General features: G+C 33.6%; 2 protein-coding genes across 2 annotated transcripts; both read right to left on the bottom strand.

The window, feature by feature from the left end:
* Positions 1 to 46,093: 46,093 nt before the first annotated feature.
* Positions 46,094 to 50,889, bottom strand: LOC143257744 (uncharacterized). Its single transcript, XM_076516778.1, has 2 exons — positions 50,770 to 50,889; positions 46,094 to 49,208 (listed from the first exon to the last, which is right to left on the bottom strand). The coding sequence occupies exons 1-2, from the start codon at positions 50,887 to 50,889 to the stop codon at positions 48,522 to 48,524; spliced, it is 807 nt and encodes a 268-aa protein (XP_076372893.1). The 3' UTR covers positions 46,094 to 48,521.
* Positions 50,890 to 52,978: 2,089 nt separating this feature from the next.
* On the bottom strand, positions 52,979 to 118,654 carry LOC143256307 (T-box transcription factor TBX3-like). The gene is made up of 5 exons (XM_076513381.1): positions 116,897 to 118,654; positions 99,127 to 99,394; positions 86,772 to 86,918; positions 54,416 to 54,492; positions 52,979 to 53,345 (listed from the first exon to the last, which is right to left on the bottom strand). Exons 1-5 carry the CDS (start codon positions 117,256 to 117,258, stop codon positions 52,994 to 52,996), a joined length of 1,206 nt encoding a protein of 401 aa, XP_076369496.1. The 5' UTR covers positions 117,259 to 118,654; the 3' UTR covers positions 52,979 to 52,993.
* Positions 118,655 to 144,179: the final 25,525 nt, after the last annotated feature.

Below are 144,179 nucleotides of genomic sequence, written 5' to 3'. Positions count from 1 at the left end.
ATTACATGAAAGGCCACGTGAGCAGTGACTTGTGGAAGACAGGAGGTAGATCTCAAACACTATTTTTACACATTTCTGATTTTGAATCCGAAACGGACTCATTATGGACAAAACCATGTGAGCAGTTTATACGGTTTGTATTACAAGTTTCAGACCTACTGGTTTCGCCGGTTTTCGACGTCCAAGTTGTAACCCTCATTGAAATCAATTTTTCCCGAAATTCATCAAACAAACAAACACAATATTTTATTCTACGATCAAGGTGAAATATTCATTTTGTGGAAAAATCAGGTTAACAAGTGATATATTATTAATTTCTATCAATTCACAAAGTCTATTTGTTATTGTTTGTATTCAAATGGAAAGCTAAAGTGATACTGGTATTAACCTACTACCAATAACCCTCATCACTAGTGACATCATAAAGTAGTCCCATTAAACGATAATATTTAGTTAAACTAAATAAAATGTTTATTTTTTTAAAAAATAAAGCACTGGGACTAATTCTTACTTTAACAGTTCAAAATCTTAGCTGTGCTAAAAAGCTGAACATTGGAACTAAATTTGGTCTTACAAAATATATTCGTTTTGTTTAGCTTGAAAATCACCCAAGTTATATTATTCCAATCACAAATAAGCCCGGCATGGCCAAGCGCGTAAGGCGTGCGACTCGTAATCCGAGGGTCAATTATGTGATGGTCAATCCCACTATTCGTTGGTAAAAGAGTAGCCCAAGAGTTGGCGGTGGGTGGTGATGACTAGCTGCCTTCCCTCTAGTCTTACACTGCTAAATTAGGGACGGCTAGCACAGATAGCCCTCGAGTAGCTTTGTGCGAAATTCCAAAAACAAACAAACAAACAATCACAATTGAAAAAAACCAACATATTTATTTCCGGAATATTCTGTTTTGTTTTTTTTCTAATTTCGCGCAAAGCTACTCGAGGGCTATCTGCGCTAGCCGTCCCTAATTTATCAGTGTAAGACTAGAGGGAAAGCATCTAGTCATCACGAACCACCGCCAACTCTTGGACTACTCTTTTACCAACGAATAGTGGGATTGACCATCACATAATAACGCCTCCACGGCTGAAAGGGCGAGCATGTTTGGTGTGACGAGGATGACCCGGAATATTTTCTAGCACGTTACTAGACATACTGAGCACGTGCCTGGCAAGCCTCTTGAGCACCATTCATCATCCATTCTACAGAAAGTATGAGCAGGTTCATTACTATTTCTTCTTACGTTTACACTGAGAGACATAGACATGTATTAAATTAATTATGAACAGCCACTTACTTTGACGACACTGAAACAATAGTTTTAGAAACGCTGAACTTAATGCCAAGAAATGAATACATCAATTCATGAAATATCATGAAAACGAAATATTATTATGCAGATGGCGTTGTAATTGCGTGGGGCTGAATTTCAAGGTCTGTTCTAAAGATTTAATTTAAAAGTGGTTTTAGGCCTAGAAATACGGATACTCATATGTGGAGTTAATTGAAATTCAACTAGGATGAAGAATTGTTGGTCCAAATCACAGTGTGTAGTAGAGCGAATTAATTGAAATAAAAAAATTTAAATTAATGAAAATTACTTTCAGTCTAATGAAATTCAGATTTTAGTACCAGGGAAATCTTCGTGACAAATCTTTATGACATAAGACTAAGAAATACGATCTATGATGCCTCACGTCTTCGTAAAACGAACTTAAAGGTTTTTGTCTATGCTATAAATTACATTGGTTTAGGTTGGGTTCGATTTGAATTTTGCCCAAAGCTATTCGAGGGCTATCTGAACTGAGGAATTTGGTTCGATTTGTTTGTTGAATTTTACACAGTGTTACGTAAGGGCTGTCTAATTTTGATAACAGTGCTTAATTTTGAGCTGACAGATTAAAGGAAAGGCACCTAATCAACAGCACCCATTTGGTTTAATATATTTATTGGTTGTTTCTGTATGTTGGGTTTAATATATTTATTGGTTGTTTCTGTATGTTGGGTTTAATATATTTATTGGTTGTTTCTGCATGTTGGGTTTAATATATTTATTGGTTGTTTCTGCATGTTGGGTTTAATATATTTATTGGTTGTTTCTGCATGTTGGGTTTAATATATTTATTGGTTGTTTCTGTATGTTGGGTTTAATATATTTAGTGGTTGTTTTTGTATGTTGGGTTAAAATATTTATTGGTTGTTTTTGTATGTTGGGTTTAATATATTTATTGGTTGTTTCTGTATGTTGGGTTTAATATATTTATTGGTTGTTTCTGAATGTTGGGTTTAATATATTTATTGGTTGTTTCTGTATGTTGGGTTTAATATATTTATTGGTTGTTTTTGTATGTTGGGTTAAAATATTTATTGGTTGTTTTTGTATGTTGGGTTTATTATATTTATTGGTTGTTTCTGTATGTTGGGTTTAATATATTTATTGGTTGTTTCTGAATGTTGGGTTTAATATATTTATTGGTTGTTTCTGTATGTTGGGTTTAATATATTTATTGGTTGTTTTTGTATGTTGGGTTTAATATATTTATTGGTTGTTTTTGTATGTTGGGTTTAATATATTTATTGGTTATTTCTGTATGTTGGGTTTAATATATTTATTGGTTGTTTTTGTATGTTGGGTTTAATATATTTATTGGTTGTTTCTGTATGTTGGGTTTAATATATTTAGTGGTTGTTTTTGTATGTTGGGTTAAAATATTTATTGGTTGTTTTTGTATGTTGGGTTTAATATATTTATTGGTTGTTTCTGTATGTTGGGTTTAATATATTTATTGGTTGTTTCTGAATGTTGGGTTTAATATATTTATTGGTTGTTTCTGTATGTTGGGTTTAATATATTTATTGGTTGTTTTTGTATGTTGGGTTTAATATATTTATTGGTTGTTTTTGTATGTTGGGTTTAATATATTTATTGGTTATTTCTGTATGTTGGGTTTAATATATTTATTGGTTGTTTTTGTATGTTGGGTTTAATATATTTATTGGTTGTTTCTGTATGTTGGGTTTAATATATTTATTGGTTGTTTTTGTATGTTGAATTAAAATATTTATTGGTTGTTTTTGTATGTTGGGTTAAAATATTTATTGGTTGTTTCTGTGTGTTGGGTTTAATATATTTATTGGTTGTTTCTGTATGTTGGGTTTAATATATTTATTGGTTGTTTCTGTATGTTGGGTTTAATATATTTATTGGTTGTTTCTGTATGTTGGGATTAATATATTCATTGGTTGTTTTTGTATGTTGGGTTTAATATATTTATTGGTTGTTTTTGTATGTTTGGGTTTAATATATTTATTGGTTGTTTCTCTATGTTGGGTTTAATACATTTATTGGTTGTTTCTGTATGTTGGGTTTAATATATTTATTGATTGTTTCTGTATGTTGGGTTTAATATATTTATTGGTTGTTTCTGTATGTTGGGTTTAATATATTTGTTGGTTATTTCTGTATGTTGGGTTTAATATATTTATTGGTTAATTTTACAGGTTAGTAACACGTTATTTTCCTACGACTGAGAAATGTTCTTACCTTCCTACTGTATGTTGTACGAAACTTTAAATAACCGAAGCCATGTTTACGTGACATAACACAGCACATGGTCAAGCAGTAAAAACCAACTTGACAGGAATTATTTTTTTCCGGTAAGTCTGAAGGCTTATAACTCTAAATGTCGGGTTTGGATACCAGTGACGGGTACTGACAGTCCGTGAAACAAAGAAACTAACGTATGATTCACAGATATATATACATACATACATTCGTAAGTAAATACGCCCCAAAACAATGTAACAAGCAGGTTACCTTGGTGACGTATATCTTTATAAAGTTATATCATAAACTCACTCTTTGTGCGATGGCTGTTTATAACTTAATTTATAACTCACACGTGTGTGAATATGCATAGAAACGTTGTATTTGAACGGTTGAACAAAAGTAAAATCCAAAGGAAGAATTTCATTAAAAATAGCAAATCCAAACCCGTGAAGAAAGACATTTTACTGAACAAAACAAGCTAAAATAAACAAATAAATTGAAGATGTAATATATCCATACATTCAAATGATAAAAATGTTTTCAGATGCATAATAATTTCCAAGACAGGAGATCTCTTGTGCTTAAAGGTGTTGGAAAATAAATGAGCATGGATCATCTTGGGATTTCTGGACTACCTAGAAAGAGATTTGCATAAAGTTGTGCATACTAAAACAAAATGTAATGTATAGTGACGGGAAAAAATCTATGAATATATAGGCCAGTGACAAAAGCCGTCTATGTGTCAGGTGTAACATAACCTAGGTGGATTTTTGTCTGAAAAAGTGACAGAAGTAAGGTGTGCGCAAGCTAATTTCGCGACATGTCCTTCAGTCATTATATACTTCAAGCAGCTGGAGAAAAAATATACGTAATCATGTTATCTTATATAAACACATGCCGACCAAGTTACCTTTGAATTTATTTACGATGAGATCACTTGGAAACCATCACATCTCAAACACTATAGGTACTGTGGAATGTCTCCAGGGAGGAATGTTGTGCTTTGGACCTAGCAAGTTTATAATGGAATCTTTTGTAATGGTGACTTTACTGAGTGGTTATTGTCATGTCATAATACATAGTCTTCAGAGAGAGCATTATTGGAAGTGGTACATTAACTATAACAACATAGTGATCTCAAGAATCGTTTTAGTACAAAGTAGTAGTCGTTCTTTGTAGTACAAAAAATAGGTTTAGCTTTGAGTGGAAAAGATGAAAATAACTCTTCTATACAAATTCGGCGATATTATTTTAAATGACATGCTTGGTTGAATAATATTACACACATATCTCTAAGTTTCAATAAAGGTGATAATTACAAGTAGACGTTGTGTTTATGTACATTTAAAAGTATCAGATCTTTTAGATATTGATAACGAGAGATCGGGTTGCACAGTTAAGAATTCTCAAAACACTAATGAACATAATTAAGTATTTTGGGATTACAAGGTTTCAACCTGTTAAACAAAGTTAAGTTTTCTCAGTTTAGAATATTACTAGACAATGTCTAGTTTTTCTACATCCTGAATGTTCAGAATATGGTAAAACAAATTTTACTTTTCTAGGTTCTGAAAGTTTATAATATTGTTAAACAATGTTTAGTTTTCCAGGTTATGAATGCTTAGAATATTTTTATAAAATGTTTAGTTTCCTAGATTCTGAATATTTAGAATATTGTTATATAAAGTTCAGTTCTCCGTGTTCTGAATATTTAGAATATTGTTATATAAAGTTCAGTTCTCCGTGTTCTGAATATTTAGAATATAGTTATATAAAGTTCAGTTCTCCGTGTTCTGAATATTTAGAATATTGTTATATAAAGTTCAGTTCTCCGTGTTCTGAATATTTAGAATATTGTTATATAAAGTTCAGTTCTCCGTGTTCTGAATATTTAGAATATTGTTATATAAAGTTCAGTTCTCCGTGTTCTGAATATTTAGAATATAGTTATATAAAGTTCAGTTCTCCGTGTTCTGAATATTTAGAATATTGTTATATAAAGTTCAGTTCTCCGTGTTCTGAATATTTAGAATATTGTTATATAAAGTTCAGTTCTCCGTGTTCTGAATATTTAGAATATTGTTATATAAAGTTCAGTTCTCCGTGTTCTGAATATTTAGAATATTGTTATATAAAGTTCAGTTCTCCGTGTTCTGAATATTTAGAATATTGTTATATAAAGTTCAGTTCTCCGTGTTCTGAATATTTAGAATATTGTGAAATAAAGTTCAGTTCTCCGTGTTCTGAATATTTAGAATATTGTTATATAAAGTTCAGTTTCCTAGATTCTGAATATTTAGAATATTGTTATATAAAGTTCAGTTCTCCGTGCTCTGAATATTTAGAATATTGTTATATAAAGTTCAGTTCTCCGTGTTCTGAATATTTAGAATATTGTTATACAAAGTTTAGTTCTCCAGGTTCTGAATGATTAGAATACTGTTGAATAAAGTTTAGTTTTTATATTCTGATTGTTAGAATATTGTTATACAAATTTTAGTATTTAAAATTCTGAATATTTAGAATATTGTTATACAAGGTTTAGTTCTCCAGGTTTTGAATCCTTAGAACATTGTTATGCAAAGTTACGTTTCCGAGATTCTGAATGTTTAAAATATTCTTAAACAAAGCTTAGTTCTCCATGTTCTGAATGCTTAGAATATTGTTAAGCAAAGTTCAGTTTTCCAGGTTTTGAATGCTTAGAATATTGTTATACAAAGTTTAGTTATCCAGGTTTTGAATACTTAGAATATTGTTACACAAAGTTTAGTTTTCTAGATTCTGATTGTTAGAATATTGTTATACAAAGTTTAGTTTTCCAGGTTCTGAACGCTTAGAATATTTGTTTTACAAAGTTTAGTTTTCTGGATACTGAACGCTTAGAATATTTGTTTTACAAAGTTTAGTTTTCTGGATACTGAAAGTTAGAATATCGTGTAAAATTTAGTCTTCCAGGTTCTGAATATTTTACAACGTTTAGTTTTTTAGATTGTGAATGTTCAGGATATTATTGTACAAAGTTTAGTTTTCTAAATTCTGAATGTAAGAATATGTTTATACAAAGATTAGTTTTCTCGATTCTGAATGTTTAGGATATTGTTAAACAATGTTTAGTGTTCCAGGTTCTGAATGCTTAGAATATTTTCATTCAAAGTTTAGATTTCTAGTTTTTGAATGTTTAGAATATTGTTATGCACAGCTTAATTTTCTAGATTTTAAATGTTAAGAATATTGTAAAATAATATTTCATTTTCAATATTCTGAATGTTTAAAATATTGTTATACAAAGCTTAGATATCTAGATTATGAACGCTTAAATTTTATTATACAACGTTTATTGTTTAGATTCTGAATTTTAGAATATTGCTACACAAAGTTTAGTTTTCCAGGTTTTGAATATGTATTATATTGTTAAAAAATGTTTAAATTTCTGGTTCTGCATGCTTATATGTTGTTACACAACGTTTAGTTTTCTATATTTTATATGTTTAAAATACAGTTCAAGAAACTTAATTTTCCAGGTTCTTAATGCTTAGAATATTGTTATGGAAAGTTTATTTTTCTAGATTTTGAATGTTTAGAATATTGTTAAACAAAGTTTCATTTTCAAAATTATGATTGTTTAGAATATTGTTATTCAAAGCTTAGGTTTCTGGATTCCGAATGCTAAGAATATTCTTATATAAAATTTATTTTTAGATTCTGAATGTTTAGAATATCGTTATACAAAGTTTAGTTTCCCAGTGTTTGAATGTCTAGAATATTGTTTCACAAAGCTCAGTTTCTAGATTCTGAATGTTAGAATATTGTATAAACTTTAGTCTTCCAAGTTCTAAACGTTTTTTTTATTGTTATACAAAGTTTAGTTTTTTAGATTGTGAATGTTTAGGATATTGTTGAACAAAGTTTAATTTTATAGATATTGAAAGTTAGAATATTGTTATTTAAAAGCTACTTTTCCAGGTTCTCAATGGTTAAAATATTGTTTCACAAAGTTTAGCTTTTTAGATGCTGAATGATTAGAATATGCTTATACAAAGTTTAGTTTTCTAAATTCTGAATGTTAGAATATGGTTATACAAAGTTTAAATTCGTAGATTATGAATGTTTAGAAAATTGTTATGAAAATTTTAATTTTTTAGGCTCTGAATGTTTAGGATATTGGTAAACAAAGTTCAGTTTACTAGATTTTGAATGTTTAGTATATAGGTAAACAAAGCTTAGTTTTCCAGATTTCAAATGCTTAGAATATTGTTTTACAAAGTTTAGTTTTCTAGATTGTCAATGTTTTGGGTAGTATTGTACAAAGTTTAGTTTTCTAGATTCTGAATGTTAGGATATTGTTTTACAAAGTTTAGTTTTCTAGATTGCCAATGTTTTGGGTAGTATTGTACAAAGTTTAGTTTTCTAGGTTCTGAATGTTAGAATATTGTTCTTCAAAGATTAGTTTTCCAGAATTTTCAATGCTTTACATATTGTTAAACAAAGTTTAGTTTTTTAGATGCTGAATGATTAGAGTATTGTTTTCGAAAGTTAAGTTTCCAGGTTGTGTATGCTTAGAATATTATTATACAAAGTTTAGTTTTCTAAGTTCTGATTGTTTAGAATACTGTTATACAAAGTTTCGTTCTCCAGTTTCGAAATGCTCAGGATATTATCCTACAAAATTTAGTTTTCGAGATATTGAACATTTAGAATATTGTTATTCGAATTATAGTTTTCAAGATTCTTAATTATTCGAATATTGTTATACAAAGTTTAGTTTTCTATATTCGAAATGTTAGAATATTGTTATACAAAGTTTATCTTTCCAGGTTATTAATGTTTTTAATATTGTTATACAAATTTTAGATTTCTAAATTCTTAATGATAGGATATTGTACAAAGTTTAGTCTTCCAACTTCTAAATGTTTAGAATATTGTCACAGAAAGTTTAGTTTTCCAGGTTCTGTTTGTATAGATTATAGGTTCTAAAAATTTAGAATATGGTTATACAAACGTTAGATTTCTAGATTCTCAATACTAAGAATATTCTTATACGAAGTCTAGTTTTATTGATTCTAGTTGATGAATATTGTTGTACAAAGTTTAGTTTTCCACATTCTAAATGTTTAGAATATTGTTATAAAAAGTTAAGATTTCTAGGTATAGAATGTTTAGAATATTAATATAGGAAGTTTAGTTTTTCAGGTTCTGATTGCTCAGTTATTGTCATACAAAGTTTAGTTTTCTAGATTTTCAATATTTAGAATATTGTTATAAGAAGTTTAGTTTTCCAGATTTTGAATGCTTGGAATATTGTTATACAAAGTTTAGTTTTCTAGATTCCGAATGTTAGAACATTGTCATACAAATTTAGTTCTCCACGTTCTGAATGCTTAAAAGATAGCTATACAGAGTTTAGTTTTCTAGAATTTGAATGTTTAGAGTATTGTTAAACAATGTTTAATTTCTCCTGGATTTGAATGTTTAGAATATTGTGATACTAAGATTGGTTTTCTAGATTCTGAATGGTTAGAATATTGTTATACTAAGATTAGTTTTCTAGATTCTAAATGTTAGAATATTGTTATACTAAGATTAGTTTTCTAGATTCTGAATGGTTAGAATATTGTTATACTAAGATTATTTTTTCAGATTCTGAATGGCTAGAATATTGTTATACTAAGATTAGTTTTCTAGATTCTAAATGTTAGAATATTGTTATACTAAGATTAGTTTTCTAGATTCTGAATGGTTAGAATATTGTTATACTAAGATTATTTTTCCAGATTCTGAATGGCTAGAATATTGTTATACTAAGATTAGTTTTCTAGATTTTGAATATTAGAATATTGTTATACTAAGATTAGTTTTCTAGATTTTGAATGTGAGAATATTGTTATGCTAAGATTAGTTTTCTAGATTCTGAATGGTTAGAATATTGTTATACTAAGATTAGTTACCTAGATTCTAAATGTTAGAATACTGTTATACTAAGATTAGTTTTCTAGATTCTGAATGGTTAGAATATTGTTATACTAAGATTAGTTTTCTAGATTCTGAATGGTTAGAATATTGTTATACTAAGATTAGTTTTCTAGATTCTGAATGGTTAGCATATTGTTATACTAAGATTAGTTTTCTAGATTCTAAATGTTAGAATATTGTTATACTAAGATTAGTTTTCTAGATTCTGAATGGTTAGAATATTGTTATACTAAGATTAGTTTTCTAGATTCTGAATGGTTAGAATATTGTTATACTAAGATTAGTTTTCTAGATTCTAAATGTTAGAATATTGTTATACTAAGATTAGTTTTCTAGATTCTGAATGGTTAGAATATTGTTATACTAAGATTAGTTTTCTAGATTCTAAAAGTTAGAATATTGTTATACTAAGATTAGTTTTCTAGATTCTACATGTTAGAATATTGTTATACTAAGATTAATTTTCTAAATTCTGAATGGTTAGAATATTGTTATACTAAGATTAGTTTTCTAGATTTTAAATGTTAGAATATTGTTATACTAAGATTAGTTTTCTAGATTCTAAATGTTAGAATATTGTTATACTAAGATTAATTTTCTAAATTCTGAATGGTTAGAATATTGTTATACTAAGATTAGTTTTCTAGATTCTGAATGGTTAGAATATTGTTATACTAAGATTAGTTTTCTAGATTCTAAATGTTAGAATATTGTTATACTAAGATTAATTTTCTAAATTCTGAATGGTTAGAATATTGTTATACTAAGATTAATTTTCTAGATTTTGAATGTTAGAATATTGTTATACTAAGATTAGTTTTCTAGATTCTGAATGGTTAGAATATTGTTATACTAAGATTAGTTTTCTAGATTCTAAATGTTAGAATATTGTTATACTAAGATTAGTTTTCTAGATTCTGAATGGTTAGAATATTGTTATACTAAGATTAGTTTTCTAGATTCTAAATGTTAGAATATTGTTATACTAAGATTAATTTTCTAAATTCTGAATGGTTAGAATATTGTTATACTAAGATTAATTTTCTAAATTTTGAATGGTTAGAATATTGTTATACTAAGATTAGTTTTCTAGATTCTAAATGTTAGAATATTGTTATACTAAGATTAGTTTTCTAGATTCTGAATGGTTAGAATATTGTTATACTAAGATTAGTTTTCTAGATTCTAAATGTTAGAATGTTGTTATACTAAGATTAATTTTCTAAATTCTGAATGGTTAGAATATTGTTATACTAAGATTAGTTTTCTAGATTCTGAATGGTTAGAATATTGTTATACTAAGATTAGTTTTCTAGATTCTAAATGTTAGAATATTGTTATACTAAGATTAGTTTTCTAGATTCTGAATGGTTAGAATATTGTTATACTAAGATTAGTTTTCTAGATTCTAAATGTTAGAATATTGTTATACTAAGATTAGTTTTCTAGATTCTAAATGTTAGAATATTGTTATACTAAGATTAATTTTCTAAATTCTGAATGGTTAGAATATTGTTATACTAAGATTAGTTTTCTAGATTCTGAATGGTTAGAATATTGTTATACTAAGATTAATTTTCTAAATTCTGAATGGTTAAAATATTGTTATACTAAGATTAGTTTTCTAGATTCTGAATGGTTAGAATATTGTTATACTAAGATTAGTTTTCTAGATTCTAAATGTTAGAATATTGTTATACTAAGATTAGTTTTCTAGATTCTAAATGTTAGAATATTGTTATACTAAGATTAGTTTTCTAGATTCTAAATGTTAGAACATTGTTATACTAAGATTAGTTTTCTAGATTCTAAATGTTAGAATATTGTTATACTACGATTAGTTTTCTAGATTCTAAATGTTAGAATATTGTTATACTAATATATTTGTAAAAACGGCTCGTTTGGGTTGATAATTTTTTTTTTTTTTTTTACGTAGAGGAGTGAACAACATTTCGACCTTCTTCGGCCATCGTCAGGTTCACAAAGAAATAGAGAGGTATCTGACCGGAAGCTGACCACATGTTTGAAAGGGTTTGTGTAATGAGTGTCGGAATGTAGAGGGCGGGCTTAGATCTGGAATATACAATTTTATATATATAGTTATTATTATTATTTATTATATATATTTTAATATAGATATAAAGGTGTTCCTTTATATGTGGTCAGCTTCCGGTCAGTTATCTCTCTCTTTCTTTGCGAACCTGACGATGACCGAAGAAGGTCGAAACGTTGTTCACTTTTCTGTTCTTTGTTTTCAGTGTATTAGTTCAGGGATTACTAAATGACACGATAGATTGCACGCACACATAACATACATTTAAGTAGTCTTCACGAATATGTGATTGAATCCCACATTTAAAATGATGGGTGACCTTAGATATTTATAACCTGAACAGCAATAAGATGAGAGAACTATAGGATTCAGGTATAGTTTTTGTTTGACTATATGTGCTGTTTCAAAAATGGGTATCGAAACTCAGGATTCAGCGTTATAAGTCTATGGACTTACCGCTGTGTCACTAAGGAGTCAAGTATAGCAGTTTTAACTTTTGAACTACTGACCAGAGGGAAAGCAACCAGTCAACAGTACATGAAGCAATTACTGACCATACAGAAAAAATCCGGTCGTCATTACACAAAGTAATTACTGACCAGACAGAAAGCATCCAGTCATTATTACATGAAGTAATTACTGGCCAGACAGAAAGCAACTGGTCATCATTACATGAAGTAATTACTGACCAGACAGAAAGCATCCAGTCATTATTACATGAAGTAATTACTGACCAGACAGAAAGCATCCAGTCATCATTACATGAAGTAATTATTGACCATACAGAAAGTATCCAGTCATCATTACATGAAGTAATTATTGACCATACAGAAAGCATCCAGTCATCATTACGTGAAGCAACAAGGTCTTAGTCCTGTCTTTGAAGTTAATAACAGGTATGATTGTTACATTTATAACTCACCTACAGTGAGTCACAAGTGCGCCACATAGTCAGCGTCATCTGGTCTTGAACCTTGGACAATTCGTTCCGATTAATTACAAAGCGGTATAAGTGCCTAAATTTATTAATTAAATAATCTTTGAGTTGTAATCGTTTGTTTGTTTGTTTTTGAATTTCGCACAAAGCTATTCGAGGGCTATCTGTACTAGCCGTCCCTAATTTAGCAGTGTAAGACTAGGGGCAAGGCAATTAGTCATCACCACCCACCGCCAACTCTTGGGCTACTTTTTACCAACGAATAGTGAAATTGATCGTCACATCATAACAACCCCACGGCTGAAAGGGCGAGCATGTTTGGCGCGACGGGGATGCGAACCTGCGACCTTCGGATTACGAGTCGCACGTCTTAACACGCTTTGCCATGCCGGGCCAATGGTAATCGCATATGACGCCTTCAAAAACAACAACAAAAATGGTGTTATTAGCGCTCTGTAAACCAAGACACTTTTGAAATGACCCATATCTGCAGAAACTTTCAAAGACATTGAACTAGTTATCTGGATTATTCCTCACAAGTCTTTCTTTACCATCTAGAGGACCACAGAAATTTTGTGCTACTACTTTAAATCATTGACGAGACGCAGACGAGGGAGGTTTTTTTCTTTAAAACTTTGAGACCTCCTATTTTGGTGTATGTGTCTTGTGATAACCGACCTACCCACACAAATTGAAACAACCGTAAAACATTTCGTATGTACATCTGAGATGCCGCTGCCTACTAGTGTTTCTATGATAGAGTTAATTGGGTCCATATCTGTGCTCGGATCTCCATATTTCCCAAAGACTTCCTCCTCTCTTTCCAGAGCTTAATCTATCAAGTTAAAAGTGACTTTGTTCAAAGACATTCTGTTGGTTTGGGTGTGACGACAATTTAGGCCTAGAGTCGCTAAAAACATCGCGTTTCCGGTAACTTAGGTATATAAGTTCATGCCAAATTACCACCATCCGTACTCCCTCTGTACATTGTGAAACTTGTATTTTTGGAGAGAAAGCTCACCTTTGGCGCGGTTATCTAATAGCGCAGAGCCGACCGTAGCTGCCATCGAAATGTCACATTTGAAGCTAGAAGAATGATTACAGACGAGACAAAGTAAACCCAACCGGCCCAAACACGACGTGATTAGTCTTGTTTCTCACTCTGAAGTGAACCGGGGGATGTATGTAGGCGGTGAAACATAGCTCTGAAGGATATACTATGTTGATATTCCTCTGACATTGGAACCTTAAATACGTGAGGAATTTTAGTTTCGTTTGTACATCTTCTTACATACCATCTCAAAGACTCTCATTTGATACACGTGAAACAACATAAACTGTTAATAGAGCCATTTATCTTCTGGTTTCTTCTCTTACAAAAATTCGAAAGAAATTCAAATACTCTACACTTTCGCTACTAAGCCTTGTTCGTAAGTCGCTCGTTGAAGATGGATGTTCAGTCTTTTTTTTTTTTTATCTCTAGAGAAAACGAATATTATTTCTACAAAGGTTGTTTGTCTGTTTGAGCCAAATGAGCCATTTGCTGTGTTTACTGCAAGGAATCGAGTTCTGGATTTTGGCGTTGTAAGTCCGTAGACTTGCCACTGTTTCATCTCGGGATCAGCAAGAAAAAACGACTTATACTATTGTAAAAAATTGAGTTTAGTAATTTATTTATGTACAGAAAATAGTTTTACGTTTCTATGTAACTTTACCGATGTAAACGTGTTCAACCTAAAACATTCGACAAACTGTTAAACTGTTGTTTCCACTGGTTTATTTACAGAAGACAGTGTTCATTATTACTGCATAACGTAAAAGATATTAAATATTTGTCCTGCAAGTCTAGGACCCGGCATGGCTAGGTGGTTAGAAAGTTCTACTCGAAATCTGAGGGTCGCGAGTTTGAATCCCCGTCACACCAAATATGCTCGCCCCTTTAGCCGTGAGGGCGTTGTAATGTGACGGCCATCCATACTATTCGTTGGTAACAGAGTAGCCCAAGACTTAGCTGTGGATACTGATGACAAGCTGCCTTCCCTCTAGTCTTACACTGCTAAATTAGGGACGGCTAGCGCAGAGAGCCCTCGTGTAGCTTTGCGCAAAATTAAAAAAACAAACAAAACTAATAATCTTACAAACTGTTGAAATAGTTATTTCTAGAAGAATCTACAAATTTTGTTATACCTCATTTGTTGATTGAAGGCTGGTTATCTTTTAATTTTTTGATATAATTTCTTTATAAAAGTAATTTCAATCTAGAAAAAAAGTAATAATTTCGAACTATTCAATTATACTCAATAAAAGAGTAAAAGAACCATTCAAGTGGAAATTCATGTCAATTTCAGCTGTTTCGAAACTTTTGTAAGTCACGTGACAGGGGTGAAAAGGGCAGATTTATAATGATTAGAATGCCAGCTAAAAGTGGACCACGTAAAACAGATTAGATGGGGAGCCCACCCAATAGATGGCGATTGTTGCATATTCAATACTGAATATAAAATTATGTCTCACGTGTATGTTGGTTTGTTTTTTTACTAAAAACAAAAAAAGAGAGATTTGATAAAAAGAAACGTTGGAACAGGTGAAATACACGCACTATCACCTTCACGAGAGCATTGTGGTAAAAATACCAGAGATAATTCTCTTACATTTGCAATATCAAAGTTTAATCGTTTGCTAGAGGAAGCTGCAAATTGTGATGATAACGTAGATCTCGATAGTTTGAAAATAAAAATCTTAGAATATAGAAACTTCCTTTTTTTTTTACTTAAGTAATCACTAGTATCATTATTACTGTACACACTGGATACTAGTTAGTACTGTCATCACTAGTATCATTACTACTGTACACACTGGATACTAGTTAGTACTGTCATCACTAGTATCATTATTACTGTACACACTGGATACTAGTTAGTACTGTCATCACTAGTATCATTATTACTGTACACACTGGATACTAGTTAGTACTGTCATCATTAGTATCATTACTACTGTACACACTGGATACTAGTTAGTACTGTCATCATTAGTATCATTACTACTGTACACACTGGATACTAGTTAGTACTGTCATCATTAGTATCATTATTACTGTACAGACTGGATAATAGTTAGTACTGTCATCACTAGTATCATTATTACTGTACACACTGGATACTAGTTAGTACTGTCATCATTAGTATCATTACTACTGTACACACTGGATACTAGTTAGTACTGTCATCACTAGTATCATTATTACTGTACACACTGGATACTAGTTAGTACTGTCATCACCATTATCATTATTACTGTACACACTGGATACTAGTTAGTACTGTCATCACCATTATCATTATTACTGTACACACTGGATACTAGTTAGTACTGTCATCACCATTATCATTACTACTGTACACACTGGATACTAGTTAGTACTGTCATCACTAGTATCATTATTACTGTACACACTGGATACTAGTTAGTACTGTCATCACTAGTATCATTATTACTGTACACACTGGATACTAGTTAGTACTGTCATCACTAGTATCATTATTACTGTACACACTGGATACTAGTTAGTACTGTCATCACTAGTATCATTACTACTGTACACACTGGATACTAGTTAGTACTGTCATCACTAGTATCATTACTACTGTACACACTGGATACTAGTTAGTACTGTCATCACTAGTATCATTATTACTGTACACACTGGATACTAGTTAGTACTGTCATCATTAGTATCATTACTACTGTACACACTGGATACTAGTTAGTACTGTCATCACTAGTATCATTACTACTGTACACACTGGATACTAGTTAGTACTGTCATCACCATTATCATTATTACTGTACACACTGGATACTAGTAGTACTGTCATCACTAGTATCATTACTACTGTACACACTGGATACTAGTTAGTACTGTCATCACTAGTATCATTATTACTGTACACACTGGATACTAGTTAGTACTGTCATCACTAGTATCATTATTACTGTACACACTGGATACTAGTTAGTACTGTCATCACTAGTATCATTACTACTGTACACACTGGATACTAGTTGGTACTGTCATCATTAGTATCATTACTACTGTACACACTGGATACTAGTTGGTACTGTCATCACTAGTATCATTATTACTGTACACACTGGATACTAGTTAGTACTGTCATCATTAGTATCATTACTACTGTACACACTGGATACTAGTTAGTACTGTCATCACCATTATCATTATTACTGTACACACTGGATACTAGTTAGTACTGTCATCACCATTATCATTATTACTGTACACACTGGATACTAGTAGTACTGTCATCACCATTATCATTACTACTGTACACACTGGATACTAGTTAGTACTGTCATCACTAGTATCATTATTACTGTACACACTGGATACTAGTTAGTACTGTCATCACTAGTATCATTATTACTGTACACACTGGATACTAGTTAGTACTGTCATCACTAGTATCATTACTACTGTACACACTGGATACTAGTTAGTACTGTCATCATTAGTATCATTACTACTGTACACACTGGATACTAGTTAGTACTGTCATCACCATTATCATTATTACTGTACACACTGGATACTAGTTAGTACTGTCATCACCATTATCATTATTACTGTACACACTGGATACTAGTTGGTACTGTCATCATTAGTATCATTACTACTGTACACACTGGATAATAGTTGGTACTGTCATCACTAGTATCATTATTACTGTACACACTGGATACTAGTTAGTACTGTCATCATTAGTATCATTACTACTGTACACACTGGATACTAGTTGGTACTGTCATCACTAGTATCATTATTACTGTACACACTGGATACTAGTTAGTACTGTCATCATTAGTATCATTACTACTGTACACACTGGATACTAGTTAGTACTGTCATCACCATTATCATTATTACTGTACACACTGGATACTAGTTAGTACTGTCATCACTAGTATCATTACTACTGTACACACTGGATACTAGTTAGTACTGTCATCACTAGTATCATTATTACTGTACACACTGGATACTAGTTAGTACTGTCATCACCAGTATCATTATTACTGTACACACTGGATACTAGTTAGTACTGTCATCACTAGTATCATTACTACTGTACACACTGGATACTAGTTAGTACTGTCATCACTAGTATCATTATTACTGTACACACTGGATACTAGTTAGTACTGTCATCACTAGTATCATTATTACTGTACACACTGGATACTAGTTAGTACTGTCATCACTAGTATCATTATTACTGTACACACTGGATACTAGTTGGTACTGTCATCATTAGTATCATTACTACTGTACACACTGGATACTAGTTGGTACTGTCATCACTAGTATCATTATTACTGTACACACTGGATACTAGTTAGTACTGTCATCATTAGTATCATTACTACTGTACACACTGGATACTAGTTAGTACTGTCATCACCATTATCATTATTACTGTACACACTGGATACTAGTTAGTACTGTCATCACCATTATCATTATTACTGTATCATTACACACTGGATACTAGTAGTACTGTCATCACCATTATCATTACTACTGTACACACTGGATACTAGTTAGTACTGTCATCACTAGTATCATTACTACTGTACACACTGGATACTAGTTAGTACTGTCATCACTAGTATCATTACTACTGTACACACTGGATACTAGTTAGTACTGTCATCACTAGTATCATTACTACTGTACACACTGGATACTAGTTAGTACTGTCATCATTAGTATCATTACTACTGTACACACTGGATACTAGTTAGTACTGTCATCACCAGTATCATTATTACTGTACACACTGGATACTAGTTAGTACTGTCATCACCAGTATCATTATTACTGTACACACTGGATACTAGTTGGTACTGTCATCATTAGTATCATTACTACTGTACACACTGGATACTAGTTGGTACTGTCATCACTAGTATCATTATTACTGTACACACTGGATACTAGTTAGTACTGTCATCATTAGTATCATTACTACTGTACACACTGGATACTAGTTGGTACTGTCATCACTAGTATCATTATTACTGTACACACTGGATACTAGTTAGTACTGTCATCATTAGTATCATTACTACTGTACACACTGGATACTAGTTAGTACTGTCATCACCATTATCATTATTACTGTACACACTGGATACTAGTTAGTACTGTCATCACCATTATCATTACTACTGTACACACTGGATACTAGTTAGTACTGTCATCACTAGTATCATTATTACTGTACACACTGGATACTAGTTAGTACTGTCATCACCATTATCATTATTACTGTACACACTGGATACTAGTTAGTACTGTCATCACTAGTATCATTACTACTGTACACACTGGATACTAGTTAGTACTGTCATCACTAGTATCATTACTACTGTACACACTGGATACTAGTTGGTACTGTCATCATTAGTATCATTACTACTGTACACACTGGATACTAGTTGGTACTGTCATCACTAGTATCATTATTACTGTACACACTGGATACTAGTTAGTACTGTCATCACTAGTATCATTACTACTGTACACACTGGATACTAGTTAGTACTGTCATCACTAGTATCATTATTACTGTACACACTGGATACTAGTTAGTACTGTCATCACTAGTATCATTATTACTGTACACACTGGATACTAGTTAGTACTGTCATCATTAGTATCATTACTACTGTACACACTGGATACTAGTTAGTACTGTCATCACTAGTATCATTATTACTGTACACACTGGATACTAGTTAGTACTGTCATCACTAGTATCATTACTACTGTACACACTGGATACTAGTTAGTACTGTCATCACTAGTATCATTATTACTGTACACACTGGATACTAGTTAGTACTGTCATCACTAGTATCATTATTACTGTACACACTGGATACTAGTTAGTACTGTCATCACTAGTATCATTACTACTGTACACACTGGATACTAGTCGGTACTGTCATCACCAGTATCATTACTACTGTACACACTGGATACTAGTTGGTACTGTCATCACTAGTATCATTATTACTGTACACACTGGATACTAGTTAGTACTGTCATCACTAGTATCATTTCTACTGTACACACTGGATACTAGTTAGTACTGTCATCATTAGTATCATTATTACTGTACACACTGGATACTAGTTAGTACTGTCATCATTAGTATCATTACTACTGTACACACTGGATACTAGTTGGTACTGTCATCATTAGTATCATTATTACTGTACACACTGGATACTAGTTAGTACTGTCATCATTAGTATCATTACTACTGTACACACTGGATACTAGTTGGTACTGTCATCATTAGTATCATTACTACTGTACACACTGGATACTAGTTGGTACTGTCATCACTAGTATCATTATTACTGTACACACTGGATACTAGTTAGTACTGTCATCATTAGTATCATTACTACTGTACACACTGGATACTAGTTAGTACTGTCATCATTAGTATCATTACTACTGTACACACTGGATACTAGTTAGTACTGTCATCACCATTATCATTATTACTGTACACACTGGATACTAGTTAGTACTGTCATCACTAGTATCATTACTACTGTACACACTGGATACTAGTTAGTACTGTCATCACCATTATCATTATTACTGTACACACTGGATACTAGTTGGTACTGTCATCACCATTATCATTATTACTGTACACACTGGATACTAGTTAGTACTGTCATCATTAGTATCATTACTACTGTACACACTGGATACTAGTTAGTACTGTCATCACTAGTATCATTACTACTGTACACACTGGATACTAGTTGGTACTGTCATCACTAGTATCATTATTACTGTACACACTGGATACTAGTTGGTACTGTCATCACTAGTATCATTATTACTGTACACACTGGATACTAGTTGGTACTGTCATCACTAGTATCATTACTACTGTACACACTGGATACTAGTTAGTACTGTCATCACTAGTATCATTACTACTGTACACACTGGATACTAGTTGGTACTGTCATCACCATTATCATTACTACTGTACACACTGGATACTAGTTGGTACTGTCATCACCATTATCATTATTACTGTACACACTGGATACTAGTTAGTACTGTCATCATTAGTATCATTATTACAGTACACACTGGATACTAGTTAGTACTGTCATCACTAGTATCATTACTACTGTACACACTGGATACTAGTTAGTACTGTCATCACCAGTATCATTATTACTGTACACACTGGATACTAGTTGGTACTGTCATCACTAGTATCATTATTACTGTACACACTGGATACTAGTTGGTACTGTCATCACTAGTATCATTACTACTGTACACACTGGATACTAGTTGGTACTGTCATCATTAGTATCATTATTACTGTACACACTGGATACTAGTTAGTACTGTCATCACTAGTATCATTACTACTGTACACACTGGATACTGGTTAGTACTGTCATCACCATTATCATTATTACTGTACACACTGGATACTAGTTGGTACTGTCATCACCATTATCATTATTACTGTACACACTGGATACTAGTTAGTACTGTCATCACTAGTATCATTACTACTGTACACACTGGATACTAGTTAGTACTGTCATCACTAGTATCATTACTACTGTACACACTGGATACTAGTTGGTACTGTCATCACTAGTATCATTATTACTGTACACACTGGATACTAGTTGGTACTGTCATCACTAGTATCATTATTACTGTACACACTGGATACTAGTTAGTACTGTCATCACTAGTATCATTACTACTGTACACACTGGATACTAGTTAGTACTGTCATCACTAGTATCATTACTACTGTACACACTGGATACTAGTTGGTACTGTCATCACCATTATCATTACTACTGTACACACTGGATACTAGTTGGTACTGTCATCACCATTATCATTATTACTGTACACACTGGATACTAGTTAGTACTGTCATCACCATTATCATTATTACTGTACACACTGGATACTAGTTAGTACTGTCATCACTAGTATCATTACTACTGTACACACTGGATACTAGTTGGTACTGTCATCACCATTATCATTATTACTGTACACACTGGATACTAGTTAGTACTGTCATCACTAGTATCATTACTACTGTACACACTGGATACTAGTTGGTACTGTCATCATTAGTATCATTATTACTGTACACACTGGATACTAGTTAGTACTGTCATCACTAGTATCATTACTACTGTACACACTGGATACTAGTTAGTACTGTCATCACTAGTATCATTATTACTGTACACACTGGATACTAGTTGGTACTGTCATCACTAGTATCATTATTACTGTACACACTGGATACTAGTTAGTACTGTCATCATTAGTATCATTACTACTGTACACACTGGATACTAGTTAGTACTGTCATCACTAGTATCATTATTACTGTACACACTGGATACTAGTTAGTACTGTCATCACTAGTATCATTACTACTGTACACACTGGATACTAGTTAGTACTGTCATCATTAGTATCATTATTACTGTACACACTGGATACTAGTTAGTACTGTCATCATTAGTATCATTATTACTGTACACACTGGATACTAGTTAGTACTGTCATCACTAGTATCATTACTACTGTACACACTGGATACTAGTTGGTACTGTCATCACCATTATCATTATTACTGTACACACTGGATACTAGTTAGTACTGTCATCACTAGTATCATTATTACTGTACACACTGGATACTAGTTAGTACTGTCATCACTAGTATCATTATTACTGTACACACTGGATACTAGTTAGTACTGTCATCATTAGTATCATTATTACTGTACACACTGGATACTAGTTAGTACTGTCATCACTAGTATCATTATTACTGTACACACTGGATACTAGTTGGTACTGTCATCACCATTATCATTATTACTGTACACACTGGATACTAGTTAGTACTGTCATCACTAGTATCATTACTACTGTACACACTGGATACTAGTTAGTACTGTCATCATTAGTATCATTATTACTGTACACACTGGATACTAGTTAGTACTGTCATCACTAGTATCATTACTACTGTACACACTGGATACTAGTTAGTACTGTCATCACCATTATCATTATTACTGTACACACTGGATACTAGTTGGTACTGTCATCACTAGTATCATTATTACTGTACACACTGGATACTAGTTAGTACTGTCATCACTAGTATCATTACTACTGTACACACTGGATACTAGTTAGTACTGTCATCACTAGTATCATTACTACTGTACACACTGGATACTAGTTGGTACTGTCATCACTAGTATCATTATTACTGTACACACTGGATACTAGTTGGTACTGTCATCACTAGTATCATTACTACTGTACACACTGGATACTAGTTAGTACTGTCATCACTAGTATCATTATTACTGTACACACTGGATACTAGTTAGTACTGTCATCACTAGTATCATTACTACTGTACACACTGGATACTAGTTGGTACTGTCATCACTAGTATCATTACTACTGTACACACTGGATACTAGTTGGTACTGTCATCACTAGTATCATTATTACTGTACACACTGGATACTAGTTGGTACTGTCATCACTAGTATCATTACTACTGTACACACTGGATACTAGTTAGTACTGTCATCACTAGTATCATTATTACTGTACACACTGGATACTAGTTAGTACTGTCATCATTAGTATCATTACTACTGTACACACTGGATACTAGTTGGTACTGTCATCATTAGTATCATTACTACTGTACACACTGGATACTAGTTGGTACTGTCATCACTAGTATCATTATTACTGTACACACTGGATACTAGTTAGTACTGTCATCATTAGTATCATTACTACTGTACACACTGGATACTAGTTAGTACTGTCATCACTAGTATCATTATTACTGTACACACTGGATACTAGTTAGTACTGTCATCACTAGTATCATTACTACTGTACACACTGGATACTAGTTAGTACTGTCATCACTAGTATCATTACTACTGTACACACTGGATACTAGTTGGTACTGTCATCACTAGTATCATTATTACTGTACACACTGGATACTAGTTAGTACTGTCATCACTAGTATCATTATTACTGTACACACTGGATACTAGTTGGTACTGTCATCACTAGTATCATTACTACTGTACACACTGGATACTAGTTGGTACTGTCATCACTAGTATCATTATTACTGTACACACTGGATACTAGTTAGTACTGTCATCACTAGTATCATTACTACTGTACACACTGGATACTAGTTAGTACTGTCATCACTAGTATCATTATTACTGTACACACTGGATACTAGTTGGTACTGTCATCACTAGTATCATTATTACTGTACACACTGGATACTAGTTAGTACTGTCATCACTAGTATCATTATTACTGTACACACTGGATACTAGTTAGTACTGTCATCACTAGTATCATTATTACTGTACACACTGGATACTAGTTAGTACTGTCATCACTAGTATCATTATTACTGTACACACTGGATACTAGTTAGTACTGTCATCACTAGTATCATTACTACTGTACACACTGGATACTAGTTAGTACTGTCATCACTAGTATCATTATTACTGTACACACTGGATACTAGTTAGTACTGTCATCACTAGTATCATTATACTGTACACACTGGATACTAGTTAGTACTGTCATCACTAGTATCATTATTACTGTACACACTGGATACTAGTTGGTACTGTCATCACATACTGTACACTGGATACTAGTTAGTACTGTCATCACTAGTATCATTATTACTGTACACACTGGATACTAGTTAGTACTGTCATCATTAGTATCATTACTACTGTACACACTGGATACTAGTTAGTACTGTCATCACTAGTATCATTACTACTGTACACACTGGATACTAGTTGGTACTGTCATCACTAGTATCATTATTACTGTACACACTGGATACTAGTTGGTACTGTCATCACTAGTATCATTATTACTGTACACACTGGATACTAGTTAGTACTGTCATCACTAGTATCATTTCTACTGTACACACTGGATACTAGTTAGTACTGTCATCATTAGTATCATTATTACTGTACACACTGGATACTAGTTAGTACTGTCATCATTAGTATCATTATTACTGTACACACTGGATACTAGTTAGTACTGTCATCACTAGTATCATTACTACTGTACACACTGGATACTAGTTAGTACTGTCATCACTAGTATCATTATTACTGTACACACTGGATACTAGTTAGTACTGTCATCACTAGTATCATTATTACTGTACACACTGGATACTAGTTAGTACTGTCATCACTAGTATCATTACTACTGTACACACTGGATACTAGTTGGTACTGTCATCACTAGTATCATTATTACTGTACACACTGGATACTAGTTAGTACTGTCATCACTAGTATCATTATTACTGTACACACTGGATACTAGTTGGTACTGTCATCATTAGTATCATTACTACTGTACACACTGGATACTAGTTGGTACTGTCATCACTAGTATCATTATTACTGTACACACTGGATACTAGTTGGTACTGTCATCACTAGTATCATTACTACTGTACACACTGGATACTAGTTAGTACTGTCATCACTAGTATCATTATTACTGTACACACTGGATACTAGTTAGTACTGTCATCACTAGTATCATTATTACTGTACACACTGGATACTAGTTAGTACTGTCATCACTAGTATCATTACTACTGTACACACTGGATACTAGTTGGTACTGTCATCACTGTCATCACTAGTATCATTATTACTGTACACACTGGATACTAGTTAGTACTGTCATCACTAGTATCATTACTACTGTACACACTGGATACTAGTTAGTACTGTCATCACTAGTATCATTACTACTGTACACACTGGATACTAGTTAGTACTGTCATCACTAGTATCATTATTACTGTACACACTGGATACTAGTTGGTACTGTCATCACTAGTATCATTATTACTGTACACACTGGATACTAGTTAGTACTGTCATCACTAGTATCATTACTACTGTACACACTGGATACTAGTTAGTACTGTCATCACTAGTATCATTATTACTGTACACACTGGATACTAGTTAGTACTGTCATCACTAGTATCATTATTACTGTACACACTGGATACTAGTTAGTACTGTCATCACTAGTATCATTACTACTGTACACACTGGATACTAGTTGGTACTGTCATCACTAGTATCATTATTACTGTACACACTGGATACTAGTTAGTACTGTCATCATTAGTATCATTATTACTGTACACACTGGATACTAGTTAGTACTGTCATCACTAGTATCATTACTACTGTACACACTGGATACTAGTTGGTACTGTCATCACTAGTATCATTATTACTGTACACACTGGATACTAGTTGGTACTGTCATCACTAGTATCATTACTACTGTACACACTGGATACTAGTTAGTACTGTCATCACTAGTATCATTACTACTGTACACACTGGATACTAGTTAGTACTGTCATCACTAGTATCATTATTACTGTACACACTGGATACTAGTTAGTACTGTCATCATTAGTATCATTATTACTGTACACACTGGATACTAGTTAGTACTGTCATCACTAGTATCATTACTACTGTACACACTGGATACTAGTTAGTACTGTCATCACTAGTATCATTATTACTGTACACACTGGATACTAGTTAGTACTGTCATCATTAGTATCATTATTACTGTACACACTGGATACTAGTTAGTACTGTCATCACTAGTATCATTACTACTGTACACACTGGATACTAGTTGGTACTGTCATCACTAGTATCATTATTACTGTACACACTGGATACTAGTTAGTACTGTCATCACTAGTATCATTACTACTGTACACACTGGATACTAGTTGGTACTGTCATCATTAGTATCATTACTACTGTACACACTGGATACTAGTTGGTACTGTCATCACTAGTATCATTATTACTGTACACACTGGATACTAGTTAGTACTGTCATCACTAGTATCATTTCTACTGTACACACTGGATACTAGTTAGTACTGTCATCACTAGTATCATTATTACTGTACACACTGGATACTAGTTAGTACTGTCATCACTAGTATCATTATTACTGTACACACTGGATACTAGTTAGTACTGTCATCACTAGTATCATTACTACTGTACACACTGGATACTAGTTGGTACTGTCATCACTAGTATCATTATTACTGTACACACTGGATACTAGTTAGTACTGTCATCACTAGTATCATTATTACTGTACACACTGGATACTAGTTAGTACTGTCATCACTAGTATCATTACTACTGTACACACTGGATACTAGTTAGTACTGTCATCACTAGTATCATTATTACTGTACACACTGGATACTAGTTAGTACTGTCATCACTAGTATCATTATTACTGTACACACTGGATACTAGTTAGTACTGTCATCACTAGTATCATTACTACTGTACACACTGGATACTAGTTAGTACTGTCATCACTAGTATCATTACTACTGTACACACTGGATACTAGTTAGTACTGTCATCACTAGTATCATTATTACTGTACACACTGGATACTAGTTGGTACTGTCATCACTAGTATCATTATTACTGTACACACTGGATACTAGTTGGTACTGTCATCACTAGTATCATTATTACTGTACACACTGGATACTAGTTGGTACTGTCATCACTAGTATCATTATTACTGTACACACTGGATACTAGTTAGTACTGTCATCACTAGTATCATTACTACTGTACACACTGGATACTAGTTAGTACTGTCATCACTAGTATCATTATTACTGTACACACTGGATACTAGTTAGTACTGTCATCACTAGTATCATTACTACTGTACACACTGGATACTAGTTAGTACTGTCATCACTAGTATCATTACTACTGTACACACTGGATACTAGTTAGTACTGTCATCACTAGTATCATTATTACTGTACACACTGGATACTAGTTAGTACTGTCATCACTAGTATCATTATTACTGTACACACTGGATACTAGTTAGTACTGTCATCACTAGTATCATTATTACTGTACACACTGGATACTAGTTAGTACTGTCATCACTAGTATCATTACTACTGTACACACTGGATACTAGTTGGTACTGTCATCATTAGTATCATTATTACTGTACACACTGGATACTAGTTAGTACTGTCATCACTAGTATCATTACTACTGTACACACTGGATACTAGTTAGTACTGTCATCACTAGTATCATTATTACTGTACACACTGGATACTAGTTAGTACTGTCATCACTAGTATCATTATTACTGTACACACTGGATACTAGTTAGTACTGTCATCACTAGTATCATTATTACTGTACACACTGGATACTAGTTGGTACTGTCATCACTAGTATCATTATTACTGTACACACTGGATACTAGTTAGTACTGTCATCACTAGTATCATTACTACTGTACACACTGGATACTAGTTAGTACTGTCATCACTAGTATCATTATTACTGTACACACTGGATACTAGTTAGTACTGTCATCACTAGTATCATTACTACTGTACACACTGGATACTAGTTGGTACTGTCATCACTAGTATCATTATTACTGTACACACTGGATACTAGTTAGTACTGTCATCACTAGTATCATTATTACTGTACACACTGGATACTAGTTAGTACTGTCATCACTAGTATCATTACTACTGTACACACTGGATACTAGTTAGTACTGTCATCACTAGTATCATTATTACTGTACACACTGGATACTAGTTAGTACTGTCATCACTAGTATCATTATTACTGTACACACTGGATACTAGTTAGTACTGTCATCACTAGTATCATTACTACTGTACACACTGGATACTAGTTGGTACTGTCATCACTAGTATCATTATTACTGTACACACTGGATACTAGTTGGTACTGTCATCACTAGTATCATTATTACTGTACACACTGGATACTAGTTAGTACTGTCATCACTAGTATCATTATTACTGTACACACTGGATACTAGTTAGTACTGTCATCACTAGTATCATTACTACTGTACACACTGGATACTAGTTAGTACCGTCATCACTAGTATCATTATTACTGTACACACTGGATACTAGTAGTACTGTCATCACTAGTATCATTATTACTGTACACACTGGATACTAGTTAGTACTGTCATCACTAGTATCATTACTACTGTACACACTGGATACTAGTTGGTACTGTCATCACTAGTATCATTATTACTGTACACACTGGATACTAGTTGGTACTGTCATCACTAGTATCATTACTACTGTACACACTGGATACTAGTTAGTACTGTCATCACTAGTATCATTATTACTACTGGATACACTGGATACTAGTTAGTACTGTCATCACTAGTATCATTATTACTGTACACACTGGATACTAGTTAGTACTGTCATCACTAGTATCATTATTACTGTACACACTGGATACTAGTTAGTACTGTCATCATTAGTATCATTACTACTGTACACACTGGATACTAGTTAGTACTGTCATCACTAGTATCATTACTACTGTACACACTGGATACTAGTTAGTACTGTCATCACTAGTATCATTACTACTGTACACACTGGATACTAGTTGGTACTGTCATCACTAGTATCATTATTACTGTACACACTGGATACTAGTTAGTACTGTCATCACTAGTATCATTATTACTGTACACACTGGATACTAGTTGGTACTGTCATCATTAGTATCATTACTACTGTACACACTGGATACTAGTTAGTACTGTCATCACTAGTATCATTATTACTGTACACACTGGATACTAGTTAGTACTGTCATCACTAGTATCATTATTACTGTACACACTGGATACTAGTTAGTACTGTCATCACTAGTATCATTATTACTGTACACACTGGATACTAGTTAGTACTGTCATCACTAGTATCATTATTACTGTACACACTGGATACTAGTTGGTACTGTCATCACTAGTATCATTATTACTGTACACACTGGATACTAGTTGGTACTGTCATCACTAGTATCATTATTACTGTACACACTGGATACTAGTTGGTACTGTCATCACTAGTATCATTATTACTGTACACACTGGATACTAGTTGGTACTGTCATCACTAGTATCATTATTACTGTACACACTGGATACTAGTTAGTACTGTCATCACTAGTATCATTATTACTGTACACACTGGATACTAGTTAGTACTGTCATCATTAGTATCATTATTACTGTACACACTGGATACTAGTTAGTACTGTCATCACTAGTATCATTACTACTGTACACACTGGATACTAGTTAGTACTGTCATCACTAGTATCATTATTACTGTACACACTGGATACTAGTTAGTACTGTCATCACTAGTATCATTACTACTGTACACACTGGATACTAGTTGGTACTGTCATCACTAGTATCATTACTACTGTACACACTGGATACTAGTTAGTACTGTCATCACTAGTATCATTACTACTGTACACACTGGATACTAGTTAGTACTGTCATCACTAGTATCATTATTACTGTACACACTGGATACTAGTTAGTACTGTCATCACTAGTATCATTACTACTGTACACACTGGATACTAGTTAGTACTGTCATCACTAGTATCATTATTACTGTACACACTGGATACTAGTTAGTACTGTCATCACTAGTATCATTACTACTGTACACACTGGATACTAGTTAGTACTGTCATCACTAGTATCATTATTACTGTACACACTGGATACTAGTTAGTACTGTCATCACTAGTATCATTATTACTGTACACACTGGATACTAGTTAGTACTGTCATCACTAGTATCATTATTACTGTACACACTGGATACTAGTTAGTACTGTCATCACTAGTATCATTATTACTGTACACACTGGATACTAGTTGGTACTGTCATCACTAGTATCATTACTACTGTACACACTGGATACTAGTTAGTACTGTCATCATTAGTATCATTACTACTGTACACACTGGATACTAGTTAGTACTGTCATCACTAGTATCATTATTACTGTACACACTGGATACTAGTTAGTACTGTCATCACTAGTATCATTATTACTGTACACACTGGATACTAGTTAGTACTGTCATCACTAGTATCATTATTACTGTACACACTGGATACTAGTTAGTACTGTCATCACTAGTATCATTATTACTGTACACACTGGATACTAGTTAGTACTGTCATCACTAGTATCATTATTACTGTACACACTGGATACTAGTTAGTACTGTCATCACTAGTATCATTATTACTGTACACACTGGATACTAGTTAGTACTGTCATCATTAGTATCATTATTACTGTACACACTGGATACTAGTTAGTACTGTCATCACTAGTATCATTACTACTGTACACACTGGATACTAGTTGGTACTGTCATCACTAGTATCATTATTACTGTACACACTGGATACTAGTTGGTACCGTCATCACTAGTATCATTATTAGTTGGTACTGTCATCACTAGTATCATTACTACTGTACACACTGGATACTAGTTGGTACTGTCATCACTAGTATCATTATTACTGTACACACTGGATACTAGTTAGTACTGTCATCATTAGTATCATTATTACTGAACACACTGGATACTAGTTAGTACTGTCATCACTAGTATCATTATTACTGTACACTGGATACAAGTTAGTACTGTCATCACCATTATCATTATTACTGTACACACTGGATACTAGTTAGTACTGTCATCACTAGTATCATTACTACTGTACACACTGGATACTAGTTAGTACTGTCATCACTAGTATCATTTACTGTACACACTGGATACTAGTTAGTACTGTCATCACTAGTATCATTACTACTGTACACACTGGATACTAGTTGGTACTGTCATCACTAGTATCATTATTACTGTACACACTGATACTAGTTAGTACTGTCATTACTAGTATCATTATTACTGTACACACTGGATACTAGTTGGTACTGTCATCATTAGTATCATTACTACTGTACACACTGGATACTAGTTAGTACTGTCATCACTAGTATCATTATTACTGTACACACTGGATACTAGTTAGTACTGTCATCACCAGTATCATTATTACTGTACACACTGGATACTAGTTAGTACTGTCATCACCAGTATCATTATTACTGTACACACTGGATACTAGTTAGTACTGTCATCACTAGTATCATTACTACTGTACACACTGGATACTAGTTGGTACTGTCATCATTAGTATCATTATTACTGTACACACTGGATACTAGTTAGTACTGTCATCACTAGTATCATTATTACTGTACACACTGGATACTAGTTAGTACTGTCATTACTAGTATCATTATTACTGTACACACTGATACTAGTTAGTACTGTCATTACTAGTATCATTATTACTGTACACACTGGATACTAGTTGGTACTGTCATCACTAGTATCATTATTACTGTACACACTGGATACTAGTTAGTACTGTCATCATTAGTCATCACTAGTATCATTACTACTGTACACACTGGATACTAGTTAGTACTGTCATCATTAGTATCATTATTACTGTACACACTGGATACTAGTTAGTACTGTCATCATTAGTATCATTACTACTGTACACACTGGATACTAGTTAGTACTGTCATCACTAGTATCATTACTACTGTACACACTGGATACTAGTTAGTACTGTCATCACTAGTATCATTACTACTGTACACACTGGATACTAGTTAGTACTGTCATCACTAGTATCATTACTACTGTACACACTGGATACTAGTTAGTACTGTCATCACTAGTATCATTACTACTGTACACACTGGATACTAGTTAGTACTGTCATCACTAGTATCATTATTACTGTACACACTGGATACTAGTTAGTACTGTCATCACTAGTATCATTATTACTGTACACACTGGATACTAGTTAGTACTGTCATCACTAGTATCATTATTACTGTACACACTGGATACTAGTTAGTACTGTCATCATTAGTATCATTACTACTGTACACACTGGATACTAGTTAGTACTGTCATCACTAGTATCATTATTACTGTACACACTGGATACTAGTTAGTACTGTCATCTAGTATTAGTGGATCATTACTACTGTACTACTGTACACTGGATACTAGTTAGTACTCTCATCACTAGTATCATTACTACTGTACACACTAGATACTAGTTGGTACTGTCATCACTAGTATCATTATTACTGTACACACTAGATACTAGTTGGTACTGTCATCATTAGTATCATTACTACTGTACACACTGGATACTAGTTGGTACTGTCATCACTAGTATCATTATTACTGTACACACTGGATACTAGTTAGTACTGTCATCATTAGTATCATTACTACTGAACACACTGGATACTAGTTAGTACTGTCATCACTAGTATCATTATTACTGTACACTGGATACAAGTTAGTACTGTCATCACCATTATCATTATTACTGTACACACTGGATACTAGTTAGTACTGTCATCACTAGTATCATTACTACTGTACACACTGGATACTAGTTAGTACTGTCATCACTAGTATCATTACTACTGTACACACTGGATACTAGTTACTGTACTGTCATCACTAGTATCATTATTACTGTACACACTGATACTAGTTAGTACTGTCATTACTAGTATCATTATTACTGTACACACTGGATACTAGTTGGTACTGTCATCATTAGTATCATTACTACTGTACACACTGGATACTAGTTAGTACTGTCATCACCATTATCATTATTACTGTACACACTGGATACTAGTTAGTACTGTCATCACTAGTATCATTATTACTGTACACACTGGATACTAGTTAGTACTGTCATCACCATTATCATTATTACTGTACACACTGGATACTAGTTAGTACTGTCATCACTAGTATCATTATTACTGTACACACTGGATACTAGTTAGTACTGTCATCACTAGTATCATTATTACTGTACACACTGGATACTAGTTGGTACTGTCATCACTAGTATCATTATTACTGTACACACTGGATACTAGTTGGTACTGTCATCACTAGTATCATTATTACTGTACACACTGGATACTAGTTGGTACTGTCATCACTAGTATCATTACTACTGTACACACTGGATACTAGTTGGTACTGTCATCATTAGTATCATTATTACTGTACACACTGGATACTAGTTAGTACTGTCATCACTAGTATCATTACTACTGTACACACTGGATACTAGTTGGTACTGTCATCACCATTATCATTATTACTGTACACACTGGATACTAGTTAGTACTGTCATCACTAGTATCATTACTACTGTACACACTGGATACTAGTTAGTACTGTCATCACTAGTATCATTATTACTGTACACACTGGATACTAGTTGGTACTGTCATTAGTATCATTATTACTGTACACACTGGATACTAGTTAGTACTGTCATCACTAGTATCATTACTACTGTACACACTGGATACTAGTTAGTACTGTCATCACCATTATCATTATTACTGTACACACTGGATACTAGTTGGTACTGTCATCACCATTATCATTATTACTGTACACACTGGATACTAGTTAGTACTGTCATCACTAGTATCATTACTACTGTACACACTGGATACTAGTTAGTACTGTCATCACTAGTATCATTACTACTGTACACACTGGATACTAGTTGGTACTGTCATCACTAGTATCATTATTACTGTACACACTGGATACTAGTTAGTACTGTCATCACTAGTATCATTACTACTGTACACACTGGATACTAGTTGGTACTGTCATCACTAGTATCATTATTACTGTACACACTGGATACTAGTTGGTACTGTCATCACTAGTATCATTATTACTGTACACACTGGATACTAGTTAGTACTGTCATCACTAGTATCATTACTACTGTACACACTGGATACTAGTTAGTACTGTCATCACTAGTATCATTACTACTGTTCACACTGGATACTAGTTAGTACTGTCATCACTAGTATCATTACTACTGTACACACTGGATACTAGTTAGTACTGTCATCACTAGTATCATTATTACTGTACAAACTGGATACTAGTTGGTACTGTCATCAATAGTATTATTATTACAGTACACACCAGTCACTAGTTGGTACTGTCTTCACTAGTATCATTATTACTGTACACACCGGACACTAGTTGGTACTGTCATCACTAGTATCATTACTACTGTACACACCGGACACTAGTTGGTACTGTCATCTCTAGTATCATTACTACTGTACACACCGGACACTAGTTGGTACTGTCATCACTAGTATTATTACTACTGTACACACCAGACACTAGTTGGTACTGTCATCAGCATCATTACTACTGTACACACCGGACACTAGTTGGTACTGTCATCACTAGTATCATTACTACTGTACACACCGGACACTAGTTGGTACTGTCATCACTAGTATCATTATTAGTGTACACACCAGACACTAGTTGGTACTGTCATCACGATCATTACTACTGTACACACCAGACACTAGTTGGTACTGTCAACACTAATATCCAGTCTTCTTACAATGGATAGTAATAATTTCTCGAGCCATTAGACAAAATAAAAAGTGAATTTTTTGTATCTCCAGGGGTATGTTTTTATTTTAAAAATACCTCTGAACGTGTAAAAAAATCATTATTTTTGAAAACGTTCTAGCTTGAGAGAAATTAATGAATTTTATGAAAGAAGCGAACTGCAGCATATCTCACTTCCCACGTTTGTTTTCGTCAAATTTTGGGGTGTGTTCTGTGTTGGTAGAACTAGTTCATTTGACCGTATAAGCACACTGGTATTTTTAACGGACAGTTTTTAATGTTCTCAAACGTTGGTCCCGAACTTTCGTTCGTTGAAAAAAATTTGAAAGAAAAAAAAACCAACGTAATAGAAACAAGTGTACGTAATGTAACTTTGAGAAATATATGAACACATGTATATTTTTTAAAACAAATAAACATTGACGGTATAAAACAAGACAGAGATTTCAAGAATGCTTTGGAAATTATAATTAGTTTTCCTTTTGTGTATCTCGAAACCATCATCCATTTATTTACCACTCAGGGAATTTTAAAGTTGTATTATATAGTTTTTGTAAGCAATAATTTACTATTTGACGAGGCCAAAAGTGATTATCTGAATTTGGTTAAACGCGCGCCACAATATGCTATACATACATGTAATCAAATCTGTTTCCTAGTTACTGTAACGTCTCTGTAAATGGCTGCTACTGAACAACACATGTGATAACTTTTTAAAGTCTTCTCAATTTCTGTGTTCCAATTTTCCAAACGTGTATCCACCCTTTAATTTTCGACTCTATTTCATCCATGTTCGTCCAGGTTTTACATTTTATTACTCATCAAAGTTTTATTAGCTTTACTTTAATTGGCGCTATAATATTATGACATTTTTTTTTTACAATTATAATGACCAAATTAAAAGATAACCTATAGGTTCTCCTAGGCCACTTCCGACGACCACGCCCTACAATGGTTATGCGATAAGCTTGCATGCTTACAACGCTAAAATTCGGAAATCTATATTTGTGGTGGAAAAAGCACAAACAACTCCCTCGTGTATCTTCGGGCTTAACTACAAACTGACCCAAAACAACCGACGACCATACAAATAAAAGGTTAAAACTTACTTTATGATAGTAACATGTAATAGTGTTTGTATAGTAAGAAATACGAAGCACATTCCAGTTAGAAGATTTTTTGTGTTACGTTGAACTATCACTGTTTACATGTAATCATTTTAAACGTAAAATTGGTTAATGGATTCTACAACCATGTGAAGTTAACGTTTCAAGAAAATCGGAATAAAACGAAGTGAATTTGTTATACTAACCACAAAAGAATATATATATTTTTATCTACTTTTTCCTTATAAATACAACACAATTATCCAAGTTATCTCAAAATTCCAAATAACCTTTTTTTTCTTGACTCACTTAAACGGAATTATGAATAGTTTTAACTACACCCTTGTGCAAATTAATTGAAACAAGACGGAAAATTACGATTTTTTCAATTATTTTGCGTTTTATTTTGAGAATCCAAAATTACTCACAAATTAATATATAATATGACGGCCTTTATTTTCAGAAGATCATTAATGCTAATAAATTGTGTTTGGTTTTCCATTTTGTTTCATACGCAATGATTTTGAATTATCAGAAAATGATTATAATGACAATTCGATACTAAACAAAGTCGTGAGGAAAGAACAATACAGTTTTTTTCAAGTGCAAAGTTCGACAGAAATTCTGAGTGACATAATATAACTCTTCAAAATGTTTATTGAGGTCACGGCCTACAACACAATTAGCGTGTCCTGTTCGGGAATTCTAAAATTTTATAGCTGGTTTGCAAACCAATAATGGAAACTGGTTCTGGCTCTCAAGTGTAGGTAGTTTCAACCTCTTGTTTCATCCAAGTGTAAGCAGTCTCGTGCAAGTACAAACAGTTTCAGTTTCTTGTCTAACCTTAGTGTACGAAGTTTCGGTTTCTTAATTCTAGTGCAGACAGTCTTAGCTTTTATTGTAATCCATGTACAGTCTCATGTTTAAGTCTAATATTAGTGCACAGTCTTGGCTTCTAGATAAATACAAGTATTGCGAAGATTACTTTCTGATTAGATGGTGATTACAATTAAATGTTTTATTCTTGTTTCTTGTAGCTACAATGGTTTATAACCGAGATGTTATTTACCTCAATTTACCCACTTCATGAAGAAAGCATTAAAACTACAAAATTAGTAATAGTATTCTGGAATTCTGATAACACAGCACACTCGTCGTGATAACCACATTCTGTTAACTTAGTCTACGCAACTAATATTTGCTACATTCAAATACACACAGCTCCTCTGACAACATTACTTACAATTATAAAACTCTGTATTTCATTGTTAGTGATATATTTGTTATCAAGTCTGTGGTAGCGAGTTGCTTTACTGATTAACTCTAGTATACTTCTTACTGTCCAAGACTCATTATCTTGGCAACTGTAATGCAAAATCGATTTCTCCACAAACAAAATGGAAGTCGGAAAATGTAAAACGAAAAAAAATGTTAAGTAATTTCGTTAATTGGATCAGCGCAAGCAAAAGAGAGTTCAAAATGTTATTTACTTTTAGTTAATACGTTTCAAATTGTTCGAAAACGCTCACATGCTAAACACGCACTATGTGAGTCTGCAGGAATCCTTGTCATTATATTCTCATTTTAGGAAAGCGTTAACATAAAGAAATAAAGCGCTATTAGAAGGGAACCCACGAAGACAGTTAATTACACAGTATGCAAGAATCTGTTTAAATCATTAACGCTAATTGGCAAAAAGGTCACCTCCGTACTAAGCACCTTTTTGCATACGTATGTAGTAATAATTATAGATCTATATTTATATACATATGTATACATGTTCTTGAACGTAAATGATAAAATACAGCCCTAACTTGTAAGTGACTGATCAACAGATACAATTTCAACACGAACCATTAACTGGTCTTTATTAGGCCTAACAGATTATTATTACTTTATCATTATAAACACTAAAATATAACGGTTAAGCACATTCTTATGTTCGTATAAAATAACAATTATAGATTTATATGTATGTTCTAGAACGTAAATACTAAAGTACAACACTAAGATTGCAAGTGACTGACTAACAGATATAATTTAAACACGAACCGTTAACTGGTATTTACTAGGTCTAACAAATTACTGTTATTTTCTCATTACAAAGACTAAAACATAACTGTCGTTAATAAGCAATATTTGGAACGGATTGAGAAAACAAATTTTTTTATATATTTCCAGATGTCGTCGTTGAGAGAAAAACACCTGTTTATAATGTTTCTTTCTGAAATTAAAATAAAAAAGGAAGAAAAACCAATACAGTAGCCAGTTATTACACATTGAAATTAAATTTATAGAGAAAAGAAATTATTGCGAATACTGTAGATAATGAGTAATAAATAACGCTAGCATTGAATTTGTCCAAAAGCTTATTCTAAAATGAAAAGGAAAAATGAATTATTACAATTAAAGCGATTGTCTTATGCATACAGCAAATACGTAAGTTTTTAATTTTTCTCTGTATATAATTTATAGTACAATTTCAAATATAATAATATTTGTCTCTCATGAATTTCAGGAGATTCCAGCACTTAGGAAATGGATACAGAACTCTTCAAAATTATGAGGATATTTTTCCTATTGATGAAATAACGAACTTTAATACAAGAATGCCCCAATCTACTTACGGCACGGCTGTGTAGAAGGATTGTGTGTTTGTTTTTAATTTCGTGCAAAGCTACACGAGGGTTATCTGCGCTAGCCGTCCCTAATTAGGCAGTGTAAGACTATAGGGAAGGCAGCTAGTCATCACCACCCACCGCCAACTCTTTTACTAACGAATAGTGGTATTGATCGTACATTATAAAGCCACCACGACTGAAAGGGCGAGCATGTTTGGTGTGACAGGGATTCGAACTCGCGACCCTCAGGCCATTATGTAGGAGGAAATTATGGACAAACTGTATTGTGCCAAGTGTAGCAAGGTACTCTTTGACGAATCTCCACTGCAACAAGTAAAGTAATGCACTGTTTGAAGAGTCACCTCTACACAAGTATTTGGTAATGTATTGTTGGACGACACTTGCGGGAATTTACAACAAAATTTTCTGTTATATTAACCATTATAGTTGTTTTGTGTATGTTTGTTTTCTTACAGCAAAGCCACATCGGACTATCTGTTGAGCCCACCGGGGAATGAAACCCTGATTTTAACGTTGTAAATCCGTAGACTTACCGGACTAGTTGTTCTGAATGAAGTCAGGATTAATATGAGGGGTAATCAGACACAAGAATATTTTTCTTCTAATTTTTGGTTTCATCAGTTCGTTACGAAAGAATCAGTTGTCGTGATCTATTGGACATTGTTCATTCGAATTATCCAGATAATAATTTATAGTATCATAAACCTCCAACAAATTAAATAATTATTGAAAATATAACTTTTTGTGAAAAGGATTAATACGAAAACGACCAGGAAGATGAATTAATATGATGACAAAACTTACAGGTCAGACAGTCTAAAAGTGGGAAATATTTTATCTTAAATACAAATATAAACGATGTGCTATCTGTATTCTGCTTCTCCCAAGTGTGTGAACCCAAATTTTAGCATTTTAAACCTCCCTGAGACGCCAGGGGGTGGACATAATAAACGAAAGCCAGTTCAAATGTCATTAATTTGCAAGAGACTAGTCGAATATTTTTGGATGAGGATGGAAATACTTATATTTACATTTTTAGGGTTGTAACTCATGTACACGAATTATTAATGTAAATACTTGTGGGAAAGACGTTTTTATCTATATCATTTATTACCGCTTCAAAGATATAGGAAAAAAGTTGGCGACTTTAACGGCTTGGTAAATTTATCAGAAAACAAACACTTTACACGATTTTTATAAATCTTAGCGGAGCAAATAATAGATTAAGAAATGGTGTGCGTGTAAAGAATTTACCTTGTGTCTTTTATAAATAAAAAGATGGTATATAACATGACATTTTGAGCAGACAGAAGCGCGAGACGTATCCAGTAAATCGTCAAGAATCGTTTAAAGTCGGAACTACAAGAAACAAAATTTTTGTTGTTGTTAATCTTTCCAATTTATCAGTAACTGTTTCTTGTGGTCTACGGATTTTTCGTGTAACTTTTGAGCTAAGGTCAGGAAATGACGTCGTTGCTTCCACACCTCTCATTGGCTCTCTTACAGGAAGCTACGTTTTGTATTTTTGTTTCGTACTTACAGTTTTACTTCAACATTCCAATATATATATGTAAGCTTCACACTCAGAGTTTATATTGAACCTTACTGATGTCGTTGGAAACCTTTAAACTACCTAATGTTGTGTGCTGTCTTTTGTCGACTTTTCCGCATCAGTTTTCTTTACTTTACGTTTCTGTTAATTAACTTGTACCTTTTGTTCAGATAAGAAACATGTAAAATAAAGTGACACCAGGACGAATTTCACGACGACCACAAAGCACGAAACTATTGAAAAACAATTTAATGAAGTCATTGAAGTCTACACAGAAAACAATAAGTGTCGTCTTAGTGACCTGTACAAAAGGATCATCTACTTATTAAACTGTCGAATAATAACATTTCGCGTCCCGTTATTTCATTATCTGAATGCGAGGAAGAGTAAAAACAAAAGAAAATAACAAGAAGAAACTTTTAGGACAAAGTACACTTCGGTATTAGTAACCTAAAACATGTGGAAGCAGGGAACAGACATACTTCACTTAGGTAATGGTCAGTTCGCCACCTAGCGAGCACGGAGGTATCGGAAATTATTCTAGTCATTCATAAAATAAAAGAGTATATTACAACATATATACGCGTACACCAGTTTGAATCTTAGCTTATTGTTTATTATTTTCCAGTAGGCTACGAGTTTAGCATCTTTTCATTAAACCGTAAACATACAATATACAAAAAATAATAATAACACGAACAAAAAATCATTAACACAATATGTAAATATTTTCAGTACACAACAGGAAGAAAAACATTTTTATATACTATATTTATATATTAAAATATTGCAGATTAGAGTTGGTAAAAAATGAAAACGGGTAAAACAGAACATCAAAATACACTGATACCAGCGGTAACACATAACACAGTAAAACCCGTAGATTAAAAACAAAATAGTAACATAACACATGTAAAATATTCTTCAAATAAATCAAGTCTTGTGAGTGTGTTACGAACTGTGGACCTCATCCAACAGCCGGTCATTCTGAAGTTTATTCTAAAAATAAACAACCTTCAACAGAACTGCTATTTTAACTTAGGAACCTGTGGTGGAGGCTGATTAATGTCTGAGAAGTCTAAATTACTAAAATATGAACCTGATAGCCTGAGTCTGTATATGTTGTATTACCATAGTGAACCCCGTAGCCTGAATCTGTATATATTGTATTACCATAGTGAACCCGGTAGCCTGAATCTGTATATGTTGTATTACCATATTGAATCCAGTAACCTAAATCTGTATATGTTGTATTACCATAGTGAACCTGCTAGTTTAAATCTGTATATGTTGTATTACCATATTGAACCTGCTAGCCTAAATCTGTATACGTTGTATTACCATAGTGAACCTGTTAGCTTAAATCTGTATACGTTGTATTACCATAGTGAACCTGTTAGCTTAAATTTGTATACGTTGTATTACCATAGTGAACCTGCTAGCCTAAATCTGTATACGATGTATTACCATAGTGCATGGATTTGGAAGGAGGGTTCGATGTTAGAGTTACACAAACAAGTTCGCAAGGTTCAGGCTTGTTTGTTTTATCTATCGTTCAGTTTGGGTACAGAAGTCATTATAAACATTTTCCTTCAAATAGTGTTTTTAAAAGACGTCAAGACATTAAGATGGTAAATTATGTTGTTAGATTTATATGTCGGTATTAGTTTAGTTTCCCAAAAGGAACAAAAACTTTCTGACCGAATCAACTTCAACGGGAACCACACATCATTTTAGATATAAATATTTGTCCTATTGAGTTAACCCTTTTGACTTAAATTATATGGCACCAAATAAACAGGACTACGGTATAATTAACGACCAGAACAAAGATACTTTCTACAGAATACCATGAATGTTTAGCAGTATCTAATAAAAGCCACAACGAAATATAAAACTTTATACATTTATTATAGACTTTCCATGATTTAAAAATGGACATTAAGAACAAAATGTTTAATACACATAGACGTGGTTTATGACTTGGCTTTACACGGCTTTCTTGTTGAACAGTAGGGTTACGGGGTCGAACAGTTTTTAACTTGTTATCGAGTGTGTCGTTTCGCTTACACATAATTTTTCTTCATTCAATATTAATTTACGAGAAACGTGCAAATTAAAAATTGTTATTAAAAGCTTATTAATAAATTAATATGCAAAGATGAGAAATAAATGAAAAAGAGAAAGAACCCTAAAATGAAAGAAGAAAAAAACACAACACTTGGGAAGCATATATTGTTGAAATCGTACTAATATTAAGTTTCGCGTTTTCGGAATACGAAATAAAATTTATCATTGCACTTTGCTAGTAGCGCCACCTCTTAGGTATTTGCGTAATAATCCTAATTCTATGGCTGCATACTCAGGCGAAATGTGTTTCATGATATGAGTAACAAATACTGAGACACATGTGTATACAGTCTCGCTTTCTAACATCAAAATATTTCACATTCTGTTGATGCAATAAGAAATTAAGACATTATTTCAGCTTAAACATAGGGGAATATAATAAGACGAAGGAATATTTGGCACATAAAATCATTCAGTTTGTACCATTCGGATTCTTTCTTACTTCACAAACGTTACAAGGAATTTTCTTTGATGTGAAAGTCTAATGAATGCTTAAGTTGAACACATTTGGTTCTTTTTAATGTGCACATATGTGAATAATTAGTTATAGTGCGATTGTACAAAATCACATCAATTTGGGGTGACACAGTTAATTTGCAGGTTAAAAACTTTAATAAAGCAACGCGTTTAATTTGAAACAATTTAACCAACGAAGAATATTAATACACCTAGTTTATTGAACTATTCAGACTTTCCCTTTTGCCTAAGTTTAAAGTATAACATTAACTATAGATTTTAGAATTTCATAAGAAAATTTATAAAAGAAAAATTGGTTTCTTCCTAAATTATCTATAAAGTGTAATATGTGATTAAAATAAGCTATTGACCGTAAATCCTGATGAATTTTTAGTCTCGAGCTACGAAAGTATATCTCAAACTTTTACAGTGAAATTTGTTTATCACCTGTAGCACAGGATAACACTAAAGACAGGATAATATACAATATTCAACACATGAACATATTAAGGATAGTTTATCAAATTTATTGATTGGTTCTTTTTAAGCGCAAAGTTACACAGTGGGCTATCTATGCTCTATCCACAACAGGCTTTGAAATCTTATTTTTAGTGTCGTAAGCCAACAGACTTACCGCTGAACCAATGGGTTCCAATCAAAGTTAGCATAGGACAGAACTAAAAATGATATAATTTAGAAACTATACCACACGAACACGTTAAAGACGAATTAGTTTATCACATTCAACACAGAACCACATAAATACGAAATAGTTTATAAACGTCAACACAGGACCACCTTCAAAATGCAAGTTATTTCAAATAACAGTCATGATGCATGAGTTACATACAAATACCTGTAGAAAACATTCACACATGTTTATGTATCAAGATCGAATCGTATCAACAAACTATTATAGGGGAGATGACTAAAATTTACCGCAGGACTTTGACACATATTTCTGAGGTTTGACTAATGAAGATTAGAAATATCAGGAAAACTTAAACTTACCAGTATATTTTTTGCTTATTTTCTGATTCGAAGAAACCACAACATAACCATTACCAATAAGGTATCTAAAGTAAGCCTTTGACCAAATAATACAGACAAACATGACTGGAGATACAAAGTATGCAGGCTTCGAACCGATATAACAAATTAACTGGATTTATAATTGATAGAACAAGTTAATTAGACTTAAAACTAATGGAACAACGTAATTAGACTTGGAACTGTTAGTACAAGTTAACTTTATTTTACGTTGATAGCACAAGGTAACTAGACTTGGAACTGATAGAACAAGTTAACTGGTCTTCAAACTGATAGGAGAAGGCATGCAGGCTTGGAACTGACAGAACAAGGTAACTAGACTTCAAACTGACAGAACAAGGTAACTAGACTTGGAACTGATAGAACAAGTTAACTAGACTTGGAACTGATAGAACAAATTAATTAAATTTGGAACTGATATCTTAAGTTAATTGGCCTTGAATGTGATAGCACATAGTAAACTTTGATAAGATGAAATAAACATGGAATATACCATAAGACAAGATCATGATTAGAACAGATGTCATAAGGTAAATTCACTTGTAACTAATAACAAAAAGAGATTAACTTTCAACAGGTGTCAAAATCAAAGTCGACCAAGAACTGACAACACAATAGAAATTAACTTTCAGTGATGTCGAGAAACCCACTTGTTGAGAAATTTATATGCAAAAACGGCTCGTTTGGGTTGAGAAATATCTTCTATGTAAAATATTTTCTGAACCCAAACGAGCCGTTTTTGCATATAAATTAACTTATAGCTAGTAAGAAAATATAAGAGGAGTTGGAGCTGATAATAATACAGTAGCAGTGGTTGTAAGCTAATAACACAATATAAGTGTACTTGGAGCTGATAATAATACAGTAGCAGTGGTTGTAGGCTGATAACACAATATAAGTGTACTTGGAGCTGATAATAATACAGTAGCAGTGGTTGTAAGCTAATAACACAATATAAGTGTACTTGGAGCTGATAATAATACAGTAGCAGTGGTTGTAAGCTGATAACACAATATAAGTGTACTTGGAGCTGATAATAATACAGTAGCAGTGGTTGTAAGCTGATAACACAATATAAGTGTACTTGGAGCTGATAATAATACAGTAGCAGTGGTTGTAAGCTAATAACACAATATAAGTGTACTTGGAGCTGATAATAATACAGTAGCAGTGGTTGTAAGCTGATAACACAATATAAGTGTACTTGGAGCTGATAATAATACAGTAGCAGTGGTTGTAAGCTAATAACACAATATAAGTGTACTTAGAGCTGATAATAATACAGTAGCAGTGGTTGTAAGCTAATAACACAATATAAGTGTACTTGGAGCTGATAATAATACAGTAGCAGTGGTTGTAAGCTGATAACACAATATAAGTGTACTTGGAGCTGATAATAATACAGTAGCAGTGGTTGTAAGCTAATAACACAATATAAGTGTACTTGGAGCTGATAATAATACAGTAGCAGTGGTTGTAAGCTGATAACACAATTAAAGTGTACTTGGAGCTGATAATAATACAGTAGCAGTGGTTGTAAGCTAATAACACAATAAAAGTGTACTTGGAGCTGACAATAATACAGTAGCAGTGGTTGTAAGCTGATAACACAATATAAGTGTACTTGGAGCTGATAATAATACAGTAGCAGTGGTTGTAAGCTAATAACGCAATATAAGTGTACTTGGAGCTGATAATAATATAGTAGCAGTGGTTGTAAGCTAATAACACAATATAAGTGTACTTGGAGCTGATAATAATACAGTAGCAGTGGTTGTAAGCTAATAACACAATATAAGTGTACTTGGAGCTGATAATAATACAGAGCAGTGGTTGTAAGCTAATAACACAATATAAGTGTACTTGGAGCTGATAATAATACAGAGCAGTGGTTGTAAGCTAATAACACAATATAAGAGTACTTGGAGCTGATAATAATACAGTAGCAGTGGTTGTAAGCTAATAACACAATATAAGTGTACTTGGAGCTGATAATAATACAGTAGCAGTGGTTGTAAGCTAATAACACAATATAAGTGTACTTGGAGCTGATAATAATACAGTAGCAGTGGTTGTAAGCTAATAACACAATATAAGTGTACTTGGAGCTGATAATAATACAGAGCAGTGGTTGTAAGCTAATAACACAATATAAGTGTACTTGGAGCTGATAATAATACAGTAGCAGTGGTTGTAAGCTAATAACACAATATAAGTGTACTTGGAGCTGATAATAATACAGTAGCAGTGGTTGTAAGCTAATAACACAATATAAGTGTACTTGGAGCTGATAATAATACAGTAGCAGTGGTTGTAAGCTAATAACACAATATAAGTGTACTTGGAGCTGATAATAATACAGTAGCAGTGGTTGTAAGCTAATAACACAATATAAGTGTACTTGGAGCTGATAATAATACAGAGCAGTGGTTGTAAGCTAATAACACAATATAAGTGTACTTGGAGCTGATAATAATACAGTAGCAGTGGTTGTAAGCTAATAACACAATATAAGTGTACTTGGATCTGATAATAATACAGTAGCAGTGGTTGTAAGCTAATAACACAATATAAGTGTACTTGGATCTGATAATAATACAGTAGCAGTGGTTGTAAGCTAATAACACAATATAAGTGTACTTGGAGCTGATAATAATACAGTAGCAGTGGTTGTAAGCTAATAACACAATATAAGTGTACTTGGAGCTGATAATAATACAGTAGCAGTGGTTGTAAGCTAATAACACAATATAAGTGTACTTGGAGCTGATAATAATACAGTAGCAGTGGTTGTAAGCTAATAACACAATATAAGTGTACTTGGAGCTGATAATAATACAGAGCAGTGGCTATAAGCTAATAACACAATATAAGTGTACTTGGAGCTGATAATAATACAGAGCAGTGGTTGTAAGCTAATAACACAATATAAGTGTACTTGGAGCTGATAATAATACAGAGCAGTGGTTGTAAGCTAATAACACAATATAAGTGTACTTGGAGCTGATAATAATACAGTATCAGTGGTTGTAAGCTGATAACACAATATAAGTGTACTTGGAGCTGATAATAATACAGAGCAGTGGTTGTAAGCTGATAGCACAATATAAGTGTACTTGGAGCTGATAATACAGAAGCAGTGGTTGTAAGCTGATAACACAATATAAGTGTACTTGGAGCTGATAATACAGTAGCAGTGGTTGTAAGCTGATAACACAATATAAGTGTACTTGGAGCTGATAATACAGTAGAAGTGGTTGTAAGCTAATAACACAATATAAGTGTACTTGGAGCTGACAATAATACAGTAGCAGTGGTTGTAAGCTGATAGCACAATATAAGTGTACTTGGAGCTGATAATACAGTAGCAGTGATTGTAAGCTGATAACACAATATAAGTGTACTTGGAGCTGGTTCAATACAGTAGCAGTGGTTGTAAGCTGACAACATAATGTAAGGAAACTTGGAGCTGATAACGCGATGTAAGTGGATTTGGAACCCAAATCGAATTCCGGAGGAGCCATTTTGGTAAAAACAAACATACTACACAAAATTAGAATATGTTGTCAGTCTGCTGACTAAATTAGAAAACAATTATTTTCAGACTTCTCCATCTAAATACTAAGCATCTATGAACATTTCCAACAGTTTCTACGGTGTTTTTTGATTATCTCTCTAATACACGAATAATTCATTCAAAGTGCTAAAAAGTATAACACAAACTCATTCAAGCCTGTATGTTTCGATGTGGTTAGTTTCTTATACAGCAGTATACACGTTGTTTCTCAAGCAAACTAAAACACTTAGAATTACCAACTCTGTTTTACAAATACGATACCATTATTTTTTACACTTCCTAGCCGGTTAGTTAGCAGGTTTCTCTAGTGGTACATCTTTTTATGGCACGTGCAATATGTAAAACATTAAATGAATTTATTTAATCGTACTTGTTTGAACCAATTTCTCCGATCAAAAAGAAAGAGAAAGAAGACACATACAAGAAACGGTGCCATCTTAGCACAGTGACTTTGGGTTAAGGAAGTTGTTGTTCAATCCTACAGTGTCTTTGGTTTCTGTAAATAATGCTGACACACACACACACACAAATGGTATGGATAACGTTATCTAGGCAACACACACAGAGACAGAAAAAGGGCAGAATCTCAGACGGTACATCTTAAGGAAAGTGCTGAGACACTAAGTTGATGACTGCTTCTTCTGTAACTCACTCAGTACGGTTGTTCTGAAAATGACTTGTGTGACATCTACGGTACAAGCAATTGCTCTGTTTTAAATTAACCCTTCGGTCGCCGATACCACTGTCATTATTTGTCATGTAGTCGTGTGAGGGCCTCTACATTTAGTTGTTCCTGTCTTCGTTGAAGTCCATTTACCATGTTTTCAATGTTTTTTAGATCATTGGTTGAGCCATCGGAACTACTGGCCTCGGAAGCGGGCGACGTTACTTGTCTCGAAGAAGAAGACATATTGTAAGAAACGGGGTCGCTCAGAGACGTCGTAGATGCAGGTGACAATATAGCTGTTCCACTCAGTGAAGGCAGAGAGTATGGGGAGAAGCGATGCTGTCGTAGTCTGTTACTCACATCTAACAGACCAGAGTAGCCGTGGGTCAGAAGAGGATACAACTGAGACGGCGATCCCGAAGTCAGAGGTGAAGTAGAAGGTAGAAAGAGGTGTGGATACAAGGTCGGAGGGTAAAGATAGGGCAACAGTTGAGGATGTGGTAAGCCTTGACCAATTGGTAGACTCTGATTAATAATATGGGTTAATGCGGCCGTCGAGACGGAGGTCGAGTTGGAGGTCATGTTAGCAAAGTTAAGATCCGGGCACCTGGATGGGGAGGTTGACCTACTGGTAGAACTTCCAATGTCACGCCTTTCGGAGTTCTCGGACGTGGTCTTAGAAACTGGACTAGCAGCCGTTTGCTTGGGACTTTGGCTACAAAAACCACTGATTGATATATCTTCTGTTGAGACTTTTGGAGCACTCTTCTAAAACAAAATGTCGGAAAAACATTTTAGCGAGTATCATGAAAAATAAATAATTTATTACGTAAAGAAAATTCATTGTTATTTATTTCACCTTCTGAATATTTACAATCAATTGGTTTGATTTGCTAGTGTTTCAGTAGTCTGCTAGCCACCAAATTGGCGTTTTCTCACGATGATATGAATGAATAACGTGTTTATGTATTGTTTTCAAAATAACGTCAGGCTATCTGCTCTGCCCACTGAAGGGAATCGAACCTCTCATTCTAGAGCTATAAAACTAAGGATTTACTGCTGACCCACCTTGGCACAATCTGTTTATATAAAGCCTCAAACTTCGTAGTAGAAATAAATGACAATAAGAATTTCACGAAGGTCGATTGGTTTGTATGGAGTTAAGCTGCACAATGGGCTGCACAGTGTTTTGCCCACTATGGATATGGAAAACAAGAGGAGGCATTTTAAGAAGTCTTAGAAATTTATTTTAAAGTAAATTGAGACTTAGAGAGTATGAAAATTGTTAAAAATGCAAGGAGGGGAATTAATATACTCGAACTTTGTTAACATCGAATCGTGATCTTCATTGGTTTACCTGCAGTGACACAAGGTGGCGTGCGAAGAAGTAATAAGAGCAAAAAAAAAAAAAAAGATCGATTGAATTTGTGACCCGAACCGGTATTTATAGCTGTTGATTAATTTACCAGATCGAATACAAAAACTCTGATTTTTCTTTCCTCTTTCTCTCTTCTTACTCACCAAAAACGTTCAATATAGCATTAATTGTTTGTTTGTTTGTTTGGGAATTTCGCACAAAGCTACTCGAGGGCTATCTGTGCTAGCCGTCCCTAATTTAGCAGTGTAAGACTAGAGGGAAGGCAGCTAGTTATCACCACCCACCGCCAACTCTTGGGCTACTCTTTTACCAACGAATAGTGGGATTGACCGTCACATTATACACCCCCACGGCTGGGAGGGGGAGCATGTTTAGCGCGACGCGGGCTCGAACCCGCGACCCTCGGATTACGAGTCGCACGCCTTACGCGCTAGGCCATGCCGGGCCCTATAGCATTAATATTAGCGGATTAAGCTTTTAAAAAGGCTTAACACATTCCTGAAAACTGTGAACACTAATGCGCAGGCTCAAACACTTAACACTTTGCCTTTGGAGTCAAAGGTAAGCGCTATCTAGTGGCAATATAAAAGATTGTTGTCACGACTTTGATAAACATTTGAAATATTACATTCGGAAACTTTTTATTTTTTACCTTTGATGATACGCCATTTTTTAAAGTCCTGAAACGCATATAATGAAACAAATAAGTTTGACAGTCATCAATTACGTTTTGCTTAATATCTTGAAACGGAGCATTAATAAGAAAAAAAGCCTATATAAATGCACCCCCTTCCCAGCTTTCTAGTTATAGAATTTGTAACAAGGATTAAGTTGGTTGGTTGTGTTTTGTGGCACAAAGCAGCTAGGCTATCTGCGCCTCGAATAGGTCTACAGTAATTGTTGGCACGTCACTCTAGGGTTCATAAACACTCTCACCTATGAATGCGTTACAAAAATGGCAATCAATCTCAAACATCCCGTCCAAAGAGCCGGACAAAAGCTTTGTGGCGGCTGGTGCTTCTGGCTTGCTGCTTTCCTTCTGGTTGGTAGTTTAAAGTTTGCGACGGCCATATTTGATTTTTAGGCTGCTTGGCTCACGTGCACAAGTTTTAACATTCGAATTTGTCCATGCTAGCCAGATTATCATAATTCGTGGAGGTACATATAACAATGACAGAGATCCCAAGAATAAAAAAAAAATATTAGCTTAACATTTTGTTGCTTCCCTTGTGGTTAGTCTAAAAATAACGTTTCGTCGTTTATTTCTCAGTTCGTCTCGCGGACTGAATATATTTTTTTGTATCTAATACATTACAGTTTTAATAGATGAGAAAACAAGGGACAATCGCTTGAAGATTGGAATAAGATTTGTTAAACAGTTGAGAACAAACTCGCTAAGATAGATTTATGTTAAATTGCGACAACTAAACTTATTATCAGAAACTTAGCTAATGAAGACATATTTCCTTTGCTCGTGCTAAAGCTCAGTAGAAACTTAGCTAATGAAAATACAAATTGTTTTGCTCGTGCTAAAGACAAAAGCTCAGTAGAAACTTAGCTAATGAAAACACAAATTGTTTTGCTCGTGCTAAAGCTCAGTAGAAACTTAGCTCATGAAAACACACATTTCTTTTGCTCGTGCTAAAGACAAAAGCTCAGTAGAAACTAAGCTCATGAAAACACACATTTCTTTTGCTCGTGCTAAAGACAAAAGCTCAGTAGAAACTTAGCTAATGAAAACACATTTCTTTTGCTCGTGCTGAAGACTAAAGCTCAGTAGAAACTTAGCTAATGAAAACACACATTTCTTTTGCTCGTGCTAAAGCTCAGTAGAAACTTAGCTAATGAAAACACAAGTTGTTTTGCTCGTGCTGAAGACTAAAGCTCAGTAGAAACTTAGCTAATGAAAACACATTTCTTTTGCTCGTGCTAAAGACACAAAAGCTCAGTAGAAACATAGCTAATGAAAACACACATTTCTTTTGCTCGTGCTAAAGCTCAGTAGAAACTTACCTAATGAAAACAGAAATTTATTTGCTCGTGCTAAAGCTCAGTAGAAACTTAGCTAATGAAAACACAAGTTGTTTTGCTCGTGCTGAAGACTAAAGCTCAGTAGAAACTTAGCTAATGAAAACACATTTCTTTTGCTCGTGCTAAAGACAAAAGCTCAGTAGAAACATAGCTAATGAAAACACACATTTCTTTTGCTCGTGCTAAAGCTCAGTAGAAACTTACCTAATGAAAACAGAAATTTATTTGCTCGTGCTAAAGCTCAGTAGAAACTTAGCTAATGAAAACACATTTCTTTTGCTCGTGCTAAAGCTCAGTAGAAACTTAGCTCATGAAAACACAATTTTTTTTGCTCGTGCTAAAGCTCAGTAGAAACTTAGCTAATGAAAACACACATTTCTTTTGCTCATGCTAAAGCTCAGTAGAAACTTAGCTAATGAAAACACATTTCTTTTGCTCGTGCTAAAGCTCAGTAGAAACTTAGCTAATGAAAACACAATTTCTTTTGCTCGTGCATAAGCTCAGTAGAAACTTAGCTAATGAAAACACATTTCTTTTGCTCGTGCTAAAGCTCAGTAGAAACATAGCTAATGAAAACACAAATTGTTTTGCTCGTGCTAAAGCTCAGTAGAAACTTAGCTAATGAAAACACACATTTCTTTTGCTCGTGCTAAAGACAAAAGCTCAGTAGAAACATAGCTAATGAAAACACAAATTGTTTTGCTCGTGCTAAAGCTCAGTAGAAACTTAGCTAATGAAAACACACATTTCTTTTGCTCGTGCTAAAGACAAAAGCTCAGTAGAAACTTAGCTAATGAAAACACACATTTCTTTTGCTCGTGCTAAAGACAAAAGCTCAGTAGAAACTTAGCTAATGAAAACACACATTTCTTTTGCTCGTGCTAAAGACAAAAGCTCAGTAGAAACTTAGCTAATGAAAACACACATTTCTTTTGCTCGTGCTAAAGACAAAAGCTCAGTAGAAACTTAGCTAATGAAAACACACATTTCTTTTGCTCGTGCTAAAGACTAAAGCTCAGTAGAAACTTAGCTAATGAAAACACACATTTCTTTTGCTCGTGCTAAAGCTCAGTATAGGTGACTACTATACAAAACGTGATTCAATTTCCTTGATAATGTTAAATTTCTATTTTGTAATATACAGTTAACAAATGTCTTTTAAACGCTGAATTAAAACTGATGAGAAATTATGAACATAAACCATAAGTTGTAATACAAAGGAAGTTCCAAATTGTAAATTAAAAACAAACAGAACAAACTTTAAGTTATGAAAGTTGGTTATACCTTTTGACTGACTTCCTGAACTGGACAATGCGGGTCTTAAGTCAGCAGCGCCACCTACATCGAGTCGTTCATCTTCGTCACTGGAATCATCTAGTGGATCAGGATCCAGATTGTGATTGGATCCCTCCCTGTTCTGGTCGCTTGCTCCTCCTTGTGTCGCCTCCAAGATGTGCATCTGCGAAGTATGTGAGTCCACCATCGATGAATGCCGCCTAAAATTAAATATTCGAGAAAAAAAACTAACTCTTGCAGTTCCAAATATCCCATTTCGTTAAAATATTTGTCAAAAACATAAAGTACATTTAAAGATTTCTTTAAAAGCTGATGCTTATCAGACACAGAATGAAGAAGGAAAAAGTTGGGTAATTAATTCACTAAGAAAATTAAAAAAAATACTAAACCCATTAGTGTATATACGACCTCTAAGTTTCTACAAACGTAGAGCTCCATATTAAAACAAAGTAATAAAGATTCGATAGGTGCCAAGAACTTAAGTAAATGTGTTCATATGTCTGTTGTTATCAACAGAGACATTCCATTTTTGGGAGGGCAATTAGAAATAATATTCTACACAAATCCACCAACTCTGATCAAATTCTGATCATTTTGACTTTCTACGTTAACAGAAAATGATTTTATTTAACTTCGTGGCCTTGCTGTAACCTTGAGCTTTGACCTTGACCCTCGAGAAACTAATAATTACTTAGTTGGGTCATAATTCAAATGTATATCAGCTTTCGTCCAAATCCATTCAGTAGTTTTTAAGAAATCGTGCTGATAAACATACACCAGTGAAAATAAGACTGTATCATAAGGGTCACTAAACTAACCAATATAGAACCCGATGGCATTGGGAAAAGTGCCAAGCCAAGTAAATTATAGAATTTAAAATAGATAAGAATAACAAACCACGTGGTGTTGAATACTAATTCTTCAGGTCATAAAGTAAAAGTATAAAAACGTGTTTGAAAAGGAAAAGTTACAGTCGCTAACACGAGAAGTTCTAAGATAACACTTTATGTTATGATCAGGTCACCATGTCTTACGGTAAAACAAGCTCTTAGGTAACAAATATTTGGCTGTTCAGGTCACCAATATGGAGAAAACGATTGCTGTCACGGCCTCAGATTCAGAAACACAGACGTGTAAGAAATACAGTGGTAAAAGAATATCCATTGAGAACAGTAACAAACTGAACAAAACAAACAAACAGGTCGTGCAATTCTGTCTTGATAACAACAGCTAACAACGAGTTGATCTGGAAATGTACCCAGGAACTTACTTTTTTTCCCTTTTCCCAGCTCCTGAATCCCGAAATCCTTTAGCAAATGGGTTGTTGTCAATCTTTAACTGGGTTATCTGTTAGTGGAAACAGAAATGAAATGAATATAGCTCCGCACAGAATTCAGGAGATTGAAAATATGCACGAAACGTTTCGGGAAACTTTATGACATAACAGTGGATGGAATACAACATCATAATAACAAATTTGCTAATAGAACCGATTTAAAATATCTGTTAAGACGTCGATGAAAACACAGGAATAACAATCCTGTGTAACATATGTTTGTGCAACGATATTTACTAAAGAAAAGAAGTTTCAAAATGATTTGAATTAAAGATATATTTATTTGTTTTTATACGGAACCCTGGCAGGAAAATATATTATTGATTTGAATTAAAGATATATTTATTTGTTTTTATACGGAACCCTGACAGAAAAATATATTATTCCAGGAATATTTTAAATACATTAGTTTGTTTTCAATTTCGCGCAAAGCTATCTGCGATAGCTGTCCATAAGTTAGAAGTGTAAGACTAGAGGGAAGGAGGCTCGTCATCACCACCCACCGCCAACTCTTGGGCTACTCTTTTACCAACGAATAGTGGGATTGATCGTATATTATAACGCCTCCACCGCTTAAAGGGTGAGTATGTTTGGTGTAACGGGGATTCGAACCCGCAACCCTCGGATTATGAGACGGGGGCCTTAAGTACATTAAGGGAAAGTAAAACATAAGATATTCACTTTAAACTGTAAAATCAGCTGTTTAAAGTAATTACACAATAATATACCAAACAGGATCCACTAAACGATCTGAATTATCACGTGAATATATTAACTTTTGGAAATTTAAACGTTACCTAGAGGACCAGAAAAATAAACATTGGTACTCAGGGTACTAATTAGTTGACCTTTCAATACTCACTATCAGTTTAATATGATGTTTAATTATTCCAGAACCCCTCTGTTAGTTTAATGTAACGTTTAATTATTCCAGAACCCCTCTGTTAGTTTAATGTAACGTTTAATTATTCCAGAACCCCTCTGTTAGTTTAATGTAACATTTAATTATTCCAGAACCCCTCTGTTAGTTTGATGTAACGTTTAATTATTCAAGAACCCCTCTGTTAGTTTAATGTAACGTTTAATTATTCCAGAACCCCTCTGTTAGTTTAATATGATGTTTAATTATTCCATAACCCCTCTGTTAGTTTAATGTAACGTTTAATTATTCCAGAACCCCTCTGTTAGTTTAATATGATGTTTAATTCTTCCACAACCCCTCTGTTAGCTTAATATAACGTTTAATTATTCCAGAACCCCTCTGTTAGTTTAATGTGACGTTTAATTATTCCAGAACCCCTCTGTTAGTTTAATATAACGTTTAATTATTCCAGAACCCCTCTGTTTGTTTAATATAACGTTTAATTATTCCAGAACCCCTCTGTTTGTTTAATATGACGTTTAATTATTCCAGAACCCCTCTGTTAGTTTAATATGACGTTTAATTATTCCAGAACCCCTCTGTTAGTTTAATGTAACGTTTAATTATTCCAGAACCCCTCTGTTAGTTTAATGTAACGTTGAATTATTCCAGAACCCCTCTGTTAGTTTGATGTAACGTTTAATTATTCAAGAACCCCTCTGTTAGTTTAATGTAACGTTTAATTATTCCAGAACCCCTCTGTTAGTTTAATATGATGTTTAATTATTCCATAACCCCTCTGTTAGTTTAATGTAACGTTTAATTATTCCAGAACCCCTCTGTTAGTTTAATATGATGTTTAATTATTCCAGAACCCCTCTGTTAGCTTAATATAACGTTTAATTATTCCAGAACCCCTCTGTTAGTTTAATATAACGTTTAATTATTCCAGAACACCTCTGTTTGTTTAATATAACGTTTAATTATTCCAGAACTCCTCTGTTTGTTTAATATGACGTTTAAATATTCCAGAACCCCTCTGTTAGTTTAATATGACGTTTAATTATCCAGAACCCCTCTGTTAGTTTAATATAACGTTTAATTATTCCAGAATTCCTCGGTTAGTTTAATATGACGTTTAATTATTCCAGAACCCCTCTGTTAGTTTAATATGACGTTTAATTATTCCAGAACCCCTCTGTTAGTTTAATATGACGTTTAATTATTCCAGAACCCCTCTGTTAGTTTAATATGATGTTTAATTCTTCCAGAACCCCTCTGTTAGCTTAATATAACGTTTAATTATTCCAAAACCCCTCTGTTAGTTTAATGTGACGTTTAATTATTCCAGAACCCCTCTGTTAGTTTAATATAACGTTTAATTATTCCAGAACCCCTCTGTTTGTTTAATATAACGTTTAATTATTCCAGAACCCTCTGTTTGTTTAATATGACGTTTAATTATTCCAGAACCCTCTGTTAGTTTAATATGACGTTTAATTATTCCAGAACCCCTCTGTTAGTTTAATGTAACGTTTAATTATTCCAGAACCCCTCTGTTAGTTTAATGTAACGTTGAATTATTCCAGAACCCCTCTGTTAGTTTGATGTAACGTTTAATTATTCAAGAACCCCTCTGTTAGTTTAATGTAACGTTTAATTATTCCAGAACCCCTCTGTTAGTTTAATATGATGTTTAATTATTCCATAACCCCTCTGTTAGTTTAATGTAACGTTTAATTATTCCAGAACCCTCTGTTAGTTTAATATGATGTTTAATTATTCCAGAACCCCTCTGTTAGCTTAATATAACGTTTAATTATTCCAGAACCCCTCTGTTAGTTTAATATAACGTTTAATTATTCCAGAACACCTCTGTTTGTTTAATATAACGTTTAATTATTCCAGAACCCCACTGTTTGTTTAATATGACGTTTAAATATTCCAGAACCCCTCTGTTAGTTTAATATGACGTTTAATTATTCCAGAACCCCTCTGTTAGTTTAATATAACGTTTAATTATTCCAGAATTCCTCTGTTAGTTTAATATGACGTTTAATTATTCCAGAACCCCTCTGTTAGTTTAATATGACGTTTAATTATTCCAGAACCCCTCTGTTAGTTTAATATGACGTTTAATTATTCCAGAACCCCTCTGTTAGTTTAATATAACGTTTAATTATTCCAGAACCCCTCTGTTAGTTTAATATGACGTTTAATTATTCCAGAACCCCTCTGTTAGTTTAATATGACGTTTAATTATTCCAGAATTCCTTTTTTCGAGATTATCTCAAAATGAAGACAATTCCTTATAAACTCACAATGAGCGAACTATATGTACTGTGTACCCACAATTATCGCACCCTGGTTTCTAGCGTTATACGTCCGCAGACTTGCCGCTGTGCTGCTACTGGAGGTCACGCGGTTTTATAGAGTTGTTTGTGACGTGCAAAACATTACTTGACCATCAGCGAACTTACAACGAGATAGGGTATGAGATAATAAGTATAATTGTGCAACAATCTGGGTGTTTATTGTGCACTGACCTTACTATTTCAACAATCTATTCTGGGTGTTTATTGTGCACTGACCTTACCATTTCAACAATCTGTTCTGGGTGTTTATTGTGCACTGACCTTACCATTTCAACAATCTATTCTGGGTGTTTATTGTGCACTGACCTTACCATTTCAACAATCTATTCTGGGTGTTTATTATGCACTGACCTTACCATTTCAACAATCTATTCTGGGTGTTTATTATGCACTGACCTTACCATTTCAACAATCTATTCTGGGTGTTTATTGTGCACTGACCTTACCATTTCAACAATCTATTCTGGGTGTTTATTGTGCACTGACCTTACCATTTCAACAATCTATTCTGGGTGTTTATTGTGCACTGACCTTACCATTTCAACAATCTATTCTGGGTGTTTATTGTGCACTGACCTTACCATTTCAACAATCTATTCTGGGTGTTTATTGTGCACTGACCTTACCATTTCAACAATCTATTCTGGGTGTTTATTGTGCACTGACTTACCATTTCAACAATCTATTCTGGGTGTTTATTATGCACTGATCTTACCATTTCAACAATCTATTCTGGGTGTTTATTGTGCACTGACCTTACCATTTCAACAATCTATTCTGGGTGGTTATTGTGCACTGACCTTACCATTTCAACAATCTATTCTGGGTGTTTATTGTGCACTGACCTTACCATTTCAACAATCTATTCTGGGTGTTTATTGTGCACTGACCTTACCATTTCAACAATCTATTCTGGGTGTTTATTGTGCACTGACCTTACCATTTCAACAATCTATTCTGGGTGTTTATTGTGCACTGACCTTACCATTTCAACAATCTATTCTGGGTGTTTATTATGCACTGACCTTACCATTTCAACAATCTATTCTGGGTGTTTATTGTGCACTGACCTTACCATTTCAACAATCTATTCTGGGTGTTTATTGTGCACTGACCTTACCATTTCAACAATCTATTCTGGGTGTTTATTATGCACTGACCTTACCATTTCAACAATCTATTCTGGGTGTTTATTGTGCACTGACCTTACCATTTCAACAATCTATTCTGGGTGTTTATTATGCACTGACCTTACCATTTCAACAATCTATTCTGGGTGTTTATTATGCACTGACCTTACCATTTCAACAATCTATTCTGGGTGTTTATTGTGCACTGACCTTACCATTTCAACAATCTATTCTGGGTGTTTATTATGCACTGACCTTACCATTTCAACAATCTATTCTGGGTGTTTGCACTGACCTTACCATTTCAACAATCTATTCTGGGTGTTTATTATGCACTGACCTTACCATTTCAACAATCTATTCTGGGTGTTTATTGTGCACTGACCTTACCATTTCAACAATCTATTCTGGGTGTTTATTGTGCACTGACCTTACCATTTCAACAATCTATTCTGGGTGTTTATTGTGCACTGACCTTACCATTTCAACAATCTATTCTGGGTGTTTATTGTGCACTGACCTTACCATTTCAACAATCTATTCTGGGTGTTTATTATGCACTGACCTTACCATTTCAACAATCTATTCTGGGTGTTTATTGTGCACTGACCTTACCATTTCAACAATCTATTCTGGGTGTTTATTGTGCACTGACCTTACCATTTCAACAATCTATTCTGGGTGTTTATTGTGTTTATTTCAACAATCTATTCTGGGTGTTTACACTTACCATTTCAACAATCTATTCTGGGTGTTTATTGTGCACTGACCTTACCATTTCAACAATCTATTCTGGGTGTTTATTGTGCACTGACCTTACCATTTCAACAATCTATTCTGGGTGTTTATTGTGCACTGACCTTACCATTTCAACAATCTATTCTGGGTGTTTATTGTGCACTGACCTTACCATTTCAACAATCTATTCTGGGTGTTTATTGTGCACTGACCTTACCATTTCAACAATCTATTCTGGGTGTTTATTGTGCACTGACCTTACCATTTCAACAATCTATTCTGGGTGTTTATTGTGCACTGACCTTACCATTTCAACAATCTATTCTGGGTGTTTATTGTGCACTGACCTTACCATTTCAACAATCTATTCTGGGTGTTTATTATGCACTGACCTTACCATTTCAACAATCTATTCTGGGTGTTTATTGTGCACTGACCTTACCATTTCAACAATCTATTCTGGGTGTTTATTGTGCACTGACCTTACCATTTCAACAATCTATTCTGGGTGTTTATTATGCACTGACCTTACCATTTCAACAATCTATTCTGGGTGTTTATTGTGCACTGACCTTACCATTTCAACAATCTATTCTGGGTGTTTATTGTGCACTGACCTTACCATTTCAACAATCTATTCTGGGTGTTTATTGTGCACTGACCTTACCATTTCAACAATCTATTCTGGGTGTTTATTGTGCACTGACCTTACCATTTCAACAATCTATTCTGGGTGTTTATTGTGCACTGACCTTACCATTTCAACAATCTATTCTGGGTGTTTATTGTGCACTGACCTTACCATTTCAACAATCTATTCTGGGTGTTTATTGTGCACTGACCTTACCATTTCAACAATCTAATCTATTCTGGGTGTTTATTGTGCACTGACCTTACCATTTCAACAATCTATTCTGGGTGTTTATTGTGCACTGACCTTACCATTTCAACAATCTATTCTGGGTGTTTATTGTGCACTGACCTTACCATTTCAACAATCTATTCTGGGTGTTTATTGTGCACTGACCTTACCATTTCAACAATCTATTCTGGGTGTTTATTGTGCACTGACCTTACCATTTCAACAATCTATTCTGGGTGTTTATTGTGCACTGACCTTACCATTTCAACAATCTATTCTGGGTGTTTATTGTGCACTGACCTTACCATTTCAACAATCTATTCTGGGTGTTTATTGTGCACTGACCTTACCATTTCAACAATCTATTCTGGGTGTTTATTGTGCACTGACCTTACCATTTCAACAATCTATTCTGGGTGTTTATTGTGCACTGACCTTACCATTTCAACAATCTATTCTGGGTGTTTATTATGCACTGACCTTACCATTTCAACAATCTATTCTGGGTGTTTATTGTGCACTGACCTTACCATTTCAACAATCTATTCTGGGTGTTTATTGCACTGACCTTACCATTTCAACAATCTATTCACTGACCTTACCATTTCAACAATCTATTCTGGGTGTTTATTGTGCACTGACCTTACCATTTCAACAATCTATTCTGGGTGTTTATTGTGCACTGACCTTACCATTTCAACAATCTATTCTGGGTGTTTATTGTGCACTGACCTTACCATTTCAACAATCTATTCTGGGTGTTTATTGTGCACTGACCTTACCATTTCAACAATCTATTCTGGGTGTTTATTATGCACTGACCTTACCATTTCAACAATCTATTCTGGGTGTTTATTGTGCACTGACCTTACCATTTCAACAATCTATTCTGGGTGTTTATTGTGCACTGACCTTACCATTTCAACAATCTATTCTGCACTGACCTTACCATTTCAACAATCTATTCTGGGTGTTTATTGTGCACTGACCTTACCATTTCAACAATCTATTCTGGGTGTTTATTGTGCACTGACCTTACCATTTCAACAATCTATTCTGGGTGTTTATTATGCACTGACCTTACCATTTCAACAATCTATTCTGGGTGTTTATTTTGCACTGACCTTACCATTTCAACAATCTATTCTGGGTGTTTATTGTGCACTGACCTTACCATTTCAACAATCTATTCTGGGTGTTTATTGTGCACTGACCTTACCATTTCAACAATCTATTCTGGGTGTTTATTGTGCACTGACCTTACCATTTCAACAATCTATTCTGGGTGTTTATTGTGCACTGACCTTACCATTTCAACAATCTATTCTGGGTGTTTATTGTGCACTGACCTTACCATTTCAACAATCTATTCTGGGTGTTTATTGTGCACTGACCTTACCATTTCAACAATCTATTCTGGGTGTTTATTGTGCACTGACCTTACCATTTCAACAATCTATTCTGGGTGTTTATTGTGCACTGACCTTACCATTTCAACAATCTATTCTGGGTGTTTATGCACTGACCTTACCATTTCAACAATCTATTCTGGGTGTTTATTATGCACTGACCTTACCATTTCAACAATCTATTCTGGGTGTTTATTGTGCACTGACCTTACCATTTCAACAATCTATTCTGGGTGTTTATTATGCACTGACCTTACCATTTCAACAATCTATTCTGGGTGTTTATTGTGCACTGACCTTACCATTTCAACAATCTATTCTGGGTGTTTGGGCACTGACCTTACCATTTCAACAATCTATTATGCACTGACCTTACCATTTCAACAATCTATTCTGGGTGTTTATTGCACTGACCTTACCATTTCAACAATCTACTGTGCACTTACCATTTCAACAATCTATTCTGGGTGTTTATTGTGCACTGACCTTACCATTTCAACAATCTATTCTGGGTGTTTATTGTGCACTGACCTTACCATTTCAACAATCTATTCTGGGTGTTTATTGTGCACTGACCTTACCATTTCAACAATCTATTCTGGGTGTTTATTGTGCACTGACCTTACCATTTCAACAATCTATTCTGGGTGTTTATTGTGCACTGACCTTACCATTTCAACAATCTATTCTGGGTGTTTATTGTGCACTGACCTTACCATTTCAACAATCTATTCTGGGTGTTTATTGTGCACTGACCTTACCATTTCAACAATCTATTCTGGGTGTTTATTGTGCACTGACCTTACCATTTCAACAATCTATTCTGGGTGTTTATTGTGCACTGACCTTACCATTTCAACAATCTATTCTGGGTGTTTATTGTGCACTGACCTTACCATTTCAACAATCTATTCTGGGTGTTTATTGTGCACTGACCTTACCATTTCAACAATCTATTCTGGGGGTGTTTATTGTGCACTGACCTTACCATTTCAACAATCTATTCTGGGTGTTTATTGTGCACTGACCTTACCATTTCAACAATCTATTCTGGGTGTTTATTGTGCACTGACCTTACCATTTCAACAATCTATTCTGGGTGTTTATTGTGCACTGACCTTACCATTTCAACAATCTATTCTGGGTGTTTATTGTGCACTGACCTTACCATTTCAACAATCTATTCTGGGTGTTTATTGTGACCTTACCATTTCAACAATCTACTGACCTTACCATTTCAACAATCTATTCTGGGTGTTTATTGTGCACTGACCTTACCATTTCAACAATCTATTCTGGGTGTTTATTGTGCACTGACCTTACCATTTCAACAATCTATTCTGGGTGTTTATTGTGCACTGACCTTACCATTTCAACAATCTATTCTGGGTGTTTATTGTGCACTGACCTTACCATTTCAACAATCTATTCTGGGTGTTTATTGTGCACTGACCTTACCATTTCAACAATCTATTCTGGGTGTTTATTGTGCACTGACCTTACCATTTCAACAATCTATTCTGGGTGTTTATTATGCACTGACCTTACCATTTCAACAATCTATTCTGGGTGTTTATTGTGCACTGACCTTACCATTTCAACAATCTATTCTGGGTGTTTATTGTGCACTGACCTTACCATTTCAACAATCTATTCTGGGTGTTTATTGTGCACTGACCTTACCATTTCAACAATCTATTCTGGGTGTTTATTGTGCACTGACCTTACCATTTCAACAATCTATTCTGGGTGTTTATTGTGCACTGACCTTACCATTTCAACAATCTATTCTGGGTGTTTATTGTGCACTGACCTTACCATTTCAACAATCTATTCTGGGTGTTTATTGTGCACTGACCTTACCATTTCAACAATCTATTCTGGGTGTTTATTGTGCACTGACCTTACCATTTCAACAATCTATTCTGGGTGTTTATTGTGCACTGACCTTACCATTTCAACAATCTATTCTGGGTGTTTATTGTGCACTGACCTTACCATTTCAACAATCTATTCTGGGTGTTTATTCTGGGTGTTTGTGCACTGACCTTACCATTTCAACAATCTATTCTGGGTGTTTATTGTGCACTGACCTTACCATTTCAACAATCTATTCTGGGTGTTTATTGTGCACTGACCTTACCATTTCAACAATCTATTCTGGGTGTTTATTGTGCACTGACCTTACCATTTCAACAATCTATTCTGGGTGTTTATTGTGCACTGACCTTACCATTTCAACAATCTATTCTGGGTGTTTATTGTGCACTGACCTTACCATTTCAACAATCTATTCTGGGTGTTTATTGTGCACTGACCTTACCATTTCAACAATCTATTCTGGGTGTTTATTGTGCACTGACCTTACCATTTCAACAATCTATTCTGGTGTGTTTATTTGGGTGTTTATTACTGACCTTACCATTTCAACAATCTATTCTGGGTGTTTATTGTGCACTGACCTTACCATTTCAACAATCTATTCTGGGTGTTTATTATGCACTGACCTTACCATTTCAACAATCTATTCTGGGTGTTTATTGTGCACTGACCTTACCATTTCAACAATCTATTCTGGGTGTTTATTATGCACTGACCTTACCATTTCAACAATCTATTCTGGGTGTTTATTATGCACTGACCTTACCATTTCAACAATCTATTCTGGGTGTTTATTGTGCACTGACCTTACCATTTCAACAATCTATTCTGGGTGTTTATTGTGCACTGACCTTACCATTTCAACAATCTATTCTGGGTGTTTATTATGCACTGACCTTACCATTTCAACAATCTATTCTGGGTGTTTATTGTGCACTGACCTTACCATTTCAACAATCTATTCTGGGTGTTTATTATGCACTGACCTTACCATTTCAACAATCTATTCTGGGTGTTTATTGTGCACTGACCTTACCATTTCAACAATCTATTCTGGGTGTTTATTGTGCACTGACCTTACCATTTCAACAATCTATTCTGGGTGTTTATTGTGCACTGACCTTACCATTTCAACAATCTATTCTGGGTGTTTATTGTGCACTGACCTTACCATTTCAACAATCTATTCTGGGTGTTTATTGTGCACTGACCTTACCATTTCAACAATCTATTCTGGGTGTTTATTGTGCACTGACCTTACCATTTCAACAATCTATTCTGGGTGTTTATTGTGCACTGACCTTACCATTTCAACAATCTATTCTGGGTGTTTATTGTGCACTGACCTTACCATTTCAACAATCTATTCTGGGTGTTTATTGTGCACTGACCTTACCATTTCAACAATCTATTCTGGGTGTTTATTGTGCACTGACCTTACCATTTCAACAATCTATTCTGGGTGTTTATTGTGCACTGACCTTACCATTTCAACAATCTATTCTGGGTGTTTATTGTGCACTGACCTTACCATTTCAACAATCTATTCTGGGTGTTTATTATGCACTGACCTTACCATTTCAACAATCTATTCTGGGTGTTTATTGTGCACTGACCATTTCAACAACCATTTCAACAATCTATTCTGGGTGTTTATTGTGCACTGACCTTACCATTTCAACAATCTATTCTGGGTGTTTATTGTGCACTGACCTTACCATTTCAACAATCTATTCTGGGTGTTTATTGTGCACTGACCTTACCATTTCAACAATCTATTCTGGGTGTTTATTGTGCACTGACCTTACCATTTCAACAATCTATTCTGGGTGTTTATTGTGCACTGACCTTACCATTTCAACAATCTATTCTGGGTGTTTATTGTGCACTGACCTTACCATTTCAACAATCTATTCTGGGTGTTTATTGTGCACTGACCTTACCATTTCAACAATCTATTCTGGGTGTTTATTGTGCACTGACCTTACCATTTCAACAATCTATTCTGGGTGTTTATTGTGCACTGACCTTACCATTTCAACAATCTATTCTGGGTGTTTATTGTGCACTGACCTTACCATTTCAACAATCTATTCTGGGTGTTTATTGTGCACTGACCTTACCATTTCAACAATCTATTCTGGGTGTTTATTGTGCACTGACCTTACCATTTCAACAATCTATTCTGGGTGTTTATTGTGCACTGACCTTACCATTTCAACAATCTATTCTGGGTGTTTATTGTGCACTGACCTTACCATTTCAACAATCTATTCTGGGTGTTTATTGTGCACTGACCTTACCATTTCAACAATCTATTCTGGGTGTTTATTGTGCACTGACCTTACCATTTCAACAATCTATTCTGGGTGTTTATTGTGCACTGACCTTACCATTTCAACAATCTATTCTGGGTGTTTATTGTGCACTGACCTTACCATTTCAACAATCTATTCTGGGTGTTTATTATGCACTGACCTTACCATTTCAACAATCTATTCTGGGTGTTTATTGTGCACTGACCTTACCATTTCAACAATCTATTCTGGGTGTTTATTATGCACTGACCTTACCATTTCAACAATCTATTCTGGGTGTTTATTGTGCACTGACCTTACCATTTCAACAATCTATTCTGGGTGTTTATTATGCACTGACCTTACCATTTCAACAATCTATTCTGGGTGTTTATTATGCACTGACCTTACCATTTCAACAATCTATTCTGGGTGTTTATTGTGCACTGACCTTACCATTTCAACAATCTATTCTGGGTGTTTATTGTGCACTGACCTTACCATTTCAACAATCTATTCTGGGTGTTTATTGTGCACTGACCTTACCATTTCAACAATCTATTCTGGGTGTTTATTGTGCACTGACCTTACCATTTTTATAATAACCTTTGAAGTTGTTTTTTATATCCACTACTTGATGGTTTTAACTAAAATAAAATAGTCGAAGGTCCCTTTTTAAGACTGTGTGCAAACCTCAAATCAAACTGTAGGCATGTTACTGGTAATAGATTTTCCAACAAACGAAGTGCAATGTATAAGAATTATTTTTTGCAAAAAATGTGAAGTCTGTGGGTGTAAAATTAACAAAATAGCCCAGAAGTAAAGCGTTCGCTTCACATGTGAATGGTCCGGAGTTCGATTCCGGTACATCCACTCACAAATAAAGCCCCCAAGTGTCACAGTAGTACGTCTGCGGACTCCCACCGTTAAAGATTGGGCTTAGATACTTGTGGCGAACAGAGGCTTACATTGTGTAACTTTGGGCTTACTTTCTATCACTTCCCGTCACACCAAACATGCTCGTCCTTTCAGGCGTGGGGACGTTATAATTTACGCTCAATCCCACTATTCGTTGGTAAAAGAGTAGCCCAAGAGTTGGCGGTGGGTGGTGATCACTAGTTGCCTTCCCTCTTGTCTTACACTGCTAAATTAGGGACGGCTGGTGCAAATAGCTCTACTATAGCTTTGTGCGAAATTCAAAAACAAACAAACCAAACTAGGTGTTTACAATTGTTTTAGACCCGGCATGGTCAGGTGGGTTAAGGCGTTCAACTCGTAATCCGAGGGTTGCGGGTTCAAATCCCCATCGAACCAAATATGCTTACTCTTTCAGCTGTGGGGACGTTATAACGTGACGGTCAATTCCAATATTCGTTGGTAAAAGAGTAGCCAAGAGTTAGCGGTGGGTGGTGATGACTAGTTGCCTTTCCTCTAGTCTTATACTGCTAAATTAGGGACGGCGAGCGCAGATAGCTGTCATGTAGCTTTGTGCGAAATTCAAAAACAAACAAACAAACAATAATTTCCATCAATCAATTCTACTTAAAACGTAAAAGAACACTAATTGATAGGAGTCGGAGATAGCCCGAGGTACATTTCAAAATGTCTTCAAACGAAATGCCTTTTATAAAGTTACCTCCGGCTATCTCCGATTACATCAACAGCTCGGGGAGCCCAAACTCGACTCAGGGGCAGCTTTCCAGGAACAAATTGCTGAAAATACCTGTGCTGTTATGTGGGAGAATCCGTAGGTAAATGTCAGAGGCATTCGTTTTTCTGACGACATTTTAAAACTTGCATCTGGCTTTCACCCGCAAACCGTTAGAACAGGTTAGTAAACCAGAAGCGACGTTAACCTAGGCTGAAGGCAATAATTGTTAGTGCATCAGTTTCGAAAATTGTCGCACCATTAAGCTTTTGAAAATTCTCACAAGATGACGACAACAACTTTGTTATTTTATTGTTTGTTTGTTTCTTTGAATTTCGCGCAAAGCTACTCAAGGGCTATCTGCGCTAACCGTCCCTAATTTAGCAGTGTAATGACTAGAGGGAAGGCAGCTAGTCATCACCACCCACCGCCAACTCTTGAGCTACTCTTTTAGCGACGAATAGTGGGATTGACCGTCACATTATAACGCCCCCACGGCTGAAAGGGCGAGCATGTTTGGCGCGACGGGGATGCGAACCCGCGACCCTCGGATTACGAGTCGCACGCCTTAACACGCTTGGCCATGCCAGGCCTCCGTTGTTTGAAATGTTCTGGCTGGGATAGAAACATAAGGTGGGTTTGACTTCCTTTCAAACCTTGTTGAAGACTGTTGAAACAAGTGTCAAATCACGTGCCATGTCGTCAAGCTAAACGAATATTAGAAGAACATAACATTCGACAGGCAGAGAAAATCGTTATCTAAGCGGGTGGAAGAAGGAACAGAAGACAGAAGCTTCTACATAGTTTAAGATAAGAGTCAGTAAAGTGCGGGAATAGTGACCGGGGAGCAGAACGTGTACCGAGCCACACATCCAGATATGTACACATCGGCGGAAGTTTCGAGAACAAGTGCGAGATACGATGGCGTCCGGATGCCGGTGAGGGGTACATCCCATTGCCGAACATAAACCCGCATCCTCTGGCGACTAAACCGGTCCTTCAACCAGCGAGGTTTAACGTGAGAGCCCCAGCCACGTTGTTGACAAAATCTGAGCAGAATTATAGTTACGTTTATTCTTGTTAAAACCGAGTCCCGAATCTGACGTCGATTAAAAATAACTAATCTGAAAGTAATAATTAACCCAACCATGTTGTTAAAAATTTCGTTTGAGACTTTACATACGTTATGTACAGTGTATGAATATATATACACACACGTGCGTACAATGAAACTAATTTTACTTTGGGCTTACAAGGAATGCTGGCCTGTAATATACGAACACTTCACCATAGCAACTGGTGAAGATCTTACATGACATGATATTATTAGATGATTGTTATGATTGGAGATCACACAGAGACGTAGTGGGAAAGAACCATATCACACAGAAAACATACAACGTCTTTAATACATTATTTCATGTATATCTCGTACATCTTTCTTAATAAATTATTTTCATGTATATCCCATACAATATCTACTCAACATAGGACTCAAGTTCGCAGTAACACCTAGAAATATTCCATCCATCGAAATGAATACCTGCCTGGAAGACCAAGCTAGAAAACTGGTGATCCACTCTACACAAACTGAAAAAAAAACAAAAAAAACGGAAAACAACAACTTCAACAACAATTCCACCAACAACCTATCTTTCCAGGTAGAACTGAAAACATCTCTTTCCCCGAAACAACTCAAAACAATATCTTAAACAACTTTTGCAAAGAATTTTCACACAAAACCATCAACATAATTTTACAGAAAAGAAAACTTAACAAAACAACCTCACACAGAAAGATATTAATTCTATAAACAACCTAAAACAAGAGATCAACATCAAAATTCTAAAAGCAGACAAAGGCAATGCCGCCCTCCGTTAGTACACCGGTAAGTCTCCGGAGTTACAACGCTAAAATCAGTGGTTCGATTCCCCTCGGTTGGCTCAGAAGGTAGCCCGATGTGGCTTTGCTATAAGAAAAAACAATTCCATAACCCAATGCCATAATTATAATGAACAACAATGAATACATTCAAACTATAAACATCTTTTCATATACAAACAAATTTAAACTACTAAACACAAATCCAACAAAAACACATGAAAAACCAATTATACAAAATATTATTACAAATGAAAAAAACCAACATAATCTCAAAAAACATTTATTCTTACCTACGAAAGACCGACTCATGCATTACAAACTATACGACACTCACAAACCCGCTTGTTCTCTACGACCTATGAATCATTTAACTACAACCTCGGTAAACATACAGCGTGGGCATTTTCTAAATATGTAACATCAGCTGGCTCCATTTTCAAAAACCTTTTAACTTTAAATCCATTATTAATCAACTAAATCATGAAGCCTTAATGGTCAGTTTTGATGTAATCTCACTCTTTACAGAAGTCCCAACAACTGAAGTCTGCAAGATAGCTTTAGAACTTTATATCCAAGACCCCAACCCATTGATACATATCCCCAGTAACCAGTTAGCAACCCGTATAGAATTCACTACCACCAAAACTAAACTACAAATAAATGACCTATGTATGGGGAATCCCATGTCACCAGTTCTAGACAACATTTTTATGACACAGGTTGAATCTCAAGCGATGAATTCATTCTTACACCCACCACTATACTGATACAGGTATGTTGATGATACAATTGCTGGATTCACATCTACAGAACACACAGTTTGTTTTAATCACGTTAACTGGATATACCCCTACATTAAGCTCACCTGTGAACAGGAAAACACTAACCAAATAACATTTCTTAACCTCAAAATCACTAGAACTGATACACAATTCAAAACAGAAATCCACAGAAACATCACCCAAACTGGATTATACATTCCCTGGGATTCAGCACATGAAACAAAACAAAAACTCAACATATTAAGAAACCATATAAACACAGCCACAAAACTATGTTCACCTGATAAAACCAACAAAATAAAATAACACATCATCAACATCAATAAATTTCCTCAAAAAACTGTGGAAAAAATTATACACACACCTAGACAAACAACAAACAAACAACAATAAATCCCATTATAGAACAAACTACAAAACATTATACTGCTGTGTACCATATGTTCTCGACATCAGCGAAAAATAACCAACATTTGGAAAAAAACTTACAACAAAACACAACATTCCAGTAAACATCAAATTTATTCAAAGACCAGGTACAAAACTAAAGTTCATACAACGTAAAGATTACACTGACAAACACAACACGAACGTTATTTATAAAATATAATGTGATAACTTCTACGACTTGTATATTAGAGAAACAAGCAGAAAAATAGAAACCAGACTCAAATAACAAAAAACAACAACACCTTCACATGTTGTTGAACATTGCAAATAAAATAAACACAACATGACCATAGAAAACACCCAGATAGTAAGTAGGGAAACAAATATAAACAAACACAAAATTAAAGAAGCCCCACTTATACAGCAACTAAAACTAAAATTAAACTAATATAAAGTAACACACGTATACCTATATTAATTAATAACCTAACGTCTAACTGCAACTGACAGTTGCCGGACACATGTCTCAGGAATGAGAGTATAATCGGGTACAGGATTGTTCTAAGATACAACATCTTTATTAAAGTATTTTCATGTATATCCCATACATCTTTCTCAATAAACTATTTTCATGTATATCCCACACATCTTTCTCAATAAATTATTTTCATGTATATCCCATACATCTTTAATAAAATATTTTCATGTATATCCCATACATCTTTCTCAATAAATTATTTTCATGTATATCCCACACATCTTTCTCAAAAAATTATTTTCATGTATATCCCATACATCTTTCTCAATAAATTATCTTCATGTATATCCCATACATCTTTAATAAATTATTTTCATGTATATCCCATACATCTCTCTCAATAAATTATCTTCATGTATATCCCATACATCTTTCTCAATAAATTATCTTCATGTATATCCCATACATCTTTAATAAATTATTTTCATGTATATCCCATACATCTTTCTCAATAAATTATCTTCATGTATATCCCATACATCTTTAATAAATTATTTTCATGCATATCCCATATATCTTTAATAAATTATTTTCATGTATATCCCATAAATCTTTAATAAATTATTTTCATGTATATCCCATATATCTTTAATAAATTATTTTCATGAATATCCCATACAATATCTTTATTAAATTATTTTTATGTATACCCTGTATTAAACATACATAAGCAAAGTTCATCAGATACACACGTATCTCATGCGTGTTATATGTTTATAGTGACTCTGATAAACCTTTAAGCCTATATTCATTCGTTATGATATATGTATGAACATTAATAAGGCTTCGTTATATAAAATTACATAATTACATATACTAACTTTTGTGTTTAATATACTTGTAGAACAAGTGTGTATGTATACAACCAAATGTTTATGTCGTAAATACCCGCACGTAATACGTAGTATTGCTTATTGATTATACGTATGTTTGTAAATAAAGTGTGCACACTGGAGCTCTCTTCGTTGTTTCTAACAGTCTTTATTCACTATATAATTGTGTTTGTAAAGTGTGCACACTGGAGTTTCCTTCGTTGTTTCTAACAGTCTTTATTCACTGTATAATTGCGTGTTTGTAAAGTGTGCACACTGGAGCTTTCTTCGTTGTTTCTAACAATCTTTATTCACTGTATAATTGTGTGTTTGTAAAGTGTGCACACTGGAGCTTTCTTCGTTGTTACTAACAATCTTTATTCACTGTATAATTTGTGTGTTTGTAAAGTGTGCACACTGGAGTTTTCTTCGTTGTTTCTAACAATCTTTATTCACTGTATAATTGTGTGTTTGTAAAGTGTGCACACTGGAGTTTTCTTCGTTGTTTCTAACAATCTTTATTCACTGTATAATTGTGTGTTTGTAAAGTGTGCACACTGGAGTTTTCTTCGTTGTTTCTCACAGTCTTTATTCACTGTATAATTGTGTGTTTGTAAAGTGTGCACACTGGAGTTTTCTTCGTTGTTTCTAACAGTCTTTATTCACTGTATAATTGTGTGTTTGTAAAGTGTGCACACTGGAGCTTTCTTCGTTGTTTCTAACAATCTTTATTCACTGTATAATTGTGTGTTTGTAAAGTGTGCACACTGGAGCTTTCTTCGTTGTTACTAACAATCTTTATTCACTGTATAATTTGTGTGTTTGTAAAGTGTGCACACTGGAGTTTTCTTCGTTGTTTCTAACAATCTTTATTCACTGTATAATTGTGTGTTTGTAAAGTGTGCACACTGGAGTTTTCTTCGTTGTTTCTAACAATCTTTATTCACTGTATAATTGTGTGTTTGTAAAGTGTGCACACTGGAGTTTTCTTCGTTGTTTCTCACAGTCTTTATTCACTGTATAATTGTGTGTTTGTAAAGTGTGCACACTGGAGTTTTCTTCGTTGTTTCTAACAGTCTTTATTCACTGTATAATTGTGTGTTTGTAAAGTGTGCACACTGGAGTTTTCTTCGTTGTTACTAACAATCTTTATTCACTATATAATTGTGTTTGTAAAGTGTGCACACTGGAGTTTTCTTCGTTGTTTCCAACAATCTTTATTCACTGTATAATTTGTGTGTTTGTAAAGTGTGCACACTGGAGTTTTCTTCGTTGTTTCTAACAATCTTTATTCACTGTATAATTTGTGTGTTTGTAAAGTGTGCACACTGGAGTTTTCTTCGTTGTTTCTAACAGTCTTTATTCACTATATAATTGTGTGTTTGTAAAGTGTGCACACTGGAGTTTTCTTCGTTGTTTCTAACAATCTTTATTCACTGTATAATTGTGTGTTTGTAAAGTGTGCACACTGGAGTTTTCTTCGTTGTTTCTAACAATCTTTATTCACTGTATAATTTGTGTGTTTGTAAAGTGAGCACACTGGAGTTTTCTTCGTTGTTTCTAACAATCTTTATTCACTGTATAATTGTGTGTTTGTAAAGTGTGCACACTGGAGTTTTCTTCGTTGTTTCTAACAATCTTTATTCACTGTATAATTGTGTGTTTGTAAAGTGTGCACACTGGAGTTTTCTTCGTTGTTTCTAACAATCTTTATTCACTGTATAATTGTGTGTTTGTAAAGTGTGCACACTGGAGTTTTCTTCGTTGTTTCTCACAGTCTTTATTCACTGTATAATTGTGTGTTTGTAAAGTGTGCACACTGGAGTTTTCTTCGTTGTTTCTAACAGTCTTTATTCACTGTATAATTGTGTGTTTGTAAAGTGTGCACACTGGAGTTTTCTTCGTTGTTACTAACAATCTTTATTCACTATATAATTGTGTTTGTAAAGTGTGCACACTGGAGTTTTCTTCGTTGTTTCCAACAATCTTTATTCACTGTATAATTTGTGTGTTTGTAAAGTGTGCACACTGGAGTTTTCTTCGTTGTTTCTAACAATCTTTATTCACTGTATAATTTGTGTGTTTGTAAAGTGTGCACACTGGAGTTTTCTTCGTTGTTTCTAACAGTCTTTATTCACTATATAATTGTGTGTTTGTAAAGTGTGCACACTGGAGTTTTCTTCGTTGTTTCTAACAATCTTTATTCACTGTATAATTGTGTGTTTGTAAAGTGTGCACACTGGAGTTTTCTTCGTTGTTTCTAACAATCTTTATTCACTGTATAATTTGTGTGTTTGTAAAGTGAGCACACTGGAGTTTTCTTCGTTGTTTCTAACAATCTTTATTCACTGTATAATTGTGTGTTTGTAAAGTGTGCACACTGGAGCTTTCTTCGTTGTTTCTAACAATCTTTATTCACTGTATAATTGTGTGTTTGTAAAGTGTGCACACTGGAGCTTTCTTCGTTGTTACTAACAATCTTTATTCACTGTATAATTTGTGTGTTTGTAAAGTGTGCACACTGGAGTTTTCTTCGTTGTTTCTAACAATCTTTATTCACTGTATAATTGTGTGTTTGTAAAGTGTGCACACTGGAGTTTTCTTCGTTGTTTCTAACAATCTTTATTCACTGTATAATTGTGTGTTTGTAAAGTGTGCACACTGGAGTTTTTTTCGTTGTTTCTCACAGTCTTTATTCACTGTATAATTGTGTGTTTGTAAAGTGTGCACACTGGAGTTTTCTTCGTTGTTTCTAACAGTCTTTATTCACTGTATAATTGTGTTTGTAAAGTGTGCACACTGGAGTTTTCTGCGTTGTTACTAACAATCTTTATTCACTATATAATTGTGTTTGTAAAGTGTGCACACTGGAGTTTTCTTCGTTGTTTCCAACAATCTTTATTCACTGTATAATTTGTGTGTTTGTAAAGTGTGCACACTGGAGTTTTCTTCGTTGTTTCTAACAGTCTTTATTCACTATATAATTGTGTGTTTGTAAAGTGTGCACACTGAGTTTTCTTCGTTGTTTCTAACAATCTTTATTCACTGTATAATTGTGTGTTTGTAAAGTGTGCACACTGGAGTTTTCTTCGTTGTTTCTCACAGTCTTTATTCACTGTATAATTGTGTGTTTGTAAAGTGTGCACACTGGAGTTTTCTTCCTTTTTTCTAACAGTCTTTATTCACTATATAATTGTGTGTTTGTAAAGTGTGCACACTGGAGTTTTCTTCGTTGTTTCTCACAGTCTTTATTCACTGTATAATTGTGTGTTTGTAAAGTGTGCACACTGGAGTTTTCTTCGTTGTTTCTAACAGTCTTTATTCACTGTATAATTGTGTGTTTGTAAAGTGTGCACACTGGAGCTTTCTTCGTTGTTTCTAACAATCTTTATTTACTGTATAATTTGTGTGTTTGTAAAGTGAGCACACTGGAGTTTTCTTCGTTGTTTCTAACAATCTTTATTCACTGTATAATTGTGTGTTTGTAAAGTGTGCACACTGGAGCTTTCTTCGTTGTTTCTAACAATCTTTATTCACTGTATAATTGTGTGTTTGTAAAATGCGCACACTGGAGTTTTCTTCTTGTCTCTTACAATCTTTATTCACTATAAAAGTGTATGTTAGTACACGCTGCAGTTCCTATACTGTCTCCGAGATTCGTTATTAACTATATCAGTGAGGCTTTGTTACACAGGGACGCCGTAATTTTCTGTGTTAAAAACACTAAGCTGTAGATGGGCTTTCTTTTGGTATCACACTTGCTGACTGCACTTACCTCTGTAAAAGATTTTGTTAGATTCGCATCAAATAGTAATGACAAGGCTGTACGCCAGAGTGCGCCTGTTCGTTATCAGTGATACTTTTAACTGCCAGTTCTGACAATTATCTCAACCCCCTTCCAAGAGACTCTCTGAACTAGACGTTACACAATCATAGAAAGTACCTTGTTAATTAGACCGCGGTTGTTTCTCTACAGCGAGATATCTTGGGGACAAGCAGAGGAACGTGTTTTTCTGTGGTAAATACTGTCTGCTCTTGTTTTAATACGTGCTTTGAAGAGCTCAGCTAGGCCTGATACTTTTTGTCTTTTACGAGTCGCAAGTGAATTTGAATGTAATATCTTTGAGTTAGAACAAAACACATACTTATGTTGCACATAAAAGTGCATGGCGTGTCTGTGCGTGTGTGTAATTGGTTCAAATATTATCGATACCGGTGGACAGACCTCAACAGAGAACACTTTGCACTCACTTATAAATTCGCACTTATTTCCATTGTTCCAATCATTGCAACGCATGTATAACGTAAATTTGGATTTAATGAGATTTTAAAAAAATATTTGTAGTAACGTTTTTTTTAACCCTTCCATGTTATGATGTCATGTTCCATAACTGTGTGCTCGAAACGGCTTGATATGTCATGTTCCATAACTGTGTGCTCGAAACGGCTTGATATGTCATGTTCCATAACTGTGTGCTCGAAACGGCTTGATATGTAATGTTCCATAACTGTGTGCTCGAAACGGCTTGATATGTCACGTTCCATAACTGTGTGCTCGAAACGGCTTGATATGTAATGTTCCATAACTGTGTGCTCGAAACGGCTTGATATGTAATGTTCCATAACTGTGTGCTCGAAACGGCTTGATCTATACTTTCTAAATTTGGAGTATTCATATGGTTCTTCTAAAAGTTGTCTTTTTAATGAAGTCAATAGATGGAACTGTTTCTCTCAGAAGCAGTTTATAGTTGATTAGTGGGAATGTTCTTCTTATAAGAAGTCTCCAGTGGATCAGAACAATGTTTTCTCACAAGCACTCTTTAGTAGGTCAGTGCGAATGTTCCTTTTAGAAAAATTCTAGAAAGTTAATAAATGGGATTTCCTAAAAGCTGAATTTTACACAAATATAGATAGAATTTTAAAGAACCAACGGGTAATTTCTGTTTTTGCTAACACGGGTATTTTACAGAAGAGTATTATATATTATAAGAATTTAAAGACATTAGATTGTTACCAAACATATTATTTTGTATATGATCGAATGAAGGAATTTATATAATTCTAACAGTAGACGAGACTGTTATGAGAAACCATTTATAGACAACCGTTACAACACACTCACTCCCTTAAGAAGATGACACTAGTGTTATTCTACGACGTTAACTCTATGAACAAGTGTTTGCCAAAAAAAGAAAGTTTTTCCATCTTGAAAAAGTAAAGAAAAGGAAGACTTACAACCTTAAAAATCGGGTTTCGATACCCGTGGAAATCACAGCATAAATAGCCATTGAGTAAATTAGGGTTAACTACAAACACTCACTCTTCAGAAAACTATTTTACCGAACAAAAATAAGGAACTCGTTAACTTTATCAACAGTTGCGATTTCTCTCAAAAATATTTATCTTGTTTTAATAAGTGAAACATGAACTGTGATTACAGATAAACTTTATCATTAAGTTGTTTTCAAAAGGTTTTGGTTTGGTTTATTTTCAATTTCGCGCAAAGCTACTCGAGGGTTGTCTGCGCTAGCCATCCCTAATTTAGCAGTGTAAGACTAGAGGGAAAGCAGCTAGTCATCACTAACCACCGCCAACTCTTGGGCTACTCTTTTACCAACGAACAGTGGGATTGATCGTAATATTATAACGCCCCCACGACTGAAAGGGCCACCCTCATATTACGAGTCGAGTGCCTTAACCACCTGGCTATGCCGGGCCTAAAGGTCACGTTCATCAGAAGTTACATTTTACTTTTTCTGGTTACTTTATTACTAGACTAAACACACCGCTACTTTCACTTCCATAAAGAATTGTTGTACATTAATCTTACTACAATGGACGTAACATGTATGTCAGTATCTATGTATGTAACCAAAACTCCTGCGCTATCTATTGGATTGCAGTACAAAGTATAATATGTTAAAACTTATATATTGGCTATTCAAGATTCAGACAATTATAAAAATAACTGTAATATGTATTACAACCATTTCTTTATTACAGAACACAAGTTAAAAAAATGTACTCTCCTCACAACAATAACACGTCTTTCCTTCACTAGGACTGCATGTGAGGGTTTGGTTACATATTTATTGATGTAATTTTTAAATGTAGTACTGAAATACTGGAGTTCTTAAACAAATATCAATTTTTCAATAAACAGCACAATTTTTAATATATAAAACAGTGACGCTTATGAAAATTTTCAACTCTGCACATTAAGTAACGCAGTGAGTTATATCTGAATGAAGAACACACTCTGAACTCTTTCCCCGTGCAGGAGATTCTAGAAGTAAATCCATTTTTAGAAAATATTCATTTTCTTGATAAACATTTCTCAATGATATGTTTATACTACAATTAGAGAAAGAGCCACCCGTATGGGGGCGTTCCTGTTAGTATTGATAATAATAAAAATGTACGAGATTATTTTTATACTAAAACTTCCAAATTCTGACTCCAGTATTAAGTTTACAATAGAAAGCGCGGGTGTATGTAAGTTTTCTTATAGCAAAGCTACGTTGTGCTATCTGCTGAGTCCACCAAGGGAAATCGAACCACTGATTTTAGTGTTGTAAATCCGTAGACTTACCGCTGGACCAGCGGAGGACCAATAGAAAGTTATACCCAACTTTACTGTCAGAATAATACAAAGAAAAAAACCCCACTTTATCTAAAGAAGTGTAAAATATCTATGGGTGCCATGTTTACTTTATTATCATCCTAAATGTGGCACAGTGGAAATTCTGAAGGCTTATAACGTTAAACATTGGGTTTTGATACCCGTGATGGGCATACCACAGATAGCCTTTTGTGTGGCTGGGCGCTTAACAACAACAGAGCCAAACTCTCAGAATAAAGTTAGGCATTAGTGATTCACGAAATAATTCATTTTACGGTCATTTGTCTATGTCAGTACGTTTTAAAAATTAAAGATAAATACGCATCAGGTTAGCTACCAGGATTACCTCGTACTGTCTGCATTGAACCTTTAACTGGAGATTATTAAACCTTTGTGAGGCAGTTGGCATATATAGCTTTGACGGTTATACCTGTTTAAAGATAAAATCCTATCGTGAAAACGTAGGAAAAGATATAAAAAAACAACCTACCGTGTGTCACGTGCGTAGCAAATGTGTTTTATTACTTTAACGTAGTCAGCCTGAAATGTTATACACCGCTCGGAGAAAAAATAAAAAACTTGCACCTTCTGTCTTTTTCAGTACCTCAGTATATGAACTTTGACCTAAGTTCTCTCGATGAACGTGAAGAGTTTAAGAGTGAATTTTTTCTTCATTTCTTCCCAGTATTTGGGAGATAAATTTCCTGTTGTAACATTACGTAATGAAAACAAAATAAAACTCTCACGAAAAAGTGATAGGTTTTCTTTTAAACTATTTCAAGTAAGAGAAAAGTTATTTTTTTCTTGTAATGATTATGAGCGAACAATGGACGAAGACTGGATGCAACATGTAGTGACACCTATCGAAAAATACATTAGGATTTACGTAACCAAAGGATAAAAGTATTTCCAAACGTTTAATTTTGTAGATGTTATAATTTCAATATAAGCGTAAGAATAGTGTACAATCAGAAGTATATTTGAAAAAAATGTAGCATTGGCTGTGTTTCAATCATTTTTAAACAAAAACTCGGAAGAAAGAAAAATATTAAACCAAATGTATGCAGTAACACCTATTTTTGTAAACTACCTTTTAAATAAAATGTTAAGCCAATAATTGTTTAATGTCTTCATCTAACTCGTCTTTTAGAATGACTTGCTCGTGCAAAAATGGTTCGTTAATTATATTCGTTTAATTAATAACTAATTATTGCTATTTTTTAAATATATATACTTAATTGATAGTGAGAAAGGAGTTGAGAACCGAATTATTAATTTAGGTCATTTTCTTAAGGTTTGCTTTAGGCTCTATTTATTCAAAACGAAACTAATAAAACAATCAATAAACATGAGCGGTAGTGGTTTATTTATCGTGATATTTAGATATAAATTCAAGATATAGCCAGTGTAACTACAGGTGACTTTTACTGTATCCTAGAGCACAAGTGTTAACAGTAGAGACAATGTTATGAAACGTTGTCAACTGTCTGGTGTGATAGAACCTTAGTATGAAAAGAACAGACAGTGTGATAAAACAATGATAACTCTTTGGTTTAACAGAACCTTAGTATAAATAGAACAGACAGTGTGATAAAATAATGATAAGTGGTTGGTATGACAGAACCTTAGTATTAATAGAACAGACAGTATGATAAAACAATGATAACTGGCTGGTACGACAGAACCCTAGTATTAATAGAACAGACAGTGTGATAAAACAATGATAACTGGTTGGTACGACAGAACCCTAGTATTAATAGAACAGACAGTATGATAAAACAATGATAACTGGTTGGTACGACAGAACCCTAGTATTAATAAAACAGACAGTGTGATAAAACAATGATAACTGGTTGGTGTGACAGAACCTTAGTATTAATAGAACAGACAGTATGATAAAACAATGATAACTGGTTGGTACGACAGAACCCTAGTATTAATAGAACAGACAGTGTGATAAAACAATGATAACTGGTTGGTGTGACAGAACCTTAGTATTAATAGAACAGACAGTGTGATAAAACAATGATAACTGGTTGGTACGACAGAACCTTAGTATTAATAGAACAGACAGTATGATAAAACAATGATAACTGGTTGGTACGACAGAACCTTAGTATTAATAGAACATACAGTATGATAAAACAATGATAACTGGTTGGTATGACAGAACCCTAGTATTAATAGAACAGACAGTATGATAAAACAATGATAACTGGTTGGTATGACAGAACCCTAGTATTAATATAACAGACAGTATGATAAAACAATGATAACTGGTTGGTATGACAGAACCCTAGTATTAATGGAACATACAGTATGATAAAACAATGATAACTGGTTGGTATGACAGAACCCTAGTATTAATAGAACAGACAGTATGATAAAACAATGATAACTGGTTGGTATGACAGAACCCTAGTATTAATATAACAGACAGTATGATAAAACAATGATAACTGGTTGATATGACAACCCTAGTATTAATAGAACAGACAATGTGATAAAACAATGATAACTGGTTGGTACGACAGAACCCTAGTATTAATAGAGCAGACAGTATGATAAAACAATGATAACTGGTTGGTATGACAGAACCATAGTATTAATAGAACAGACAGTATGATAAAACAATGATAACTGGTTGGTGTGACAGAACCCTAGTATTAATAGTATAGACAGTGTTATAAAACAATGATAACTGGTTGGTGTGACAGAACCCTAGTATTAATAGTATAGACAGTGTTATAAAACAATGATAACTAGTTGGTATGACAGAACCCTAGTATTAATAGAACAGACAGTATGATGAAACAATGATAACTGGTTGGTGTGACAGAACCCTAGTATTAATAGTATAGACAGTGTTATAAAACAATGATAACTGGTTGGTATGACAGAACCCTAGTATTAATAGAACAGACAGTATGATAAAACAATGATAACTGGTTGGTACGACAGAACCCTAGTATTAATAGTATAGACAGTGTTATAAAACAATGATAACTGGTTGGTATGACAACCCTAGTATTAATAGAACAGACAATGTGATAAAACAATGATAACTGGTTGGTACGACAGAACCCTAGTATTAATAGAACAGACAGTATGATAAAACAATGACAACTGGTTGGTACGACAGAACCATAGTATTAATAGAACAGACAGTATGATAAAACAATGATAACTGGTTGGTGTGACAGAACCCTAGTATTAATAGTATAGACAGTGTTATAAAACAATGATAACTGGTTGGTGTGACAGAACCCTAGTATTAATAGTATAGACAGTGTTATAAAACAATGATAACTGGTTGGTATGACAGAACCCTAGTATTAATAGAACAGACAGTATGATAAAACAATGATAACTGGTTGGTACGACAGAACCCTAGTATTAATAGTATAGACAGTGTTATAAAACAATGATAACTGGTTGGTATGACAGAACCCTAGTATTAATAGTATAGACAGTATGATAAAACAATGATAACTGGTTGGTATGACAAAACCCTAGTATTAATAGTATAGACAGTATGATAAAACAATGATAACTGGTTGGTACGACAGAACCCTTGTACTAATAGTATAGACAGTGTGATAAAACAATGATAACTGGTTGGTATGACAGAACCCTAGTATTAATAGTATAGACAGTGTGATAAAACAATGATAACTAGTTGGTATGACAAAACCCTAGTATTAATAGTATAGACAGTATGATAAAACAATGATAACTGGTTGGTACGATAGAACCCTAGTATTAATAGCATAGACAGTGTGATAAAACAATGATAACTGGTTAGTATGACAGAACCCTAGTATTAATAGAACAGACAGTATGATAAAACAATGATAAGTGGTTGGTGTGATAGAACCTGAATATAAGCGATACAGTTAGTGTGATGTGTAATAGATATTTATGACTTCAAACGTATATATTAAGGAAATTGCGAGCGTTTCGAATGTACATATAATTACAGCAAGATGGATAAATCTCTAATTAATAACACAATTAACTCTACAGAATGTGTGTTACATTATGGACACAAAAGAATGGTATCCCTTCTGATATGTGTTAACTTAGTATGTGATATTCAATCACAAAATATATGTATACGGTAAACTCTAAATGTTTGTCTGCAAATATGTATACTAGGTGACTGGTAAAATTAATGAGATATACAGTTAAGTTGTTATAGCATCTGTCACTATTGCTATTGTAATATCTTAAGCGTCCGGTGGATATGTTTTTTTTCTTTACGAAACTTTTTAAAATGACAAATAATTTGAATAACTTGTGACCTCATATGGACCAAATAAGTAGATTACAGTGTATTTTGAAAATAGTAGCAAACATTTGTCAGAAATACGATAAACATGTTTGTTATATACATATATATAGTAGAAGTCAAGTATGACCTTTTCATGCTTGTATTTAGTCATGGTTTCGAAGGTTTAAATACTATAGTGGATCTAGCTTGAATAACTGACTGCCTTGTAGTCATAACAAACGACACTACTGAGCAACAGGTTCTGTTAACAATATTTCATTAGTGTTTGAAGTTTAAGATTCTAAAACCAATTTATGAATTATTAGGAAGATCAATATTTGTAACAACGTACCTTGGGTTGGAAACAGTGATATTAAACTATCTGTTGAAAAAAGTTTACTTTTAAATCTGTTGACACAAAAGTTGTTGGTCTTTTGACTCTCAAATGGATTCAAAGTAGGCTTACGTTTTAATTCTTAACGTTTCCTAGTCACTAAGCGTAGGTCTGAAAACTTATAACGTTAAAAACCGGCTTTCGATACCTGTGTGGTAAAACGAAGATAGCCTATTATGCAGCTTTATGTTAACTAAAATAACTATCCACCCTTTTATCGACTTTAGAATAGTATAAATTTTAGCTCTGTGATAATAGTTGAGTTTTAGCTCCTTATTAACCTGAGAACAGTTTAAGTTTTAACATTTATTGACCTGATAATAGTTTTAATTCTTTATTTATGTAAGAACACTATAACTTTTAATTTTTTAATGATTCGAGGAAAGTACGAGTTCTAAATCTTTAATAATACCAGAATATGTTGTTTAACTTTAAAGTTTTTTATTATTTATTTTCGTGATAATATTCGAATTTGAATTCTTTTGTTCTCCGCTGGAACAACGTTAAGTCTACTGAGTTTCGACGCTCAAATAATGAATTCGAGTCCCCTCGGTGGACACAGCACATTGCCCGATGTAGCTTTGCTATAACACACACACGAACATGTATTTAACTCTTTACTGGCCCGATATTAACTTAAATATTAACTATTTACTTTCTTACGAATATTTGTTTTAGTTTTAATTCTATATATTCGTGAGGGTATTTTAAAGCGCCACTATCGGAGAGTCGACATATACTCGAACAATTTTATAGGTGTGTTTAACTGAAATAAAAAAATTAATGATTTTATAATGAGTATGCTGTTACATAATATTTACCGACTTACTCGAATAAACATTCTGTTTTCAAGCAGTAATTGCAAATTTAAATTGTCTAGAAAAACATAATTATAAGCCATGTTAGAAAATTTTATAAAGAAGCAAATTCCTTCGAATCAGAAATTTTTGTTCTGACTACACAACAAATGACATGTTAGGCTTATGTCGAGTGCAGATCAGGACGCGAATAGTGCCATCAATCGCCCTCACAAAAAATAATTCAAAATCGAAATCGTCAGCGTTCGAATGATAAGACTTAATTTGGTTACAAACAACTTGGTTGTTAGTTTCAGTCAAGCTAAACTTAAGTTTAGCAGTTTCTACTTCAGCAGTTGTGATATAAAACCAAGTGAAAACAACCTAGAGAAATAAAGACTTAGGAAAGCTGGTATGTTCTATTTCTTAGGATGAAACTTAAAATAAGACAAATATTAAATTTGTATTCACGTAGACAAAGGTTCATCTCAGATGATCCATTACTTCCTTATAGGCGATAGCGATGATTTAGGCAAACAATATAAGATTTGAAGACATAAAATTTATAAATTGACAAAACTTAGTAATTCGTAAAAGACTAGAAAAAATATTTATGCCACTGTGTAAAAACTAAAATAATCATTCATGACACTGTGAAAAAATAGGTTAATTATTTATGACACTGTGTTAAAGACTAGGATAATCATTCATGACACTGTGTAAAACATAGGATGATTATTTATGACACTGTGTAAAAACTAGAATAATCATTCATGACACTGTGAAAAAATAGGTTAATTATTTATGACACTGTGTTAAAGACTAGGATAATCATTCATGACACTGTGTAAAAAACTAGGATAATCATTCATGCCACCGTATAAAAACTAGGATAATTATTCATGACACCGTATAAAAACTAGGATAATCATTCATGACACCGTATAAAAACTAGGATAATCATTCATGACACCGTATAAAAACTAGGATAATTATTCATGACACCATATAAAAATTAGGATAATTATTCATGTCACCGTATAAAAACTAGGATAATCATTCATGTCACCGTATAAAAACTAGGATAATCATTCATGACACCGTATAAAAACTAGGATAATCATTCATGACACCGTATAAAACTAGGATAATCATTCATGACACCGTATAAAAACTAGGATAATCATTCATGACACCGTATAAAACTAGGATAATTATTCATGACACCGTATAAAAACTAGGATAATCATTCATGACACCGTATAAAAACTAGGATAATCATTCATGACACCGTATAAAAACTAGGATAATCATTCATGACACCGTATAAAAACTAGAATAATCATTCATGACACCGTATAAAAACTAGGATAATCATTCATGACACCGTATAAAACTAGGATAATCATTCATGACACCGTATAAAAACTAGGATAATCATTCATGACACCGTATAAAAACTAGGATAATCATTCATGACACCGTATAAAAACTAGGATAATCATTCATGACACCGTATAAAAACTAGGATAATCATTCATGACACCGTATAAAAACTAGAATAATCATTCATGACACCGTATAAAAACTAGGATAATTATTCATGACACCGTATAAAAACTAGGATAATCATTCATGACACCGTATAAAAACTAGGATAATCATTCATGACACCGTATAAAAACTAGAATAATCATTCATGACACCGTATAAAAACTAGGATAATCATTCATGACACCGTATAAAAACTAGGATAATCATTCATGACACCGTATAAAAACTAGGATAATTATTCATGACACCGTATAAAAACTAGGATAATTATTCATGACACCGTATAAAAACTAGGATAATCATTCATGACACCGTATAAAATCTAGGATAATCATTCATGACACCGTATAAAAACTAGGATAATTATTCATGACACCGTATAAAACTAGGATAATCATTCATGACACCGTATAAAACTAGGATAATCATTCATGACACCGTATAAAATCTAGGATAATCATTCATGACACCGTATAAAAACTAGGATAATCATTCATGACACCGTATAAAAACTAGGATAATCATTCATGACACCGTATAAAAACTAGGATAATCATTCATGACACCGTATAAAAACTAGGATAATCATTCATGACACCGTATAAAAACTAGGATAATTATTCATGACACCGTATAAAAAATCTAAAATAATTAGTTCTGATTCTGCGCTGTGAACACTTTAGAAAATTAGTGTTGAAGCTGTTGAAACTAGAGAAATAAGTTATGACAGTGAAGACATAAACTACTTATGTTCAGATGTAGAATAAACTTGAATTAAGTTACTAATTTCAGTTAGTCCTTAAAGGGTTAATACAGACTTAAGCTAATCCTGACGAACACTACGAAATATGATCATGGTATGAAGACTGACCATGGTATGAAGACGACAGTGTTAAACTAATTATGACATAAGCAGCACACAATATGCTCATGTTAGAGACATGACACAGTTCTTTTTATCTAACGTTTTAAATAGTATTAAATGAATTAACAAAATTATTTGTTCGTACATTAACACCGTCAACAAAATGACGTCACTGACCTTTTCGTTTTGATAAGCCGTGACTGCGATAAACTCAGTCTCTTTAAAAACGTATGTACGGAACGTACTGTACGGCAGCTTCAAGATGTCGTTAGCCCGTACAAGGTGAAACCTCGGCTGGTATTTGTGCATGGAGTTCAGGATGGTCTAGGAAATAACGAAACAATGTGGAGTTACTTACACGGTTGAATGATAAAACAAACACAAAAACAACATTGTGTTTTAGATGTCACTGGTTTGAGGATCTCTATTGTCACTGCTCTTGTGATTCAAGAACCATTAGTAAAATTCATGTAAAGGTTTACACCAAACATCAATCAGGAGATAAGTAAGATATACAACAGTTACCTGTTCTTAATTTTAAGCGACGTATCGGATAGGGAAGGCCGTTTTAAAGTAATTATAGACTAAACGAACAAATAAAATTTTAACTCAGGTATAAACGGAAAGAACGAATAGGAAAAGGTTTCTTATAATAATTACAGACTAAATGAACAGATTGGAAAAGGGTTTTTAACTTAAGTGTAGGCGAAAAGAAGAAATAGAAAAGAACTTCTTAAAATAGGCGGATTATATGAACGAGTAGAAAACTTGAAAATTAAGCAAGGGAACTAAATGTATTATTAATATTTGAAACAACTACACCTAGATGTCACTAAATGTATTATTATTATTTGAAACAACTACACCTAGATGTCACTAAATGTACTATTATTATTTAAACAACATCTAGATGTCATTAAATGTATTATTATTATTTCAAACAACTACACCCAGATGTCATTAAATGTATTTATTAATATTTCAAACAACTACACCTAGATGTCACTAAATGTATTATTATTATTTCAAACAGCTACACCTAGATGTCATTAAATGTATTATTATTATTTCAAACAACTACACCTAGATGTCACTAAATGTACTATTATTATTTAAACAACATCTAGATGTCATTAAATGTATTATTAATATTTCAAACAACTACACCCAGATGTCATTAAATGTATTTATTAATATTTTCAAACAACTACACCTAGATATCATTAAATGTATTATTATTTGAATTCTTTTGGTTTATTATGATCGTAACTGAAGATATTTTGTTCTGTAGCACTTAAAATATATTGGAGAAACTGAACATATGTTTTGTATATAATGAATGGCTAGGTTACAGTAAAGTAGGTGAGATTTCTTATTGTTAAATATGTTTGACCACATTATATGTCCATCTTCTATCACGTGATTCACTTCAAACATAGGTACAGATAGTTGAGCTGTACCTACCTATCTATAACACCAAGAGGTATTAAACTGGTGTTAAAGAAAAACTAGAAAATCAACATACTCTAATGAAATGATACAATAAGTTCTACTGAGTTAAACCTTTTAATGTTTTACTAACACACTTATGAAGAACAGTCCGAGAGAGTAAGTGTTGGTTTGTTTCAGCGCACAGCTACACAATAGACGATCTACATTTCTGTGTTATAAGTTCGTGAACTTATCGTTGACTTACAGTGAACAGTAAATTGAATAGCAGGTATTGTCTCTTGAGAACATTTCATCTAATAGACTCCATTTGTTATTACAATCAAACAGAGAAAGTATGGTTTAAATTTCTGCGCTAGCCGTCCCTAATTTAGAAGTGCAAGAACACCCACCGTCTTTTATCAACAAAATAGTATAACTGGGTTTCGAACATGCAACCGTCAGAGTACGAGTCGATCGCCTTAACCACTTGACCATGCCGAGCGTAAGAATAAGGGGTTGATTACTTAGGCCTACAATGTCTCAACGTCTGCTGCTTTTCACTGTCTGTGGGTAGTTACCTCTAAAAAGTTCTAGTAATTACTGAAGTAGAAATGTAACGGAATCACAGTAATATATGTGCCCAACCTGTGCCCATTTAAAAGAAATGAAATAATAAAAGATGTTAAGTAGAAATGACATAAACTATCTTAAATTGGACTACAAATCCGACTTTAATATTATAAATATAAAAATATCTTTAAAAGATAAATTTATCTTTTAAGACATTTTCATATTTATAATAAGGGCTGAGTTTGGGAATGACTTATAGCGGGAATATATTGGAGTGGTTTCATTTCATTTCTACTTAAAAAATTATTAGAACTGTTAGGGGTAGTTGTCTTGTTACAACTTACTGCAGACAGTAGGAGTCGTGGTATTGAACTTATTACCATGAATTGATTTTCCATAATTACTGATTAGTTTAACATCAGAGCTAAGGTTTGGGCTGGTAACTGAGATATTACCATCGGATTTGGGAGCTGTAATTACCACAGACAACTTTCGTTATGGTAACTGGGATTAACAAGGGGTTTTATAAAGCCTTTCTTGATTATTATTTCTATACAAACGAGTGCACTTAGAGTTCTGACCAGGGACTGCACTGGTATGATTATTCTTTGCACTGATCATTGTTATTGTGGAACGTGAAAAATATTATTTATTACACACTGAATAAACAGTTTACACTATGTAACGATTTTTTTTACACTTTCTTATTACTTGGCAGAAAGTGTTACCTCTCAATTGCTTATGCCTAAAGTAAATGGAAAAAAAACTATTTTTCTCTTCAAACTTTGCTTTTGTGACCTGGGAGTGTATAACGAAAACATGATGGGAGACTATATTTGGGGGCTGATACGTGAAAGTGATTTACATTACAGTCGCAAATCTCGAAAAACTATTCACTTCTAAACATTTTTGTTCATTTTTGTATTACTTTAGTATAAATACATGTAAATCTTGAATCATAAGATGTTTTATTCACACCTTATGTAAAAGAAAATGTGCAAATTTGCTAGTTTTTACATAGAAAATAGGTTAATTTCATTATCCAGGTCACAAAAGCAAAGAGAATAATGGCTATTTTCTGTACTCTTACAACATAAGCAATTAAGAAATAACATATACTATCCAGGAACAAAATTTGTGTTACATAGTGTTATGGTCTGATCTGCAAGCAGAAATGGGTTACAAAAACAAACACACAAATACAACAGTAAAACAAACTGCACTCTCTATATCTTCTTTACTAATATGGCTCAAAGCAACAGAGGCTTTCACACAGCTGTTTTTTTTTTGTTAAATAGTTTATTTGAAGTCTGTAAGAGTTTCCCACTTGTCTCTAGTGGCTCCTAAAGAATTCGGTGTTATCTATCGTAAACACGGATAAGAAGAGCCAAACATGTGTTCACTGAACACAGTATTCATGCTTGTAGTAGTTGAGACCTAAGGATAAACAGATATATATTTGTACTCGTCATAAATGAGCTATTTTAAATGGTTTTCGACTCAACAAAGCATTATCCGTAATGGTAACACTTATTTGTAGATTGTGTTTTGTTATAGTTGTATATTAAAGTTATTAAAAAGAATGCGAAATTTTTCTACACGTCCCACGATCGTCGTTTACTAAAATATTTCTAAGTTGGTAGAATTTTTTTTTTTAACGTTAGGCCTAATTTTTGAGTAACTTTGTTCTACAGTCGACGTTCTTAATTTTCTATGTTTAATTTACAGCCTATTTTAATAGAAATTGCGCCTAACTTTTAACCAGTTTTAAAATCAGTTAAGCTAGCCTGCAACCCTTTTTAATAGAAGTAAGGCTTAATCTGCAGTTTATTTTAAAAGAAGTTATTAATTTACAGCCTATTTTAATAGAAATTGCGCCTAACTTTTAACTAGTTTTAAAATCAGTTAAGCTAACCTGCAACCCTTTTTAATAGAAGTAAGGCTTAATCTGCAGTTTATTTTAAAAGGAGTTAAGCCTAATGTGCAGTCTCTTTTTTTTTTTTTAATGGCAGTTGCGCCTAACCTGCCCATTTAATCTGTTTTCATATTACATAGAAATAAGAGTGGAACGTTTCCTGCTGGTACAGCAGTAAGTCGATGGGTTTACAACACTAAACCCAGGGGTTCGATTCCCTTCGGTGGACACAACAGATAACATAATATGGGTTTTCTGTAAGAAAAAACACTCGAGAAAACACAACAGTGTAACGCGGATTCAACTCTTTATAACTTCCTTGTAGAGGTCTGCTGATTTATTGCTAATCCAAAACGTTTGTAAAGTAATACCAAGTTTTTAAGACTGTTTGACAAATACATCTAGTTGTTAAATCTAAAATATAAATGCATTTTTGATTTAATGAAACGTGACAGATATAATGCTGATTTAGAAACGGAACGTTTAAATATACATGTATCCTCGTCTTCCTAAAAACTTTAAGTTATAAAGAAATAAGTTCATAATGTGGACATTGAAATTTACACGTGAAATCTTAATAGAAACATGTGGATAAAAAAATGTTGATTTATCTGGTATTTTGCATTTTTCGAATGATTTGTTTCCAGAACTTCTACTGTTTTCATATAAATTATTCTCAGTTTTAATGAATTCTGTTCAAGGTTGAAAGCAACAATACCTTGAAATTAAGCTACACGAGCTCTGGACCAATATACACAAGTTCTTTAACCAGTGTCCTATGAAAAGTCACGGATAAAATGACCAGGTCAGAAAATTGTCAAACAACCAAGTTTTTTCCCATTCCAGAGAACACCAGTCTTTGATATAATGATGTTTCAGAGTGGGAGTGAAGGAAAGATTCCTGAAGTCGCCACTAACGAACACTAGAAAATGTAGATCAGATTTAAGGAGCGCCACCATATACCTCCCTACCGAGTGACCATAACTATGTATATACGATAACACGGAATAAATACAAATAACTTAAATGCGTACAACATATTTATATCCATAATTATATATAATTATGTGACAAAATAACAGGTAAATACACAGATTATAAACGTTTTAAGTTTCGTCAATGACGAATTATTATTATAACTGTGAATACGTTTCTATCAAGGTTGATTACTTCACTTATCACTAGAGGCGCTTCAAGTAAGAAATTATTTAAACATAATTCTCTCAAACCTAATTTATTTTGTTGCATGTTTTGTCTACCACTCTCCTCACTGGCCCAACGGAAAGACACTGCATCTACGACGCTAAAACTTGGGCTGGAATACCAATGGAGAGCACAGCACAAATCGCTCATTGTGTAATTTTGTGCTTAAGGCAAGGTAACCAACAAATATTTTCTGAAACTCAATTTCCTAACTTGACAAAATATTGATAAGACATTTAAGGAACTGTTGAACTGAAAGTTTATTTTGAACTCTTTGAACTTGTCGTAACATCTAATGTGACTTGTCTTCTTGTCACTGTTGAACGGTAAGAGTCGGTCATAACACCTAATGTGACTTGTCTTCTTGTCACTGTTGAACGGTAAGAGTCGGTCATAACATCTAATGTGACTTGTCTTCTTGTCACTGTTGAACGGTAAGAGTCGGTCATAACATCTAATGTGACTTGTCTTCTTGTCACTGTTGAACGGTAAGAGTCGGTCATAACACCTAATGTGACTTGTCTTCTTGTCACTGTTGATAACACCTAATGTGACTTGTCTTCTTGTCACTGTTGAACAGTAAGAGTCGGTCATAACATCTAATGTGACTTGTTTTCTTGTCACTGTTGAACGGTAAGAGTCGGTCATAACATTTAATATAATTTTCCCAAGTAAGCTTACATAAGTTGCCACTTTATTGAAATAGTTTTAATATACTCTCCTTTAGGCCCGGCATGGCCAAGCGTGTTAAGGCGTGCGACTCGTCATCTGAGGGTCGCGGGTTCGCATCCCCATCGCGCCAAATATGCTCGTCCTTTTAGCCGTGGGGGCGTTATAATGTGACAGTCAATCCCACTATTCATTGGTAAAAGAGTAGCCCAAGAGTTGGCGGTGGATAGTGATGACTAGCTGCCTTCCCTCTAGTGTTATAGTGCTAAATTAGGGACGCTACTACAGATAATCCTCGAGTAGCTTTGTGCGAAATTCAAAAACAAACTTCTAATTTAAACATAGATGAATCATCCGTCCACTAATATATTATCCAATTAACAGAGCGTTTGTACACCTTCCTATGTTTGGTTATTTTGTTAATTAATAAAATAATTTAAAGCTCATGTTTCCTGCCATTATCCTCCACTGTATTAATAGTAAGACCTTAGGCCTACAAAATTAAAAATGGGATTTCGAAACTCGTGCCTTAACAAGAGCTAAAACAAATATTTTTATTAACTGAAATATGAACATAAGCCATTGATTTTTGTTGTTGTATAATTTACATTTTGAAACTTTCAGAAATGACCAATCACTTGAAATAACAATTTTTCTGGAGCACTTTAAAGACAGCTGAACAAATTTCATTAGTGTTTAATTAAATTCAATTTGAATTTAACAAGCGCTTAAAATAAGTGAAAACTGTCTAAGTAAAACGTTTCTCAGAAGCGCACGCCAGACATACTAGTATGCATGTTAAAATCTAGCTACCAGAACTTGTACGATTGACTACGTGTAAACATTTATTATACACTCGAAACAAGATAAATTGTCTTGTTTCTTGTTTGGGAAAGAATTCACTGTAAACGTTGTTAGCCACTAACTTGTTCGCTAAATCAGGAGCTCCGAAAGAAAGATTGTATCAATAGCTGCATAATGTAACAAGTTCCCAAAGGTGCTGTCTAAACAAATGCATTTTCTTGCTGTACAGCGCTGAGCCGAATATGATAAATAAACGTTGTAAAAATTTATGTCTAAATAAAAAAGTAACGCAAAATTAGCAGCATGAAACGTTCGATTTCAAGATAAAAAATTTATAGGCTAAAGCGACTGCCGGTTTAAAAATAAAAACAGTTAGGAAGAGTATTTCGTACAGGGTAAAAATAACGGGATTAATTTACTGAACGTTTCTAGTTTTCTCTTCGCTAACTACGCGATCTCTGGTGTAGTTAGTCTTAGGAAGAAAGAAAACAGCAACTACATAGAATACGCGTATATACAGAATGCAGAAGAGTAAGTACTTTACCCTAAAACACATTTGACGTTATATTTTATTATGACGTAAAGTGTGTAAATCTTACAAATTCGGTCTTGAGCTATTATAATGCACAAACATTTATTATAGTAGTTCAATGTGTTAAGCCTAAAGTATTATCGAATATAGTCTCACGTTTCCATGATGCCAATAGTTTATTGAGGCTCAATTGCAGGAAATCAGAGCTATGGTCAAATAATAACACACCAGCAGGCTGAAGTCTCATTCGAATATAGAGATAGAGGTCAAGTTGATGACTGTGATTCAGCTTACTCAAGAGCTATGGACAACAGATTAAGCTGAGATTTCTATACAAATCAACAGAGAAAACGGAAGGCGTCATGAGACGGTAAGATCGTTATAATAGGCCATATTTAGAGTTAATGCTTTAAGTGAGAGAAAAATTAGTCAAGTATAATATGATATGACTGTTTTTTTCGAAAATGGTATTTAATTCTGTGAGAAGATATTTTCAGGGAAACTTTATAAAGTTTTCGTGATAAAAATGTGTCTTACAAACAGAACCTATCTACGCTTTCTCACTTTCAGACGGCTTAAAGGCAAAAATTTTACTTTTTTGGTTTATCTAAGTAAAGCACAAATAAGTTTGAGAGAACAGCGAAACATACTATTGTTTGTTTTATCTGCGCGTGTTTATCGTTTGTGTTGCGGACGTTTTTATCCTTTACTGTCTCAAGATCGGGAATCTCTATCCTTAACGATCACTACAAGCTGTGGGTTTGCCATTCCTGTGAGGCCTACGGTGTTTCTCTCGTATCGATTAGATCTTTATCTCTGCCTTATACCAGGATGGTATTTTTTTCTCGTTCGTAGCACGGGCTGTTGCACCGATGTATATAACATTCCCTACTCTGGTTCTACTGTCTTTAAAATACGGGATAAATCCTATATCTCCTAACCCCCTCAATACCTGTCACAACAAGAACATCCCAGTCACTTGTCTCCACGTCCCTCAAGTTCCCTTCCTGCCACAGACAAACTCTAAAACAATGACAGCACGGTCTCTAGGGCGTTCTTTTGTCGCAGAGATAGCCACCATAGCTGCTTGTTATCAGTCGAGTTAATCTCTGAACAACATGGCGGCCTACAATCTAGAACGTCTCTACAACCACTGATATACTGTACTAGAGGACTGATGTAGGCTACTTGTCCCCGCGAGCTCTGAATCCCTGGCGGCCTATGCTTGTATAAGAACCGGCGTCCCTCACCTTTAACCAGGACCAGGCGTTCTTTGTCACTCCGGTGAAATTTTACGCAAAACTCAATTTATAAAAATACAAAAATACGTTTTCCAAACAGGCAAGATCTCTACCAAATGTAAACAGTTTTTATTGCATTTTCACTGTTTTATTTTCTTTCAATTATTTCTCAGTTCTTTAGTTCTTAAATTGCATCGTTATAAAAAATTGAAATTGATGGTTGTTGTTTGTTTTTTTTTTTTTTTTTTTTGGGGGGGTATCGAAACCAAACACGTCAAGCGATTCAATAAGATTTTATAAGTAGTCCCAAATTGGAAATGTTTAATAAGTATCACTATACTATGTCGTCATTATCATAAATATTTGATCCATTATGCGCAACTGAGAGTAAAGTCAACACAACTTACATCAGAGGAATATAACAATCGTTACCTTTGTACGTCTTAACTGTTTGTATAGTGAAAAAAATACAGCTATAGAAAGAAATACAACAAACGTTTTCTATAAATAATCCTCTATACTTTTTTATCTATTAGGATAAACTTTAATGTAAGTTGCTACATCTAAACTTCATGATGAACCTTACTGTCTGTTACTACATCTAAACTTCATGATGAACCTTACTGTCTGTTACTACATCTAAACTACATGATGAACCTTACTGTCTGTTACTACATCTAAACTACATGATGAACCATACTGCGTGTTGCTACATCTAAACTACATGATGAACCTTACTGTACGTTACTACATCTAAACTACATGATGAACCATACTGTACGTTACTACATCTAAACTACATGATGAACCATACTGTATGTTACTACATCTAAACTACATGATGAACCACGGCCTGGCATGGCCTAGCGCGTTAAGGCGTGCGCTTCGTAATCTGAGGGTCGCGGGTTCGCGCCCGAGTCGCGCCAAACATGCTTGCCCTCCCAGCCGTAGGGGCGTTATAATGTGACGGTCAATCTCTATTCGTTGGTAAAAGAGTAGCCCAAGAGTTGGCGGAGGGTGGTGATGACTAACTGCCTTCCCTCTAATCTTACACTGCTAAATTAGGGACGGCTAGCACAGATAGCCCTCGGGTAGCTTTGTGTGAAATTCCAAAAACAAACAAACAACAACAAACATGATGAACCATACTGTACGTCACTACATCTAAACTAAATGATGAACCATACTGTACGTTACTACATCTAAACTAAATGATGAACCATACTGTACGTTACTACATCTAAACTACATGATGAACCTTATTATACGTTACTACATCTAAATTACATGATGAACCATAGTGTACGTTACTACATCTAAACTACATGATGAACCATACTGTATGTTACTACATCTAAAGTACATGATGAACCTTACTGTATGTTACTACATCTAAACTACATGATGAACCTTACTGTATGTTACTACATCTAAACTACATGATGAACCTTACTGTATGTTACTACATCTAAACTACATGATGAACCATACTGTACGTTACTACATGATGAACCTTACTGTACGTTACTACATCTAAACTACATGATGAACCATACTGTACGTCACTACATCTAAACTACATGATGAACCATACTGTACGTCACTACATCTAAACTAAATGATGAACCATACTGTACGTTACTACATCTAAACTAAATGATGAACCATACTGTACGTTACTACATCTAAACTAAATGATGAACCATACTGTACGTTACTACATCTAAACTAAATGATGAACCATACTGTACGTTACTACATCTAAACTACATGATGAATCTTACTGTACGTTACTACATCTAAACTACATGATGAACCTTACTGATCCAATGCATAACCAATTAGACTACATCTAAACTACAGGATTAAGTTGAAAAGTTTGTTTTTCTTTGTGATGAACTTTTAGTCATGAACTTTCAAAACCTACATGCTTTGTTTCAGTTGAAATTACCATCTGTGTGATATAGGGTTAAAATAATACGATGTTTTTTTGAACATGCAACAAACAGTACATAACACAGAGTGTGAAGATGTGTTGACGATTATACGGATTCTTATATCAGACAAAACAACACGATGTTTCTTTGGACATGTAACAGACAGTACGTATCACAATGTGAGAAGACGTGTTGATGGTTCTGGAGGCTCTTACCTAGTGAAAACAATACAATGTTCTGTTTTACACGTATAAAGAAAGTGTGAACTTGTGTGAAAACCTAACTGGCTCCTCTTTCGTTCTTCATGGCCCAGTTTATAATTTTGGAACAGATGCCGTGAGAGATATTGAGTAGTCTCGATATTTAGTTTGTCCAGCGTTTGTATATTCTGTCAAGTACCGCAGGAAACAGGAACCCTTTTATCAGCGTTTAGACACGTGGCGGTCGCTCATGCCAAAATACAATCTTAAAAACAAACATAATCGTTTTCTAATTATATTTACGTTTAACCCCAACATTAAACATGAAGTTCGTCATGTCTGTTGATTATGTATAAGTTGTTTGTAGGTCCATGACTTTATCGGTTACAGTGATGTCGAGAAAACCCACTTTTTTCTTAGCAGTGTAACAATACTCTCCAACCAGTAAAAACGGTCACTCTGTATCATTTACTATCGTTAGGAGCTCTTTTCGTAATATTAAAACAATAGTGAATAATATTGGTATCAAATCCTACGGCAATGTTTGCATCACTGTTTGAGACAAGTAACCCAAACATCAACTTATCTGTGTGTCATAAGCGTGAAATACAAATAAACAGGTGATGGAAAGCTGATGCGTCTGGGTTACAAACGATAATAAGATGAAATTCTCCTGACTACGTCTCAGCGGGTCCACTAGTCAAGCCCATTACAGAAGAAACAAGACGAAAACAAAGACGAAACGATTCAGACGGTGCCGTTTGTCAGCACGTTCAAATTTCGGTGAAATATTCCTTTAGGCTTAACATTACCACACGACTCCCCGCCTAACACGAGAAAACGAACGCTAACAATTCCAAAAGGTACTGACTACGTCCGTGACAACGCTATATTAGTTTTGAAAACTTGTGCTGACACCCGATTCATCTCTCCAGTATGGGCATCGGGTCGACGACAGACGGTATCGGCGCCACCAAACGTACTGAGCATGCGCATTCTGCGGTTCCCAAACAGGGACAATGGTGAAGACTGTGGGCAAGTTTATAATAACCTCCAGGTTAACAATGTGTATCTAAAAGCTACACCAAAGGTCCGAGTTAATAATAATAACAGTAATACCCCGCTGTTATACCGGCTAATAAACTGTTTATCTCGGTTCGTTTGTTTTATGATGGAATAAACATTTGAAAGTAGATGAACGAAATTTGCTAATAGAAAATTCACTGAAATGTGACAACGGTAGTTAAGTAATGAGATACGAGGGAAGTAAGCAGATCGGGTGCTACGTACGACGTTATTACTTGGCGGGACCACTCCTAAAGACAGCGGATACGACAGTCCTTTACTTCCGTGGTCCCTTTGTCTTCGTACCTCGTGAGACTGGCTTGAATTGTCTGAGTAACACTTACCGAAGCATTAAACGTAATCTAGCTTACGAAGATTGAAAGTTTGTTAGAAAATATTTCTTTGAGAAATTTAGAAAAATCAATTATTTTGTAAAACCTGTACTTCTGTATTTCATTTCACAGTTTGTAGGTCACCCTATAAATTACAAACACCGTTAAACTGTGTTCTGACGCCAAGAGTACCTCAAAGAAACTTTGTCTACTGTCGAACAACCAGAACAAGAAGTGGTTTTATAATTCTCAGAATCTGTTGAAACAAATGCATTTGATCTTTAGACGGGCTCAACGATTACTGAGACAAAAATCAAGACGAGGTCATCTTCATTTTAGTTGTCTGGGTTAATTTTTTCTGGACAACGAAATCCTAATTCGAACAACTACAAAAAGGAAACAAACAAAAACTTACTGGCCAATGCAATTATAATTTTAATATCGCAAAGAGGAACACTTAGTAGCTCAGCGTTAAGTCTGAGGGCTATAACTCTAAATAAAATCGGGTTTCGTTACTAGCGTCGGGCACAGCACAGATAGTCCATTGTGTAATTTCGCGCTTAACAACAAACAAAAACAAATAACGTATGAGACTTTTGTAACCGTTCCATCTAATATAATATTCCACCTACAAATCCATGTTTATCCGAGATGTTGTTGGTCAGCTTCAGTTTGTGGAAGGACACCACCTTTTGCATCCACTGTTCTCCCGTGCTCGGAGAGTCTGGGTGGATGTACATTCGTTTAGGCATCTCGGGGTCAGCTTTACCTGCCACCATCCATCGGCTGTTATGGAACTTGTATCTACAATCGTCGGCTGCTACGATGTCCATTAGAAGAATGTACTTAGCCTTTTTGTCCAGGCCGGACACTCGGACCTTGAAACCGGGAAACATTCGCCTAAGAAAACACACAAAAAAAAAGAATCATTATTAATTTATCAAGTGAAAAAGAAAGAATTATTAATCAATAAAATAAAAACAAGAAATGAGGAAAAGGAAGAACTATTAGTCTGTAAAATAAGGAAAAGTAATGAGGAAAAGGAAGAATTATTAGTCAATAAAATAAAAACAAGAAATGAGGAAAAGGAAGAACTATTAGTATATCAAATAAGGAAAAGAAATGAGGAAAAGAACTATTAGTCTATAAAATAAGGAAAAGTAATGAGGAAAAGGAAGAACTATTAGTCTGTAAAATAAGGAAAGTAATGAGGAAAAGGAAGAACTATTAGTCTATAAAATAAGGAAAAGTAATGAGGAAAAGGAAGAACTATTAGTCTATAAAATAAGGAAAAGTAATGAGGAAAAGGAAGAACTATTAGTCTATAAAATAAGGAAAAGTAATGAGGAAAAGGAAGAACTATTAGTCTGTAAAATAAGGAAAAGTAATGAGGAAAAGGAAGAACTATTAGTCTATAAAATAAGGAAAAGTAATGAGGAAAAGGAAGAACTATTAGTCTATAAAATAAGGAAAAGTAATGAGGAAAAGGAAGAACTATTAGTCTATAAAATAAGGAAAAGTAATGAGGAAAAGGAAGAACTATTAGTCTATAAAATAAGGAAAAGTGATGAGGAAAAGGAAGAACTATTAGTCTATAAAATAAGGAAAAGTAATGAGGAAAAGGAAGAACTATTAGTTTAGAAGATAAGGAAAAGTAATGAGGAAAAGGAAGAACTATTAGTCTGTAAAATAAGGAAAAGTAATGAGGAAAAGGAAGAACTATTAGTCTGTAAAATAAGGAAAAGTAATGAGGAAAAGGAAGAACTATTAGTCTATAAAATAAGGAAAAGTAATGAGGAAAAGGAAGAACTATTAGTCTGTAAAATAAGGAAAAGTAATGAGGAAAAGGAAGAACTATTAGTCTATAAAATAAAGAAAAGTAATGAGGAAAAGGAAGAACTATTAGTCTGTAAAATAAGGAAAAGTAATGAGGAAAAGGAAGAACTAGTAGTCTATAAGATAAGGAAAAGTAATGAGGAAAAGGAAGAACTATTAGTCTATAAGATAAGGAAAAGTAATGAGGAAAAGGAAGAACTATTAGTCTATAAGATAAGGAAAAGTAATGAGGAAAAGGAAGAACTATTAGTCTATAAGATAAGGATAGAAGTGAGAAAATGTAAGTATTAGTGTAGAAAATTTGGATAAGAAATGAGAAAAAGGAAGATTTACTAAACTATTAATGAAGACAAGGAATATAAATTATACTTTCTGAAGACGTTTAAGAAATCATTATGTTTTATAAATCGGAATTTTTCATACAATTTTATGCACAAATTTATGAACAGATATAAGCGCCATTCTTATTTGTCGAAATTCACAATTTTTTTACGAATTTTCCCTTGGGTTTTCAATTTTCACTTTTAGTGAACTACAAGGCATTTAATCAGCAAATCTTGTACCTTATTGATATTATAAACGTAAACTACGAGGCCTAGTTGGTACCACGTTCTGCCCCCTAACAATATATAAAAACAAAACACACAATAATCCTTACACGATTTTTTGAAGTGTCCAATTCGTCTTGAAGAACTTTCACTCTGTGTAAACCGCAGTGACTCTAATACATTTTCTCCCGTTGACAATTTACCAGTTTTCCCTGTCATTAATTTAGTGTAGTAATACAAAGTACTGGAAAACTTATGATCTCGTCTATGATTTGTCAATGTGCATGTATTAACCTGCTCCATCTATATTCACACGTTTCTACTGTTAATAGAACAATTAGACTGTATTTAACACTTTCTATTAACCTGCTGTCAGTACAATCAGCAGGTTGTATTAACCTGTTATCACTACAGTCAGCAGTTTGTATTAACCTGCTGTCACTATAGACAACAGTTTGTATTAACATGATATAATTATAGTCAACAGTTTGTATTAACCTGGTGTCGCTATAGACAACAGTTTGTATCAAAATGATGTCACTACAGTCAACGGTTTGTATTAACATGTGTAAGTGTAGTCAACAGTTTTATTAACATGTATCACTATAGTTAATAGTTTGTATTAACCTGTAGTCACTGCATTCAACAGCTTGTATTAACCTGCAGTTACTACAGTCAACAGTTTGTATTAACCTGCAGTTACTACAGTCAAAAGTTTTTATTAACATGGTGTCACTACAGACAACAGTTCATATTATACCTGCAGACTCTACAGTCAACAGTTTGTATTAACCTGCAGTTACTACAGTCAACAGTTTGTATTAACCTGCAGTTACTACAGTCAAAAGTTTTTATTAACATGGTGTCACTACAGACAACAGTTCATATTATACCTGCAGACTCTACAGTCAACAGTTTGTATTAACCTGCAGTTACTACAGTCAAAAGTTTTTATTAACATGGTGTCACTACAGACAACAGTTCATATTATACCTGCAGACTCTACAGTCAACAGTTTGTATTAATCTGCAGTCACTACAGTCAACAGTTTGTATTGACCTAGTGTTACTACAGTCAACAGTTTCTGTTAACCTGGCGTCACAACACTCAACAATTTGTATTAACGTGATGCCATTACGGTCATCACATTTGTATTAACCTGTAGTAACTAAAGTCAACAGCTTATATTAACGTATTTCCACTGTAGTCAACAGTTTGTATTAACATGTGTAAGTGTAGTCTACAGTTTTCTTAACTTGATGCCACCTAAGTGAACAGTTCGTATTAATGTGGTGTTATTGTAATAAACAGTATTTTATTATTATATTGTTGTCACTATAGTCTACAATTTGTATTAACATGGTTTTAGTGTTGTCAGCAGTCTGAAGTAACATGGTGTCACCACAGTCAACAGTTTGTATTAACCTGTAGTCAGTCAACAGCTTCATTAACTTGCTGCTATTGTAGTAGCCAAACTGATCAAGTTTGAAGTCTACAAAGCTATACACAAGTAACTTTTATTATCAAATCGAATTGGTACGTAATGTAAGGGGTATTTCTTGAACTCATTTTACCTACTCCACGTGTTTACATTTAAATAAATACTTTTAATACGAAGCACATTCCATGTATAAACTATAAGTTATAACAAGAAGACAGGTAAAAGGTCATCGCAGCCTGTAACATGCTGCAGAAAGCAAAAGGTTTAATGTTCATATATCTTTTTTTAGTGGGCCAATAAGAAAGGTAACATTTCATGTTATAAACGTCATACGTGTCATTCATTATATTGGACATTCTCTCTATCTATGAACTTTTGTTTGTTTGTTTGTTTTTTTTTTTTAATTTCGCGCAAAGCTACACGAGGATTATCTGGGCTAACCGTCCCTAATTTAGCAGTGTAAGATTAGAGAGAAGGCAGCTAGTCATCATCACCCACCGCCAACTCTTTGGCTACTCTTTTACCAACCAATAGTGGGAATGACCGTCACATTATAACGCCTCCACGACTGAAAGGACGAGCATGATTGGTGCGACGGGGATTCGAACCCGCGATACTCAGAATACGAGTCGAACGCCTTAACCCACCTAGCCATACCGGGCCCTGAACTTTTGAAAGTCACGTTAAAAAATCAGGCATTTAAGTTTAAATATCTTTTAAAGGACCATTCTACAGGATTCGTTTCTCATTAAGCACACATCTACTCAGGGGGTTGTCCTTGCCGTGCAGACAGTGAGTATCGAAACTCAATTTTAAACGTCGTAAGTCCTCAGAATTATTGCTGAACGTCATGGAGGATGAAGTTTTGAAATAGTTAGAGCAAAAATGAAAATGTACCATATTATGGTAGAGAGAAACATAATGCTAGAAGTCGGGTGATTCAATGTTCGAGGAGTGTTAACCCGTGTAGGGTGGTATACAGACTGATGTGAATGGTGGTAATTGATATCTTCAACATGAACAGCACCTTAGGGGCTAAACGTCCAGATCAGAGACATCAGAATGAGGGACACCCTTTCAGCAACAACCTACCCCCTAAACTATGTAGGGGATCAACCATCACAGCTCTCACGTTCTCACAACAGATATTACGGATCGTATTCGCTCGTATATCTCGTGACGAACGTTGGAACTTCTGTCCAGCAGACCGACGTACACTAGCTATTAGGCCCTCGACCCCTTGACCGTACGTGAGGTGATTAAATAACCTTGGACAGTTGAGGTGCTATGGTGCAGTTAGGAATTCAATAGGCTGGAGAAATTGTCATTATTACATAGAAGCCGTAATCTCTCAGTCAAGAAATAGACTCGCAATCCACGGATCGCGGGATTGAAACCCGTCTCCGAACATCTCTAGCTTTTAGTCGTGGGGGCGTTAAAATGCGACAGTAAATCTCAGTTTTTGTTGGAAAAAATGTAGCTCAAAATTTGGCAGCGGATGGTGCTGGATTGTTGCCTTCTCTTTGCTTTATCACTTGAAACTTAGTCACGGCTAGTGCATATAACCCTCGAATAGCTTTGTGCGATAATTCATCAAACACAGAGCATTGCAAATAATCTTGTATTTTGATAATAATTTTACTTAGTGAATTTCTCAATAATCAGAAGAAACGGAAGGTCTGGACTAGTGTTGGAATGTCTAACAACTTCTTAGTGACCGTTCAAAATAACAAATAATGTCTCGTTTTCTTCATCACTATTATTATTACTATAATTTTGGCTAAACAGCTTTCGTTGCTATATTATTTTTCATTACGTAGATAAAATATTATCCCCGCGGGGACAGCGGTAAGTCTACGGATTTGCAACGCTACACTTCAGGGGTTCAGTTCCCCTCAGTGAACATAGCAGATAGCCCATGTGGCTTAGCTATAAGACAAAACAGACATACAATTAAAACATTTCATGTAATGCTATCATATAAACAACACAGAAATTATTCATTTTTGCTGGAAGTTCTAACACTAAAATAGGTAATACAAATATCCCAGGAATATTTGATTTGAAAAACGTACAGAAAACATGAATTTACCTAAAAATTGTCTTGTTTGAAATAATGGTTTAAATACTTTAAAAATAGAGGGCGAATTTCAGAATATTTAGAGTAATAATTATTATTTGTTTGGTTGTTGAATTAACGCGCAAGGATATTTCAAAGCCATCTGCGCTGGCCATTTTTAATTTTGAAGTGATAAACTGGGAGTATCCAATCAACATAACCCACCACAAACTCTCAGAATACTCTTTACCAACGAATAGCGGGATTTGACAGCCAGTTTTATAACAGCTTGATAAGAGTGATCAAAAATCGGGTACGTTTCCTATTGGGCCACGCTCAGTCCAAGACTTGTTATATAAGAGGACTGAAGAATGAATTCGTTGGTGAGTGAATGTGTGTAGATTTAAAAAAAGGTCCAATGAAATTCAAGCGGTTCGTGTAATAAACAGTAATGCAATAAAAATCCGTAAAGAAGTCGAATGTTTTGGTTGAAAAAACGAAGATTTATAAACATTCGTTTAAATTAACATCGTGTTGATAAGAAATAATGAAATTATCTAACTGGTTCAGTGGCCTACACTGGAGTCCGTGTGATAAGAAATAATGAAATTATCTAACTGGTTCAGTGGCCTACACTGGAGTCCGTGTGATAAGAAATAATGATATTATCTAACTGGTTCAGTGGTCTACACTGGAGTCCGTGTGATAAGAAATAATGAAATTATCTAACTGGTTCAGTGGTGTATACTGGAGTCCGTGTGATAAGAAATAATGAAATTATCTAACTGGTTCAATGGCCTACACTGGAGTCCGTGTGATAAGAAATAATGAAATTATCTAACTGGTTCAGTGGTGTATACTGGAGTTAGGATAACATTCCTTTTGGATGTATGTGTCTGTCTGTCTGAGATACGTTTAAATGTCAGAATATTAACTTTTAATATAGCACCAAAAACGCAAAAAATGAGGAATACAACTGAAAAAAAACTTTGTGGGGAGAATAAAAAGTAACTGTAGGTCGAGAGAACAGTGACATTCTATATGGAAAACATCTGTTGGTAATAGAACGAAGATGAACAGGAAGGAATTTTACATGTGACATACTTGTATCTCTGTAGAAGAACTGACAAAACAAAATCAACTGACACTGATTTATGTCTGAATATATAAGCTGACAAAACACGAAACAAAATCTGGGTTTGACAGATTTATATCTCAATACATAAACTGACAAAACACGAAACAAAATCTGGGCTTGACAGATTTATATCTCAATATATAAACTGACAAAACACGAAACAAAATCTGGGTTTGACAGATTTATATCTCAATATATAAACTGACAAAACACGAAACAAAATCTGGGTTTGACAGATTTATATCTCAATATATAAACTGACAAAACACGAAACAAAATCTGGGTTTGACAGATTTATATCTCAATATATAAACTGACAAAACACGAAACAAAATCTGGGTTTGACAGATTTATATCTCAATATATAAACTGACAAAACACGAAACAAAATCTGGGCTTGACAGATTTATATCTCAATATATAAACTGACAAAACACGAAACAAAATCTGGGTTTGACAGATTTATATCTCAATATATAAACTGACAAAACACGAAACAAAATCTGGGTTTGACAGATTTATATCTCAATATATAAACTGACAAAACACGAAACAAAATCTGGGCTTGACAGATTTATATCTCAATATATAAACTGACAAAACACGAAACAAAATCTGGGTTTGACAGATTTATATCTCAAAACAAACTGACAGCAAAATCTTGGTTTGACAGATTTATATCTCAGTATTTAAACTGATAAAAAGGAAATCTAGATTTACAAATATATCTCAGTATAATGAAACAAAATATACGTTATATACGTTTATACAATGTAGATATATAATTTATGACAAACATGTATCGTAAAACAATGAACAGAGCACGAGACAAAATACAAATTGAAAATAGCTACACACGACAATAGAATAGAAGGATAATTAGAAAATAGAAACTAATTAGTTCAACGTTCTGGTAGAAATTATTTTCTTTTATTTTTGATTCAGAACAGTAGAAATAGTACTCATGTATCAGAATAAAATAGTTCTTATACAAGTGAAAGAAACATAGGTTTACCATGCTGAATAACATATTAATATCTAGCTTAGAGAAATAGAACTGTTTCCACTCGTGAAATACTTGGTTTAAGTTTGAATAACTGATTAAAATTTGAAAGTTAGAGAGCTTAAGTGATGAAGAAATACGACAAGGTTCAACTATAAAAACAAAGTGAGGAAAATGTTTTGGTTTGTTTTGAATTTCGCGCAAAGCTACTCGAGGGCTATCTGCGCTAGTCATACGTAATTTAGCAGTGTAAGACTAGAGGGAAAGCAGCTAATCATCACCACCCACCGCCAACTCTTGGGCTACACTTTTAACAAGGAGGGATTGAGTGTCACATTATAACGCCCCCACGGTTGAAAGAGCGAGCATGTTTGGTGTGACAGGGATTCGAAGAAAGTGAACCAAACAACCAAAAAATTGATTAAAATTTGATAATGTAAGAAAGTAGTGCACCAGCAGAAACGTATTAGTGATAATGGTGAAAATGGGTGAGACTTAATAAGGAAAGATTTGTTGTTTTAACTAGGACAAAAATGAAATGAAATATACCACAAACAGGACAGTTAAAGTGTGAGAAATTCGAAGATAAACCTACAGAAACTGGCAACAAAGAAGAAGAATTACGATTGCACTTGGAGTATTATGAAAACAATACGGGGCTTTATTGCTATATATATATATTAGATTCACTGGTTGCCAGTTGTCACTGTTCATATAAATACGAAGAATTTAACGTGGAAATTGACGCGCTAGAAAATTTTAGGAGGAAGTGATGTCATGGCTATTCTTTTTAATAGTTGATACTGACAAAATGTAAACATTTATTACATCTCTCTGGGTATTATTTTAACAGTCTTTTAAAAACAATATATATATTTTTTAAATTTAACAATGTTTTCAAAAACATTTGTCTATTTGTTGTTAAGCACAAATCTATACAATGGGGCAATTTGTGCTATGCCTACCATAGGTATCGAAACGAAATTTTTAGCTTTATAAGACATCAAACACACAACGACGTGTGTGTGTATATATATCATTTGAACACTTATTATGCTATACTTCCTTGTTAAGCCAGTAATTTTTTACAGATACGTAGAATTGAGATGTCTCTTGTCGATTTTGACCTAAAGCATAATCCCTACAGACAACATGGTATTTTAGTATATAGATACAAAAACAATACGTCTCTATATAACTAGTTATTTGTACGTAGCTATTAACGAATTTGATTTTTTTTTCTAAGTCTTACTGATGTTATATGTGACCGATAGGAATATCTAAAATGACGTACATGCGTAAACAATTATGAACTGTTTGTCTCCCGCGCAGTCACGCACAACTTTAGAGGTACTACATGCGAACAAACGAGTTGCAAACAAAATTTATAAACTGCCATGTAAATGCGTATATCACTTGAGAGCCTCGAGACTCTTTTTATGTGAACATGACTATAGATCCCGATCTTAAGTATCCGAAGACACAAAATGTATCTTTCTTTTTTTTTCCAAAACGTAGGTCTGTTAAACACAGACGGAGGATTGACACTTTTAAAAGGAAGGAACTAAGTGACTACAGGTCTGAACACAATGATCAACCTTCGTTTACTGTCGCTCCTGGAAATAGACGTTAAAAGGACAATAACAGTCCTCGAGGGAAGAAGAGACTAGCGGGTTTATATCCTATTTTTTTCGTATCTTGGATAAAAAGTAGCATTACTAGCTATGGGCGTTAAGTACACCAACCTGGAAACATAGCTAAATGATAGCCACTACAAAAGTAGCATGAATTGTTATTTTAAAAGAACAACAGAGGGAGCCACCAAATGTCTTGTTGAACCGTACTATTAAAGCACTGATAAGTCTCTCACCCGGTTATCTCCGTTTCTAAGCGATGAAGACTGAGATACTTAAATTGGAAAACCTGTCAGGGTTTCCTTCCTACAGAGTTGGAACCAAAATAATGAAAAAAAATATCTTCCCTCTCTCCTCCTTACCAAGCATGACGACTTCTAGGGACGAACATTACTTTACATATATATGTATAAAGATCAACAGAACTCATATCTTCCCTCTCTCCTCCTTACCAAACTTGACGACTTATAGGGACGAACAGTACTTTACATATATATATATATAAAGATCAACAGAACCCATATCTTCCCTCTCTCCTCCTTACCAAACTTGACGACTTCTAGGGACGAACAGTACTTTACATATATATATATATAAAGAACAACAGAACCCATATCTTCCCTCTCTCCTCCTTACCAAACTTGACGACTTCTAGGGACGAACAGTACTTTACATATATATATATATAAAGAACAACAGAACCCATATCTTCCCTCTCTCCTCCTTACCAAGCATGACGACTTCTAGGGAGGAACAGTACTTTACATATATATATATAAAGATCAACAGAACCCATATCTTCCCTCTCTCCTCCTTACCAAGCATGACGACTTCTAGGGACGAACAGTACTTTAGATATATATATATAAAGATCAACAGAACCCTTATCTTCCCTCTCTCCTCCTTACCAAACATGACGACTTCTAGGGACGAACAGTACTTTACATATATATATATATATAAAGATCAACATAACCCATATCTTCCCTCTCTCCTCCTTACCAAACTTGACGACTTCTAGGGACGAACAGTACTTTACATATATATATATATAAAGATCAACAGAACCCTTATCTTCCCTCTCTCCTCCTTACCAAACTTGACGACTTCTAGGGACGAACAGTACTTTACACACACACATATATATATATATATATATAAAGATCAACAGAACCTATATCTTCCCTCTCTCCTCCTTACCAAGCATGACGACTTCTAGGGACGAACAGTACTTTACATATATATATATATAAAGATCAACAGAACCTATATCTTCCCTCTCTCCTCCTTACCAAACATGACGACTTCTAGGGACGAACAGTACTTTACATATATATATATATAAAGATCAACAGAACCTATATCTTCCCTCTCTCCTCCTTACCAAACTTGACGACTTCTAGGGACGAACAGTACTTTACATATATATATATATAAAGATCAACAGAACCCATATCTTCCCTCTCTCCTCCTTACCAAACTTGACGACTTCTAGGGACGAACAGTACTTTACATATATATATATATATAAAGATCAACAGAACCTATATCTTCCCTCTCTCCTCCTTACCAAGCATGACGACTTCTAGGGACGAACAGTACTTTACATATATATATATAAAGATCAACAGAACCTATATCTTCCCTCTCTCCTCCTTACCAAACATGACGACTTCTAGGGACGAACAGTACTTTACATATATATATATATAAAGATCAACAGAACCTATATCTTCCCTCTCTCCTCCTTACCAAGCATGACGACTTCTAGGGACGAACAGTACTTTACATATATATATATATAAAGAACAACAGAACCCTTATCTTCCCTCTCTCCTCCTTACCAAACTTGACGACTTCTAGGGACGAACAGTACTTTACATATATATAAAGATGAACAGAACCCATTGCCTTCCTTCCTTTTATCGGTGACGTATGCTGGAACTCTGGCTACATGTATTTCACGATGAAGAGCTATAGAGTTGATTGATTTGCATTAAAACCAGTTTATACGTTTGTGAGTTTAGCGTGAACATCAGACGTGTTCCGGTACATTTGTACTTATAAAACAGTTGTTGCTGTTCGCGTGTATATTTCTAAATGTATCTCACGTTCAAGTCTGAACATGCGCACCTTTCTTCAACATTGTTTTAATAGTTCGTTCTTCATAATGTCAGTCAGTTAGGTTAGTGAAATACGGTCTCACCCACATACGTATGTTAAATCCTGACTGCGCGCGATGATTGGTTGTATACTTGTACTCTTGGCCAACAATACAAGCCACGTCTCAGCTGCCGACATCGAACCACGAGAATCCACGCACCTTTTTTGTTTCTCTTACCTGAAGAGTTGTTTATTCGTCAATAACAAAATTTTGTTTCATCTATAATACCCCCTTCCCCACCACACGGGCAGTTTGACTGCACGTTTCCTTCACCCCCAAAAAATCAATAATCACATACATCATCTATTACGTGAGCGTTTTTGATGCAATGTCTCCCACCCCGGAAACTAATAATCACTTATCTCACCTGTCACATGGGCACTTTCGTTATATCCCTTCTTCTCCCCGGAAACCAATGGTCACTTGTCTCACCTGTCACATGGGCACTTTTGTTATACCCCTTCTTCTCCCCGGAAACCAATGGTCACTTATCTTGAAATGTTACTTCAGCCTCATTGGAAACGCGTGATGTGTACTGAAAGTACTCTTATTATATATATAATGTTTTGAGAGATCAAGCTAACAGTCAACTTGCGCGAGGCTTACCAAGCGTTCCCTCTTGCGGCCGTATTATACGCATAATAAATACGCAAGAAACCTTCCTGTTTTGATCTGGTAGCCATTCGAATGTAATGCCAGGTTCGGTAAAGTGCGCGTGTCGCAGTAACTTAAGAGATTTTGCACACACGCAAGCAGATAACTATACACACAAAAATTTATTTCGCCAAACACACTGATAAAAGATTTATACGAGATAAAACATGGAAACTCGACGTGGAGAAGAGAATTATTTAGACAAAAGCCTCTACTGCGAGTAGTATAAAATATTATATATTTTACAGAATTATTAAACCGGCATGTTACATACTCTTGGGTATTACATGACCAGGTGTTCTTTCACAGTGAAACTCATGATATAAGAATCTTCTGATCTAATGAGCGATCGGTTAGAACATAATCTAATAATATAGTAAATGAAAATGTCTTGTGGTTTTTTTTTTTCATTTGAACCAATGAACATTGTGTTCAAATACTACGTACCTCGTTAGTGGCTGTTATCTCTTTGCTAACACTTCTGACCAAATCTTTGCATGTCGTATGCTCAAAATACTCAAACATCATTTAAAACGATTAGTAGTGAGTGCAAAACGAACAGAGCACAACACAACTGTACACAGAGCACACTATTAAGTACATATAACACGTATTTCTATAACAATATACATACTGTCGCACCATAGATTTCTCACTATTATAAGCTATATGGAACGTACCTATTAGACATATCTTTCGCAAGTAGTAATAATCGATTACTACTTACAAAATGTAAGTTCTCTGATGCCATGTATAGGTAATTTATCAACATAATATTATCTAACCGACTAACCCTAATGACTTCGTCTGTGTACTAAACTATTCTAATCTAGTCATCTCACTGTTTTATAAACTATACTAATGTAGTCATCTCATGTTTAATAATCTATCCTAATGTAATCATCTTAATGTTTAATAAACTATCCTAATGTAGTGATCGCTGTGTTTAATAATCTATCCTAATGTAGCCGTTTCACCGTTTAATAATCTATTCTAATAAAGTCATCTCACTGTTTAATAATCTATCCTAATGTAGCTATCTCACTGTTTAATAATCTATCCTAATGTAGCCGTCTCACTGTTTAATAAACTATCCTAGTGTAGCCATCTCACTGTTTAATAATCTATCCTAAAGTAGCTATCTCACTGTTTAATAATCTATCCTAAAGTAGCTATCTCACTGTTTAATAATCTATCCTAATAAAGTCATCTCACTGTTTAATAATCTATCCTAAAGTAGCTATCTCACTGTTTAATAATCTATCCTAATAAAGTCATCTCACTGTTTAATAATCTATCCTAAAGTAGCTATCTCACTGTTTAATAATCTATCCTAATGTAGCCGTCTCACTGTTTAATAATCTATCCTAAAGTAGCTATCTCACTGTTTAATAATCTATCCTAATGTAGCCATCTCACTGTTTAATAATCTATCCTAAAGTAGCTATCTCACTGTTTAATAATCTATCCTAGTGTAGCCATCTCACTGTTTAATAATCTATCCTAAAGTAGCTATCTCACTGTTTAATAATCTATCCTAATGTAGCCGTCTCACTGTTTAATAAACTATCCTAGTGTAGCCATCTCACTGTTTAATAATCTATCCTAAAGTAGCTATCTCACTGTTTAATAATCTATCCTAATGTAGCCGTCTCACTGTTTAATAAACTATCCTAGTGTAGCCATCTCACTGTTTAATAAACTATCCTAATAAAGTCATCTCACTGTTTAATAAACTATCCTAATGTAGCCATCTCACTGTTTAATAATCTATCCTAATGTAGTAATCTCACTGTTTTATAATCCATCCTAGTGTAGTAATCCCAGTGTTTAATAATCCTAGTGCAGTAATCCCAGTGTTTAATAATCCATTCTAGTGTAGTAATCTCACTGTTTAATTCATCTGAGTGTTTATAAAGTCATTGTAGTAAATTCATTTAGGTTTATAATAACACTGTTCTAGTGACATCTGAATTTCAATAACGTAATCTCCTCAAGAAAGGAATAGTTCTTGTTGCACACCACTACAAGATTCAAGACGAATACGTTCTTGGTCTAAGACAGACATTCTTATAAATTTCAAAAACTAGGGTAATATTTAACTGGTAAAACATCAATTGATCAATTATCTTCACAGAATTTACAGTGTTACCACTTCACAGAATTTACAGTGTTATCACTTCACAGAACTTACAGTGTTACCACTTCACAGAATTTACAGTGTTACCACTTCACAGAACTTACAGTGTTATCACTTCACAGAACTTACAGTGTTACCACTTCACAGAACTTACAGTGTTATCACTTCACAGAACTTACAGTGTTATCACTTCACAGAACTTACAGTGTTACCACTTCACAGAACTTACAGTGTTATCACTTCACAGAACTTACAGTGTTACCACTTCACAGAACTTACAGTGTTACCACTTCACAGAACTTACAGTGTTATCACTTCACAGAACTTACAGTGTTACCACTTCACAGAACTTACAGTGTTACCACTTCTATGAGAAATAGTAATTATATTACATGCTATTAATGAGGTAAAGACAGGACTGAAGCATACAGGTCAGGGAAAAAAAAAACAGTGCAATATTTCCATAAACTGGCTTAAATGGTGAAAATTGCTAACACTATATTAAAGTTTAACATTGGAGTAAATGTTAGTTATGTTCTCGTTCTATAAAAACAGAAACTTCAAACAAATCATATCAGATGTTGTGATTCTATTCATATCGAATCTAAAGAGAAATTATACAAGTGAAGATGGATACGGATCTAACTTACCAGTTATACTACTAACATTCCTGTTATTATTTATAGTAAATGTTTTACAAGGCGCATGTTAACATTCTATATTACTTAATACACTAGAGTAGGCTATTTATAGTAAATGTTTCACCAGGCACATGTTAACATTCTATATTACTTAATACACTAGAGCAGGCTATTTATAGTGAATGTTTTACCAGGTACATGTTAACATTCTATGTTACTTAATACACTAGAGCAGGCTATTTATAGTGAATGTTTTACCAGGTACATGTTAACATTCTATATTACTTAATACACTAGAGTAGACAATTTATAGTAAATGTGTTACCAGGCACATGTTAACATTCTATATTACTTAATACACTAGAGTAGGCTATTTATAGTAAATGTTTTACCAGGTACATGTTAACATTCTATATGACTTAATACACTAGAGTAGGCTATTTATAGTAAATGTTTTACCAGGTACATGTTAACATTCTATATGACTTAATACACTAGAGTAGGCTATTTATAGTAAATGTTTTACCAGGTACATGTTAACATTCTATATTACTTAATACACTAGAGTAGGCTATTTATAGTGAATGTTTTACCAGGTACATGTTAACATTCTATATCACTTAATACACTAGAGCATGCTATTTATAGTAAATGTTTTACCAGGTACATGTTAACATTCTATATTACTTAATACACTAGAGTAGACAATTTATAGTAAATGTGTTACCAGGTACATGTTAACATTCTATATTACTTAATACACTGGAGTAGGCTATTTATAGTAAATGTTTCACCAGGCACATGTTAACATTCTATATTACTTAATACACTAGAGTAGGCTATTTATAGTAAATGTTTTACCAGGTACATGTTAACATTCTATATTACTTAATACACTAGAGTAGACAATTTATAGTAAATGTGTTACCAGGTACATGTTAACATTCTATATTACTTAATACACTAGAGTAGGCTATTTATAGTAAATGTTTTACCAGGCACATGTTAACATTCTATGTTACTTAATACACTAGAGTAAGCTATTTATAGTAAATGTTTTACCAGGCACATGTTAACATTCTATGTTACTTAATACACTAGAGCAGGCTATTTATAGTGAATGTTTTACCAGGTACATGTTAACATTCTATATTACTTAATACACTAGAGTAGACAATTTATAGTAAATGTTTTACCAGGCACATGTTAACATTCTATATTACTTAATACACTAGAGTAGGCTATTTATAGTAAATGTTTTACCAGGTACATGTTAACATTCTATATTACTTAATACACTAGAGTAGGCTATTTATAGTAAATGTTTTACCAGGTACATGTTAACATTCTATATGACTTAATACACTAGAGTAGACAATTTATAGTAAATGTGTTACCAGGTACATGTTAACATTCTATATTACTTAATACACTGGAGTAGGCTATTTATAGTAAATGTTTCACCAGGCACATGTTAACATTCTATATTACTTAATACACTAGAGTAAGCTATTTATAGTAAATGTTTTACCAGGCACATGTTAACATTCTATATTACTTAATACACTAGAGTAAGCTATTTATAGTAAATGTTTTACCAGGCACATGTTAACATTCTATGTTACTTAATACACTAGAGTAGGCTATTTATAGTAAATGTTTTACCAGGTACATGTTAACATTCTATATTACTTAATACACTAGAGTAGGCTATTTATAGTAAATGTTTTACCAGGTACATGTTAACATTCTATATTACTTAATACACTGGAGTAGGCTATTTATAGTAAATGTTTTACCAGTTATAATCTATATATTATCTACTGCTTAATCCTAGGTGCAGCACTTTACCATTTATCCCAGTTCATAAGTTTTCTTTACTTCTGTTTGTCGGTTTTTTATTTTGTGTATTTACAACAACATAAAGATCGTATGTCTCCCAATTTTCTAAAACTGCCATTGAATACTTCCATTAAAGAGGTTAAAGGTTATTTTTATAACGTTTGCCATTACATTATAAAGTTTTCATAGTTGTTTGCACAAAATATAAAAATTATAATGTAACTGGAAACGGTATAAAAAAACACTTTAATCTCTTGAGTAAAGTCAGTCTCAGCAAGAAGACATTTTATATATTAAGTAGGATGATGGCGTAGAAAGTTCGCAGAGAACTACTTATTTTGTGGGATTGAAGATGAATGTTAGTTTTATGTGACCAACAACGGGATTTGATGACAAAATTAGAGCTTCGTTCTAAAACCTGCCCACGTTTCTTGCTTTTCTATAATGAACAGGATTCGAATAACAGACTTTGGATAGATAAAACGAGAGTTTTCAAGACTGCCTGAACAGAACAAGAGCATATAAATAGTCAAGAGGTTTTGGGTTGTGCGAAGTTAAGAATTTGAAAGTATTATGTTGCGACCATATCACCCAATGAAAGTGTTCAATGAAGCCTTCATAACACTGATATTCAGTGACTAGGTCAGCGATTCATTGATATGGGAAATATAAATGATTTCTTTATAAACAACCTACAATTAATCATTATTGATAGAGTAATCTGCCTTGACCTAAATGAACTCGAAGAATAAAACTGGTTTAGAAACGAGACATAGGGTGAGTTTTTAAGTGCAAACATTGTTGCATAAAAACCTGAACAAAACACGTGTTGTGTAACTGAAAATTACGTCACGTTTTCACTACGAAGTTACACAAAGAATGAAATTGACAAAATGTTAAATTTCAGCCTCTCTCGAAAAAAGGCTGAGAAAATCGAACCGTTGGCCTTCGCTTGTTAGTGCATCCATACGTAACAAACAAGAAGCGCAGCAAACAATGCTAAAGTGTTTACATTCATTGATATATCAGAACAACACTGGAAAACGCAATTCTACGTCATAGATTTATTCGATTTTCTGTTATGTGAATAATTAACTACTTATATATTATTTGCGCAAATAGATCGAATAGCTGTGGTGGACAACGTCTTTCCGGACGAGTCGTTTTACAGCACAAATATATAATCGCCTCCTTCCTTGTTTCCAGTTCTTATTTCTATATTATTTCTCAACAGTTAAAATACTAAATACGACATCTTATTAAAGATAATTCTTCAAGCGAAGTGTTAGAAATGCAACTCACCTGCCGGTTTTTGTAATAACCATCTCTGTCCCTAATGCATGAAACTGTTCCCAGAGTTCTTTGGATTCCAAGTTAACTTTAGGGTCATCTTTGACTCCGTCTTCTTCGGGCTCCAAGGTTCGTAATGGTCGAAAATGTCCACTTTGGCCAAGCACGTCGTCGGCCGTTATGTACGGCGAGGCACCACCGAGCGGAGCGGGTAACTTTGGGAAGGGAGCTGCCGGGTACGGATGTGGTAAAGGGAGGTAGTTTGACTGAGTTAGTAGCGTGCTAACGCTAAAGTCTGGCGGCTGGCGGTTCGGGGGCAGCAGGAACGGGTGGTACGCCATCCCCTGGGCCAGCTCTGAAGGGTCGAAGCGCATGGAGACGTGGCTGACCGAAGATGAGCAGCGCGACGTACAGGCCGAGTGCCAAGGGTAAGCCAGTGACGCACGCGGCAAGCAGGCGCGAAGCCCGGGGCCGCGCTGCCAACACGAACACTCGTGGCGCGATATTGCACGCACAAAACCGAAGACTCGATTTCAGCTGAGACGTTCGGTTTCAGGAGTGTGAAACCCGGGTGCCCGACTACACAGTCCGACGCTCTTGACACCAAGTGCGGTAATGATTGGTTATTTCAAAAACATCGACCAATCAGAAAGCTTGTCCTACACTTTAAGCACTACTTTGTTATGCTTTCTCAAGCATAACAAACGCATTCTTTATTTTAACGAATTTATTTCTTTTTTGTTAAATTATAATAACTGACGAACCAGGTATACAAGAAAATATTTGCCCAGGACACCCTTTATTTTTTAACCAACTAGCTGAAAGCGAAGTTTACTTATTGAAACTGATCACGCACCAAAGACGTAAAATATTCTCAACTTCAAATGGTTCACGATCCATTACTGTCCCATACCGTACTCACAAAGATGCTATATTCTCGCATCATTTTCTAGTGTCTTCCATTTAGCGCTATGTCTTCGACAGTTTGTCGTGGACACCGAAACTCAGCGTGAAAATGACGGGAGAACCATCTACAGTGATTAGCTCTTCTCACGTTGCTGCTTCGTGTGCAGGCACGAGGTATTTTGGCGCCAGAAGCGTGACGTTACTTCTTAGCATGGTGTTGAGTTGCGACCGCCAGTCAGTGGATCGTTCGCTCACCCTGGAAACTGAATAATGAGATGCAGTCTAAGCTACCAATCGTCACCTTAGGCGCTTGATAACGAGTTTATCAACACCTCTGGTAACCCGAATGTACTTTTGAAAAAAAACTACATGGACGTTCTTTCGAATCTTTGCATCACTTCTCACGCTTCATCTAGATTAAAAATCGCCATATTATCATTTTCTTTTGTTTCCATTAATTTGAAAAACATAACTTTCGAACATGTACGAAAGTTTACACAAAAGCTGCAAGCGCTCACGCCAGAAGGGGGCGGGATTAGCAAGTCCCGCCTTACAAGGGGATATGGAACGGCAGCTCCTCTGCGAGATTCGCACTCAACCGGAAGTTGTCTGCCGCTTCGTCTGAACAATGACGTCATAACAACGAGCGTATACAGCGCCGCCTCGCTTTGCGATTGTGAGAGTCATTATCTTTGACTAACGTATAGCCTTTTCCTTGTATGCATTTAGAGTTGATAAGAAAATGGGCCTGCCGAATTTAGGCCTATCATTAGGCAGAGGACTGTCTGATTTTTGGACTGCTAATGCCCGTAATTTAGTCCATGACAGACAAACGACACAGAAGCCATGGTTGGACCTTGAACGAATTCTTGGTAATGTCAGAGCAAAAGCGAACCGACAAACTCCCTTGATAATTAATAAGCATCAGTGCAATTTAGCTGAAAACACTCCGCCAGATGTCGCTTCCCTGATAATAGGACGTGAGTACAAATTTATTGATTGCGTGTTTACTATGACAAACGGGAAAAATACTTTTAAATAAAAACATTTATATGGAAATTTGTATTTCATCTTATAATATACTGCTTAATGTCTAAAAACAACTTTTATTTTCCTCATCATGAAATTATGTGGTGAAAATATGTTTCATAAATAACCCTTAAGTGAAAGAACAAAGAAACGTTTTGAGAATAATTACTGATAGTTATTTATTGTGCTGCCATCTATGAGGTTAATATTACAATGAAATTAATTTATCGCTTTCACTTCATAATGAAGATTCATCAAGTGTGTTCGATGTGCCTTTCGAGCGATCAAACGTATGTAGTGTATACCATGCCAGTTAAAATCACTCACACATTGCATCATAAACTTTATATTCGTTTATCTGAAGACTTAACTTTATTGAACAAATTAAGAACGGATTTGTAAGCAGAAATATTTATAGTAAGCGTTCAGTAGTTTTATATAATATAGTTTAAAACTTCAATTAAAACACAGCAATAAGACACTACACTTCAATAAAACACAGCAATAAGACACTACACTTGAATAAAACACAACAATAAGACACTACACTTCAATAAAACACAGTAATAAGACGCTACACTTCAATAAAACACAACAATAAGACACTACACTTCAATAAAACACAGTAATAAGACGTTACACTTCAATAAAACACAGGAATAAGACACTACACTTCAATAAAAACACATGAATAAGACACTACCCTCAATCAATAAACACACACTTCAATAAGACACTAATATGACTACACTTCAGTAAAACACATGAATAAGACACTGCACTTCAATAAAACACAGCAATAAGACACTACACTTCAATAAAGCACAGTAATAAGAAGGTACTCTCAATAAAACACAGTAATAAGACGCTACACTTCAATAAAACACAGAGATAAGACTCTACACTTCAATAAAACACAGTAATAAGACGCTACACTTTAATAAAACACAGCAATAAGACACTACACTTCAATAAAACACAGCAATAAGACACTACACTTCAATAAAACACAGCAATAAGACACTACACTTCAATAAAACACAGGAATAAGACACTACACTTGAATAAAACACAGTAATAAGACGCTACACTTCAATAAAACACAGCAATAAGACACTATACTTCAATAAAACACAGGAATAAGACACTACACTACACTTCAATAAAACACAGGAATAAGACACTACACTTCAATAAAACACAGCAATAAGACACTACACTTCAATAAAACACAGTAATAAGACGCTACACTTCAATAAAACACATGAATAAGACACTACACTTCAATAAAACACATGAATAAGACACTACACTTCAAAAAAACACAGGAATAAGACACTACAATACAGTTCAATAAAACACAGCAATAAGACATTACTCTTCAATAACACACAGTAATAAGACGCTACACTTCAATAAAACACAATAATAAGACACTACACTTCAATAAAAGACAGTGATAAGAAGGTACCCTCAATAAAACACAACAATAAGACACTACACTTCAATAAAACACAGTAATAAGACGCTACACTTCAATAAAACACAGTAATAATGACGCTACACTTCAATAAAACACAGTAATAAGAAGGTACCCTCAATAAAACACAGGAATAAGACACTACACTTCAATAAAACACAGCAAGAAGACACTACACTTCAATAAAACACAGTAATATGACGCTACACTTCAATAAAACACAGTAATAAGACGCTACACTTTAATAAAACACAGTAATAAGACGCTACACTTCAATAAAACACATGAATAAGACACTACACTTCAATAAAACACATGAATAAGACACTACACTTCAATAAAACACAGGAATAAGACACTACAATACAGTTCAATAAAACACAGCAATAAGACATTACTCTTCAATAACACACAGTAATAAGACGCTACACTTCAATAAAACACAATAATAAGACACTACACTTCAATAAAACACAACAATAAGACACTACACTTCAATAAAACACAGTAATATGACGCTACACTTCAATAAAACACAGTAATAAGAAGGTACCCTCAATAAAACATAGGAATAAGACACTACACTTCAATAAAACACAGTAATATGACGCTACACTTCAATAAAACACAGTAATAAGACGCTACACTTTAATAAAACACAGGAATAAGACACTACACTTCAGTAAAAACACATGAATAAGACACTGCACTTCAATAAAACACAGCAATAAGACACTACACTTCAATAAAGCACAGTAATAAGAAGGTACTCTCAATAAAACACAGTAATAAGACACTACACTTCAATAAAACACAGAAATAAGACGCTACACTTCAATAAAACACAGTAATAAGACGCTACACTTTAATAAAACACAGGAATAAGACACTACACTTCAATAAAACACAGTAATAAGACGCTACACTTCAATAAAACACAGTGATAAGAGGTGCCCTCAATAAAACACAACAATAAGACACTACACTTCAATAAAACACAGTAATATGACGCTACACTTCAATAAAACACAGTAATAAGGTGCACTACACCTCAATAAAACACAGCAATAAGACACTACACTTCAATAAAACACAGGAATAAGACACTACACTTACACTTCAATAAAACACAATAAAACACAGTAATAAGACGCTACACTTCAATAAAACACAGCAATAAGACACTACACTTCAATAAAACACAGGAATAAGACACTACACTTCAATAAAACACAGGAATAAGACACTACACTTCAATAAAACACAGCAATAAGACACTACACTTCAATAAAACACAGTAATAAGACGCTACACTTCAATAAAACACATGAATAAGACACTACACTTCAATAAAACACATGAATAAGACACTACACTTCAAAAAAACACAGGAATAAGACACTACAATACAGTTCAATAAAACACAGCAATAAGACATTACTCTTCAATAACACACAGTAATAAGACGCTACACTTCAATAAAACACAATAATAAGACACTACACTTCAATAAAACACAACAATAAGACACTACACTTCAATAAAAGACAGTGATAAGAAGGTACCCTCAATAAAACACAACAATAAGACACTACACTTCAATAAAACACAGTAATATGACGCTACACTTCAATAAAACACAGTAATAAGACACTACACTTCAATAAAACACAGGAATAAGACACTACACTTCAATAAAACACAACAATAAGACACTACACTTCAATAAAACACAACAATAAGACACTACACTTCAATAAAACACAGTAATAAGACACTACACTTCAATAAAACACAGTAATAAGACACTACACTTCAATAAAACACAGTAATAAGACGCTACACTTCAATAAAACACATGAATAAGACACTACACTTCAATAAAACACATGAATAAGACACTACACTTCAATAAAACACAATAATAAGACACTACAACACAGTTCAATAAAACACAGCAATAAGACATTACTCTTCAATAACACACAGTAATAAGACACTACACTTCAATAAAACACAATAATAAGACACTACACTTCAATAAAACACAACAATAAGACACTACACTTCAATAAAACACAGTAATAAGACACTACACTTCAATAAAACACAGCAATAAGACACTACACTTCAATAAAACACAGTAATAAGAAGGTATTCTCAATAAAACACAGTAATAAGACACTACACTTCAATAAAACACAGTAATAAGACGCTACACTTCAATAAAACACAGTAATAAGACGCTACACTTTAATAAAACACAGGAATAAGACACTACACTTCAATAAAACACAGTAATATGACGCTACACTTCAATAAAACACAGTGATAAGAAGGTACCCTCAATAAAACACAACAATAAGACACTACACTTCAATAAAACACAGTAATATGACGCTACACTTCAATAAAACACAGTAATAAGACACTACACCTCAATAAAACACAGCAATAAGACACTACACTTCAATAAAACACAACAAGAAGACACTACACTTCAATAAAACACAGTAATAAGACGCTACACTTTAATAAAACACAGTAATAAGACGCTACACTTCAATAAAACACATGAATAAGACACTACACTTCAATAAAACACATGAATAAGACACTACACTTCAATAAAACACAGGAATAAGACACTACAATACAGTTCAATAAAACACAGCAATAAGACATTACTCTTCAATAACACACAGTAATAAGACGCTACACTTCAATAAAACACAATAATAAGACACTACACTTCAATAAAACACAACAATAAGACACTACACCTCAATAAAACACAGTAATATGACGCTACACTTCAATAAAACACAGTAATAAGAAGGTACCCTCAATAAAACACAGGAATAAGACACTACACTTCAATAAAACACATGAATAAGACACTACACTTCAATAAAACACAGCAATAAGACACTACACTTCAATAAAACACAGTAATAAGACACTACACTTCAATAAAACACAGCAATAAGACACTACACTTCAATAAGACACAGGAATAAGACACTACACTTCAATAAAACACAGCAATAAGACACTACACTTCAATAAAACACAGCAATAAGACACTACACTCAATAAAACAAACACACTTCAATAAGACACTATACACTTCAATAAAACACAGGAATAAGACACTACACTACACTTCAATAAAACACAGGAATAAGACACTACACTTCAAAAAACACAGCAATAAGACACTACACTTCAATAAAACACAGTAATAAGACGCTACACTTCAATAAAACACATGAATAAGACACTACACTTCAATAAAACACATGAATAAGACACTACACTTCAATGAAACACAATAATAAGACACTACACTTCAATAAAACACAGTAATAAGAAAGTATCTTTAATAAAACACAGGAATAAGGCACTACACTTCAATAAAACACAGGAATAAGACACTACACTTCAATAAAACACAGGAATAAGACATTACACTTCAATAAAACACATCAATAAGACACTACACTTCAATAAAACACAGCAATAAGACACTACACTTCAATAAAACACAGCAATAAGACACTACACTTCAATAAAACACAGCAATAAGACACTACACTTCAATAAAACACAGTAATAAGACACTACACTTCAATAAAACACAGTAATATGACGCTACACTTCAATAAAACACAGTAATAAGAAGGTAAGACACTACACTCAATAAAAACACAGGAATAAGACACTACACTTCAATAAAACACAACAATAAGACACTACACTTCAATAAAACACAGTAATAAGACGCTACACTTCAATAAAACACATGAATAAGACACTACACTTCAATAAAACACAGCAATAAGACACTACACTTCAATAAAACACAGTAATAAGACACTACACTTCAATAAAAACAGGAATAAGACGCTACACTTCAATAAAACACTACACTTCAATAAAACACAGCAATAAGACACTACACTTCAATAAAACACAGCAATAAGACACTATACTTCAATAAAACACAGGAATAAGACACTACACTACACTTCAATAAAACACAGGAATAAGACACTACACTTCAATAAAACACAGCAATAAGACACTACACTTCAATAAAACACAGTAATAAGACGCTACACTTCAATAAAACACATGAATAAGACACTACACTTCAATAAAACACATGAATAAGACACTACACTTCAATAAAAGACAGTGATAAGAAGGTACCGTCAATAAAACACAACAATAAGACACTACACTTCAATAAAACACAGTAATATGACGCTACACTTCAATAAAACACAGTAATAAGAAGGTACCCTCAATAAAACACAGGAATAAGACACTACACTTCAATAAAACACAACAAGAAGACACTACACTTCAATAAAACACAACAAGAAGACACTACACTTCAATAAAACACAGTAATAAGACGCTACACTTTAATAAAACACAGTAATAAGACGCTACACTTCAATAAAACACATGAATAAGACACTACACTTCAATAAAACACATGAATAAGACACTACACTTCAATAAAACACAGGAATAAGACACTACAATACAGTTCAATAAAACACAGCAATAAGACATTACTCTTCAATAACACACAGTAATAAGACGCTACACTTCAATAAAACACAATAATAAGACACTACACTTCAATAAAACACAACAATAAGACACTACACTTCAATAAAACACAGGAATATGACGCTACACTTCAATAAAACACAGTAATAAGAAGGTACCCTCAATAAAACACAGGAATAAGACACTACACTTCAATAAAACACAGTAATATGACGCTACACTTCAATAAAACACAGCAATAAGACGCTACACTTTAATAAAACACAGGAATAAGACACTACACTTCAATAAAACACAACAATAAGACACTACACTTCAATAAAACACAGCAATAAGACACTACACTTCAATAAAACACAGTAATAAGAAGGTACCCTCAATAAAACACACAGTAATAAGACACTACACTTCAATAAAAAACACAGTAATAAGACACTACACTTCAATAAAACACAGCAATAAGACACTACACTTCAATAAAACACCTGAATAAGACACTACACTTCAATAAAACTTCACAGTAATAAGACACTACACTTCAATAAAACACAGTAATAAGAAAGTACTCTTCAATAAAACACAGGAATAAGACACTCAATAAAACACACTTCAATAAAACACAGGAATAAGACACTACACTTCAATAAAAACAACAATAAGACACTACACTTCAATAAAACACAGTAATAAGACACTACACTTCAATAAAACACATCAATAAGACACTACACTTCAATAAAACACAGCAATAAGACACTACACTTCAATAAAACACAGCAATAAGACACTACACTTCAATAAAACACAGCAATAAGACTTCTACAATACACTACACTTCAATAAAACAAGTAATAAGACACTACACTTCAATAAAACACAGTAATTCAATAAAACACAGTAATAAAAACACAGCAATAAGACACTACACTTCAATAAAACACAGTAATAAGACACTACACTTCAATAAAACACAGTAATAAGACGCTACACTTCAATAAAAAACACAGTCAATAAGTAATAAGACACTACCTTCAATAAAACACAGGAATAAGACACTACACCTCAATAAAACACAACAATAAGACACTACACTTCAATAAAACACAGTAATAAGACGCTACACTTCAATAAAACACAGGAATAAGACACTACACTTCAATAAAACACAGTAATAAGACACTACACTTCAATAAAACAGGAATAAGACGCTACACTTCAATAAAACACAGCAATAAGACACTACACTTCAATAAAACACAGCAATAAGACACTATACTTCAATAAAACACAGGAATAAGACACTACACTACACTTCAATAAAACACAGGAATAAGACACTACACTTCAATAAAACACAGCAATAAGACACTACACTTCAATAAAACACAGTAATAAGACGCTACACTTCAATAAAACACATGAATAAGACACTACACTTCAATAAAACACATGAATAAGACACTACACTTCAATAAAAGACAGTGATAAGAAGGTACCCTCAATAAAACACAACAATAAGACACTACACTTCAATAAAACACAGTAATATGACGCTACACTTCAATAAAACACAGTAATAAGAAGGTACCCTCAATAAAACACAGGAATAAGACACTACACTTCAATAAAACACAACAAGAAGACACTACACTTCAATAAAACACAACAATAAGACACTACACTTCAATAAAACACAGTAATAAGACGCTACACTTTAATAAAACACAGTAATAAGACGCTACACTTCAATAAAACACATGAATAAGACACTACACTTCAATAAAACACATGAATAAGACACTACACTTCAATAAAACACAGGAATAAGACACTACAATACAGTTCAATAAAACACAGCAATAAGACATTACTCTTCAATAACACACAGTAATAAGACGCTACACTTCAATAAAACACAATAATAAGACACTACACTTCAATAAAACACAACAATAAGACACTACACTTCAATAAAACACAGTAATATGACGCTACACTTCAATAAAACACAGTAATAAGAAGGTACCCTCAATAAAACATAGGAATAAGACACTACACTTCAATAAAACACAGTAATATGACGCTACACTTCAATAAAACACAGCAATAAGACGCTACACTTTAATAAAACACAGGAATAAGACACTACACTTCAATAAAACACAACAATAAGACACTACACTTCAATAAAACACAGCAATAAGACACTACACTTCAATAAAACACAGTAATAAGAAGGTACCCTCAATAAAACACAGTAATAAGACACTACACTTCAATAAAACACAGTAATAAGACGCTACACTTCAATAAAACACAGTAATAAGACACTACACTTCAATAAAACACAGGAATAAGACACTACACTTCAATAAAACACAGTAATAAGACACTACACTTCAATAAAACACAGTAATAAGACACTACACTTCAATAAAACACAGTAATAAGACGCTACACTTGAATAAAACACAGTAATAAGAAGATACCCTCAATAAAACACAGGAATAAGACACTACACCTCAATAAAACACAACAATAAGACACTACACTTCAATAAAACACAGTAATATGACGCTACACTTCAATAAAACACAGGAGTAAGACGCCACACTTCAATAAAACACAGTAATAAGACACTACACTTCAATAAAACAGGAATAAGACACTACACTTCAATAAAACACAGCAATAAGACACTACACTTCAATAAAACACAGCAATAAGACACTACACTTCAATAAAACACAGGAATAAGACACTACACTACACTTCAATAAAACACAGGAATAAGACACTACACTTCAATAAAACACAGCAATAAGACACTACACTTGAATAAAACACAGTAATAAGACGCTACACTTCAATAAAACACATGAATAAGACACTACACTTCAATAAAAAACATGAATAAGACACTACACTTCAATAAAAGACAGTGATAAGAAGGTACCCTCAATAAAACACAACAATAAGACACTACACTTCAATAAAACACAGTAATATGACGCTACACTTCAATAAAACACAGTAATAAGAAGGTACCCTCAATAAAACACAGGAATAAGACACTACACTTCAATAAAACACAACAAGAAGACACTACACTTCAATAAAACACAACAAGAAGACACTACACTTCAATAAAACACAGTAATAAGACGCTACACTTTAATAAAACACAGTAATAAGACGCTACACTTCAATAAAACACATGAATAAGACACTACACTTCAATAAAACACATGAATAAGACACTACACTTCAATAAAACACAGGAATAAGACACTACAATACAGTTCAATAAAACACAGCAATAAGACATTACTCTTCAATAACACACAGTAATAAGACGCTACACTTCAATAAAACACAATAATAAGACACTACACTTCAATAAAACACAACAATAAGACACTACACTTCAATAAAACACAGTAATATGACGCTACACTTCAATAAAACACAGTAATAAGAAGGTACCCTCAATAAAACATAGGAATAAGACACTACACTTCAATAAAACACAGTAATAAGACGCTACACTTCAATAAAACACAGCAATAAGACGCTACACTTTAATAAAACACAGGAATAAGACACTACACTTCAATAAAACACAACAATAAGACACTACACTTCAATAAAACACAGCAATAAGACACTACACTCCAATAAAACACAGTAATAAGAAGGTACCCTCAATAAAACACAGTAATAAGACACTACACTTCAATAAAACACAGTAATATGACGCTACACTTCAATAAAACACAGTAATAAGACGCTACACTTTAATAAAACACAGGAATAAGACACTACACTTCAATAAAACACAGTAATATGACGCTACACTTCAATAAAACACAGTGATAAGAAGGTACCCTCAATAAAACACAACAATAAGACACTACACTTCAATAAAACACAGTAATATGACGCTACACTTCAATAAAACACAGTAATAAGAAGGTACCCTCAATAAAACACAGGAATAAGACACTACACTTCAATAAAACACAACAAGAAGACACTACACTTCAATAAAACACAGTAATAAGACGCTACACTTTAATAAAACACAGTAATAAGACGCTACACTTCAATAAAACACATGAATAAGACACTACACTTCAATAAAACACATGAATAAGACACTACACTTCAATAAAACACAGGAATAAGACACTACAATACAGTTCAATAAAACACAGCAATAAGACATTACTCTTCAATAACACACAGTAATAAGACGCTACACTTCAATAAAACACAATAATAAGACACTACACTTCAATAAAACACAACAATAAGACACTACACCTCAATAAAACACAGTAATATGACGCTACACTTCAATAAAACACAGTAATAAGAAGGTACCCTCAATAAAACATAGGAATAAGACACTACACTTCAATAAAACACATGAATAAGACACTACACTTCAATAAAACACAGCAATAAGACACTACACTTCAATAAAACACAGTAATAAGACACTACACTTCAATAAGACACAGGAATAAGACACTACACTTCAATAAAACACAGCAATAAGACACTACACTTCAATAAAACACAGCAATAAGACACTACACTTCAATAAAACACAGTAATAAGACGCTACACTTCAATAAAACACAGCAATAAGACACTACACTTCAATAAAACACAGCAATAAGACACTACACTTCAATAAAACACAGTAATAAGACACTACACTTCAATAAAACACAGCAAAAGACACTACACTTCAACTTCAATAAAACACAGGAATAAGACACTACACTACACTTCAATAAAACACATGAATAAGACACTACACTTCAATGAAACACAGGAATAAGACACTACACTACACTTCAATAAAACACAGTAATAAGACGTTACACTTCAATAAAACACAGCAATAAGACACTATACTTCAATAAAACACAGCAAAAGACACTACACTTCAATAAAACACAGGAATAAGACTACACTATAAAACACTACACTTCAATAAAACACAGGACATAAGACACTACACTTCAATAAAACACAGCAATAAGACACTACACTTCAATAAAACACAGTAATAAGACACTACACTTCAATAAAACACATGAATAAGACACTACACTTCAATAAAACACATGAATAAGACACTACACTTCAATAAAACACAGCAATAAGACACTACACTTTAATAAAACACTGCAATAAGACACTATACTTCAATAAAACACAGGAATAAGACGCTACACTTCAATAAAACACAGGAATAAGACACTACACTTCAATAAAACACAGGAATAAGACACTACACTTCAATAAAACACAGGAATAAGACACTACACTTCAATAAAACACAGCAATAAGACATTATTCTTCAATAACACACAGTAATAAGACGCTACACTTCAATAAAACACAATAATAAGACACTACACTTCAATAAAACACAGTAATAAGACACTACACTTCAATAAAACACAGGTAATAAGACACTACACTTCAATAAAACACAGCAATAAGTAATATGACGCTACACTTCAATAAAAACACAATCTACCACTTCAATAAAACACAGTAATAAGACACTACACTTCAATAAAACACAGCAAAAGACACTATACTTCAATAAAACACAGGAATAAGACACTACACTACACTTCAATAAAACACATGAATAAGACACTACACTTCAATAAAACACAGCAATAAGACACTACACTTCAATAAAACACAGTAATAAGACGCTACACTTCAATAAAACACATGAATAAGACACTACACTTCAATAAAACACATGAATAAGACACTACACTTCAATAAAACACAGCAATAAGACACTACACTTTAATCAAAAAACACAGTGATAAGAAGGTACCCTCAATAAAAACACAACAATAAGACACTATACTTCAATAAAACACAGGAATAAGACACTACACTTCAATAAAACACAGGAATAAGATACTACAATACAGTTCAATAAAACACAGCAATAAGACATTATTCTTCAATAACACACAGTAATAAGACACTACACTTCAATGAAACACATTAATAAGACACTACACTTCAATAAAACACAGTAATAAGAAAGTATCTTTAATAAAACACAGGAATAAGGCACTACACTTCAATAAAACACAGGAATAAGACACTGCACTTCAATAAAACACAGGAATAAGACATTACACTTCAATAAAACACATCAATAAGACACTACACTTCAATAAAACACAGCAATAAGACACTACACTTCAATAAAACATAGCAATAAGAAACTACACTTCAATAAAACACAGCAATAAGACACTACACTTCAATAAAACACAGCAATAAGACACTACACTTCAATAAAACACAGTAATAAGACGCTACACTTCAATAAAACACAGTAATAACAGGAATAAGACACTACACTTCAATAAAACACAGTAATAGACACTACACTTCAATAAAACACACAATAAGGACACTACACTTCAATAAACACACAGCATAAGACACTACACTTCAATAAGACACTACACTTCAATAAAACACAGCAATAAGACACTACACTTCAATAAAACACACAATAAGACACTACACTTCAATGAAAACACAGGAATAAGACACTACACTACACTTCAATAAAACACTAAGACACTACACTTCAATAAAACAATAAAACACAGGAATAAGACACTACACTTCAATCAAAAAAACACAGGAATAAGACACTACACTACACTTCAATAATAAAACACAGTAATAAGACACTACACTTCAATAAAACACAGTAATAAGACTATACACTTCAATAAAACACAGTAATAAGACACTACACTTCAATCAATAAAAAACACAGGTAATAAGACACTACACTAAAACACACAGGAATAACACTACACTACATTTCAATAAAACACAGGAATAAGACACTACACTTCAATAAAACACAGTAATAAGACACTACACTTCAATAAAACACAGCAATAAGACACTACACTTCAATAAAACACAGGAATAAGACACTACACTTCAATAAAACACAGCAATAAGACACTACACTTCAATAAAACACAGCAATAAGACACTACACTTCAATAAAAAACACACAGGAATAAGCAATAATAAGACACTACACTTCAATAAAACACAGGAATAAGCCGCTACACTTCAATAAAACACAGGAATAAGACACTACACTTCAATAAAACACAGGAATAAGATACTACAATACAGTTCAATAAAACACAGCAATAAGACATTATTCTTCAATAACACACAGTAATAAGACGCTACACTTCAAATGAAACACACACTTCAATAAGACACTACACTTCAATAAAACACAGTAATAAGAAAGTATCTTTAATAAAACACAGGAATAAGGCACTACACTTCAATAAAACACAGGAATAAGACACTGCACTTCAATAAAACACAGCAATAAGACACTGCACTTCAATAAAACACAGCAATAAGACACTACACTTCAATAAAACACAGCAATAAGACACTACACTTGAATAAAACACAGTAATAAGACACTACACTTCAATAAAACACAGCAAAAGACACTATACTTCAATGAAACACAGGAATAAGACACTACACTACACTTCAATAAAACACATGAATAAGACACTACACTTCAATAAAACACAGCAATAAGACACTACACTTCAATAAAACACAGTAATAAGACGCTACACTTCAATAAAACACATGAATAAGACACTACACTTCAATAAAACACATGAATAAGACACTACACTTCAATAAAACACAGCAATAAGACACTACACTTTAATAAAAGACAGTGATAAGAAGGTACCCTCAATAAAACACAACAATAAGACACTATACTTCAATAAAACACAGGAATAAGACACTACACTTCAATAAAACACAGGAATAAGATACTACAATACAGTTCAATAAAACACAGCAATAAGACATTATTCTTCAATAACACACAGTAATAAGACGCTACACTTCAATGAAACACATTAATAAGACACTACACTTCAATAAAACACAGTAATAAGAAAGTATCTTTAATAAAACACAGGAATAAGGCACTACACTTCAATAAAACACAGGAATAAGACACTGCACTTCAATAAAACACAGGAATAAGACATTACACTTCAATAAAACACATCAATAAGACACTACACTTCAATAAAACACAGCAATAAGACACTACACTTCAATAAAACATAGCAATAAGAAACTACACTTCAATAAAACACAGCAATAAGACACTACACTTCAATAAAACACAGTAATAAGACACTACACTTCAATAAAACACAGGAATAAGACACTACACTTCAATAAAACACAGTAATAAGACACTACACTTCAATAAAACACAGGAATAAGACGCTACACTTCAATAAAACACAGCAATAAGACACTACACTTCAATAAAACACAGCAATAAGACACTACACTTCAATAAAACACAGTAATAAGACACTACACTTTAATAAAACACAGTAATAAGACACTACACTTCAATAAAGCACAGTAATATGACGCTACACTTCAATAAAACACAGTAATAAGATTGTACCCTCAATAAAACACAGGAATAAGACACTACACCTCAATAAAACACAACAATAAGACACTACACTTCAATAAAACACAGTAATATGACGCTACACTTCAATAAAACACAGTAATAAGACGCTACACTTTAATAAAACACAGCAATAAGAATCTACACTTTAATGAAACACAGCAATAAGACACTACACTTCAATAAAACACAGGAGTAAGACGCCACACTTCAATAAAACACAGTAATAAGACACTACACTTCAATAAAACAGGAATAAGACGCTACACTTCAATAAAACACAGCAATAAGACACTACACTTCAATAAAACACAGCAATAAGACACTACACTTCAATAAAACACAACAATAAGACACTACACTTCAATAAGTGCGTAAAAGAGGAATATTTGCACTGTTAAAAACTCTGAGTGTTGAGAGAATCAATATATTTCGAAAAGAATAGTTTGTTTATTTTTTCTTATATTCTTTACACAATAATAATAAATTATGCAGCTGTCAGAACCTTACAAACGTTCCCGTATTAAAGTATTTCTAAAACCAAAACACATTAGTGAAGCATGGAGAATTAGTTATCCAGATAGAGAGAGGTTGGGTTTGTACATAGCCACACACAATGGAGTATTTGTGCTCTGTCTACCACGGTTATTGAAAGCCTTTTTCTAGAGTTTTAAGTCCGAAGACATACCGCTGTGCCACAAGCAGTATGATTATTTTTATCAGTTGTCTTGGAATTACATATTTTGATGGGGTTGTTTAGAATTTCGCTCAAAGCTGTACGGTGGCTATCTACGCTAGCCGTCCCTAATTTAGCAGCTAGTTATCACCACCCACCGGTAGCTCTTAAATTACTCTTTCACTAGCGAATAATGGGATTGACGATCACATTATAACCACACTGCTGAAAGGGTGAGCATGTTTGATCGGCGGGACTCGAACCAGAGATCCTCTGATTGCGAGTCAAGCATCATAACCATCTGGCCGTTTGGATGGAAGCGTTTAAAAAACAGAGAGGACAAGCTATATGCAATAAAAAACACTTAAATGTGTGGGATATTCCACATTTGTATATGTTTGTGTATGGAATCTCTAAAAAACATCTCTGTACAAAAGTCCATGCAAATTGGCCGAAATACTTTTTGTGGTATTTTGATCCAGATTATTATTGAAATTTACAAACTGTCTATTTTTAATTTGTCAATGAGTGGAAACTACAGAAAAGTATCGTCGTACCAATGCTCGTGTAAATTGGTCAAATTATTGTTGAGAAATTGACCAAAATCTACAAAATTGTGCTTTTGGTGGATCCTCCTATAAAGGCTACAAATGGAGAAGCCTAAAATTGTTTTCGTAAGTTGGTTTATATTGGAGCCACTTTTCACCTTGATTGCTGTACATATGACCACATAAGACCCAAAAATATACATTGTTCGATTGTTTGACTTTTGAGCCCATAAAGTCCTCAGTAAGATCCAAATAGAAATAAATGAAAAGATACCTGCGAGTATTTCACCAAGGAGGACTGGCAGTCGATTGAAATGTGTTTGGAATACAAGAAAGATAGAATAGCAACACAATATATCTTTCTGTGGAGACATAAACAGGTTATGTACTTAAACTTACGTTTTGCATCGAAGCTCGCTTGTAGTAAACCTGTGTAAAGCGAAAATTCTGTTGCCGTGGCCTGGTATGGCCTGACGATTAAGGCGTTCGACCCGCAATCTGATAGTCGCAGGTTCGAATCTCCAGCATCTAATATGTTCCCGCTCTTTCAGCCGAGGGAGCGTTGTAATCTGACGCTCAGTTCTAGTATTCATTTGCAAGAAATGTAGTGGGTGGTGTTGACTAACTGCCTTCCCTCTAGTTTATCACTACTGATAACCCAGAGTAGCTTTCTGCGAAATTCAAAACAAACCCGACCTATGTTTTGCCTAGTAAATACTGGGAAAGAGTTCCAAGTGTACCGGATCGTCCCTGGTCTATGAAGACTAAAATCCAAATAACGAGAAGAAGCGAAGCTCTGCAAATAAGGCGAAAACTGTTATTTGTACATTCGGTACCGTGTTGAGGTATTTGCGATATGAAAGTACAAGAAATCGTAGATTTATGGCCCAAGAATGGCCTGGTGGTTATGGCTCTTGACGTGCAATCTGTAGGTGGCAGGTTAGAATAACGTAACATGCTCACCGTTTCAACCTTGGATGCGTTATAAAGAGACAGTCAAAAGCAGAATACACACGTATTGTGTTGAACTTTATAATATAATCTCATCAAATCAAAAACACACGTATTATTCTGAACTTAATAATACAGTATACATCAAAACGAAACACACGTATTGTACTGAACTTAATAATACAGTATACATCAAAACAGAAAACTTATTGTACTGAACTTCATAATACAATAGACCTCAAACCAGGAACACATTGTACTGAACTTAATAATGCAATATACATTAAAACAGAAAACTTATTGTACTGAACTTCATAATACAATAGACCTCAAACCAGGAACACACTGTACTGAACTTAATAATACAGTATACATCAAAACAGAAAACTTATTGTACTGAATTTCATAATACAATAGACCTCAAACCAGGAACACACTGCACTGAACTTAATAATGCAATATACATTAAAACAGAAAACTTATTGTACTGAATTACATAATACAATAGACCTCAAAACAGAAAACTTATTGTACTGAATTTCATAATACAATAGACCTCACTCAAACCAGGAACACATTGTACTGAACTTAATAATACAATATACATCAAAACAGAAAACTTATTGTACTGAACTTCATAATACAATAGACCTCAAACCAGGAACACACTGTACTGAACTTAATAATACAATATACATTAAAACAGAAAACTTATTGTACTGAATTTCATAATACAATATACATCAAAACAGAAAACTTATTGTACTGAACTTCATAATACAATAGACCTCAAACCAGGAACACACTGTACTGAACTTAATAATACAATATACATTAAAACAGAAAACTTATTGTACTGAATTTCATAATACAATAGACCTTAAACCAGGAACACACTGTACTGAACTTAATAATGCAATATACATAAAAACAGAAAACTTATTGTACTGAATTTCATAATACCATAGACCTCACACCAGGAACACACTGTACTGATCTTAATAATACAATATACATCAAAACAGAAAACTTATTGTACTGAAGTTCATAATACAATAGACCTCAAACCAGGAACACACTGTACTGAACTTAATAATACAATATACATTAAAACAGAAGACTTATTGTACTGAATTTCATAATACAATAGACCTTAAACCAGGAACACACTGTACTGAACTTAATAATGCAATATACATAAAAACAGAAAACTTATTGTACTGAATTTCATAATACCATAGACCTCACACCAGGAACACACTGTACTGAACTTAATAATACAATATACATCAAAACAGAAAACTTATTGTACTGAAGTTCATTATACAATAGACCTCAAACCAGGAACACACTGTACTGAACTTAATAATGCAATATACATCAAAACAGAAAACTTATTGTACTGAACTTCATAATACAATAGACCTCAAACCAGGAACACACTGTACTGAACTTAATAATACAATATACATTAAAACAGAAAACTTGTTGTACTGAATTTCATAATACAATAGACCTCAAACCAGGAACACACTGTACTGAACTTAATAATACAGTATACATCAAAACAGAAAACTTATTGTACTGAATTTCATAATACAATAGACCTCAAACCAGGAACACATTGTACTGAACTTAATAATACAGTATACATCAAAACAGAAAACTTATTGTACTGAACTTCATAATACAATAGACCTCACTCAAACCAGGAACACATTGTACTGAACTTAATAATGCAATATACAACAAAACAGAAAACCTATTGTACTGAATTTCATAATACAATAGACCTCAAACCAGGAACACACTGTACTGAACTTAATAATACAATATACATCAAAACAGAAAACTTATTGTACTGAACTTCATAATACAATAGACCTCAAACCAGGAACACACTGTACTGAACTTAATAATGCAATATACATTAAAACAGAAAACTTATTGTACTGAACTTCATAATACAATAGACCTCAAACCAGGAACACACTGTACTGAACTTAATAATACAGTATACATCAAAACAGAAAACTTATTGTGCTGAATTTCATAATACAATGGACCTCAAACCAGGGACACACTGCACTGAACTTAATAATGCAGTATACATTAAAACAGAAAACTTATTGTGCTGGATTACATAATACAATGGACCTCAAAACAGAAACTTATTGTGCTGAATTTCATAATACAATGGACCTCACTCAAACCAGGACACATTGTACTGAACTTAATAATACAATATACATCAAAACAGAAAACTTATTGTACTGAACTTCATAATACAATGGACCTCAAACCAGGAACACACTGTACTGGACTTAATAATACAATATACATTAAAACAGAAAACTTATTGTACTGAATTTCATAATACAATATACATCAAAACAGAAAACTTATTGTACTGAACTTCATAATACAATGGACCTCAAACCAGGAACACACTGTACTGAACTTAATAATACAGTATACATTAAAACAGAAAACTTATTGTACTGAATTTCATAATACAATGGACTTAAACCAGGAACACACTGTACTGAACTTAATAATGCAATATACATAAAACAGAAAACTTATTGTACTGAATTTCATAATACCATAGACCTCACACCAGGAACACACTGTACTGATCTTAATAATACAATATACATCAAAACAGAAAACTTATTGTACTGAAGTTCATAATACAATAGACCTCAAACCAGGAACACTCTGTACTGAACTTAATAATACAATATACATTAAAACAGAAGACTTATTGTACTGAATTTCATAATACAATAGACCTTAAACCAGGAACACACTGTACTGAACTTAATAATGCAATATACATAAAAACAGAAAACTTATTGTACTGAATTTCATAATACCATAGACCTCACACCAGGAACACACTGTACTGAACTTAATAATACAATATACATCAAAACAGAAAACTTATTGTACTGAAGTTCATAATACAATAGACCTCAAACCAGGAACACACTGTACTGAACTTAATAATGCAATATACATCAAAACAGAAAACTTATTGTACTGAACTTCATAATACAATAGACCTCAAACCAGGAACACACTGTACTGAACTTAATAATACAATATACATTAAAACAGAAAACTTGTTGTACTGAATTTCATAATACAATAGACCTCAAACCAGGAACACACTGTACTGAACTTAATAATACAGTATACATCAAAACAGAAAACTTATTGTACTGAATTTCATAATACAATAGACCTCAAACCAGGAACACATTGTACTGAACTTAATAATACAGTATACATCAAAACAGAAAACTTATTGTACTGAACTTCATAATACAATAGACCTCACTCAAACCAGGAACACATTGTACTGAACTTAATAATGCAATATACATCAAAACAGAAAACCTATTGTACTGAATTTCATAATACAATAGACCTCAAACCAGGAACACACTGTACTGAACTTAATAATACAATATACATCAAAACAGAAAACTTATTGTACTGAACTTCATAATACAATAGACCTCAAACCAGGAACACACTGTACTGAACTTAATAATACAATATACATCAAAACAGAAAACTTATTGTACTGAACTTCATAATACAATAGACCTCAAACCAGGAACATACTGTACTGAACTTAATAATGCAATATACATTAAAACAGAAAACTTATTGTACTGAACTTCATAATACAATAGACCTCAAACCAGGAACACACTGTACTGAACTTAATAATACAATATACATTAAAACAGAAAACTTATTGTACTGAACTTCATAATACAATAGACTTCAAACCAGGAACACACTGTACTGAACTTGATAATACAATATACATTAAAACAGAAAACGTATTGTACTGAATTTCATAATACAATAGACCTCAAACCAGAACACACTGTACTGAACTTAATAATACAATATACATCAAAACAGAAACACACGTATTGTGCTGGACTTAATAATACAGTATACATCAAAGACAGAAAACTTATTGTACTGAACTTAAAATACAATGGACCTCAAACCAGGAACACATTGTACTGAACTTAATAATACAATATACATCAAAACAGAAAACTTATTGTACTGAATTTCATAATACAATGGACCTCAAACCAGGAACACATTGTACTGAACTTAATAATACAGTATACATCAAAACAGAAAACTTATTGTGCTGAACTTCATAATACAATAGACCTCACTCAAACCAGGACACATTGTACTGAACTTAATAATGCAGTATACAACAAAACAGAAAACCTATTGTGCTGAATTTCATAATACAATGGACCTCAAACCAGGAACACACTGTACTGAACTTAATAATACAATATACATCAAAACAGAAAACTTATTGTACTGAACTTCATAATACAATGGACCTCAAACCAGGAACACACTGTACTGAACTTAATAATGCAATATACATTAAAACAGAAAACTTATTGTGCTGAACTTCATAATACAATGGACCTCAAACCAGGAACACACTGTACTGAACTTAATAATACAGTATACATCAAAACAGAAAACTTATTGTACTGGATTTCATAATACAATGGACCTCAAACCAGGAACACACTGCACTGGACTTAATAATGCAGTATACATTAAAGACAGAAAACTTATTGTACTGGATTACATATTACAATGGACCTCAAGACAGAAAACTTATTGTACTGAATTTCATAATACAATGGACCTCCTCAAACCAGGAACACATTGTACTGAGACTTAATAATACAATATACATCAAAACAGAAAACTTATTGTACTGAACTTCATAATACAATGGACCTCAAACCAGGACACACTGTACTGAACTTAATAATACAATATACATTAAAACAGAAAACTTATTGTGCTGAATTTCATAATACAATATACATCAAAACAGAAAACTTATTGTGCTGAACTTCATAATACAATGGACCTCAAACCAGGAACACACTGTACTGAACTTAATAATACAATATACATTAAAACAGAAAACTTATTGTACTGAATTTCATAATACAATGGACCAATAAACCAGGAACACACTGTACTGAACTTAATAATGCAATATACATAAAACAGAAAACTTATTGTACTGAATTTCATAATACCATAGACCTCACACCAGGAACACACTGTACTGATCTTAATAATACAATATACATCAAAACAGAAACTTATTGTACTGAGTTCATAATACAATAGACCTCAAACCAGGAACACACTGTACTGAACTTAATAATACAATATACATTAAAACAGAGACTTATTGTACTGAATTTCATAATACAATGGACCTTAAACCAGGAACACACTGTACTGAACTTAATAATGCAATATACATAAAACAGAAAACTTATTGTACTGAATTTCATAATACCATAGACCTCACACCAGGAACACACTGTACTGAACTTAATAATACAATATACATCAAAACAGAGAAACTTATTGTGCTGAAGTTCATAATACAATAGACCTCAAACCAGGAACACACTGTACTGAACTTAATAATGCAATATACATCAAAACAGAAAACTTATTGTACTGAACTTCATAATACAATGGACCTCAAACCAGGAACACACTGTACTGAACTTAATAATACAATATACATTAAAACAGAAAACTTGTTGTACTGAATTTCATAATACAATAGACCTCAAACCAGGAACACACTGTACTGAACTTAATAATACAGTATACATCAAAACAGAAAACTTATTGTACTGAATTTCATAATACAATAGACCTCAAACCAGGAACACATTGTACTGAACTTAATAATACAGTATACATCAAAACAGAAAACTTATTGTACTGAACTTCATAATACAATAGACCTCAAACCAGGAACACATTGTGCTGAACTTAATAATGCAATATACATTAAAACAGAAAACTTATTGTACTGAACTTCATAATACAATGGACCTCAAACCAGGGACACACTGTACTGAACTTAATAATACAGTATACATCAAAACAGAAAACTTATTGTACTGGATTTCATAATACAATGGACCTCAAACCAGGACACACTGCACTGAACTTAATAATGCAATATACATTAAAACAGAAAACTTATTGTACTGAATTACATAATACAATAGACCTCAAAACAGAAAACTTATTGTACTGAATTTCATAATACAATAGACCTCACTCAAACCAGGAACACATTGTACTGAACTTAATAATACAATATACATCAAAACAGAAAACTTATTGTACTGAACTTCATAATACAATAGACCTCAAACCAGGAACACACTGTACTGAACTTAATAATACAATATACATTAAAACAGAAAACTTATTGTGCTGGATTTCATAATACAATATACATCAAAACAGAAAACTTATTGTACTGAACTTCATAATACAATAGACCTCAAACCAGGAACACACTGTACTGAACTTAATAATACAATATACATTAAAACAGAAAACTTATTGTACTGAATTTCATAATACAATGGACCTTAAACCAGGAACACACTGTACTGAACTTAATAATGCAATATACATAAAACAGAAAACTTATTGTACTGAATTTCATAATACCATAGACCTCACACCAGGAACACACTGTACTGATCTTAATAATACAATATACATCAAAACAGAAAACTTATTGTACTGAAGTTCATAATACAATAGACCTCAAACCAGGAACACACTGTACTGAACTTAATAATACAATATACATTAAAACAGAAGACTTATTGTACTGAATTTCATAATACAATAGACCTTAAACCAGGAACACACTGTACTGAACTTAATAATGCAATATACATAAAAACAGAAAACTTATTGTACTGAATTTCATAATACCATAGACCTCACACCAGGAACACACTGTACTGAACTTAATAATACAATATACATCAAAACAGAAAACTTATTGTACTGAAGTTCATAATACAATAGACCTCAAACCAGGAACACACTGTACTGAACTTAATAATGCAATATACATCAAAACAGAAAACTTATTGTACTGAACTTCATAATACAATGGACCTCAAACCAGGAACACACTGTACTGAACTTAATAATACAATATACATTAAAACAGAAAACTTGTTGTACTGAATTTCATAATACAATGGACCTCAAACCAGGACACACTGTACTGAACTTAATAATACAGTATACATCAAAACAGAAAACTTATTGTACTGAATTTCATAATACAATAGACCTCAAACCAGGAACACATTGTACTGAACTTAATAATACAGTATACATCAAAACAGAAAACTTATTGTACTGAACTTCATAATACAATGGACCTCACTCAAACCAGAAACACATTGTACTGAACTTAATAATGCAGTATACAACAAAACAGAAAACCTATTGTACTGAATTTCATAATACAATGGACCTCAAACCAGGAACACACTGTACTGAACTTAATAATACAGTATACATCAAAACAGAAAACTTATTGTACTGAACTTCATAATACAATGGACCTCAAACCAGGAACACACTGTACTGAACTTAATAATGCAATATACATTAAAGACAGAAAACTTATTGTACTGAACTTCATAATACAATGGACCTCAAACCAGGACACACTGTACTGAACTTAATAATACAGTATGCATCAAAACAGAAAACTTGTTGTGCTGGATTTCATAATACAATGGACCTCAAACCAGGAACACACTGCACTGAACTTAATAATGCAATATACATTAAAACAGAAAACTTATTGTACTGGATTACATAATACAATGGACCTCAAAACAGAAACTTATTGTACTGAATTTCATAATACAATAGACCTCACTCAAACCAGAGACACATTGTACTGAACTTAATAATAAAATATACATCAAAACAGAAAACTTATTGTACTGAACTTCATAATACAATAGACCTCAAACCAGGAACACACTGTACTGAACTTAATAATACAATATACATTAAAACAGAAAACTTATTGTACTGAATTTCATAATACAATATACATCAAAACAGAAAACTTATTGTACTGAACTTCATAATACAATAGACCTCAAACCAGGAACACACTGTACTGAACTTAATAATACAATATACATTAAAACAGAAAACTTATTGTACTGAATTTCATAATACAATAGACCTTAAACCAGGAACACACTGTACTGAACTTAATAATGCAATATACATAAAAACAGAAAACTTATTGTACTGAATTTCATAATACCATAGACCTCACACCAGGAACACACTGTACTGATCTTAATAATACAATATACATCAAAACAGAAAACTTATTGTACTGAAGTTCATAATACAATAGACCTCAAACCAGGAACACTCTGTACTGAACTTAATAATACAATATACATTAAAACAGAAGACTTATTGTACTGAATTTCATAATACAATAGACCTTAAACCAGGAACACACTGTACTGAACTTAATAATGCAATATACATAAAAACAGAAAACTTATTGTACTGAATTTCATAATACCATAGACCTCACACCAGGAACACACTGTACTGAACTTAATAAT

Source organism: Tachypleus tridentatus, chromosome 7 (genome assembly GCF_004210375.1).
Source record: "Tachypleus tridentatus isolate NWPU-2018 chromosome 7, ASM421037v1, whole genome shotgun sequence".
NCBI classification, from domain to species: Eukaryota; Metazoa; Arthropoda; class Merostomata; order Xiphosura; family Limulidae; genus Tachypleus; species Tachypleus tridentatus.
This window is presented reverse-complemented; position numbering and strand designations above follow the sequence as displayed.

Excerpts from the sequence above, each read along its gene's own strand:
- LOC143257744 (XM_076516778.1), bottom strand. The coding sequence starts at position 50,889 with ATGGCCGTCGCAAACTTTAAACTACCAACCAGAAGGAAAGCAGCAAGC. Across the intron at positions 49,209-50,769 it reads TGAGATTGATTGCCATTTTT|AAGAGTGCTCCAAAAGTCTC; the intron begins GTAACGCATTCA and ends ATTTTGTTTTAG.
- LOC143256307 (XM_076513381.1), bottom strand. The coding sequence starts at position 117,258 with ATGCGCTTCGACCCTTCAGAGCTGGCCCAGGGGATGGCGTACCACCCG. Across the intron at positions 54,493-86,771 it reads CGGCTTATCAAAACGAAAAG|ATAACCCAGTTAAAGATTGA; the intron begins GTCAGTGACGTC and ends TTCCACTAACAG. Across the intron at positions 53,346-54,415 it reads GCTGGGAAAAGGGAAAAAAA|GCGGCATTCATCGATGGTGG; the intron begins GTAAGTTCCTGG and ends ATTTAATTTTAG.